The 125,595-nt window shown below is 49.7% G+C and overlaps 8 protein-coding genes and 1 non-coding gene across 16 annotated transcripts; 4 read left to right on the top strand and 5 right to left on the bottom strand.

Moving 5' to 3' along the window:
• Nucleotides 1-21,593: 21,593 nt before the first annotated feature.
• On the top strand, nucleotides 21,594-27,753 carry cdc23 (CDC23 (cell division cycle 23, yeast, homolog)). The gene is made up of 16 exons (XM_062453793.1): nucleotides 21,594-21,747; nucleotides 22,088-22,160; nucleotides 22,318-22,455; nucleotides 22,793-22,835; nucleotides 23,256-23,361; nucleotides 23,715-23,847; nucleotides 24,292-24,469; nucleotides 24,705-24,802; nucleotides 25,233-25,314; nucleotides 25,585-25,738; nucleotides 25,958-26,077; nucleotides 26,254-26,329; nucleotides 26,454-26,515; nucleotides 26,628-26,706; nucleotides 26,904-27,023; nucleotides 27,324-27,753. Exons 1-16 carry the CDS (start codon nucleotides 21,641-21,643, stop codon nucleotides 27,474-27,476), a joined length of 1,722 nt encoding a protein of 573 aa, XP_062309777.1. The 5' UTR covers nucleotides 21,594-21,640; the 3' UTR covers nucleotides 27,477-27,753.
• A 427-nt stretch (nucleotides 27,754-28,180) lies between these two features.
• Nucleotides 28,181-37,724, bottom strand: kif20a (kinesin family member 20A). Of its 2 annotated transcripts, none has more exons than XM_062453791.1 (19): nucleotides 37,568-37,724; nucleotides 36,831-37,002; nucleotides 35,309-35,422; nucleotides 35,103-35,222; nucleotides 34,774-34,912; nucleotides 34,286-34,461; nucleotides 33,860-33,965; nucleotides 33,281-33,493; nucleotides 32,845-32,956; nucleotides 32,474-32,548; nucleotides 32,120-32,266; nucleotides 31,674-31,842; nucleotides 31,298-31,444; nucleotides 30,951-31,090; nucleotides 30,531-30,633; nucleotides 29,875-30,100; nucleotides 29,535-29,626; nucleotides 29,280-29,417; nucleotides 28,181-28,637 (listed from the first exon to the last, which is right to left on the bottom strand). In XM_062453791.1, the coding sequence occupies exons 2-19, from the start codon at nucleotides 36,990-36,992 to the stop codon at nucleotides 28,293-28,295; spliced, it is 2,724 nt and encodes a 907-aa protein (XP_062309775.1). In that variant the 5' UTR covers nucleotides 36,993-37,002; nucleotides 37,568-37,724; the 3' UTR covers nucleotides 28,181-28,292. The 2 variants fall into 2 exon arrangements, with proteins under 2 accessions (XP_062309775.1, XP_062309776.1); XM_062453792.1 differs by lacking the exon at nucleotides 28,181-28,637 and adding an exon at nucleotides 28,820-29,006 and having other exon boundaries at nucleotides 37,568-37,723.
• Nucleotides 37,725-38,235: 511 nt separating this feature from the next.
• trnaa-agc (transfer RNA alanine (anticodon AGC)) lies at nucleotides 38,236-38,308 on the bottom strand. Its single transcript has one exon. It is a non-coding gene; the product is annotated as a tRNA-Ala (tRNA).
• Nucleotides 38,309-38,363: 55 nt separating this feature from the next.
• On the top strand, nucleotides 38,364-50,852 carry brd8a (bromodomain containing 8a). Its single transcript, XM_062453798.1, is given in 22 exon segments — nucleotides 38,364-38,382; nucleotides 38,500-38,563; nucleotides 39,171-39,267; nucleotides 39,417-39,486; nucleotides 39,579-39,628; nucleotides 39,830-39,845; nucleotides 39,847-39,953; nucleotides 40,162-40,242; nucleotides 40,447-40,511; nucleotides 40,949-41,091; nucleotides 41,325-41,516; nucleotides 41,686-41,767; nucleotides 42,505-42,648; nucleotides 43,542-43,705; nucleotides 44,443-44,926; nucleotides 45,042-45,080; nucleotides 45,083-45,653; nucleotides 45,915-46,007; nucleotides 46,147-46,215; nucleotides 46,822-47,104; nucleotides 48,767-48,811; nucleotides 49,717-50,852. Coding segments are annotated over 21 exon segments (2,874 nt in total). The 5' UTR covers nucleotides 38,364-38,382; nucleotides 38,500-38,544; the 3' UTR covers nucleotides 49,777-50,852.
• A 446-nt stretch (nucleotides 50,853-51,298) lies between these two features.
• Nucleotides 51,299-57,787, bottom strand: dnajc18 (DnaJ (Hsp40) homolog, subfamily C, member 18). The gene is made up of 8 exons (XM_062453794.1): nucleotides 57,137-57,787; nucleotides 56,585-56,765; nucleotides 55,942-56,087; nucleotides 55,505-55,714; nucleotides 55,183-55,295; nucleotides 54,779-54,888; nucleotides 53,137-53,309; nucleotides 51,299-52,575 (listed from the first exon to the last, which is right to left on the bottom strand). The coding sequence occupies exons 1-8, from the start codon at nucleotides 57,261-57,263 to the stop codon at nucleotides 52,451-52,453; spliced, it is 1,185 nt and encodes a 394-aa protein (XP_062309778.1). The 5' UTR covers nucleotides 57,264-57,787; the 3' UTR covers nucleotides 51,299-52,450.
• Nucleotides 57,788-57,962: 175 nt separating this feature from the next.
• On the bottom strand, nucleotides 57,963-61,795 carry ecscr (endothelial cell surface expressed chemotaxis and apoptosis regulator). 2 transcript variants are annotated; one of them, XM_062453795.1, is made up of 11 exons: nucleotides 61,634-61,795; nucleotides 60,861-60,950; nucleotides 60,526-60,645; nucleotides 60,311-60,373; nucleotides 60,023-60,130; nucleotides 59,713-59,838; nucleotides 58,943-59,038; nucleotides 58,647-58,680; nucleotides 58,496-58,566; nucleotides 58,280-58,362; nucleotides 57,963-58,153 (listed from the first exon to the last, which is right to left on the bottom strand). In XM_062453795.1, exons 1-11 carry the CDS (start codon nucleotides 61,689-61,691, stop codon nucleotides 58,145-58,147), a joined length of 858 nt encoding a protein of 285 aa, XP_062309779.1. In that variant the 5' UTR covers nucleotides 61,692-61,795; the 3' UTR covers nucleotides 57,963-58,144. The 2 variants fall into 2 exon arrangements, with proteins under 2 accessions (XP_062309779.1, XP_062309781.1); XM_062453797.1 differs by lacking the exons at nucleotides 57,963-58,153; nucleotides 58,280-58,362 and having other exon boundaries at nucleotides 58,647-58,708.
• A 378-nt stretch (nucleotides 61,796-62,173) lies between these two features.
• ppp3ca (protein phosphatase 3, catalytic subunit, alpha isozyme) lies at nucleotides 62,174-91,803 on the bottom strand. Its single transcript, XM_062453659.1, is given in 15 exon segments — nucleotides 62,174-64,363; nucleotides 65,981-66,031; nucleotides 67,298-67,395; nucleotides 67,910-67,994; nucleotides 68,298-68,381; nucleotides 68,648-68,773; nucleotides 69,650-69,744; nucleotides 70,059-70,136; nucleotides 72,097-72,236; nucleotides 72,599-72,744; nucleotides 73,724-73,835; nucleotides 74,835-74,853; nucleotides 74,855-74,957; nucleotides 79,883-80,083; nucleotides 91,562-91,803. Coding segments are annotated over 15 exon segments (1,572 nt in total). The 5' UTR covers nucleotides 91,617-91,803; the 3' UTR covers nucleotides 62,174-64,184.
• Nucleotides 91,804-94,009: 2,206 nt separating this feature from the next.
• LOC134013645 (ubiquitin-conjugating enzyme E2 D2-like) lies at nucleotides 94,010-98,570 on the top strand. The gene is made up of 7 exons (XM_062453223.1): nucleotides 94,010-94,323; nucleotides 95,237-95,300; nucleotides 95,545-95,576; nucleotides 95,683-95,760; nucleotides 95,944-96,049; nucleotides 96,573-96,666; nucleotides 97,135-98,570. Exons 1-7 carry the CDS (start codon nucleotides 94,300-94,302, stop codon nucleotides 97,178-97,180), a joined length of 444 nt encoding a protein of 147 aa, XP_062309207.1. The 5' UTR covers nucleotides 94,010-94,299; the 3' UTR covers nucleotides 97,181-98,570.
• A 4,321-nt stretch (nucleotides 98,571-102,891) lies between these two features.
• cxxc5a (CXXC finger protein 5a) lies at nucleotides 102,892-117,336 on the top strand. Of its 6 annotated transcripts, none has more exons than XM_062453248.1 (4): nucleotides 102,892-103,201; nucleotides 103,359-103,416; nucleotides 108,068-109,163; nucleotides 117,052-117,336. In XM_062453248.1, the coding sequence occupies exons 3-4, from the start codon at nucleotides 108,354-108,356 to the stop codon at nucleotides 117,094-117,096; spliced, it is 855 nt and encodes a 284-aa protein (XP_062309232.1). In that variant the 5' UTR covers nucleotides 102,892-103,201; nucleotides 103,359-103,416; nucleotides 108,068-108,353; the 3' UTR covers nucleotides 117,097-117,336. The 6 variants fall into 6 exon arrangements, with proteins under 6 accessions (XP_062309232.1, XP_062309231.1, XP_062309235.1 ...); XM_062453247.1 differs by having other exon boundaries at nucleotides 102,892-103,234; XM_062453251.1 differs by lacking the exon at nucleotides 102,892-103,201 and having other exon boundaries at nucleotides 103,241-103,416; nucleotides 117,055-117,336.
• The last annotated feature ends 8,259 nt before the right edge of the window (nucleotides 117,337-125,595 follow it).

Here is a 125,595-nt window from a genome sequence, read left to right as displayed (position 1 = left end):
TGTGCTGTTCAGCTGTCTGTATCTGCCTCTCGCTGGTTACCTCGTTCTAAATATACCTGCGCTGTGACTGCAAATACAGTTAGCTACACCCCATCCTGGTCCTGCCACTTTACTGTCACCACAGCTTCTAATCCAAGCTCAGAAAACATATCCAACATCATTATAGCCATTTCACTCTTTCTGTCTTTCTCTTTCTTTATCTCTCTATCTCTCTCTATCTCTCTCTCTCTCTCTCTCTCTCTCTCTCTCTCTCTCTCTCTCTCTCTCTCTCTCTCTCTCTCTCTCTCTCTCTCTCTCTCTCTCTCTCTCTCTATCTCTCTCTCCCTCAGACACACAGACACATACGCACACTCTCTCTCCCCCTCTCTCTCTCTCTCTCTCTCTCTCTCTCTCTCTCTCTCCTCTCTCTCTCTCTCTCTCTCTCTCTCTCTCTCTCCCTCTCCCTCTCTCTCACACACACACACACACACACACACACTCTCTCTCTCTCTCTCTTTCTCACTGCCTCTGTCTCTGTTCATTACCCAGAGGCTTCCATAATCTGTCTGCCTAATTGTGATGTTCTGCAGGGTCTTGTCCTTATTTCCTGTGACTGAAGCCTTTCTTACTCGTACTGCAGACCACTGTGTCCCTGAATGGACTGCTGATATGATGGGGATAACTAGGAGATCAGGATAGACGGTGGAGATTGAGAGAAGACCAGAAAAGATCCGAAACACTCGAAAACACCTTCCTCCCATTCAAAAAGGGCCTGTCTGTGTCTGCATAATTGTTTTTCACGAAACACAATCCGTTCTACAGTGCTGATGAATGACTTCCTCAATGCAGATGGGTAAAAAGGCTTCGCAAATGCTGAATCCCCCAGCCACCGCAGCCATTGTCATGTTACTGTAAAAAGATCAACGGGAACAGGGAGAGCAGGGATACCAAGGAGACGTGTAGAGATCATGGACACCATGGTAACCATCTGGAGTGGACACTCCCTGCTTGAGTGTGTGTGTGTGTGTTCTGAGTGCCCTTCTGATGGACAAACAAACATTTCTTCTTGAAAAAACCCCCCAGAAGACTTAAAGGCCATTAGAACGGAACCCCATGGAGACTCGTGGAGACCATAATGCCCACGAGACCTTGGACACCTATAAACAAGTAAGACCAGGATGGAAGTCAACAGACCATCAGAGAGACCAGAAGAAAAGGAAAGGCCGAGACTCCTGAACACCCTGACGACCTACAGAGACCAAGAGACAATTACATTGTGGGAAGATTTGAATGCTAGTCATGGGGATCGTGGGAGAGGAGCTTCTGTTGCCTGTTGAGTATTTGGCTGATGACCATGATACACAGTCTGTTGGTCACTGGTGGTGTAATTATTATGTGAGGAGCTTGTGCGATGTGGTTACTATTTCATTGGACAAGCATGTGAGTAAAAAACGATAACGTTCCAATGCTGTTTAAGGAAATCTTGTGGTGCATTCATGCTTCATGACACGTCTGCCTAGACAGAAAGTAGCAATTAGGAAGAAATGACATGAAAAATACATGTCATGTGTTGCTTATTCTGTGCTAGATTCTCAACCCTTTCCTCCACGCACTCACCTGCTCGATTCCTCGGCCTTAAAGTTCCTGTCTACTGTCTCATCCTTTTGTCTCTAAACCTGTTTCTCAACCGCCAATTATTGGAACGATGTTTGCTTGTACTTGCCTTGCCTTGCCTTGCCCTCTCTCTCTCTCTCTCTCTCTCTCTCATCTCTCTCATCTCTCTCCATCTCTCTCTCTCTCTCTCTCTCTCTCTCTCTCTCTCTCTCTCTCTCTCTCTCTCTCTGGAGGGTCACCTCTCTGTCAACCCTCTGGGTCTTTTCTCTCCATCTGTCACCTCATGTCCTTCACTCGGTCCTCTCCCACACTCACACGCACACACACACTCTCTCTTACACACTCACACACACACTCTCTCTTACACTCTCACTCACACGCACACACACCCTTTCTCTTACACACTCACACAGCCTCTCTCACTCACTCATTCACTCTCTCACTCATTCACTCACTCACTCATCCACTCACATACTCATTCCCTCACTCATTCAGACTCACACACTCGCTCACTTTCAGGAGGGAGCAGTAGCATCGGTGGCCTGTATGTCAGAAAACATCCAACTAAACGTCCTGGTTCTTCCCTCAATCTTTACTGCAAACAGTGACTCACATTAAAGCTCTTTAAACAAAGCTGTCCGTTTACAGTTTTTCAAAATTGTTAACACACAAAAAGCAAACATTTGGCACAATTTTCACAACCTTCACTTCATGTACCAATTGCTCGACCCAATTTGGCACTACTTCACACTCCCTTATCTGCATTAGACTCTGACTTTCCTTGTTTACACACTGACGTCAATTACACATCACCTTGTTGTCAAAACACTACACACAATGTTCAGTTGTTGCACACACTTCTCAAGTAAAGTCTCAAAGTATCAACCTACAACACACAACTATTCAAATCTCTAAACACTCAGGTCTGGTGAGCAATTTGCAAACTGCAGCATAAAAAGGGCCTTGGGCCTCTGTTTTGTTTGGTGAACAATGGAGAACTTAGAACATATTGACAACCAGAGAAGGAGAGGGGTAAGAGTGAGAGGAGGAAGAGGAGGACAAGGAAGAGGACAAGGAAGAGGACAAGGAAGAGGAGGGAGAGGATGACAAGGAGGAGGAGGAGGATAAGGAGGGAGGAAGAGGAAGACGACAAGAAGAAGGAGGATGAGGAGGAGGAGGAAGAGGAGAAGAAGAAGGAGGAGGAGGAGAAAGAAGAAAGAGAACGGCGATCTCTAATGAGATTCGGGTGCTCAACCATGGTTTGAGCATGAGGGAGGCTGGCCAGAGGATCCAACCAAATCTCAGCCGCTTCACAGTTGCTGCCATCATTAGAATCTTCAGGATGGAGAACAAGTACAAAATCTATTTGCCTTGTGTACTGTAATACTGCATATCAATAGAATACTGTGTGCTCACAGTATTTGTATTTTGCAGGACTGAAAGAGAACCACACCGTGGAGGAAGAACACACACTTTCACAGCCAAACAGGAGACTGAAATTGTAAATATGGTTTGTGAGAACAACGTTATCACACGTTGTTATGAATGGTATGTGTGTGTCATTTGAAAATATGGCTGTGTGTACCAAATGAGAACACGAGTTCCATTTTGTGAACCGGTAAGAGATTCGATGGCAAAGAATCATCTTGCCAAGGGAGTGTCAGGTTTAACATTTTGTGTGTGAGGTTTTCAGTTAGTGTGTGCAGTTTTGAGAAAGCCGTTATTGTTTTGAGAAATGTGTGTTCTGACAATTGTGAACAAAACTGTATTTGAATATCTGAATAGGTCAGGTGGATAAGGTGTAGTGTGTGTGTGTGTGTCTGTTGGTGAGGGTGCTGTCACAAGAGCTGTATTCGGCTCCACTTCCTCTTCTTTCTGTGTCCTCCTCTTAGTGGACTTATTCAGTCAGCAGCTGTGTTTAGGCCGCGGGCTCGTCTCTGTGTGCTCCGTGCTGCACGGTGCGCTGGTCTCTCCAGCTCAGACTCCCACAAGTGCTGTTGGAGTCAAAGCCCTGCACACACCTCTTGTTTACCTCTCCTCCCCAAGAAGCTCTGAGGAAACCAAACCAAACTCGGAAAACCCATTTTTAAAAGCACTCCTTTTCCACTCCTTTTCTCTCTCTCTCTCTCTCCTCTCTCTCTCTCTCTCTCTCTCTCTCTCTCTCTCTCTCTCTCTCTCTCTCTCTCTCTCTCTCTCTCTCTCTCTCTCTCTCTCTCTCCTCTCTCTCTCCCTCTCCTCTTTTGTCTCTCTCTTCATGCAGTCTGTGCCTCTCTCGCTCTCTTTCTCTCTCTTGCTTCCTTCTTCCTCTCCCTCGTTCTCTCACTGACCCTTTCCTCTCGTTCTCTCCCTCTGTCTCTCCTCCCGCACGCACGTTAGCAGATGGGGTTGTTATGGTGTGGTTAATACCCTGTGTGCCTGAGCACTAGGTTCTTTTGGAATGCCTTTTACTGGCTCCCTGCATTTCCCCAAAGACGCCAGCTTGCTGCAACGGCGGCACAAGCACAAACACACACACACACACACACTCACACACTCACACCCTCACACACTTAACTTGTCTTGTACTTAGGAACCGTACAAGAAACAACAAAAGAAGAAGCCCCCATCCCATTTACATGACTTCCCCTCGAACTCAAGTGATTGTTTACAGTCATCAGTCCGAATTCAAGACTTTTGAATGAGACGCAGAAGAATGGAATGAGCTGACAGTAAAGGTGCACTTTAACCGTTTTGAAAATCTTTGACTGAAAGGTCATGCACCAGTGGTCTTTCCTTTACCGTAAAAGCCTGTCCGGGTGAGACAAGTACAAAAGCACATTCTCAGTAATGAAATGCACTCAATGGCAGTGCCCTGTTGAAAACTTTTGGCTTTCGGTAAATGATGCAACCTAATGGATGCCTCCCTACGGTTTGCCTCTTTGCAAAGATTGAGAGAATACAACGCACTGCTGGGGATTATAGATGTTGCATGGAATGACGCGATGTACGAAAGGGAGAGAGGAGAGAAGGAGGGGAGATGGGCATCTCAGGGGTAAAGATGGAGCCAGGGGCTTTGGAGCAGTAATCCTGCCTCTTTCCTGCCGCGAAGTCTGTTTTCTTCTACTCTCTCTCTCTCTCTCTCTCTCTCTCTCTCTCTCTCTCTCTCTCTCTCTCTCTCTCTCTTCTCTCTCTCTCTCTCTCTCTCTCTCTCCCTCCCTCCCTCCCTCCCTCTCTCTCTCTCTCTCTCTCTCTCTCTCTTTCTCTCTCTCTCTCACACACACACACAACACACACACACACACACGCACAGACTCTCTCACAAACGCACGCGTACACAAACACACGCAATCGCACGCAAACATTATACTGCTACACTGCCATAAGCATCCCACACATTCGCGTGGAAGGACACAAAGGATTAGGATGAAGCTCCAAATGCGCTCTCTCAGTCAAAAAAAACAGAGTACTGGGTGCCTTCCCGTGGAGATAATAGCGAGAGGGGCTCAGCTCTGGTGACATGTTTAGGAAGCCTGATGATCATATGAGTAGCCAGCCATCTGAAGTGGTCCACAGGATACCAACGCTGGCCCCAGCGAGTAGGCTGCGGAGCCTCTGGAAGGGGACGGAACTGAGAGCCACTGTGCCAAGCAAGAACCCCCAAAGGAAGGTGCTCGGGAGAGGGTACAGAGGTTGAGACCGGAGGTGTACACCCAGAAATATCGGTGTCTGCGTCTGAGGTCGCCCGCAAGCCTCCTCGAACCGGAGAGCGTGGATTTACTGCGAATTGATGACTTTCACGACGAGTGATTTTTCTCAAATGGCACTGTGCATACTTGGGATTTGTTTATTAAGCTGTACCAATAATGGCAGCTCCTCCGCTTGTAATAGTACAAACAGGAGCCCTCTCAGGAAGCAAGCTGTTGACATAACTCTCCATCCCTTTTCTGATCCAAAGCGGTTGCGTCAATCCTCATAATGGCTTCAACAAGTCAGCGATGCTGTGTTGCCTGAACGAGACTGCAGGCTCTATAATCTCTCTGAGTAGGAGGATGTTCAGAAACAATGGGCCTCCCACGGACATTACTGAAATCGATCGCTGCTGGATTCTGGACGCATGCTAATGAAGTTAAAACCATATAAATGAAAATGCAACAAATACCAGAGGTTCTTCATTGGAAATCTAATTTTCTTTCCCCAGCCAACCGAGCAGTGAGACTTATTGATCCCCAGAGGGTTCTAAAATCTTGTATTTGTTTAAGTTAAAATTCAATTCCCCCCCGGTCTCCGTTCTCCTCTCCATGCTGTGTCTGTATGTTGAACGCCCTTATCTCTAGTGGCAACCCTTTTTCTTTATCTGTTCCAAACCCCTGGTGATATTATGGACCCACACACAAACACACCCACACACACACACACACACACAGAGATATACACCCATATACACGCACATACACACACCTACACGCACACACACAAAGGTGGGTGTCTTGGCAGTGTCAGGGGTATGGCGGAAAGGTGTGTTTCACGTTGCTTGCGAGAGCCAGAGGGTGGAAGCCTCTGAGATGAGACAGAGATGAGGTTTTGTCCAGACCCGGCCGGGCTGGAAGTCCTGGGAGGGCTACCAGACTGCAGTAATCGAATCTCCACCCCTGTCGGTCCTGCTTGGCCACTCCATTATCAGGTCACACACCGACGCTCGTGGCCACGCGTGCAAACACAGATGCACGCACCAAACACACGCTCTCTCTCTCTCTCTCTCACTCAGTCATTTCAACTCCTTGTCTAGAGGCAACTTTACTAGATGGGCCCATGGACAAGGCGATTTCTACTTATCGTCAAATTAAATCTCTGTCAGGAATTGTACAGACGTTGCAGCTGTGTGACATTCAGGGACACCTGTTCCAATTGCTCCTGTTCGAAAGACCAGGAGAACATGTCTTATTTGTGAGTCTTATTTGTAGGGTTTACATAGCAGGGGACATCCATGACCTTTATCTCAACATGGGATATATATACAGCAATCAAATATGTTCAACCAACTGGATGTACATGCCATACTTGAATGAAATTTCAACTTCATGGTGTAGTGAAAACGTTTATTTGTACATTTGAACACATTGTAAACACCGTACTATATCATTAGTCAAACTACTGCAGTCAAAGTGGGCACACCAGCGTATAAAAATAGATCGTGTAAATACACTCATTATTAGTTGTAGCTATTTGTTTGTTTCCTCTTTAGAGACCTCTCTGCCCAATGACATATTATGTTGGTGCCAAATGAACATTGAGTACAATTCTTTGGCAGCCTATGCGTGTAAGTAGGGTTATAGCTACTGTACATGTTGCTGACCTTGCAAAATCATACAGTATGTTTCACTGGGTTTAAATAACGACATTTTCAGCAGGCGAAGATGTACATGTATCTTTGAGGAAAAGAACTTGCCAATGGATGCAGTGGGTTTTAAAGATGACCAGACGCAATAAATGACAGGTATGTACGTTATTATTGGTTAGTGTTAATGACACATTTTATGAGAAAGCCATAAAATGTGAAATGGGTTAAGCATTTTACTATTAGATTATAGCAGCGTTTGCAAATCCAATAGAGGTAGCAGAATTGGTCCGTTTGGAGTAAACTAGTATCCCTGAAGAGATGTAGAATAGTACATATACCTACATATTTACGTATATGTAAGTTCATATTATTGTAAAAATAAATAAATACCGTATGTTATCCCATGTAGACATTTAAGATGCAAATTGAGGTGCTGTGCTGTGAGAAGGCCAGGATAGTTTTCTCCCATCGGCTCATTGAAGTAAACAGAACAATAGGCTCCTGACAAAGGTAGATGTAATGAACAATGAATCCAATCAATAGCAGGCAGTCATTCTGCTCACCCGAAGAAACGATTACGTATCAAAGATATTAAATCCGAGCATCCACTGGAGAAAACACCACTGTCATTGAAGACATGGTGTTTGGGTTAACGTCAGTTTGTGAATCACCCAGACGCAACGTACGTGCCAGTGATCAATGCAAACTGCGTCTGAGATCATCACTGCCTATTTGACACTCCACTAAAGGCTTCTTTGCTTGCTATCATAAAGGCCTAATAGAGTGGCCATAGACTAAGGCAGCGACTCATTGCCCCCCCTAACTAAGAGCGGGTAATAACCATATAGTGTCTGGTTCAGGATTGTCCAGTGTGTGATTTAGGTCCATTACCCGACCCCCCCCCCGCTCCATGGTCGTCCCATCTCCAGCGTCGAGGTTCATCCCATGTGTCTCTTCGCTCCCTGAGAGTGCTATAACAAGACACCATCCTCCCTCGCCCTCCTCCCTTCTCTTCCTCGCACACACACACACACTGTACTGTACGCACGTATACACACACACACCCTCGCACCCTGGCCTGTGTGTCTGTATATAACTCGTGTGTCAGTAATAATATTTGGGTTGGCCCCGGGAGTCACTGCAGTGGCCCATGATAAGTGGATGAAAGGTTATTCAATTAGCAAAAGGACAGAGGGACACAGCTCATCTGCTTGTGGGGGAGGAATAAGGACAGAAAGAGAGGGACAAAAAAAAAAAGCTTGAGGGAGGGATGAGGGGGTCAAGAGGTAAGGGCGAGAGTGAGGGAGAGGGGGCGTCAGTAAAAGAGAGCGGGGAGGAGGAGGACGAGAAGACGACGGCTGTTTATCTGTTTCGGCCGCGTTCATCGCAGAGAACAATTTGACTAAGAGCATTGCTTCCCACTCTTCCTCCTCCTCTCCCCCGCCTCATCTCGCCTCTTACTTTTTACGAGAGTCTGAGGTGGGGTTGTACCAGTGGTTAGTTGTAAGCCTTGAAGGGGAGGAGGTTTGTGTGTGTATGGGGGGGGGGGGGGGGGGGAGGGGGGGGGCTATCAAAAGCAATTACTCTCCTGCAAAGACGTAAAAAGAAGAAGAAGAATTTTTTTTTTTCCATTTTTGTTTTCCTTCAGAACATGCCCTGTCCTCCTCCTCCTCACAGCTTGGCGTCTCTTCGCGTCTCAAACCGACTTGGCCCCTTCCTGTTGCTGCTGTACCGATTGAGGCGTTTTCTGATTCCGTGCGACCTCTAATGCAGGGGTCCCCAAACTTTTTTCTGCAAGGGCCAGATCATTTTTCCTTTCTTTAATGTGGGGCCGGGTCGGTCTGTAACAGAAAATGACATGGGCCGGAGTGACTACCAGTTTTATTGTGGAGATTTTATTATGATTTTAAATGTATTTATTATGCTAGATTATTTCATTATTTTGTTATGCACCATACATCCGTACATATCAAGGGATATATAGCCGATTAAAAGAGCATTATTACAATCGTAATGACCTTGTTTCATATTCATTGCTATTGAAATCAAAACATTTACTTACGTATGCATATTAATCAGTGTGAACATTAATTTTCTATTTTTTTATTAAATAAAACATTAAAAAAATCTGGAATTGTTCAGAGGGCCGGTCCAAATGCTTGGGTGGGCCGTATTCGGCCCGCGGGCTGTAGTTTGGGGACCCCTGCTCTAATGCACGGTCTGAGATATTTGCCTCCTGATTTCAAATTCCCTCAAAACCTGACACTTCTGGCCGTTATTCGTGGTTTGCCACTGCTGTTGTTTTAAATGGGACGCGATTTCAGGGGAGAAATGAAAGCAGGGAGATAAGTTGGGAACACAAAATGCTTCCGTACGTGTTGTCTGATGGATGGTGTCATGTTTTTAATAGCTCGCCTCTCCTCTCAATTCTCGCACTGCCTGGGTGCCCATGGCAGACAACATTGGCTTGTGATGGAGACAAAGTCCGTGTGCAGGTTCCTGTGGAGTGCGTGGCATTTTTGATTGCCTGTGTGTGTGTGTGTGTGTGTGTGTGTGTGTGCAGACCTTTGTCGGTAGGTAAGGTGCAAACTGAAAATGAGTGTTAGGATTTGTGTGTGTGTGAGCGTCTGCCGTTGGAGTCACTGTGTCTCCGAGTGTGTATCGAAGCAGGTATCGCGTCCATACATTTTGTGTGTGTTCGTGTGAGAGATAGAGAGAAAGAGAGATTGTGTGCGTGCGGGTTGATAATATTGTCTCTGGGGAGCACAACGTCTATTTCGCAGTGCCTGTATCGGCATCATAATGTGTCTCCAACATGAAATTATTGCTGAGCATGAAGGTATGGAATGTCGGCCGACGAGGAGATAGGGGCACATTGTCAGGTGGGGAGAGGGGCGAAAACTATCCAAGCCAATCGAAAAACCATCTGGGAGGGTTGGGATGAGGAGAGAGTGCGTGTGTGTGTGTGTGTGTGCGTGAGAGACATGGTAAAGAGAGGAGGAGAGCGAGTGCAACGAACGGCCAAACTATCCTGTTTACTGAACAAAACCGCCACTGGATCGACACGCTCAAAATTATGACTTGATTGGGGGATGGAGGTGGACGCATGTGGGGGGGATGGGGGGGGGGGGGGGGTTGGAGAGGGACACCAGGGTGGGAGTGTAGAGATTAAGAGTGGTATTAATTCCGGCCCCTAATCTCCCTGCCTCTGTAATTGAGGTCGCACTCCAGGGGAGGCTGGGTTTGGAGGGAGGCCGGCTTTCGGATTCGCTAAGCTCCACCGAGAGCAAACAGACCACAGTGTGAATGGAGACGATGAAATCCTCCCAGGACACAAGAAAGCTGTTTGGGTTTGCAAGCTAACCGGAGGGATGCTGAGCACACTGTTGTGATGAAGAAAGTGTTTTGTCCGTCTCTTCATAAACGGAGTGACTAAGTTCAGTTGAGTTCTGGATTTTAATAAGTATTATCAATCTGCAGATTGGGAGAGAAAACCAGACCTCTGACAATAAATGACCACACAACACCAGGCTTAGGTCTCAATCATGTCTCTCTCAGCTCTGAAAGCCGGAGGACCATCTTTTATAGGGCACAGGAATGTAAACATAGATAGTGACAGTCAGGCAGTAATGACGTTACAACAGTCTCAGAGGAAGAGATTCACAGCTCCCAACACATGACCACTCAGACTAGAGAGATCATAGTTGGCGCTCTCCTTGTAGTCATGACCAAGGACGTTTACCCAGTACTTTCTCCTGATCACGAACATCTATTAACCCTGACACATAGACACCATCTACTCTTATTAATAGCAAGCTTACATGAGAACATACTAACTAGTATCCAATGACTAGTTATATTGATTAGTGAATAATGTAAGCACACCGGAAATCGCAATTTCTTCCACAGTTGCCAGGCACACTAAGGACCATTACTGATGGTCTTGGTTTCACCTTGGGACCCACACTGAGGACATCATGTGGACCTCCTTCCCAAACTTCCCCCAAAACTCTTGTGCTGCAGTTTCCTCACAACAGATTTCTCTGGACATCATCTGATGTCACTGGACTGGGAGGTCATGGTATGATGTGCTTTCCATTTTTTTGGGTGCCAACTGACAAAAATCCTGATAGGCTGCATGTTTTTACAATTCCAACAGTTTCAGATCAGCCTAGTTCTCAAGATAAAGCTAGCTGTAAGTACTACCTTGTTTTATTTTTCCTCACAGGTGTTTCCAGCGGTAAAGTGGGTACCAACTTCAAGTTTAAAACTGTGAGAACACAATGGAGTAAGATAGGTATCAACAATGGGGAGTCAGGTGGCTGAGTGGTGAGGGAATCGGGCTAGTAATCCGAAGGTTGCCAGTTCGATTCCCAGTCATGCCAACTGACGTTGTGTCCTTGGGCAAGGCACTTCACCCTACTTGCCTTGGGGGAATGTCCCTGTACTTACTGTAAGTCGCTCTGGATAAGAGCGTCTGCTAAATGACTAAATGTAATGTAAATCAACAAGTGTATAAACAAGTGTGCTAGTTCACCTTGGTCTTGACACATTCGAGAAGCTCAGATGTTTTTTGGCAGAGGTGTGAAAGTTCCGGTGTCAATTTAGTTTTAAATGGTTCTTTTTCAGATTGCCTCTCAGTGATATGAACTGAGGCAAAATTTTCAGCAGGCTAATGTTTTGTGCCAGTAGATACTGCAGGACACATTTAACACAAGTGACCATCAAAGAGTGAAACAAGCATCGCTTCAGCAAATTGTCAGAGTGACTGAATATGGCAGGTGATGTACTTATGTCGCCACATTCTAAACTTCCAACTTTCCCCAAAATGCAGACATTTTCATTTGGTCATGCCAGCAATGTTACCTCACTTTCAGGTTGAAGGGGAGTTTTGAGGAAGCTTATTAGTAAAACAAGCGACTGTTGGCGTAATACTGTTTTGCACCAAGTTGTCCTTTTTGAGATTCTTTTTTTCCCCACTTGATGGTGATGTTGATAACATGCAGGCTTGCCAGACGCCCTCTCAGCACGACCGCCGTCTCGCGGATATTTTCCACGCGGACGACTCGAGCGAGCCGGACCTCAGGAGGAGGAATGGGAGGGAAAGTAGATCCCGTCCAAGCTGGGAACTTCTTCGATTCATGCAGCTACTCACAGCCTGACCGCGACCTTCCTCCTCTGCGATCCTTCCTCCATCTTTCTCCTTCCACCGGCCGTGGGTTCATAGTGAGCCTTCAGAACTTCGTCCGTCTCGAGTCGCCCTCTTCTCCAGCATCTTCTCAGGATCAATATTTTAATAACCGGAGAGATGAGGGCCTCATCACAATCAATAAGGACTGCATGTGGCAAGGAAGAGACAGACAGAGAGAAATCATTCTGGCCGATGGCGGAGCTGAACAAGCATGACACCTCATTCATTACGCTAATGAATAACCCATCGGCCCTGTCCTGGGCCCTCACCAACTGAGACCACACACACACACACTCTCTCCCAGCATGGCACAGGGCATCCACAAGGACCCTCCGGGCGCAAGACCTATCATTCACCAGGTGGCGGAGTGACAGGATGGGTGGATGATGCAGAACGTGGGAACGCAGGGCCCCGAGCAGGCTCCCACGCTTTCGGAACGAGTCTCACAGCGTTGGCGCTCGCTGCATCTCCGAGAGAAGGTCGGGCAAAAATGTGTGGAGTTCGAGAATAGGATAGGACAGGGATAGGATCTCCAAAAATCACCCTTGCAGATTTACAGGAGTGACAGGCAGTCACTAATGAAGCTTGACTGGAAGGGCTGCTGCCTGTCTTGGCGGGTTTGATGTCATTTAACCTCTGGGCCAATTACGATGGGATGTTCCCAACATGCTTGTGTGGCAGCTAATCAGAGAGGAGAGCTTTGATTAGCTGGAGGATCAATGCAAAAGGAATCGGAGCAAAGACTCACACCAGTACCAGATAACTACACACACGCATGGCTTTAATGATCACTGCGAGCTTCCTCTCTCACACACACACACGCACACGCAGACATACACACACACGCACACAGTCCCGCACGTCCAAACACACATCGTTTTATTGACAACCAATAACCACTTTTCCCCTGCGTATTCAGCTTTATGTGCCCCCCCCCCCCCTATCCCCCGGCGCCCAACGCCCCCGCTAGATTGTTATGGCCAGCTGAACTTCTGCCAAGGTTATAATGAGAAGTGTCAAGACTTTTATAAACTCTGCTGTACAAGTGAAGAAGAGAGGGAACGGAAAAAAAAGAAGAGAAAACCCACCATAACAATAACCGTCACGCACGACGTTTCCATCAAGCCTCCACCTGCCCACGTCAAGGTCCCCCCCCCCTGCCCCCCCCCCCCCCACGATGGATGAAAGAGCCGCGACCCCTCTCTCCTCTCCCCCTTCTCTCTCCTCCTCTGTCTCTCTCCCTCCCTCTCTCCCCCTCTCTCCGTTTTTCAATCCCCCCCCCCCACACACACACACACGCACCCACACCCCTACCGTATCTCTATCAATTCAGCTCTCTAATGGTGCTTTAAAGCCGGACAGGCAGGTTCATTGTAAAATGGAGAAGGGTGACGCGGCGCCTACATTTCATGCTCTCATGCCTACCCGGCAGCAGAGATGGAGCCGGGCCGAGTGACAAGTTGAAAGACGGGAGAGGAAGCCAAAAGGAGGCTGAGCGAGATTCTTCTTGGCAGTTCGGTATTACTCATTGTGCCTGTAATGCATAATGATTCTGCCTTTGTTTACGCCCTGTGGAAGACAAAAAACACCAACAGCCTGTCTCAGAGCGCGACGCGCTGACGTGCCGCCAGTGACAATAAAGCATCCGAATTTGGAATGAAGGAGAGGAAGGTGAAGGGAGTTTGTTATCATACTTCTAAGTGAGTGCTTTGTGTTCCACTAGGAGATCAGAGTAGGGGAAGGAGGGAGGAAGGGGGGGGGTAGAGAGAGAGAGAGACAATTCCCTACAAAGAACCGAGGTGTTGTAGCCTGGGAGAAGGAACGGAAAGAAGATGTACAAATAATAGAGAGCGAGAGCGAGAGAGAGAGAGAGAGAGAGAGAGAGAGAGAGAGAGAGAGAGAGAGGGAGGGAGGGAGGGAGGGAGGGAGGGAGAGAGAGAGAGAGAGAGAGAGAGAGAGAGAGAGAGAGAGAGAGAGCAGACTGTGCCAGAAAGAGCAGACTGATGGGGCCCTCCCATGGCAGGGTGAGATGAGAAGAAGAAAAACGAGGCCAAGCGGGCCTGTGTGGGATGACAAAACACAGGACCAGGAGGAGAACCCGTGGAAGGACGGGGAGGGGAGGTGGAACAGTTGCGGCGAGATAGAAATGGGAAGAGAATGAAAAAAGGACAGCGAAAAAACGATAAAAAATAAAAAAAAGATTACAAATCGAGCACTCCTCCTCGGCCAAACCCGAGAGATGGAGAGGCGACGCGGGAGGGCAGGAGGGGGGAAACTACACAACAACCCAGGGTGAAGAAAGTGTTTTGTCTGTCTCTTCGTAAACGGAGTGACTACGTTCAGTTGAGTTCTGGATTTATGGAAGTATGGAAGTATTTATCAATCTGCAGATTGGAAGAGAAAACCAGACCCCTGACAAGAAAATGACAACACGAAACCAGGCTTAGGTCTCAATCATGTCTCTCTCAGCTCTGAAAGCCGGAGGACCATCTTTTATAGGGCACAAGAATGTAAACATAGATTGTGACTGTCAGGCGGTAATGACGTTTCAACAGTCTCAGAGAAAGAGATTCACTGCTCCCAACACATGACAACTCTCAGACTAGAGAGTTCATAGTTGGAGCTCTCCTTGTAGTCATGACAAGGAACGTTTAGCCAGTACTTTCTCCTGACCGCGAACATCTATTAACCCTGACACATAGACACAATACACTCTTATTAATAGCAAGCTTACATGAGAGCGTACCAACTAGTATCTAATTCTATTGATTAGTGAATAATGTAAGCACACAGGAAATCCCAATTTCTTCCGCATAGGGAAAGAGAGAAAGTAAGAGAGAGGGGAGAGAGAGCCTGAGTCAGAGAGGGACACCGCGGTCAAAACGACCCACAGAGCAAGGACGACACAGAGAGATCGATGGAGGGCGGGGAGGGAGGGAGGGGGCTAGGGAGGGAGGGAGGGAGGGAGGGAAAAGAAAGAGAGAAAGAAACGCCGAGAAATGGAGGCGCGGGCAGCCACAGGAGGAGTGAGGCCCGAGCCCTCAGCGATGAGAACATTACAGTGGGGATAATGAAGAGGTTCCGCTCTGTCACACTCGACATTAGCCCGACGTCAGGCTGACCCCAAAGTGTCAACAAGTTAATAGGCTGGATATCACCGCCACCGCTTGTCACCCCCACCTCGCACGGCCGCGGACACGGTGATCGTCGACACCGATGCTTTGAATGCATAAACACAGATCCGTTGATCATAAATAACGGCGACAAGGGGGGGCAGGGTATGATGCCAAGAGCAGGTGAGACAGGAGGGGGGGGGGGGAGGCTGAGCAAGATGACAATGGCTCTGTGCCGGCGTTGTTTGTTGGTTTGCGCGGGAGTGTAGTTCTGTTGATTGGTTTGTCGTTTTCCGCGTGCGCTCGTCGACGCGCTTGTGACTGTGGACGTCTGTGTGTACCAGGAGGGGGGGAGTGTTTGTGTACGAGTGTGTTGTTCACGCGTGGTGAGACAGGGGCAGCAGAGAAAGATGTGATTGGAGGATTTTCATGAGTACCGAGTGAAAGTCAGGACTGTGTTGTCTGGGTTCGGACTCATTCTACCCCTTTGGGACACAGTCTCCACAGACTACATCGGTCAGACAGACACATAGACAGGCAGGCAGACAGAGGGACAGAGAGACAGACAGTGTGTTTGAATAGAAGGACTTGGAGTGACCGTAGAGCTTAGGGTCAAGACAGAGGGAAGAACTCCCAATTCCCCCCAAAAACGGACTTTTTCAGTATCAGTAGGTTCATAATTCGAGCAGATTCCTCCCAGAGATGAACCCGTTCGCGCTCCCTAAACAGCGGCTTACAAAGTCAGCGCTTGTCAGCAAGTCACGTTTCATCTGCTCAACTCAAACTGAACCTGAGAAACCGACACAACCAAGGGGATGTACAGCCTATTGGTATTCTCCTTCCACGTCTGGGTCCTCTTCAGGTTTGTTTAGTCATGGTCAGGGTGAGAGTCTGTGACCGGCCACTGTTTTTATCCAGCCAATTATGGGCGCTCTGCCTTTCTCCAGGCAAGATGGAGAGAGAAGCTTCTTCTTTTTTTTTTACCGACAGTAGCAGAGAGCTCCCATCTCCAGCAATTAGAGGGAGATGAGGCTGACAGTAATGGATCATATCGGCTTGCTCCCGAGAGAAGGGGGGGTTGGCGGCTGCGGGAGGGGGGGGGGAGGAGGGAGGGAGGGCCAGATGCAGAGATCAGGCGGGCAGGTAGCAGCGAGACACACCCCGGTGCGCTACGGTTAATGCCACTAATGCACTGGCTGTCCGATAGCATTCTCGATTAGCTAGGGGGACTCTCCTATCTGGCAAATTCAATCAGCCAGCTTCGCCTGGTTGCTCTCTTATTAGTGCAGTGTTCTACTGATTCGCTCCACGATCATCGGATGGTGGGTGGAGGGAGGCGGGGGGGGGGGTGCTGGGGCAGGAAAGGCAAGGGGGAAAAGGGAGGAAGTAGAGAGAGGGTGGGGGAGAGAGAGAGTCAGAGTGAGAAAGGACAGCGAGGGCGTGATAAGCAGCGGGTGAAAGAGAGCGAGATCGATGAAGATTGTTGAACCCCAATCGGCTCCGGAGGAACGCGAGATAGGCGGAGCGCGCTGCTGGCTGGCTGCTTAGCATCTGCCACTGCCTGTCTGGAAAGAGTGCGGAAGATGGGAAATGGAGGGCGATATCTGCTTCGTTGACAGTCGGGTGTGACCCGTAGTCAGGTTTGGACCACAGACAAGGGCAACATGGAGAGGGGGCTGTCCCAGTGGCCTACCACTGCGGCCTGGGCTTGAAGCCAGCCTGGGTCCTTTCCATGGTGCCTTCCTCTCCTCCCTCTCTTCCCTGTCTCTCTGTAACTACCGGCGTCAGCATAAAGCAGGAAATGCCTTCGAAAAAAAATTTCAACAACAAACCAAAAAGGAGAAACGCGGCAAGCGAGCACGTGGAGTTTAGCGGTCCCGCCCGCGACACATTGACCCCCCCCCCCCCGCGCTCTTTTGTCCCGCGGGAGCCCGGACGGTTTCATCCGTCACGTCAGAAAATCCTCCTAGGTATTCTGTCACTCCCTCATCCCTCCGTTCATCCCTCCCTCTACCCCCCCACCCACCCGCGATCACATCCTCATCTCCCCCCCCGCCCTCCCCTTTCCCGTCTCACCGTCTCATCCTCCCCATCTGAGACAAGGCATCAACTGAATCATACCGTGACCAGGAGCAGCCACATCACCGGAGCTATTAAAAAACCTCGGCTGCTGAATTTGGAAGGTATTGTTTTCTCGTCGTTTTTTTTTCCCCTTCCCCGGTTCTCTCTCGTCTCTTTCTTCCCTTTATCGCAGACATTTGAGGTTGCCGTTTCGATCCGTTCTCCCCTGAGGAAGAGAAGAACGTTTTCACTTTGTGCTCTTTTAAAGCTTTTTTCCCACGTACTTTTGCCGTGCGGTTTCTCCGGAGCTTTCCCTGAGAATCCCTCGGTCCTCCACATCCGATTTGCTCTCATGTCACCTTTGCATTTGGCTCACTTGATCGGGGCTCACCTAGGCAGAGAAATGGATCTCCATAGGTAGGGCAGATAAAAAATGGAGACAGGATTACCATGCAAATCGTGTCTTGATACGGTATCTCAAGGCCATAGCTCAGTGGAATTTGCTGTGCATGTAGAATATAATGAAAGAGAAACCCCGTGCTTAACTCCTGTGAACTCAAGTCACTTCCATCATAATTAAGAGGGCACGACTTTCTCCGTGAGAGAACAGTCCGGAACACGAGGCGCCAGAAACCGGGAGACAGAAACAACACACTTTGTTCCAAAACCCACTTGTATGTGTGCACAGGCCCGCTCGTACGGGATTGGGCGCCAAATCTCCGGCTGTCTCAAGTCCCCCCCTCCCCTCCCCTCCCCTCCCCGCCCTTCCCCTGTCCTTCTGTCCGCCACCACAGCCTGAGGAAGTGTGTTCGACGCTGACGTCTCACCCAAAGCAGGAGTTTGGATACGGGGGAGGGATCCGGAGAGAGGATGGAGGTCGGCCGGAGGACACAAGTTCAACGAGAACGACCATTTTTTTCCAGGCCACACCTCTTTCTGTCAACACGTACATCTTTCACTGTCATATCCTCTCTCTCTTTCTCTCTCTTTCTCTCCTTATAGCTTTCCCCTCTCTCAGTATAACTAGCCCTCTGGCTGTGGGTTTCCAGTACACCTGATGGGTTACATCTGTTGGGTAATTATGTTTTAGTAGGCTGTCACGTTGGGGCTGTCACACACATGTACACCCAACCGAAACCCAGAAGTTCACTCAGGAAACGAACCTGTACTGCTTTTCATCAAAATCTAAGCATAAACATTTGCCAAGGTTTCAGTGCAATAATGACAAGGTGAGGGATTTATCGGAACAGCTAACAAGGATTTACTCCTATGGTTCTTGCTTTGACCAGGAGCCCAGGCAGTCTCGCAGTCGTGGCCATCTGCAGCCTCCAAGGCTCACCATTCTAACTCCAAACCCCCCCCAATCTCCACAGGAGACCAGACCAGAGAAAGTATCCCATTACAAGAAATAATAACCTTGGGCGTAAGAGCATAGTGTTGACAGACCTTTCCCATGCGAACGCGAGGCTCGTCTTAGTGACTGCACTTAGATATTACGTTTCACATTTACCAGACATCTCGAGACAGTCGCTTGTGTTTCACAACTGTAGCTGGTCCGACACTGTAAATGTTTACGTTTTGATCCTGTAGGTAGGCCTAAATGTGCGTGCCTCCATTGATACCAATTTATCTAGCGCAAGCCTCAACGTTGGCCACCTCCCCTCCTCTCCTCCTCTCCTCCGCGACCCCCCTTCTTCCTGTCTCTGGGGAAGAATTCATCAAAAGCTCCGAATGCCCCCACCTTTGCACACACACACACACACACACGCACACAAAAACACACCCTCTGCACTCTTGTGCCCGCAGCCCAGACAGGAGACATCTGTCTCAGTCATTATCCACAGCCTGACACATCTCTGGGACACTTCACCCAACACCTCACCTTGCCAGCGGGCTGTGTGTCCACCGCGACTCCCGTCACCGCCACCCTCTCCCCGTGGCTGCCAGGGTCTCTCCAGAACAGGGCTTTGGAAGAGGGGGATATTTTTTTTGGGTGGGGGGTCTCTCACGCCGTTTCAACCTCAGCGGTTGTGTGCGTTTTCTGGTGCGTTTTATTACACGGGATTTCGGCACTATTGTCAAATTCAATCAATTCAAGTGGCAAGTGGTGTGTTCCATAGGGGCTGGGGAGATCAGCGGGCTCTCCAAACAGGTGGTGAGTGCAGTCGTACACAGCGGAGAGTGTTGGCTGGGTTCGGATCTTCCCAGCCTCTCCGGTCTCTAGTGCTGGAGTGCAGGGCGGGGGGGGGGGGTGGGGGTGGGGGAGGGGGGTCTCAGGTGGTGGCTGTCCAAATGAGGCCAGGCTGCCGGCTGTCCTCAATCCAAAGTGACAGCTTCATCAGCAGTCGATCACAGGGTCCTGCACCTGGCCTATCGGGTCCTTCCTCCCCCCTCCTCCCCCCCGCCTCCCCCCTCTCCAGGGAGAGTGCTGGGGTAGGTACAGCTGTGAGACTACGCGTCCACTCGCACTCGCACGCGCTAACGTGGAGAGACCGAACCACGTAGGGGTGTACTGGATGATTCATGCGAGCTTCACGCAAACATTTACATTGACAGACTGACGCTGACGCGATTCGCGATAGTGCAAGAAACACAAAGAGCGTGCGCGCACGCACACGCACAGAAAGACTTCGGAAGAACGGAGTGTGGTTGGAACAAAGAGCTGTATCAAGAAACTGGGTCTAACATGAACAAACAAGAACAGGTATGAATGGAGAGACAGAAAGACAGAGAGAGAGAGAGGGAGGGAGAGAGAGAGAGAGAGAGAGAGAGAGAGAGAGAGAGAGAGAGAGAGAGAGAGAGAGAGAGAGAGAGAGAGAGAGAGAGAGAGAGAGAGAGAGAGAGAGAGAGAGAGAGAGAGAGAGAGGGAGAGAGCGAGGGAGAGAGTTTGGGTGTGGAAGAGGCGTGCTATCTCTGTACGCACACAGCTTTGAGCCCTATAGTGCCTGGTCTGTGGAGCCGGCTGAGAGAGAGCATGTAGGCACATTGCAGGCATATTGTCCATTTTAATTACACAGCAGTCTCAAAAGTCTGCCTCAGCAGCTCACGCAGCTCACTGCTCTACCTGCAGGGAATGTGAGCACGCGCGTGTGTGTGTGTGTGTGTGAGAGAGAGGGAGGGAGGGGGAGAAAGAGGATGAGAATGGGGTGGGAGGGGGAAGGTTTGAGGTGTATAAAAGAGGTTAGGGCATATAACCTGTCTTATTGTGCTTCTTTCAACTTGCGCAGCGAGCCATTTGGCTGCACTTGTAAACTCCCTGGGTATACTTGATTACCTTGTCATTCTATTAAAGTGTATTTCGCTCTCCAAAGGGAGAGCGAGAGAGAGTGCAGTAAAGAGAGTGAGGGAAAGGGGCTCCATTCAGCAGAGGAGAATGCAGAGAGGAGAATGAATAACATGATTATTATTATTATTATAGAAGAGCTGAAGATTCTATGCCGCCGCTCTCATGTCTGTGTACGTCACGTCTCCTGCGAATACGGTATCCATGCCGTCCATTTCTAGGCGTTCACGTGCTCAGCCATGAACCGCTATCCAACCCCGACCTTCCCTCCGGCCCACAGCACCAAACGCGAGACTCTTGTCCTTGCGTCTGTTTTTCGGTCGTCTTTCCCCCTCTTTCTGTCAATATCCCAACAGGGTCCCAGCTGTTCTGCGTCCTTTCCATAGGTCTCAGGGGACACCAGAGAGATTCAGGGCGCAGGCTAGGCTAGTACCCGGAATCTGTGCTCCACATGGCAATCCACAGATTAGCAGCATCAGTCGCAGTGGGACAAACTCAGTCCCACAAGCTGTTATCAAAGTAACATTCTGGAGAATGGAATTCAAATCAGTGACAGCGTGGATGTTTAAAGGGCATGTTTGTACCAAAACAGCTGTGAATTCGTTGCTGGCTAATAATCATTTGCTGGCAAATGGCAAACAGTAATCTATAAATTAGCCATTTTATAATAGGCCTATCAACAAAACTTTTTCAGTAAACGTTATTGGTTGAGACTCAAGGAGTGGGTTAAAACATGCAAAATAAAATTCGAGCCCTTTGCAGAGATGAATCAACGCATTATCCATCAATAGCAAATGAATCAACCACAGCCAAGGAGGTAGATACGGTTTTGCACGCGGCTAATCATTAGCTTTCTACAAGCTTTTGATTACAAATGAACAAATCAAGTGCAGTCAAGTGGGGATAGCGGGACCACTGCTGCGACAATCTCCATTCCTTTTGTTAACGTTGCGCCGTGGCGCAGGATGCCCCTTTGTGGTTAAAAACGGAAACCGTGTGTCCGAGAGTGGATTCTTTATTTTCTTATTGGACCATCTGTCGGCCAATGGTAACATGCGTTACCATGACGTATTCTACGAAAAATGGCGGCCCTCTGTAGTGAGTTTGGAGATTTAGTGCAAATCAAGAAACAACTGATATCTGTAATATCGCTTTGTAAAGAAAGAGGACTGGTACACAGTGTGAAATGGTAAGGGACGTCCTTGATATTTATCTATGTGGGCTGGTGGGAGAAACGGATTTGTTGGTAATCTTAACTAGCTCGTTTGGCTAGCTTTTTAGCAGGCGAAATGACAGTAGTACCTGCTACTAGTTAGCGTTTTCAGATGTAATGTAACTTTTTTTTTGTTGTAAATTTTTGTTAATGTGACATTTTAGGAATGTATTTTGTGTAGGAACCATTAGTGTGGAGCGATTGTGTATGATTAAATATGATCGCTAGCGAGGCTAGTCAATCGTGTGTGTGACAGCTATCAGTTCATTCTCTTAACTTGAGTGTTAAAATCACGAATTTTCCCTGTGTTCTTTAGGGCATCAGAGCTAGCATTTGCATTGGAGCCGCTGCCCAAAAACGAATTACCTCCACCAGCACCTTTCACCGAGGTTTGTTGACCAGCACCACTGGCTATATAACGCCGTCTATAGATAAACCTGGTTGATTTATTCTGAAACTGTAAACAGTGTCGCTATCAACATTCCGTCTCTCCCTTTCCCTGTAACCCTTCCCCTTTCTCCTGCCCTTAAACTCTCTCTGAATCAGGAGGATGCTCAGGACTTGGATGCTCTTGGTTTAGCTAAATCCTACTTTGACCTGAAGGAGTATGACCGCGCTGCTTACTTCCTACGAGGCTGCCGCAGCCAGAAAGCCTACTTCCTCTTCATGTATTCCCGCTACCTGGTGAGAATGCGCAGACAAAAATATACAATTGAAGTATGTTGTTGGATTGTGTTTTGTAAGACGCCACACGTTCCTTGTGATTAAGTTCGATAATACCGTCAGAACTGTGCACTCCGTAACTATCTGCTGCAGTTTTGTCACTCTGCATAAAAGCGTCTGCTAAAAGGAAGGAATGTAACTGATTTCACAAACTATTTGAACGAGACAGAAAAAAGGGTTTGAACTAATCCACTTATCTCAGTTCAAAAGCTAGCCCTGCCAAACCTTCAATACAAACGTTGATAACATTTTCATCAAACGCTTTTCATGTCTCGCCTTGTCTTGTGTTTCCTCCCAGTCAGGAGAGAAGAAGAAGGACGATGAGACTGTAGACAGCCTTGGTGAGGAACTGAACTGTTCACCTTTACTTTCACCTGAACTCTGATGGCTAGACTATGAACTCCACCAGTGTCAGCCTTCATTTGTGTGGATGGATGTGATGTTGATGGACGTGTGTAGCCGATGTGTATCGGTGAAACTCACTCCTCAGGTATGTAACAGGCCACCCGCATCAACGAATAGCTAGCTTTTTGTTGGCGTAGTTGGTAGTGGTGGCGCTTGGGAAGCCAGAGGTGGTAAGTTCAAACCCAGTGCGGGACGATTTGCCCGATACCTCTGACGGAGCTTGCAAGACCACGTCTGTTACACGTGATCTTGATGGACGTGATGTGGATGGATGTGATCTTGATGGACGTGATCTTGATGGGCGTGATCTTGATGGACGTGATCTTGATGGATGTGATCTTGTCCACTGGCTGCAGGGCCCCTGGAGAAGGGGCAGGTGAGGAACGAGGCTTTGCGTGAGCTGAGGGTGGAGCTGAGCAAGAAGCACAGCGCTGGGGAGCTGGACGGCTTCGCTCTCTACCTGTGAGGAGCCTCGCCTTACACACACACACTACGTTTCACTTCTGAAGTCACCTCACACACCGTACCTGAAAACACCTCACCCACAGCCAACTTACATTCAGCAGTCATTCCTCATAGACCTGTCAGAACACAGTACAGGTTACTGAAGGAACACAGGAACACAGACTGAAGGAACACAGATGAAGAACAATAAGACACCAGATACCAGAACAGATAACAAGGCAATAGCCGATCTACGGATTGTGATCAACATAAGCACAGAGGAAAGTCGACTCTCTCTCCCTCACTCTCCACGCTAGCTTCTAGCCGCTCATCTCACACCTGGACGTGCTTGTGTTCCCGCGAGCGCGCAGGTACGGGGTGGTGCTGAGAAAGCTGGACCTGCTGAAGGAGGCGGTGAATGTGTTCGTGGAGGCCACCCACGCGCTGCCCCTACACTGGGGCGCATGGCTGGAGCTCTGTAACCTCGTCACCAACATAGAAATGGTAAGAAACCGCACAAAGCCCACTCCTACTCGTCATCCAGGGCGAACACCCCCCCCCCCCCCCCCCCTCCCCTCCTCTGTGAACCTCTTGTCCCCCGTCCCAGCGCTCAAAACATAATATGAAATACAGCTCTGGGAAAAAAATAACTGCACCTTTTTCTTTCCTTTTTAAAAAAAAAAGTTGAGAAGGACAATTTGGAGTGAGGAACAGAAGGGTAAAAAGAAAAGCGAGGCCACAGCAAGTTTTACCCTTCTGTTCCTCACTCAAAATTGTCCTTCTCAACTTAAAAAAAAAAAGAAAAAGAAAAAGGTGCAGTGGTGTCTTATTTCTTTTCAGAGCTGTATATGCATGTATATTTATATAAAATATAAAAATTAACGTGAATATCCACCCCCCATCGTGGCTGGATGGTGTATCTGGACCCTGCCGTCCGCTCCTCCACAGCTCAAGTCGCTGTCTCTGCCGGACTGCTGGATCCGAGACTTCTTCTTGGCGCACATGTACACGGAGCTGCAGATGATCAAGGAGGCTCTGCAGAAGTACCAGAGTCTCATCGAGGCCGGCTTCTCCAAGAGCACCTACATCATCTCACAGATCGCTGTGGCCTACCACAACATCCGAGGTTTGAAGGAGCTTTGCCCCTCTTTGCCCTTGTTTAACCAGCCAGAAGCATTAGGTGGTGACTACGCTTTATTTTTATATTGTTTCCTTATGAATTGAAATATGTTACCTGAAGGAGCAGTTAATGTTACATTATTACCTGTGGTATTGCCTTTGTATTATGTTTAGTATTTCAATTATTCAGTTATAGATATGTTGTATTTGTTGCGTTGATTGATTGGAAGTGTCCTTCACAGATATCGACCAGGCCCTGGCTCTGTTTAATGAACTGAGGGAACAGGATCCTTTCCGCATCGAGAACATGGACACCTTCTCCAACCTGCTCTATGTCAGGGTGAGACTTCTCTTGGTGCCCACAAAGTCTGTCATTTTTTCTTAATCGTTTTCTTTTTACATTTTCTCTGTATTCTGGGGGAGAGCAATGTTTTTCGGCAGGCGATGGCAAGGATGCCGGCCGAAGTTTTAGATAGTTGAAGAGGGGAGAGAAATGACGAAGCCCCGTTTACACACAATTCATCTCCCTTCCTATGTTAGTCTTTTGATGGATTCAAAAGTCGGATTCAGAAGACCAGAGTGAGACAGAACGTCGATGCTCTCCCCTACGTCCCCCTTCTCTCACAATCCTCTTTTCTCTCCAGTTCTCCTCCATGTTTCTCCTCCTTTCTCTCCCGGCTGCTTCCTGTTTCTCCTCTGTCACTTCCTGCAACTCCAGTCCCTGATAACATGGCTGTCTCTCTGTGTGTGTGTGTCCTTTTGTTCCCCAGAGCATGAAGCCAGAGCTGAGCTATTTAGCACACAACTTGGTGGAGATAGACAAGTACAGAGTGGAGACCTGTTGCGTTATCGGTAAGGACACGCCAACCTTGAAACCTTTCTACGGACCCCAAAGTCTCCTCATTTGAGAATTATTTTACAGGGGCAGTGCACATGAATGAACATGACTGTAAATGTGCCAGATTTAGCCAAAATGGCTATTTTTCACCTGTAGACCCCTGACAGAATGTTAAAAAGTCACCCTCAAAAACAAACAAAGCACCTTTCTGTCTGGTTCCGGAAGCTTCCCTTTATGTGGTTATGTACGTGAACGGGTGTGTGTCCTCCCTGTCTGGTTCCCAGGCAACTACTACAGCCTGCGCTCGCAGCACGAGAAGGCAGCTCTGTACTTCCAGAGAGCTCTGAAGCTGAACCCTCGCTGCCTTGGCGCCTGGACCCTGATGGGCCACGAGTACATGGAGATGAAGAACACCTCAGCCGCCATTCAGGCCTACAGGTCCGGCTAGGATTAGGACTAGGGGTTGGGATTAGGACTAGGGGTTGGGATTAGGACTAGGGGTTAGGGTTTGAATTTGGGGATAGGATTAGGCCTGGGATGCCAGGGGACTGTACTGGGGGAAGAGGGGTGGTTAGATACATTTAAGGTTGGATTAGTTTAGGTTTATGCACCTAACCTCAACAGATTTCTGAGAGTTACCCTTTGTGTGTCGATCAGGCACGCCATAGAGGTGAACAAGAGGGACTACCGGGCCTGGTACGGCCTGGGCCAGACCTACGAGATCCTGAAGATGCCCTTCTACTGCCTCTACTACTATCGAAAGGCTCACCAGCTCAGGTAGGGGGTGTGTGTGTGACTGTGTGTGTGTGAGAGCGACTGTACTGAATGACTGTGTGTGACTGTCGGGGCAAGGTCGTCGTTCCTACGTGCATCCCCGGGCACCCAGCGCGAGCTGCCGTTGTTTGGGCAGATATGTACGGTAGCACATCAGTGAAGCGCGTGTCTGTCACCAGGCCCAACGACTCGCGCATGCTGGTCGCTCTGGGGGAGAGCTACGAGAAACTGTCCCAGCAAATCGAGGCCAAGAAGGTGAGACGCCACGCACTCTACGACTCTTTCTTTTCGATTCGCCAGGAGGCCTGTCCTCGGTGGTTTTGGACGCCGTGACCGATGAGTGAGGTCATGTTGTGATGAATGTTTTGTTTCCCGTCAGTGTTACTGGAGGGCGTACTCTGTAGGTGATGTGGAGAGAATGGCCCTACTCAAACTAGCCAAGTAAGTTCCCCTCATCCGGGTAGATTAGATATGAGGTGCCGGGGTTGTTGACGGTCGAGGCTCAAGAGCCTCTCTTTAACGTGGGTTCCGGAATGGTCCTGTTTGCCGACAGGCTCCACGAACAGCTGAACGAGTCCGACGACGCGGCCCAATGCTACATCATATACATCCAGGACATCTTCTCCTGTGGGGTTAGTCAGACTGGGCACTGAAATTCTTTGGACGAGACAACGCCAAGCAACCTGGCATAACATAACATACAAGTACACATAACATAGATGACATCTATGATAAGCTAAAAGATAGTAAACCTCCTAATATACAAATAATAACGTGTGCGTTGGTGGTTTGGCGTGAGTGACTTCCCCCCGTGTTCCCCCCACCCCAGGAGCAGCTGGAGCACGCGGAGGTCAGCACGGCGCTACGCTACCTGGGCCAGTTCTACTTCAAGAACAAGCTGTACGACGAGGCGTCGCTCTGCGCCCAGCGCTGCTGCGACTACAACGACGTAAGCTCCGCCCTTCAACGAGGGGGAGGGAGGGTTACTCGCGTTTACTGAGCTTTTTTCTGTGGCAAATATACTACCTAGCCCTGGGGTGTTCAGTCCTGGTCCTCGAGGGTCCACTGGCCCATTCTAGATGTTTCCCTGCTCCGGCGCACCTGATTCAAATGAATGGGTTGTTATCGAGCTCTGTAGAAGGCTGATAACGACTCATTGATTTGAATGGTTTGTTCAGCCTTGACCTAGCACGTTTATTAGTACTATCAATGCTTCTAACACTGCTGACGTGTGTGTGTGTGTGTGTAGGCTCGTGAGGAGGGCAAGGCCCTGCTGAGACAGATCTCCCAGGTCCGCGACCACACGGAGACATCGCCCGCGGAGCTGTTCGCGCCGCTCTCCAACAACAACACGCCCGTGAGGAGGGTGTCTCCCCTCAACCTGTCCTCCTTCACCCCCTGAAAACCCTCTCACCCCCGCCCGGCTGGCCTCTGCATCAGACGACAGCCTTCTCTCTCTCTCTCTCTGCCTTGCGTGGTCAGAATGCACAGCGCCGACCGGATCCATCGAGCCCCGTTGTCACGGACGCATCGGGGAAACGTAAAGGATCGGAGCGTCAGGTTTTCGAAATGTCACTGTAAATATGTTTAGTTTTTTTCCTCCGTTTGTCACGTGCGTGGTGGTGCATGAGCGATTGTGTCATTGTGAAACCAAGTTGAATAAAGTAGCTTTTTATTGAGGAACGAGAACAGCAACTGTCGCATCACTCAAGTCGTTGAAGAAAAACACACTGGTCAAGACAGTAAAAGGTGTGTAAAAAAGACACAAAACAGAAAGTGTATACACGAATTAAGAAAAACATACTGGCCTTTGCAACGTTTCATCGAAAGACAAAGTTGTAAAGCCCTTGGCAGTAGGAGGCAGTAGGAGGTATTATGTGCAAAAGGAGACTGTTAGTGTGCTTAATGCCTCGTTCTAAACCCGTGAACACACAGGTTCAGACGCAGTACACTGAATGCAGCAATCTTTTCATACTGTGGCCAACCATTAGAATCAGCAATCCTCATAGTCAAACATGCATAAAGTCAGGAAGCACAGTAGTACACCATAACACTTCAAAATACAGTGAAGAAAAAAACGTGGTAAAAAAAAAAGAGATAATTGTTGCTATATTGCTATTAAAAGCAAAATAATATACTGTACACTGGCTATTTTGGTTAACTTGAGCATGATAGTAGTCAGGCAGGGTTGAGATATCCTCGGTTTTCCGGCTTCGACTCAGTACTTGCGGTAGGACAGCTGGGGGCTTGGAGGCGGGGTGGCCTGCCGCGAGCGCAGCACCTGAGCGTAGGGCGTGGCCGCGTTGTCGCGGCCCCCCTTGCGCGCCGGCGTGCGAGCGGGGAACACCGACCGGAAGAAGGTGCGTTTCTCCGTGGGGGGCTGGTTCTCGCCATTGGCCGCCGCGCAGCCCCTCCTCTTGCAGGAGCCGGGGGCGGCCGTCGGGGAGGGGGCGGCGGAGGAGGGGGGCTGCTGGAGCTGCAGCTGGGCCAGGCTCTCGGCCGTCCGCCGCAGCTCGGCCTTCACCAGCAGCAGGCCGTTCTGGAGCTCCACTAGGGCCTGGTCCTGGAGACAGGGCAGGCCAGCCAACGAGGTTAGAGAAGACCCACAGGAGAGAGAGAGAGAGGTGGGGGGGAGAGAGAGAGGAGAGTGTGGAAGGAGCAAGCCAGTTGAAGTGGATCGAGAGGGGGGAGGGGGTACAGTGAGCCGGTTGAAGTGGATGGAGTGAGGAGGGGGGAGGAGGAGAGGAGGTAGACCGAGCCAGTTGAAGTGGATGGGGTGAGGAGAAGGGGAAATGGATAGTAAAACGGAAGGGGGGGGGAGGAGTGGAGAGAGATTCATCAGAAGTTCGGCTTGTCCGTGATCATTCACCTCCCACCCCCTTCAGTGCCAACCTGGTGCCAACTGTTAGATTCCCCTAGCAGTTAGTTAAACCTGACCATGTGTTAGTTGAGCAGGTGAGAAGTTAGTGAGAGGAGACAACAGAGGGATGAGAGAGCAAATAAAAAGAGATATCGTCCAGACTTGACACTACCACTCTTAAGCTAGCAAAAATACTTGTTTGCCTACTACAATGGATTGACATTCAATGACCAGAATGCCATGTCAACCCTGACTAAAACGAGACATTCCTGTTCTAGAAGCTTCCTCGCAATTCCTAAAGGAGGAGGCGGGGCAACCGCCCTTTAGGCGTGCGTGTGCGCGTACCTGTTTGGCGAGTGTGTCGTCTGCGCTGGCCAGCGTCTGACGCAGTCTCTCCCCATCGGTGTTGCGGCAGCAGGCTCGCTCTCCAGACTGCAGGTCCTGGCCCAGCCTCTGCAGGTCGGCACGCAGCTGCCTTAGGTTCTGCATGACCACACACACGCGCGCGGTTTAAACGCAGTCGCTTTGCAATGACTTCCTGTCGACATAAGGGGGGGGGGGGGGGGGGGGAGAGAGAGTCGAGAGACTTGAGGAACTCACCCGCTGCCCCTCCTCCAGTTTGCGGTCGGCGGCGTGGGTGAGGGTTCCTGGGGTTCCGGGCAGGGTGAGCTGCGCCTTGAGCTGTCGCAGTTCTGGGGGAGAAGAGGGAGGGAAAGTGGGGAGGAGAAGATAAGAGTTAGGAAGGCCCGTGGCCCAGGAATGAAGAGGCTCCAACACGCCTCCCTATTCCAGAGAGATAACAGAAAACTCCAGCCGTCTATCCTCCTCGGACGAGTCTACGGGCACTGAAAGCTCCGTTTTAACACCGACCCGTCATCAAAACTGGCCGTCCACTCAAACTCTTTTGCCTTCCCCTCGTCTTTGTCTCGTTCCTTCTCACCCTGAGTTTTAGTCAGCAGCTCCTTCCGACACTCATCCAGCTCTGTGTTGGCCCGCCGCGTCTCCACGGTGACGGCCAGGCGCTGGGAGCGGCGAGGCCCCTCGCCGTCGCCCTCCAACCCCAGGGGGGGGAACAGCGGGAGGGCGGGGGCCGGCTGGTGAAACTGGGAGCCGTGCCTGTCCTCCGGCAGGGCGGCGTTCAGAGACTTGATGATTTCGTCTCGCTCCTAGGGAGGGGGGGGCGGGGAAGGGGTTTGAATACACCCCCTCCAGGGTACACCACACTGAGCTCGGGGTTAGATCGGATATATTCTTATAGGTCTCTCTCTCTCTGTGTGTCTCTCTCTCTGTGTGTCTCTCTCTCTGTGTGTGTCTCTCTCTGTGTGTGTCTCTCTCTGTGTGTGTCTCTCTCTGTGTGTGTCTCTCTCTCTGTGTGTGTCTCTCTCTCTGTGTGTGTCTCTCTCTCTGTGTGTCTCTCTCTCTGTGTGTGTCTCTCTCTCTGTGGTCTCTCTCCCTGTGGTCTCTCTCCCTGTGTCTCTCTCTCTGTGTCTCTCTCTCTCTGTGTCTCTCTCTCTCTGTGTCTCTCTCTCTCTGTGTCTCTCTCTCTCTGTGTCTCTCTCTCTCTGTGTCTCTCTCTCTCTGTGTCTCTCTCCTCACCTCCAGCTCCTGGCTGTAGTACTTTCTCAAGTTCTTCTTCAGGTTGTTGATCTTGTCCTCGAACCGCTCCTCCATCAGCGCTCTCTCTGTCTCCAGGGTCTCGCTGGACACGCACACACAGTCAGTCACACACACACACAGTCACACAACTATCCACCGCAGAAATGTGTTCACCACACCAAAAGGTATTTCATCGAAACCTCTGGGGAAGTTTCTCCGTTTTGTTGCGCCCGCCTAAACAAGCACAACAGGGTGTGAAAGTGGCCTCATTTACAGACAGGCAGACCCTGGGACAGCCATTTAAAAACAAGGGTCTGCCAGCACAAGTGTTCTTTATCACTGGAGGTGCGTGGAGTGGTTCCTACTTTACGGGCGCAGTGTGAGTGTGCGCCGGACGAGAGAGGGTCGCCGCTAGAGTACCTGAAGTCGTTCTCCATGCGGGTGATGACCTCCATCATCTCGGAGACCACATGCTCCCTGACGCTGGCCTCCAGGGCCTCCTTCTCCTCCCGCTGGCGCTGCACCTCCCCCTTCAGAACGTCTATGGCCCGCAGGAGAGCCTGGAGAGACACACACACACACACCTCAGTCACCTAGGCCTTACTACTAGACAGTGGATATTCATACACACACTGCAAATAAAAAAAATAGACTCGAAAAAAAAAAAATTCTCTCTCTCATATATATATATATATATATATGAGAGAGAGAATTTTAAGTCTAGGTCTACTCATCCTCATCCATTTGAAGGTATTCTAAGCCGGTACCTCGGAATCGAACATGGTGATGTCGCCCTCCTCCTGGTCGCTCTCCTCCTCCTCCTCCTCCAGCAGCGTGCTGTCGCTGGGCGCCGCCTGGCGCAGCAGAGACAGGATGTAGGCCACGCGCGTCTTGGTGGACGGCCCGTGGACCAGCTGGACGCCCCGCGGGCGAGAGAACACCCGAGGCAGGGGGAGAGAGAGAGAGAGAGAGAGAGAGAGAGAGAGAGAGAGAGAGAGAGAGAGAGAGAGAGAGAGAGAGAGAGAGAGAGAGAGAGAAATGACACTGCGTTCAATGGAAGTCAACTTTTACAAGAACGGGAAAAAAAAAAGACGATAAAAAAAAAAACACTTAAGAGGAGGAGCTAGCTGAGAGGCGGCGTACCTGCGTGGCGATGGCCGAGAACTTGAGGGCCTGCAAGGTCTCGTCGTAGGTGGAGGCGCACGGGTTGATGTTGACCACCATGCTGGAGCGCCCGCGGCCGCAGAAGAAGCCCTGCAGGACCCGGGTCAGCTTGCTGTCCCTGAAGGGGACCACCTGAGGGGCTCGCATCCTTCAGGAGAGACAGGTCATGCGGGGGGGGGGGGGAAAGAATTTTCAATCACATGACGCTGGCATCATAACGTGCCAGTAGCACAGCCAGACTTACATTTTGGTGGGGTCTTATCTTAAAATGAAGGGACTAAAATAAAGAAATGCATCCATTAAAAAGGATTCCTTCAATAATTATTTTATTGTAAGCAATCTGAAAGCCCCCCCCCCCACGCTATTGCTACGTGCTTGTCAGGACCGTTCCGTGTGTGTTTATGTGCGCGTGAACGTGCGTGTACCTGCTGTGTAGCTGGTTGTGACGGAGAGCGGCGATGCAGCGCCCCAGCGTGTGCAGGGAGGTGTTGATGTTGTTGGCCTCCTTCATGCGCTCGCCGTTGCGCTGCTCCTTACAGCGCTCCGAGCCCGCCAGGTCACACACCGACAGCCTGTGGGGGGGTGGGGGGAGGTCAAGTTAAGACACACACACACAGCAACAGAACACAGCTATACTGCTACGACATACAGTAGGTACACCCAACAGACAAGCTCATTGTTATTATCGTCCTAACTCTTGAATGCTAACAGTAGCTAACAACGTTCCAGCAGGAACGCGTCAGTAGGCGGGTGGATGCAGGTGGAGGAGAGAGACGTACTCGCTGATCCGTGTGGCCTGGCCCCGGCCGCCCTCCGGAAGGACGTGCAGCAGGCGGACGGAGAAGATGCTGTGGCTGAAGAGGTGGATCATGGGAAGTGGAGTTAGTATGGAGGAACGTCTAGCCCCGCTAGTGAGAGAGACAATCTCACAAGGGACTACAACTTGCAAGGTGTCTGAGTACAGGGTTGGAAGAGCCACTGTAGTCATATCATTAATTATTACTGATGGGTATTTAGTCAACACTAAAACAACACTAAGCAATTCAGTTATAATAGTAATTTAACTATATATATATATATATAAAAAAAAAGAAAATAATGATTAAAAAAAAGATAGAATAAGTTGTTGGTGTTATAAAAGGTGGTGTACCTGCGGCTGGAGTTGTGGTTCAGATGGGTGCTGGCAAAGCTCTGGTTTTTGCGTCCGGCACCCAGGACCCTCCAGGCCTCATCAGCACTACTCACCTGGATCCAGGTTAGATCTGAGGAGAAGACCCACACAAAGTTCAATGTAAAATGAAGCTTTCAAGGACAATGTACTGGCTTCTACAACCTGCCCTGCAATACGTATCAGTTGATGAGCTGGCTTATGCTTAAAACAAGTAAATACAAGTATAAAGCTGCCAGTGAAGTAAGAACATTTCCCTTGATAAAATCCCTTCAAATAATGACTCCTTCACTTAAATTAAGTCACTGGATAAGCCATTTACAATAAAACAAGTCCAACTAGATTTCTAATCTAAACACGATGATCCCCTCGGGTGTCCAGTCTAGTCGGTGTGTCCGGCGCCGGGCCTGGTTCGTACCCTTGACGTAGGGGTTGCCGTGCTTGTCGTCGCTGAGGCGCAGGGTGGCCCTCTTCCTGAGCTGCTGGGAGGGCGGGGCCTCCAGGAGGTCGTACAGGAACTCGTTGTAGATCTCGTAGAAGGACACCCAGACGGAGAAGAGCGCGTCCTGCTCCAGGTCCTCGCCGCCGCTGTGAGACAGGCTGTCCGGGTCCAGGCACACGCTGTCGGCCTCTGCAGGGGGAGGGAGAGGGGGACAGAAGTGTGTGTGTGTGTGGGGGGGAGAGATGGAGACAGAAGGAGAGGGGGGGGGGGGAGGCGAGAGAGGGAGCGAGAGAGATAAAGAGATGGGAGAGAGAGAGAAAGAAAAGAGAGAGAATTAATCAACTGTGATAATATATCCGACACCCACCAGTCTTCAATCTGCACCTGCAGGGTGTCAAGTGTTGATAAAATGAAATGGGGATCTCTAGTAACCTCACACAGATAAAGGACGGATCTAGTCAGGGGAGGTCTGGTGGGAGAAGCAGGAAAGAAAAACACACAACCCTAACCCATCGCCGGGCAGTCGCAGCAAGACTGCACCCCCCACCCCCGTACCTTCCATCTGGGAGGCGATGTGGCTGGCCGTGGACAGACCTCCGACACCGCTGTCCCACGTGGAGCTGTTCCCCCCGCCGCCGCCCCTCATGCGGGAACACTCCTCCTGCCGCCGGCAGACACGGGGCACGAGGTCGGTAAGGAGCAGAAGGAGAGCGAGTGAGTGTGTGCGTGTGTGTAGTTGTCATTTGACTTTGATGACGTCATACACCAACCAAACGACGAGGGAACGCATTTCGTGTTTCGTTGTTGATCATTTCGTTCCGAAACGAAAGCAGTTCCCAAATTCCCACATTTCCATCGAATCGCTCGTGTTCAAAAGGTTATCGAGATCGGCGATTAAGTCATTGAGAGAGCGAAAACCAGTAAGAGAGAGCGTGTGGCCTGCGCGTCTCCAAGTGTTCAGTCCCCTCCCCTCCGTCTCACCTCTCTCAGCAGGGAGTCCTTGCGGCGCTCCTCGACCCGCACCTCCCCCGGGGCCAGCTGCCTCACGTCCTGGGAGAGGACGGGCTTCAGGTCCATCGGCCCGTACAGCCGGCCCCGCAGCTTCCCGAACACGGACACCAGCGCTCGGGGCAGCAGGCCCGCCTCACGGCCCACCCCTGACAAGGAACCAGGCGAGCCACGTCAGCGCCGGCAGGACCATCCGAACCAACGATGCGTAAATGAATTAACCGATTCGTTTAAACGGTTGTGTGTATTGACTGATGCCAATAAGTGGATGTCCTTTAGGGTTGTGTTGACACCAAATACATTGCAGTATTCCAAATATTTTGCAGTATTCCATGGTACTATTACACCATAATAACAAACAATAGTAGTGTATATATATATATGTGTGATTATAAGGGAGATACAACCTAGTAACGGATAGAGTGGAGGATGGTTACAGGGCTCTGGTGGTAAATTCTCACCCTGGATGGTGTAGGTCTTCCCAGAGTTAGTGACTCCGTAGGTGAAGAGAAGTCGGTTCTCTCCGTGCAGAACATCCCTCACCATCTCCTTCATGGTGCTGTCGTAGAAGTCCTGCTGGCTTGTCTCTGGCCCAGAAATCTACACACAAGAAACACGGAGACTGAGATTATGCTCAAATTAGCATTGGCATGCTAAGGCGTGGATGTATGTATGTATAAATAAATAAATATATATATATATATATATTACCAACATTGGTAAGCTTCAGCTCTCTTGTGGAAATGTGTTCCTGTACCATGTGAAAGAGGGACACGCGCGTGTGTGGTACCTGTGTGAAGGTGAACTTGTGGATGCTCTGGGTGATTCCCCTTTCTGCGCTCTTCATGTTCTGAGAGTCCTTGGGGGCTTTGAGGATCACCGTGTCGCCGCTTTGAACGTGTACGCAACCCTGGGAAACGCAGGAGGACATGTTGACGTGCTGCGTTCACAAGCGCTTCGCGTGGTGAAATAGGCAACTATCGGAGCAGCTCTCACCTGGTCCTCCTCCCTTTCCTTCTCCCCGTCAGTCAGTGGCCGGACGCGCAGATAAACATTGACTTTCTCCTCACTGTTTCCTTGTCTAGGCCCTCCAGTCTTCACGACTGGTTTCTGAGGACAAGAATAAACAATGTTAAAAGTGTACCTTTGCTGTAGTACAGCGGAGACAGGCTATAGAAACAGCCTTCATTACAGAATACTTATTTCCCCAGCGTCACTGATTAAATCGTCTGACTACATACAAGAATCAATAGCTGTGTTGTCTGAGAGAGTGAGGAATGAATGAACGACAGCTTTTAGCATCCCCGTGCCGCTAATCTAACTGTCAACCTAATGGCTGACCCCCAAGGAAAACCCATTAGTCTTTGTAAGAAAATAAAAACACTTCTCGTGAAGGGCAGAGTTCCCCATGCTCTGACAGGCAAGGCAAGTGTGTGATTAATACCAGTCCTCCCTGAAGGCTTGTTCAAAAGAGCAACTCATTCCACTGATAGCCAGTTAAGATTAAGTATATTTATATTGCCCTGCCAACATAGTTGTTAGGAACTCGTTTCAGTTTGCACACAACTGACACAACCAAGCAAAACAGAACAAGAGCAATCACCACATTACACAAGGAAAATAATTTTGTATAAATAAAAAAACATAAAAGTTGCAAGGAGTATGCAAATAAATGAGAAAAACAGCCTTGCGGATATAAGATCAATTATTTTATTTACTGACTGGTCTTGACAGTTTTTATATTTAAAGGAGGTTTTACATTTAAAGGCCAGAAGAAGTTGGGAGGATGATTAGATTTATTAAATAGTCAGAGATCGAGATCATTTTAAAAACACCTTTACTATCTTCAGTCTTGAGTTTGGTTTCTAGCTTACTCTTATAATTGGTTTGGGCGTTTATGACAGCCCTCTTAAATTTAATAAGTCAAAGCAATGACACGCAGGGAGAAGCGACACACCTTGAAACACACAAACACACGCAGGAACTGTTCGCCAAAGAAATTATTGCTTTACATTTTTTCCATCCTGCTGTCCTTCCCCTAATGGCAGTCAGGACCAGTAAGTAGCCATTTCAGCAACGCCCAGGGTTCAAATTCAAATACGTGCTAACCAGGAGAGCGATGTGTTTTGCATGTTTTTTTTATAGCGGTGCTCTGCAAAGAAACCCCTGCGAGTAGGAGTATATGCAAACTTCACGCAGAAAAGTCCGAGAGATTCCGCACCTGAGCACCAAACATGCTCAGTGCGGGAGTCGAACTCACAACATTCTGCACCAAGCCGCTTTGTCCAGTTCCCTATCACCTCTAAAGGCATTGACAGTTCCCATTTCTCCATGAATTTGAACTACTCTGATAAAGCATAAAACAAAGGCTTCTTACTTTATTTATTTTTTTTACCTATACAGAAGATTGCGAGAGGAAAAAGGGCTTGTCAGTGACAAGTTGTCACCTGTCAAAACGAACCCTCGCTCATAGAGAAAAATAATCATGTTTAACGTGGTGCTATAATGTGGCTCTTACCTCTCGAGGTTCCAGCCCGGGGGAAATGATGGATAGCTCCGGTGGAGTGATCCCCTTGAATAGCGGACCTGCAAGTCCCCCCATGTCTGCTGCCGTAGACTCGAGGACGGGCATGTCTTCGTCATCAGAAAAGGGTCCACTTGGAGACGCCAAATACGCCATAGCCAACGATCTGTTGGAACCCGTTTTGCACGTTCAGACAAACTAAGCTAACGCTATTACTAAATGTCAGGCTTGCTATACAAATTTGAGCCATTTCTCACTCTCGCTTGTATAAGGGTTTACACAAGGCGACGTATAAATGCATATATAAAGTACAGTAGAAGGCCAAGGATCAGAAGTACAACGGTAGAGTAATGGAACAGTTTGTATTGCAAAGTACCCACATCTCAGCTAACGAGGTGAACAAAAATAATACTTCCGTGTACTACAATAATAATACAGTACAGTGCAAGCAACAATAACGTAAATTGCTGAAGTTTATAGCAACCATAACATCCTCATATAGATATGTACACAATACAGAATTTAGGATTAGAGTTGGTGATTGCAGGGAAGCAAATACAAGCTTGTTAAACTTGATGACTTGCCAGGCAAACATATAGCCAGCTAGCGTTAAGCTAGCTAGACTAGCTACCTGGACACAGTGGAAACACCACCGGCGAATTGTAATAACCTCTCAAATATAAATTAACATAGCATAGCAAGCTCCTCTTTTATATAAACATTGCGCTAACCTTGTTCCGAGTTTGTGATCGTCGTGGAAACCCTGCTGGAATCACAAGCTAGCTAAACACGACTTTGTATCAATACTCCTTGCTTTGTATCTCTACGTTTGCTAACTACTTACACACACGGTTTTCTTACAATTCAAACACCGCGCTTTACATACCCGAACCAATCGCTGTGTATAGTTTACACGGGACTCAAAAAATATGTCCAATTGCGGAGCTCGTGGGCGTGACTATTTCTTCTTCTTTGGCTTTAAATGGCAGATTGACACCAATGTTTCTGAGATGCATCATCGCCATCAAGTGTTCAGGATTATAAAGCCGGTGGAATCATCTCGAAATAAACCTAAATAACACAATGAATCAATACATAATAAAACAAACTTACATCCTTACCCCCAAGTAAAACTCACATGCCAATAATGTATGGCTTACAGTTTCAAACTGTCACCATATCACAAACTATCACCATACCACCATTGTCACTGGCCACCTTTTGTGTCATCGTACAAGTCATCTAACTTAACATGCTTCAGTAGCTTGACATCGCCAGACCAATTCTCAAATCGGGTACGCGTTTGCCAGAACATATACAATACGAGCTCTTAAAATATGCCGGTTTCCCGGGATAATACTTCGACATGATTGACAGTTTCTCTCAAAGTCAAAACGTTTGGAGGATGCGGGCATCGATCCCGCTACCTCTCGCATGCTAAGCGAGCGCTCTACCATTTGAGCTAATCCCCCGGTGAAACGTAAATTGGAATAAATTGACCAATATTCCACATCAAACGCAAAAAGGAAAAAATACATAATAAACAGTAAGTACATTATAGATGTCTGTTGTGAAGCAAACACTTGCTATTTACAATTTTATGTTAAACTAAAAAGTATAATTAACAATCATCGAATGAACATTGTATTGGTTAACCCGACAGGGATAAATTCAACTTGGGAGGGTACAGGGGAGGAGTGACAAGAAGATGGCGAGCGGGGTTGGAAGTGAGTAAATAACGAGTTATAACAGTATTTATACATAGCAGACATACGCATGACAGTTTGGGTTGTCATGAGCCAGATAACAAGTTGCATGCTATGACAATTTATACATGAAGTAAATGCCATTTGTATATATACTAACCATGTATAGCACAACATGCATGAATGGCTGAGCTAGTAGCCACCTCCTGCTACTGTATGTTAAGGTACGTTAGCTCGATTACAGCTAGCTAGCTAGCTAAATCTGACTAATACGCAAAATATGCACAGCTGCACAGCCGTCCTAAATATCAGCCGGATAGCTAACATTATGGCATTTTAATTTATTTTACAAAATGATATTTTCTATTCTTAGAATGTTTTACTCCTCTTGCACAATATGTTCGCATGATAGCAAGTGACATTTGCAAGCATGACCCTCCCTCGCACATTAGGTTGGGCTTCATAGGTTTTTATGATCAGGACAAGATGACGGCTTTGGTTGACCAAGCTGAGAAGAAAACATAAAGTTTGACATGAGCTTTGAACCAAGAGATTCGGAACAATACTGAGCTATGTATGGATATTGATTTACTCCTTTTTCCTCATCCCCCTAAAACTCCATCTGCAGAACACAAGTTGCTCTCCATGGGGCCTACCGAACCATGGTCAGTAAGGGAAAAGCTGTGCTTGGCCACCTCTGTCATGAAGAGTGGAGACCAGAACTGGTACTGTAATCATATCACTAATGATATCCTATTACATAACACTTTTTTTTTGACTACATACATATTTGGCCACAGGATAGAAAAAAAAAAGGAAAAATGGACTAAAAATAGATCATTATTGCACCTTCGTTGTAATTTAATATTTTTAGGGTGTCTGTCAGTCGAGCCATTAAACCCTTTGCAGAGCCTGGACGGCCCCCCGACTGGTTTTCACAGAAGGTAAGACGGCAGACATTTCCAACCGAAAGCAAGCAGATGGCACCTCAGAGTACAGTGTGTTTGACCCTCCTCTTCTCTCCTTTTTCTCTCAGCACTGTGCATCTCAGTACTCCGGACTTCTGGAGACAACCGAGGCACCGAAGTAAGTAAAGAAACTCGACATCAATCATCTTTGGGATGTTCTAGTGCTGTTTAATGGGGTACCATTCCCCTTGGTCACCTTTAGATAAGACACGCTTGTGGTATGATGCAAAATTACCGAGACATGGAACTAGAACATCCTTAAGTCTGTAGGTAGGTGGATAGCCTATGATATCTGTGGTACGGTGTTTGTTCCACACAGACGGAAGCGGGGGGAGAAAAGGGGAGGTGGTGGAGACGGTGGAGGATGTGATCGTGCGCAGGCTCACGGCGGAGAGGATCGACGAGCTCAAGAGGCTGATCAAGGACACCCAGGAGAAACACAGGTACGCCCGGCCCCACAGCGGCTCCATTCTCGTCAGTCGGAGAGCAAGACAGCCCGTCTCTCGTCCATAGTGACATCATAGTGAATTCTGTGGACAAAGGCATCCAGGAGCTGTGGGCTACTTGACGAAGCAGGTTTTTCTTTGTCTCTCTCTCTCTCTCTCTCTCTCTCTCTCTGTTTGTTTGATTTGCGATCTGCGCCGTTCACAGGAAGCTGAAGAGAGAAGCTGAGCTGATCCAATCAGGCCACCTGGACACCCAACTAGAGGAACTATGGAGCGACATTCTGCAGTAAGACAAACATCTGTATAATAACGGCGTTATTCCGGCATTAGGCACGTTTCACACGCCTGTTTTTAGCACCCAAGGAATACCTTATTGGCTTGAACGTTCATATTGGATGACACTCTTTGTCGGTAGGACACCCAGGGAATTCCTAGCCAGTGGTTGCCCCAGAGAAAATGTGACCCTCGTGTGACCTTTGTGTCTTATCAGGAAGAAGAAGGAGGACGATGAAACCGCCGAGGAGAAGAGAAGGGCGACAGACGCAGCCTATCAGGGTACGCACGACTCGTTCGACGGACGCCTGTTCCGAGAAACGCTCGTTGTAGCCACGCGCTTGTTACGAACGCGCGGACCGGGCGTCGTCCAAATCAGTTGCCGCTCACCGCCTGGTGTTGGATTTGATTTGATTAAGATCCTCATTAGTGGATGCAGAAAGGCATCAGCTACTCTCCCTCCGGTCCACACAGAACACATAACTACGAAAAAACAAAAGCGAAAATCATCCTCACCACCCCCCAAAATAATAATAACAAGGAAGAACGGAATTCAAATAAACATACGACGCACGTTTATGTCTGACACAAACGGCCGCGCAAATTGTGCTTCGCTAGTCTTTTCCGGAACTGGCCTTTCTCGTGTGTGGTGTGTGTGTGTGACGACTGAACTAAGAGCAGTCTTACCCCTGCCGCCCCAACCCCTGACCCCCTTCCAGCCAGACAGGCGGTGAAGAACACCCCTAAACGAGTGCCCAGTGTGACTGTGCGATCCCCCCCGGGGTGCGGTTCGCCAGGCCTCGAGTTCCCCCACGGTGACGCGCTGCCGAACCTGGCCGAGGATCCCGGCTCTTCTGTCCCTGTGAGTCCCTGTCAGGGGGGATGGGGAAGGGCTAGGGGCAGGGCTGGGGGCAGGGCTGGGGTCAGGGCTGGGGTCAGGGCTAGGGGCAGGGCTGGGGTCAGGGCAAGGGGCAGGGCCAGGGGCATGTCTAGGCGCAGGGCTAGGGGCTCCAAGGAGACATGACTGGAGTTCATGAAAACAATCGCACACACGGTGCAGGTGTAAAGACAAGGGCCTTTCCCTTTGACCTCCAGGCCCCCGGAGCAGCAGTATTCATGCCCCTGACTGAGACCTCGGTGCCTGGGGCTGGAGAGGGGGGCCTGGGGGCGGTCCTGGAAGACTCCCTGCAGAAGAAGCTCCTCGTCCAGAAGGCTACACCCCCCCCCTCCCCCCTGCTCTCTGAGCTGCTGAAGAAAGGCAGTCTTTTCCCCACCAGCCCTAGACTGGTAAGTCTGATTAAAAAAAAATTAAATAGAAAGAAAGAAAAATGAATAATTAAAAATTAAAAAATTCAATATTTCTTTTTAGCACATCCATAGCAGAGGCCTGGTGCAAATGCGGGCAGTGCTGAGGCAGAGGGGTCTTGAACGTACCTCTGTGTTAACTGTCTTCCAGGTTGGCGATGGCGACCTGGCTTTGACTGCAGCACACGACTTGCAGCTGACTGCGCCCAACATACCTGGCTCCCAAGCAACAGGTAAATCCACAAGCACACCCCCCCCCCCCCCCCACACACACACACACACAAACAAGCACACCCAAAATTGTGTACACACCCAGCTTGCTCACAGGGCATACTCTTGCCTAATACTACATAAGCGAGAGTTGCGAGGATATATATGTGGAATGTTCTAGCGCCGCTTAGCCTCGCGATACTGTTCTGAAAACCGCTGCTTTTTTGTGCTTGCGTGCTTAAAGGCGTTATGTCTGTTCTGGAAGGGACTCTAAAGGCCGTGGGGAAATTGGCTTTGCTCGCCCCCGACCGGAGGTTTGTTTGGAAAGATAAAACTCCCAACTTTGAAAAGAGCATTTACCGCTAACCTGTATCCTCGAGCGCTAAACAGTCAATATTGACGATACGACGCAAAAAACACTCTGGACACCTTCCTGTGGAGCTGTTGAGACCACAGGTGGTGTGGGATAAAAGGTGAAGACATTCAATTAGTACAACAACGTCCACAGCAGAGGAAGAATCCCCCCTCCTCCTTGTTAGCATATCGTCATCAAGTTCCAAATGAACGCATGTCCGAGGGTCCAGGGAGAAACAAGTTTGATTATTCCGACCCTCCATCAAAACAGCCCTGCATTACAATCGTGGAGTAAAATCAGTGTATTCGTGTGTGTGTGTTTGCCCGGGCAAACCTAATGCTTCCCCTGCCCTTTGTGGATGCTGTCTATGTTCTATGTGTGTGTGTGTGTGTGTGTGTGCGCCAGGTGCCCCTACACTGTCTCGTCTGCTAGAGGCTGGTCCTGCCCAGTTCTCCTCTCTTGGCTCCTTGTCCAGCCCGGAGTCTTCCGCCGGCATCCCGCTCACAAGCACAGCCCCTGCTATGGACTGCCCTGCCGCGCTGCACACAGGTCTCTTCCGCTCGTCTCCGTGTCTGTCTGTGCTCTATCCTCCCCCCCCACACTCCCTCCCTCCTTTTCCTCTCTGCCCTCAGGGAAGTGTTTAGTTTTTTTGAAGGGGAGCCTCCATCTTGTTTTGAAGGAGGGGTATCCTAAACCCTGTTCTCACCTGGTCTGAGGGGCGTCTCCGGCGATTTTGATCCCGAGCAGGACAGCCGTGCGGCAGAGGACATCTGGCGTTAGAGCGCGTCTCTGCGCGCCTCCCCAGGGATTTGATTTCCCGAACGGTTTTTGTTTGCAGAGAGCAAAAGCTGTCGCTGTTTTTACCCAGCAGGAGGCAGCAAAGGGCGCTCCTGTGCCTGGTCTTCCGGAAACGAACGGAAGCAGAAAAAGACATCAGAACAACACAGACTGGGTACTAGGTGGCATCTAATTACGTCCTGGGTGCATTCACATCTGTTCTCAGAGCTGTCCTCTGGTGATTGGACCACCCAAGATGCGAGTTAATGCCAGGTGTTAACAGGGGCTATCACCATGCACATTTTGAAATGGACAGCTGGACACTTTTTGCCAAATGATTTAGCAAACGTTCAATTCAGCACCCACAGATTCACCAGTGTTTTTCCAGTCATAGAGTGACGCAACCGTTATATTTCATGGATTCCAATCGTTTGGTTGTTGTTATTAGTGGTTGCTAATACTGCAGCAAGCGTAACCAATGTGATAGACATTCGCCCATTCAGGCTGGGGGTGAACATTGAATGTGCCCCACGAAACCCGCCGGATGTCAGTTGCGTTGTTGCACTGTCTGAGGTCAAACCATCCCATCTCATCTCACCATGGCCGGTCTGGAAGCCACGCGGTCGGAATGACCCGGAAGCCCTTCCCTTTCTGTGTGTGGGCAGGGGGAGAGGAGGTGGCGTCGGCCGTGCCGGCGGCGTGCCAGTCTGGCCCCGGTGGGGAGAAGGTGCCGGAACTGGGGGAGGAAGACCTGGTGACGGTATCGTACATGGGCGACGAGCTGGACCTGGAGACGGTCGGAGACATCATCGCCATCATCGAGGACAAGGTGCCCCCCCTGTCTGGGATTGAAAGCGATCTATCCTTCTTTTCCTCAACGAAGCTCCGGTTAAGACCTCTGGGGGTTGGTTGAGAAGCGTATTGGAAGGCGGGTGGGTTAGATTAAATCCCTGTGGTGCTCTGAGGTCATGTTTTGATACCATTGAGATCGAGTTGATGTTAATGGCGATTTCAGGGTGAAGACTTGTTTGTGACTTGCTTGGCACTTTTAACCCTCGTGCTGCCTTCGGGTCACATGACCCAAAGGTTCATAACGAACCATCGTTGTGTTTACCCAATTTTACCCAATACAAAAACAAATTAAAATAATTTTCTTTTAACCTTTGCAATGTGGGGGGTCTGAGACAGCCTAGCTGTTAAAAGAAAATGCTTCACTTTGTCTTTGTATGCGGTAAATCTGTCGCAATACGACGGTGGGTCACAATGACTGATGGGTCAGAATGACCCGAAGATAACACAAGGGTTAAAGGTCTAAACTCGATGGGAAAATTGTGACTGGCTCCCTCCTCGATTGAGATATCGAGGATTGGGATTGAATCTAGCGAGTCATCTTCATCAAAAGTAACTTTGAAGTACAGTTACGTTTTATGCGTGGTAACGTAGCAGGGAACGCTGAAAACAGGTTGCGGCATAGTGATAAGTAAGGTAAGGAAGGGTCCCCAAGGTAACGGAAGGTTCCGGTGACGCAGATTTTCTAATTGAGTGTCCCGTCTCCCCTGTCTCCAGGGAGACGAGAATTCGGAGGCCCTGGACGCCGCCGCCGTCGAGGCTGCCCTGTCCCTGTGTGAGGAGAGCGGCCACGCCCTCAGCGGCCCCTGGGAAGCCCCCTTCAGGGCCCCCGAGTCGGGGGCCCCCCTCGGAGCGGGACCCTCCCAGCTCTCCTCCCTCCACCCAGCCTCCATGCACGCCGGCCTGGAAGGGAAGAGGGAGTCGGGGGGCCCGAGGGGGGGCTGCGGCGACGGCTCCGACCGGTGCCCCTCGGCGTACTCCCTGGGCGTGGGGGGGGCCCCGCCGCCCCCCTCCTCGTCCTCCTCCTGCTCGTCCTCGTCGTGCGGGTCATCGGGGGCGACGGAACACGGCCGGGCCTTCCTGCAGGCCAAGGCCTCGGGGGGCGGCGAGGGGGAGGGGGGCTTCGCCGCCTCCTCCCGCGGCGCCAGGAAGCGTGGGCGCGAGGCGTGGACGCAGCGGGGAGCCAACGCCACCTGCGGAGGTCATTGACGCACACGCGCGCACGCGTCGTGGGACGCGCACACGCACACGTGTAGACGGTGGTTTCGTTTGGCGATGTCATGTGGTTGGTTCTCTCATCAGCTTCTCTTTTCCAGACTTGCTCTCTGAGGGCGCCCCCGCGACCGCCGTGCACCGCAAGGTCAGACACGACAGGACGATGACGACGGCGTAGTTGGTCATGCCGTCTTGCTAGGCACCTTAGTTTCCCTGGAAGGTCGAGATCCGTTCCACTCACCTTTCTCTCCGTCTCTGTCTCTCTCTCACCCACTCCCTCCCCCCCATCGCTCTCTTTTTCTGCTCCTCCCCCCCCCACCCCCCTCTTTATTCTCCTGCCCTCCATCTCTCTCACTTTCTTTCTCCCTCTCACCCACTCCCCCCATCTCTCTCCGTCTCTCTTTCTCCCCACTCCTCCCCACTCCTCCCCCCCACCTCCCCCTCCAGGAGGACGAGGGCCCGAGCGACGGCGAGGACGGCAGCGTGGCGTCCGACGCCAAGGAGCCGGCGGGGGCCGGCGGCGGGGGCGAGGACGACGACGGGGAGGGAGAAGGGCCGGAGGAGGAGGAGGAGGGATACCCGTCGGAAGCCGAGGGCGAGCTGGAGCGGGCCAGCGAGAGCGAGGACGGCTCCAGCCTCCACACGGCCTCGTCCTCCCTGCGGCTGCACGCCGCGGCCGACTCCGTCCCCAGCAGCCCCGCCTCGTCCCAGTTGTGAGTGAGCTGCGAGCGCGCGGCGCGGTATAGTGTAGCGGGCGCCCGCGTAGTCGGGCGCGCGCGGTATGGCGTCGGGTCGAGTGATGCGAAGTGGGTACGCCGCACAACGCAATGTGGACACACACTCACGCCGGAAGTGTTTACGCCCTCCCTTTTGTGTGTGTGTCTCTGTCTCCCCCTATCTCTCTCTCTCCCTCCCCCTCTCACCTTCCTTCCTCCCTCCCTCACCTCCCTCCCTCTCCGGTGCTCCTCTCCCAGCTCCATGAGCAGTGAAGACCAGGAGGCCATCCAGGCTCAGAAGATCTGGAAGAAGGCCATCATGTTGGTGTGGCGCGCCGCGGCCAATCACAGGTCAGAACCCCCCGCACAGATACACGACGAACAACATGAGCATTCACTGCTAGCCAGACGCATGCTAGTATATGCCCCCCCCCTCCTTCCCCCAAATAAAAAGTGACGTGCGTGTGTGTGTTTGGTTGCTTTGCAACAGGTACGCCAATGTGTTCCTACAGCCAGTGACCGATGACATTGCTCCAGGGTACCACAGTATAGTACACAGGTAAGAACTGGGGAAAGTCTGGGCTGGTCATTCTCTTCTCAAAGTCACTTCAGGAAGACACCTCGTGGGGCCTGTGCTACACTCCGTTTCGGGCTTCACGCCAATGGTCCTTCACGGCTAGCCTCACTCGCCTTGCCGCTAACCATTTCCTCGCTTGTACATCTACGTCGAGCCTTCTCCCCCCTGTCCTCTAAGTCAAATCGTACGGCCCCTTTTTGTTTGTATTTTTTTTTTTACAAGCAACGCCACACAGAGGCTTCACATACGCCCACAGAACTGCACCTAAACCCTCAAGGAAGACACCTGGAAGCTCCCAGGAGAACTCACGCCCCCTCCTCTCTCCTCTCCCCCCCTTCTTTCCTCCTCCCACTCTCCTCTTCTCCCCCTCTCCTCTTCTCCCCTCCTCCCCCTCTCCTCCCCTCCTCTCCTCTCGTCCTCTCCTCTTCTCCCCTCCTCCCCCCTCTCCTCTTCTCCCCTCCTCTCCTCCCCTCTCGTCCTCTCCTCTTCTCCCCTCCTCCCTCCTCTCCCCTCCTCCCCTCTCGTCCCCTCCTCTCCTCCCTCCTCCCCTCTCGTCCCCTCCTCCCCTCTCGTCCCCTTCTCCCCTAGGCCCATGGACCTGTCCACCATCAAGAAGAACATCGAGACGGGCCAGATCCGCACCACGGCCGAGTTCCAGCGCGACATCATGCTGATGTTCCAGAACGCCGTCATGTACAACAGCTCGGACCACGACGTGTTCCACATGGGGCTGGAGATGCAGCGCGACGTCCTGGAGCAGATCCAACAGTTCCTCGCCACGCAGCTCATCATGCAGACCTCCGAGTCGGGCATCAGCGCCAAGAGCCTGCGCGGGCGGGAGAGCGCCCGCAAGCAGGACCCCTCCGACAAGGTAAGGGGGGGGGGGGGTCATAGAGGACACTGGGGCAAGTGTGTGTGTGTGGGGGGGTCGAGGTAAAGTTTTGCGGAGGGTTGAAAGGGGGCAGGCAGCGTTGGAAAGGAGTTATTCTTGGGGGGGGCAAAGGGTCGAGGACCGAGGTTTAGGCGAGTCTAGTATGGGAGGTAATAGGGAGAGAAGAATCGGATGCTTCAAGAAGCAGTGGGATATAGGGCAGGGGACAAAACGATCGTTTGAAATTATGTTTGAGTCACTGGGTTTTAAAGATGGAGGGGCGGGCCTTCACGAGAACGACATTCGGAACACAGTTCCAACGTTGTGGAAGAAATGTATATTACCAGACCTAGGGACTGCTGTGCCCGGAGTCGTGTGAGTATTTTTTCGATGTGGAAAACGAGCACGTTTTCCCCACGAACGGCCGTCGTCCAATCATTCTGCTGACGTTCGGTGTTCGTTCCTCATCCCTCACCACTGACGCATGAACACATCTGCTGCTGAAAACGGGACCAACTGTGGCCCGGAAAAAAACTCTCACTTCACAGTCCGGTCCATTCCATCCCTCCCCTTCCTTCTTTCTTCACACTGTCTGTCGTTTTTTGTCTTTCGTGTTTGCGACCCCATTGTGTTTGCCCCTCTGTGTTTCTGTCTGTTATTGTTTGCTGTTTGTGCGTGTGGGAGCGTCAGAGTTGGGGGTCGGCTGTCGGAGTTCAGACTTTAAACTCACTGAATGTGACTGGAATTGGAATCAAATTGAAGTTGCGGAATTTAATTGACAGTGAAATGGAGTGTAGCAAGGTCGTTTGGGCCTTACTAAATCGTCCAAATGAAAGGTTTTATTCTAGCTGAATAGTATTCTAATTAAAATCACAGACATACACAAAATGTCATCAGGACCTTGAAGGATATTCCTGAGATTCACAAATTCACTTTCACATTGCACTTTATTGATTCAGAGGCACTCCAAATGTTTCTCATAATGCGGTAGTTCATCCACAACGTATTCCATGGCTCTAATGTGCTTCTGACAAAGAACGCCTCTAAAATGCACCCCGATTCCAGCAAAGCTCCTTTAGGCCTCGTTCCACAAATTGGAGCCGATTCGAATGAGTTCCACAAATACGAAACCAAATGGACCCCGACTCTGGCGCTTTGTATTCCTCGTCTGATGAACTCGTCACACTCAGCATCTGGAGCTCGTCGTCCTTTCTTTCGGACGGTTTGGCAGGTCGGCCATTATCACCCGTCCGTCAAACAGAAAGTAGGACGAGGGAAAGAGCTGGGCTCTGCCTCACATCCTCGCTGTCCGGGTGTGGCACGGAATGACTGCTGGGCCTCATCGTGAAATTGTCCTTGTGCCCACTTTGTGTGTGTGTGTGTGTGTGTGTGTGCGTGTGTGCTACCGCTGTTACAGTGTGTCTTCTGTGTGTCGGTCACTCTGTCCCCTCTTCTTCCCTTGCGCGCTCTCTCTCTCTCTCTCCCTCTCTCTCTCTCTCTGACTGGATCTTCTGTCCTCTCTCTCTCTCTCTCTCTGACTGGATCTTCTGTCCTCTCTCTCTCTCTCTCTCTCTCTGGATCTTCTGTCCTCTCTCTCTCTCTCTCTCTCTCTCTCTCTCTGACTGGATCTTCTGTCCTCTCTCTCTCTCTCTCCTCTCACAGGACAGTGTCCCCATGGCCTCTCCTGCCTTCCTTCTCTCTCTCTTTGTAAGTACACTGACAATAGCCGCAGCTGATTACCCGCTCAAACCGTTTTTTTTCTGTTCATTTTTTTCTCTCTCCCCCCCCCCTTCTCCACACACACACACACACACACACACACAGTTGTGGCCAAATAAGGTTCACTAAAAACGAGTTGAAATTTGAGTGTTTTTTCGTCAACATTCTGGATGTCACTGTTTATGTATAGCTTTATTTTTGGTTTCAAATCCTAGCTAGCTAGCATGCGTAACACGATTGGGTGTTCTCAGTGTCATTTAGAGCATAACGTGTACCCCATAAAGTAATATTTATGGGAAAATACCCCACCCCACTTACAAACGTCTTTGTAACTACCTTGATAAGAGCTGCAGCCCATAATCTGCTAAAATGGTTTTTACATTTTTTTCTTGCTTTCTCTTCTCTCTCCCTCATTCAGATATATTTGAATATTATAGAAGCTTTTTCTTTCAAAACCAGCAAGATAGCATTCTTAACATAACTGGGCATTGTGGTACAGTTACACAGAATACCGGTAGTAAAAAAATAGGTCAGTAACGATTGCAGCATTTTTAGCTTTTTCCCCCCCACTGTCAACCGCAAAAATAAGTATGTGGATATACCAGCACATTTATTTTAGGTCAACAGTATTCTGGAATAAATTGTGCATTTGAATTAAGTGTATAATTAATTTAGTACCTGTGGAAATATCCATCTTAATCCTTATACAGGATGCCGTCAACCAGTCTAGGTATAAAAAAAAAAAAGATGATAAATAATACAATTCCTGGATAAGCCATTATTTGGATGTAGATAGCATTTAATACTCACCTTTCCAATTCATAATCACAAAATCCATCATCTTATAAAAGTCAACTGACAGCTTTTTGACATTTCTTGCCCCGCTGTACCAGGACGGGGGCACTAGAGGGCGCCGCTGTGCCATAGAGGCCGACCTGAAGATGAAGAAGTGACCCGGAGGATGCCTGGAAGTCTGGGAGCGCGACGGGACGTCTGATCGATGCCCTCCGCACCCCCCCCCCCCCCCCCCTGATCCGACACGGAGGACACCCCTTGCTGGGTAAACCCCTCTTCCTCCCATCTCCTTCACTACATGGACCCCTCTCAGCTTTAAAAGTGCAATGCTATCCACTCATGTCATGTAGGTGAAATTAGACAGAACCCCCCAAGAAAAGCACTTATAAAACCACGAGAGCCTGGTTGTGTTCCGAGGGAACGAAGGACCTATTTTTATAGGAACGAATGCACTTCTCGTCTACCCTCCTCCCTGATGGGAAAAGGGGACGACATCCTTACCTGCACATCGGTTACCAGTCTTGTCATGTCGGTAACGCAGATCGGTACATGTTTAACGTATTAAGACAAGGTCATTTTGTTTCATCTGGGCCAGCTGAGGAGGTAGTCTGGGTGCAGGGCGAGTTGTCTGGACTACACTGTGTTAGGTCGACGACGAATGGCCGTAACCTTCCATTGTGAACATGTGATGTGATGTGTTTTGAACGTACTCTTGTCTAGTATTGTACGGGCATGTCCTGTTGTGTACATACGCCTTCGTCAAGGCAGTCATGAATGTTTGGGAAAACAATAAACATTGCTGACTAAGAATGCTTGGTTCTAACTAAGTTCTCGTCACGCTCAAAAGGCCCCCCCGGCAGAAAGAACCAGGTTCCAAACTCTGGATATACTAACTGGAACAAATGAAAGCTTTCACAATCAAACGCCACAAGTGTCGGAACTTCTTCCTTTGAATTTTTTATTATTAAACCACCAGCAAACCTATACTGTGCACAAATCAACTGAACACCACATCTCAGTCAAGTAGTGACAAACAGTTACAATACTTCGAACCCTCACTGACCAAGTCTTCTCGACCAATAGCAGACAGCCCCAGTACAGGTGATTGGTGACTGGGCGACCGACCTGCTACATGTGTCGTCTTCATAACCGGACGTCTAGAATATCAAGTGTGAGAAGATACAAACTACAGCTCAAACGAACTTGAGGGGGAAACGAAACCTACATGAGAATGCTGCTAGTAACAGTCAATCATGGGAGTAGCCTAGCACTCTGGGTTCATCAAGTACTGGCGCTGTTTGGGTGTGTATTTCAAAGGGCTGGCCGATATTATGAATATTAGCGATAATATTGCAATAATTTTGACAACGATGTAAAATGAGAAAATATAGTGAATATCGAATATAAAAAAATCTAATCACAAAGAGCATGTGCACAAACTGAAAATAGCACGCGCACAGGCACTCTCTTTTTCTCTCTTTGTCCTGTCGCATAAGGACCTCTGCATTAATTGTTCCATGTGAGGTCCATTTTGTCAAGTTGCAAGTACCATGTTATGGCAACTGCTTAAACTTGCACTACACATTTTGTACTTTGTAACAATAGCTGTTCTATCTAATAGTTTTTGATGTTTTCTAATGGGGGCAAAAGGAAATCATGTTTTTTTTATTATTTAAATGCAAATGCAAACATATCGAGATATATATCGAATATCGTAAATTTGATAATATCGAGATATATATTTTTTTATATATATCGCCCAGCCCTAATATTTCATGTGAACTGTTATTGTGCCACAGAGGGGATATGGAGAGGATGAGATGCTGGGCATGGCTAAAGCTTCTCATAGGGCTGCATGCAGCAAGTGTGTGTGTGGGAGGGGGGCTTTCATATAAAACAACATTACAGTGTTTCCAATCAGTCTGACCAAATGGACAATAGGATGGACAACAGCATCGTCGCCTTTTGGCTAGTCTTGTAGTGCACAGCAAAAACGGACCGACAGGTATCTCCAGTACCACACAAAAGATCCGTCGTTAATAGAAAGTGGATCTAGTGGATTATAAAGACCTAGAGCTCATTGATTTTTGTTTCGCTAGACGGAAGTAAATCTACACATTTGTTGACTTATATATTACTTTTAAAACATTTACCATCTCATTTTTTCACATTACAGCAGCTTTCATCCCTCTGGAACACTGGTTAAGCTTGACGCTTACTGCAGTTTTCATGGCACTGCACTGGAAAAGACTAGAACCTTCTTTCATGAACGAGAACATTAATACAAATGCTCAAGCCATACGCACCCCGAAGAACTATTTAAGAACACTCCGATACAGTGCTGCCGACAGACAAAATCAAATCAATCATTGACTATCCTAGTATCTGACACACGCACGAAAAAATGAAACACAAACAGATAAGCGACACAAAGCTTGAGCATGAAACAAGCCGTCTCAAACCTCGGCCACAAGCCTTTAATTCCTTAATGTAAGGAAGTAACACGATGGCTTCTGTACATCAACACGACAGTGCCACGGCCAGGCGGGGCCTGATCCTGTTATCTACATAGGGCCAGGGTTGGCAGCTTACATGCATATTCTTCCTTCCAAGAGGAGAGAAGGCACTGTTTTCTCCCTCCCCCTCCCCCCCCATCCCTCCTCCCAACTTCAAAGGGCGTTGTCCACCACCGTTGCACTGCTTGAGGAGAGACATTTCTTGGAGAGGAAAAAAAAAAAAAAAAAAAAAAAGTGACCCGGTTTCATGAATAAAAAATAAATAAACAATACTTTAGTGTAAGATACAGCTCTCTGCTCGTCCCTCCAGAAGTCCTCAGTCTCCCCTCTGCCGGCCGACAAAGCGATACAGCTTGTCGCAGTGGTCCAGCTTCATGGACTCGGCCTTCTGCTTCAACCGGTCATCCCTGTACAGCTGGCCCAGGTTGGCCAAGTCCGACTCTGAGGGGGGAAGGGTAGAGAAGGGGTTTGGCGTGAGCGTGGGGGAAGACCGTGTGCACGCAGCAGGCGTTTGGGTGTGTCGGCTTTGGGGGGGGGGGGGGGGGGGATATTTGGATCAGTTTCTTTTGGTTTTTAGTATTTTTAACCATGTGTTTGGGTAAAATGATTAATATAAAATATATATTCTAAACTACTGACAACATTTCTCCCAAGTAAAAACATAGTAATTTACATAACGTACTGTAAACTACCATCCGTACCAATGACAAAAGCTTCTGTAAACGAGCGTTAAGAAGAGGTTCATCCCTACTCTAATGAGACTCGCAGTGACGGCAGGCCTCCTGCTGAACAGGCCAAGAACGGAATAATCCGTCTATTATTTTGTTCCCGTGTTTTCAATAAGACTGCTGTTGACCTGCGGTACACTGCCTTTGCTACTGAGGTCGACAGCTGCGCTAACTACGACGCGGGACTGAAAAACCAAACCCTTTCTTCCATCCCCACCTCTTGAGCCTACTTTCTCAGAGGAACGAGGGAGGGAGGAACGAGGGGCGGCCTTACTCTGCTGTTTCTCCTTCCAGCAGGTGTTCTGCAGGTGCTCGATGTAGTCGCTCTCGATGCTCTTCTCCAGCTCGTCCAGAGCGTCCCCGCGGTACTCCTTCTGGAAGCCCTTATCCACGTAGTAGGGCACGCCCATGTTCTGCGTCTCCCGGGAAACCACCAGTCCCATGGCCCTGGGGGAGGGGGTAGAAAAGACGACCGCGGTGAGGGTTCAGGGATTCGGACTGCGACGTGGCTGGTTTGGGTTATGGAGGTGGGGGGTTGGGGGGGGGACTCACGGTTTGTAGAAGAGGCTGTAGGGGGGGGGGACGACTCACGGTTTGTAGAAGAGGCTGTAGGGGGGGGGGGGGACTCACGGTTTGTAGAAGAGGCTGTAGGGGGGGGGGGGGACTCACGGTTTGTAGAAGAGGCTGTAGGGGGGGGGGGACTCACGGTTTGTAGAAGAGGCTGTGGGGGGGGGGGGGACTCACGGTTTGTAGAAGAGGCTGTAGGGGGGGGGGGGACTCACGGTTTGTAGAAGAGGCTGTGGGGGGGGGGGGACTCACGGTTTGTAGAAGAGGCTGTAGGGGGGGGGGACGACTCACGGTTTGTAGAAGAGGCTGTAGGGGGGGGGGGACTCACGGTTTGTAGAAGAGGCTGTGGGGGGGGGGGGGACTCACGGTTTGTAGAAGAGGCTGTGGGGGGGGGGGGACTCACGGTTTGTAGAAGAGGCTGTGGGGGGGGGGGGACTCACGGTTTGTAGAAGAGGCTGTGGGGGGGGGGGGGACTCACGGTTTGTAGAAGAGGCTGTGGGGGGGGGGGGGACTCACGGTTTGTAGAAGAGGCTGTAGGGGGGGGGGGACTCACGGTTTGTAGAAGAGGCTGTAGGGGGGGGGGGGACTCACGGTTTGTAGAAGAGGCTGTGGGGGGGGGGGGACTCACGGTTTGTAGAAGAGGCTGTGGGGGGGGGGGGACTCACGGTTTGTAGAAGAGGCTGTGGGGGGGGGGGGGGGACTCACGGTTTGTAGAAGAGGCTGTAGGGGGGGGGGACTCACGGTTTGTAGAAGAGGCTGTGGGGGGGGGGGGACTCACGGTTTGTAGAAGAGGCTGTGGGGGGGGGGGGACTCACGGTTTGTAGAAGAGGCTGTAGGGGGACGACGACTCACGGTTTGTAGAAGAGGCTGTGGGGGGGGGGGGGGGACTCACGGTTTGTAGAAGAGGCTGTAGGGGGGGGGGGAGACTCACGGTTTGTAGAAGAAGCTGTAGGGGGGGGGGGGGACTCACGGTTTGTAGAAGAGGCTGTGGGGGGGGGGGGACTCACGGTTTGTAGAAGAGGCTGTGGGGGGGGGGGGGGGACTCACGGTTTGTAGAAGAGGCTGTGGGGGGGGGGGGACTCACGGTTTGTAGAAGAGGCTGTGGGGGGGGGGGGGGACTCACGGTTTGTAGAAGAGGCTGTGGGGGGGGGGGGGGGACTCACGGTTTGTAGAAGAGGCTGTGGGGGGGGGGGGACTCACGGTTTGTAGAAGAGGCTGTGGGGGGGGGGGGGACTCACGGTTTGTAGAAGAGGCTGTGGGGGGGGGGGGACTCACGGTTTGTAGAAGAGGCTGTGGGGGGGGGGGGACTCACGGTTTGTAGAAGAGGCTGTGGGGGGGGGGGGACTCACGGTTTGTAGAAGAGGCTGTAGGGGGGGTTGGTGGCCATCAGCTGCGTGAACACAGAGATGAGGATGAGCACCAGGACAGGAAGCAGCTGCAGCAGGGCCGTGAAGGTGTTCTGGAAGGACAAAGACGTCGTGGGGCCACGCCGGTGAGCAACGCCCCTCAAAAGTCACGTCGAGCAAGCGTCGAGTCAAGCACCTCCCAAGTGGAGCGCAAACTCAATTTCTGCATTTCTCAAAGGACACCGTCACAATTCATTACATTTTCAGACGGGATAACGGTAAGAAATGTCCCTGCGCATTTTTGGGTTGATTTAAGACGCTGTCCTCACTCAGGAGGAATTAATAGCATTCTTTTGCAAAAGCTTTTATCGGGTGAATTTCAGGTCGACTTCGCTCGGAGCCCTGACCTGACTGCGGTTCTCCTCCACCTCCTCCTCGCGTCTCTCGTAGGGGCGCCTGCGTCGAGGCTGGTAGAAGTTCGAGTAGGTGGCCCCTTGGTTGGTGTACACGTGGATGTTGCCTAGGAGAACAGATGACCCAACCCTTAATGAGACACTCGGCCAGGCGGTTTAGACCGGCCAATCGCTCTCTTTACACCAACTCTCCGGATTAATTAAAAAAACAACACCAAAAACGAAAAACATTACGCACACCCAGACCCTACTTTCAAACGCAACTCCTCGATTATGGTTCTCCATTGTACGTTCACACACACACACACACACCCACCTGTGGGGAACCTTCCGCCAAAGAAGATGTTGAAGAGCTCCTCGGGGGAGATGTCGGCCTCGAAGTCCCTGTTGAAGGAGCGGTTGGGGGCGTGGCGGGCGTGGGCCCCTGGGGGGCCGTGGGAGGCATCCGAGGGAGCCTGTTCCCCGTACTGGTCGTACTGGAGACGCTTCTCGGGGTTGCTCAGCACCGCGTACGCGTTGCCTATTGCTGCAGAGAGCGCACACAGAGAGAGATAAATAGATAGAGAGGGGGGGGGGGGGAGATGCAATAACAAAATGAGGGTGGGAGAGTCTCACAGAAAGGGGAGGAGGTGGGGTGGGGGGTTTCACCAAAGAGGGAGAGGAGGAGGGAGGAAGAGGGCTCGAGTCAGAAGAGGGGCAGGCTGGCAGAGGACGGCAGTGTCCGGCGACTGCGTCGAGGCCGTTCCCCTTTACCTTTGAATGCATCCGTGGCCCCCGGGGCGCAATTCTTGTCTGGGTGGAACTTCAGGGCCAGCTTCCTGTAGGCCTTTTTCAAGTCCTCGTCACTGGCATCTTTAGAAGCGCCGAGGATCTCATAGAAGTCCCTGCATTTCTTTATCCTGGGGGATTAAATAAACGTACGATTGCTAGCAGGCCAGTTTAGGACTAATTTCGGTAGTGTGTGCGCACCATGCCTGCATTTATACTCAGCCCTTACTGAAGGTGCAATATCATATTCAGAAGGTGCAGGAAACTAGCCTGGGAATCTGCCAGCTCATGTTTGGCCACCCTCCAATTCAAACTGATTTCCACCCCAGCCTGAATAGTGTTTGCGCCCGTTGAAAACGCCCCTTGGAAATGTAAAATGAACTGAGAGGTTCCAGACTAATACGCTTTTGTGTGAGTTGGTCTGGCGATGTCAGGCTTTCAAGAACCACCACCAACCCCCTCCCCCCCCACCTGTCTCACCAAGCATCATCTTAAATATCAGATGGACACCCACTAGATAATGAATAATTGAATTCATCATGCTACAAATAACCATGGAGAATCAACCAATGATGGTAGCGGTGGTATAAAAGGTCGTGCAGGCTATCCATTTCATTGCTGTTCTTACCTGAAAACCCCCTGCCGCTGTTCCTCTGTGTAGCTCTTCTTGTCCTCGCTGGATCCTGCGCTGCCTTCCTCCCCTCCTCTCCCCTCTCCCAAATCCTCGTTCCTCCATCCTCTAGGCGGGGGAACGTTGTGACTCTCTGGGGCGGCGGAGCTCCCGTTCCTCACTATCGCATCGATAAGTACTAGAAAAGAGGGAGAAGTGCGTAGGATCAGTACAATTTTCTCTTTAAACGTATGAAAAGTCTCTGGAATAAGCTGTACGGTATTCGTAAGGCTAAGCCAAAGCTTGACATTTGCACGCAACTCCAACTATAAAATGTCTTACTATATATATAAAAAAAAACAACAACAACTGAATATCAACAGTGAGTGCAGGTCATGTCGCTAATGAAAATTGAATTCTGGAGTATGTATTTCAAGATAAACAGTCGTTGCAACGAGCATGCATTATGTAATTCTCATTTCATAAGCTACAGACGTTGCACTTTCTATTTAAACATCCAAGCTGGCAAGCAATGGTAGTTAAAGAGACGGCCATTTATGGCACAATTACCTCTGGCCCGAGTACTGGGGTATATCTTTTGGGCTTCATACAGGAGCTGAAGTGCCTTTTCTCTCCGTCCAGACCGCAAGCAAAGCTTTGCTTTCTCTATCAACCGCTCCGATTCCTCTTTATCCATCTTAACTCGTTAGGTAGCCAGCTGTTGATAAGCGCAATCGGCTAGCTAGAAGGAGGTCGTTAGCTACCTTGCTAACCTCTTAGCCAGAAAGCTTGATGATAACCCTGGCCCCAGAATGGTGGTGGGCTAAAGAAACCAAGAATTGCTGGCTGTGATCGCACAGATCGGTCACATCTGCCTGTTCTCAACCCGACGGTGGCCTCTAAGCGTAACTAGCTCAATGTGTTTGCAAACAGCTAGCCTAGCTAGCCGACGAAGCTACTAGCTAAACGGCTAGTTAGTTTTGGTTAGCCAGCAGCAGCGTTCGGTTACGACGCTTCGCAGTGTCCGATATCATAGCGATGACGCTTGGCTGTAACCTTTGAATTGAAGCACAAAAACAGATGTCAGCGCGGCTGTTGTTATAGTCAATATTTAGTCAAACCAATGACGCGGATTGAAATTCGCTAACTATCGAAAATTCGATAACGTTACGGAGACATTTAGCGAGCTAACGCCGACATTTATCAGGCTCGTATTAACCTCCATTGGCTAACAGGAAGCGGAAACAACACTCTGATCTGTCTGAATTGACAGATCCAATGTGCCACTGGCAATTAGAGGAGCCTATACCCATAAACCAAAAAATACAACATCTGGGATTAATGGAGTAAACACAGTTTAGACTGAACATCAGTATTTGTCACCATATAAAGGAAAACCTGACATAATTATTACAACAAATAGCAATTACATTTTTTGTTTAAAATAGAAAAAAACTATAATGTGACCATGAAAAGGCTAATAACCAAGCAATGCTTAAGAGGACCATAAACTTGATGTCCGCATTGTCCGTGTTTTCACATTTCAGTACTGGAATGGCGCAATGACATTCTTTCTCCTCACACCAGCTGCAATGAAGAATAACATCCATTATTAGACCTAATTCAGAGGAGACAACCAAACAAATATGGTGTATCCTTTTACAACAATGGTTGCTATTCAGGGAACGTTGCACAGCAATACTCTCTGCCCACCTTGGTGTTCAGTAGGTCTTGCCTCAGTGTTTGATTCTCGACATCCAACGTTGTACTGGGAACAGAAGAGACCCGATCGAAGTCTGAGTTTGGGATTAACAGGAGAGACAGCGACGCAATCGTTAACTTGTCCCTGCCATCTCTTCGGACTGCTCACCATAACAAAGAAGACAAGCCGAATGAGTGATATTCACAAGTCACTCATAACAACCGTACCTGTTTCAGCGTTGATTGTCTTTATAGAGACTAAAGTGATGCTCTCTTTTTCTCCATTGGTTGTGGTGTTGCTTTAATAAAATAGACGTATTACAGACACTGTGCACAGGGGTAAACGTTCATTTCCACTCTGCAAGTAGAGAATGCTTACCTTTCAGACACCATGGAATCGCTGTTCTTTTTACCTGTCAAATAGCTTGTTTGTTGTTAGTTCTGCATAGAGAGAAACCTAACTTTTTACAACATGCTTTTTTGGATTATTGATTTAAACGCATGATAGTATCAACAAGTTGCCGGATGTCTAATAGCATACCAGTTAACTACTTTTAGTTTATGATTTGATATTTTTTTTTTTAATACATTTAACAGCACACAATTGTCATCAAGACATAGAACATGGGAAGTGTAAACATTAGTTCCTTCTACTTTCAAGAAACATCTATTTACCATCATCCTTGGGGGTGCTGCATCGCCCTTTGAGGTTGACGGCCGTAACTAAAATCACCGTGATTACAATTAGTATCAGGATGAAGCTCATCATGCCTATGGGGGGAGAGGACAGGCCAGTGAGAGGTTATCAACATGATCATTATCATCCTCCTCTTCACCACCTCCACCACAACCATTATCATCCTCATCGCTAGCATGCTCAATACCGTCCCTATCTTCCTCCTCTCCACTTCAGACATGATCGTAACCCTCCCTAACACGCTCATTTCCCTCATCACCATCTTCACCGCTTCCATCACAATCCTTAACATGCTCACCGTCATCACTAGCCGACACTTTCCACCAAAGCCACATACCGACGGTGTATAGAAAAAGTGCGGCAGAAGATCAAGCATCAGAAGTGCATAGGTCGAAAGGGTATTTTGGTTTGTCAGGTTCAAGGAACGATCTGGGTTTACGTGTTACTTTGCAATGTAACCACATCTCAGCTACGAGGCACGGTGAACACCAAAAGAATACCACAGTGCAACAATGACATCTCAATTACAGTAGCTCACAATTTAAGTCACGGTGAACCAAAACACTTCATCTCAGTTAATCAACCACAGCACAACAACAACATCTCATTTACAATAGTGTATAGTGCTGTGTAGCAAATTCTATAGTGCACACGAAACAGTATGTACATAGTACTTCTATAGTACATAGGACAGTGCAGCAGCTATCATCATAGCTAATAGTAACTATTATCCACATCCTGGTCGTACCGAAGGCCACCATGGTTAGGTTGTTGTTGTGGGACTGTGTGGGCTGCACATCCGTCTGCGTGTGCGGCGCTCCATCAGGGGAGGTGACAGTGGGTGGGCAACACTCTGCTGGTGCAGCTGGCGACCCTGAGACCGGAGAAGCCAACAGTCATCCAAACAGTCACCCAAACGGTCAGCCGAACCTTTCACGCGAAAACGAGGATTTCTCCCTGGAGAGGAACGGGGGTTGGAGCCGAATTGATGGAGAGGGTCGCCGAAAACTAGCGTGTTAGCTGGTCAAATGCGCGCAGGGACGAGGGGCAGGTTTTACCTTGCGCTGGGGCTGAGGTGTGGGAGGTGGTGGCGGGTTTCTCCGGCGAGGGTGTAGGTGTCTGAGATGTTGTCGCCTGCGATGTGGAACTTACACTGCTGGTGCTTCCTGTCAGGTTTATACAACATCTGTTATATGCGGTATATTGCAGTTTGAAGGATTTCTGATATATTGTTAATTATTACCTCGAAACTCTTGACAATGATTTGCTGTTAGGGTGTGCTTGATTGTGAGGTTTACCAGATCAGAATAGACACGAAGAAAAGAAAGGAAAGCCAACTTCATTACCTAGCGAGGTTGATGAGTAATAAAAAGCTGCCACTCTGGAAGTTTCTGTGATTAGACCGGTCCCTGGAGAAAAAGAATACAACTGTGAACGTATGAATTTGCCCAAAATCTTTGGCCCCATGCCTTAGAGGGTTTGGCAATAATTTGTCACAATCCCCCAAAAATGATTTGTGTGACACAAAATGGCAAATAAAGACCCCAAAGACCACATCTACCTAACACAGAGAGGGTGGAGGTTTGAGATGGTGTCAGACCAGTCCTTTGAGAGGCTGTTGTTGTGCTTATAACCTGACCCAGAGAAGTAGCACTGTCTGGTGATGGTGTAGTTGAAGCCACTGTGGGTTGAAACAAAGACTATCTTTACATTTAAGCATGTGAATGACATTTTCCTGGATGGACCTTTGCATTCACTTGTTAACCTTTGGTTATCCCATTGTATTGTATTCCTTTCTTGATACAAAGGAATGGAAACTGAAATAATCTGTGTTAACAACAAAAAGGAGTGGGATTATTCCAACCCTGACATATACTTCTAAACAGAGACACTCACCAGAATAGGTCCCAGACACAGTGGCTGTTGTGGACCCACCCTTCAGGATGTCTGTACGGTCGGTCTGATTCATGCCACTTTGGGCTGAGGCTGTAACAGTTGAGTATTTGATTATTATATTTCTGTATACCCAGAAGATGATGTCGTTCTGAGAAGCTGTTAAAGATCATTAGACCCTAGCCCTGCATTTGACTGGCTTCTCTAGGTCATGAAGTTAAAGCCTACTGTAGCCTCTACAAACAAGCAGACATTCATTGCTCATGTGCCATTAGAGGTCGTTCCATCAGATTCTACATTAAAACATAGAACAGTGCTGTGTTAATGCATTGAGTAGCCATTAACCCTTGTGTTATCTTCGGGTCATTCTGACCCATCAGTCATTGTGACCCACCGTCGTATTGCGACAACTTAACCGCATACAAAAACAAAGCATTTTCTTTTAACCGTTGGGCTATCTCAGACCCCCCACATTGCAAAGGTTAAAAGGAAATTATTTTTATTTGTTTTTGTATTGGGTAAACACAACAATGGTTTGTTATGAACCTTTGGGTCATGTGACCCGAAGGCAGCACAAGGGTTAAGTCTTTCTTAGGAAGATGACTAAAGACACAGAATACTCCCCCCCCCCCCCCCCCGGCTAAATAGAATGAGAAACATAGAAGCGAAAAAAAATACAAAAAATGACTTTGAAGGAACATAAAGGAACGTCTATTTAAAGAAACATCTGATCCCTCGCCAGCCTGCTTCAGAGGTTCTGTGTCGCCAGAACTTACCTGCTGGGCTGAGGAACAGAACAGCCAGCAGACTGTAGGGATGGAGGAACAGACCCATGTCCAAATCCACGCAACTTCTGGTCTCTTAACTTCTTCTGCGTATACCGCCTACTGTGCATGTGTATACTAGCTCGTATTGATGGGGTGCATGTGTCTGTGTGAAGCTATGGTTTAGGTTCATTTGAGAGAGAGAGAGAGAGAGAGGGGGGGGGCGGAGAGGGAGATAGTGCCATTGTTGCGGTGTGAAATGGGAGTGGTCGTCGTGGTCTTTTCCATGGTCTTCCCCAGAGCTTCCTGTGGAAGAATGTAAGGAAACAGATGGAGTGGAAACTGTGCCCACCGTTTGGGGTCAGGTTGACTGTGAGGGAGTAAGGAACTCCTTTGAAAAACAGTGTAGCTGACCATGAAGTTCACACACACATAAAGACAAACCTTCAGGCCATTCTATATAACTAACTACTCATCTTCATGTAGGTAGGTGTATGTGATATTATGTAAATATAGTTTTCATGATGATTAATCAGATACTTGCAGCCACACTATTGGTTCATGCATATTTTATTCAAGAGTAAAAAAAGTGATTTGTCCCATAGGGCATGCTTACAATGTGTGTATCGTTTAGGAAGTCAAATGCCAAAACTTAGTTTCAAAGCTAATTACAAGAAAAATTTGTCACAAGTTAAAATCCATGAAATTCCTTCTTCGAAATAATGCACGTATAGACCAAACAAGGATCAAAGTGAAACGAAAAAAGAATCGTAAGCTTAATTGTAAGAATAAGAATAAGAATATCATCAATAAATATAATTAGAATATATTTTTTTTCCTTTTAAAAGTGAGACGCAAGGTTTTCTTGCGTGTCCAATTTGTTTACATTTGAACAAACCATGCGATCATGCTTTGGTAGCCTGAATGTTGCTTTTCACTGAGTTATAAGTTCATTCACACTATTGAACAACTTCTGTACACCAACAGAACAGAAATAAATGGAAGGTTACATACCATACAAAAAACATCTGTGCCTGTACAGCAAAACAATAGAAAAATAAAATCAACAGTAACAAAAATGAAATAAAAACAATAAAAAAAAGGTCCAAAAGAAAACAAAGCAAACCAGAATGAAAATTATATATATAAAAAGCGAACTTTACAAATATAATTTGAAGAGGGAAATAATTCAAGTCTACTATATTGAAACACATCACATTATAATTTCACATATCAATAAGGAACTTAATTGCATGCATTGATGCGTTCCATACCTTAGATGCTGTTTAAAAATCATTGTCTTCATATTGTCCATCATTATAATTATCATATATATTTATATATATATATATATATATATATAGATCTGTATTTTTTTTTTGTATGTATTTTGATTTTTTTTTTGGACTGCATCGGCAGAGTTGAATTACTATGTGCATTCTCTCTCAGTAGTTACAGGCAGGTGAGAAAAACAACCAGGTAGGGGGTGACAGTGAGTAGAACCCAGAGCTTGGTCTGCGGCTTGTTGTTGTACCGTGGCATTGATGGAGAAGCCCCAGCCGGGCCCCTGTGAGCACGCTGCCCCCACCCCGCCCCCCATTCCCTGCAGACCCACGGAATCTAAACCCCGACAGAAACCCAAGAAAGAAACGCCATCGGCGGGGGGTGGGGGGCGGGGGTGAGATTGCATCGCGAGTAGCAAAATGCACACGTTTTTCTCTTTTCAAAATGTCCTCTCTTACAAACAGGATGTTGTCTTTTTGTCAATTTTGCCGTGGCGACGAGGAACACAACAGGGTGGAGGAGCAGGGTCGTTTTAGTAGGAAATGCATATGTGAGTGAAACTCTGGTCGTCAAAATAGTCAAATGGGGTGCTGCATGGATACTGAACTGCAGTGTGTTCAGTCAGACCTTTGAAAGATGGAGTGGCAATCGAGAGCCCCGCCCACTCGGCCTGGGATTGGACGGAGGGAGAGGGAACCGATCGACATGCCCTCGGGACCACATCCATTCAGCCAATCCGGTTCCCCCGTAGCCCGATGGACTTTTTAACCTCCCTAACCACCGACCCTTCCCAGAGAGGAGTGGAAACCACACTCCCCCCTCCCCCCCTCCCTCCCTCCCTCCCCCCTCCCCTCCCTCTCAGCTAACTACACCCTCGCCCCTGGGAGCCCAGTTCCAGAAAAATAAACCGCCTGACCTTTTTAACATTTTGGACGCTTGGAAGCGTTTAATGAAATTGGATGTTGGAGCATCGGGGAAGGCAGTTGCGGGTGCCGTGTTGCTGGCTGTGAGTTTGTGTCGTTTTGTCGCGTCTATATTCGGAGGCCTGATGTCAGGTTGTGGCGATGTGTGACCGCTGGATTCGGCTGTGGCACGGACTCAGGGGAGGGAGGGGGCATTGGATGTCGCCATTGGGGGGAGGGCGGGTCATTGGACGTTGCTGTTGGGGGGGAGGGCGGGTCATTGTACGTCGGCTGTTGAGGGGAGGGCGGGTCATTGGACGTTGCTGTTGGGGGGGAGGGCGGGTCATTGGACGTCGGCTGTTGGGGGGAGGGCGGGATCACTGGATGTCGCTGTCGTCGTCCGTGCCGTTGGCTTCGGACATGTTCATCTTGCCCATGGACTGACCCACGTGGTTGACGCCGTCGCGGCGCGGCGGCATGCGCTCGTTGATGCGGTCGAGGCCCTTAGCCTCCGCGAAGCTGTTGATCTTGTGCTGGGGAGAGAAGCCTCGGATGGCTGGGGGGGTGGGGGGGGGGTCCGGGTCGGGCGAAGGGGGAGGAGGAGGGAGGGGGAGGGAGAGAGAGGAAGAGCAGAGGAAAGAGAGAGGGAGGGAATTCCAAAGAGAGAGGGGGGGGGGGGGTGTACAGCGACAGTGAGGGGGGGGTCATTTTGAGATTGAGGGGGTGAGAGTTGGGGGGGAGAGAGAAGTAGCCACGGAGCGAGAGCAGAGAACGAGTGACAGATAATGGGGAAAAAAGAGTCAATGAAACAAAAGTGTATAAAAAGGAAAGAGTGTCAGGGAGAGAGAGAGAGAGAGAGAGAGAGAGAGAGAGAGAGAGAGAGAGAGAGAGAGAGAGAAAGAGAGAGCAAGAGCGAGAGAGTGGGAGAGAGGGAGAGGGAGAGAGTGAGAAAGAGAGAGAGAGAGGGAGAGCGAGAAAGAGAGAGGATACACGGAGACAAAGTTACACGTTAAAACATCTGTGGAAGCCATAGTGTGTGAAAGTCATATGTACAGTAGTATACTGTACACAGTAGTACACTGTACAGTGGTACAGTATGTGTACTTGCCTTTAGATAAGTCAGTCACTAAACTCCGCATACAATCACACCAAACTGATATACAAGGTTTGACAAATATTTTGAAGTAATATCTTTCAATATAACTCGAACATTGAGGTAAAGTGCCCCGATTTGTGTGAACCCATCTGAGCACAATCTGAACAATGTCAGCTGGACCCAGTCAATTAGTAACCAAACCCACCGTCGTGACACCCGCCCTGATAGCACTGGCACGAATTATGCATCTTGAAGCAGTCCTGCCACCATCGACGTGGCATAACATCTGTCCTGCCAGTCCTGATAGTTCGTGTCCATTTTCAGACCCAGGCACCGACCCCTCTAATGATGTACTATACAGCTGTGAAAATGCTGCACCGTGAGACATTCTTAGGCCATTGGGGATAAATGCGTTTTGGCGAGAGGGGGGGTGGAGGGGGGGGGGGGTGGTGCTGGGGAACCACGTCAGACTGGGACAGATGTCTCGTCACGCCGATGGCCACGTTAAGTCGGCTCCGTGATGCATACGTCATGTGAACTCTCTTGCCTGGTCCCCTGCTCTCACCGCATGCAGTGCATCTCCACACCAGACGGGGGCGCCGTTTCAGCCGAGCCCCCGACAACAAAAACGTCAAAGAAAAGAATCATGCCCGTCCGTGGGATCGTCTTTGAAGGCCGTCATGCATATCTAGGGAGCACCTCACTTTGCAGGCTTTGAATGACTTATCGAGGCCAACATGACTATTTAGTAGGCATACATTATTGCTAGCACTTTAAACTTCCCGTGACATGATACTTGAGTTCCAACTCAGGACTTTCATATGCATAGACTCGGTTTATCACGTATGTACAATCCTGATGGAATACAGCTCGTGGTGATATGTATCAGATGATACGGGGTGTCTACATGTTTTGGCACACGGTACTGCAAAGTAAAGTGCCGCCCCTCGACGGCAGGCTAAGGACACACTTCCAAAACGGCCTGTCGTGGTCACCGAGGGTAGACCCAGTGCAAAGTGCCCCCCCTGTGGAGAAGGGGGCGGGGTCGGGGGGCGGGGTCGGGGGGGGGGGGGTTACCTTCTCCGTCCTCGGGCTCTGGCTCGATCGCTTCGATGGCCTCGACGGTGGCTGGGGGGGAGGGGGGAAAGAGGAAGGGAGCCGGTTACTCCTGACCAAGCCATGCAGAGTGCAGAGTGCAGAGTGCAGCCCCGGGGCGGGGGTGGGGGGGGGGGTGGGGGGGGCCTGGCCGCTCCAGGCCGTCTTGAGGGAGCGTTGGCGCGGCGGCGGCGACGGACCAACGGAGGACGAGCGTCCGGACGCACGAGGGGTGCAACGAAAGCAACAAACCACAAAGGGACACGCGCGCACACACACACACACATGGATAGCCGGGCTGGGCAGTAGATTCTGGCGGACCCCAGGCCCCGACCTGACCCCCCACCCTGTGGGTGGACTGCTGGATCGGACTCGGGGATGTCTCTTCGGGTGTTGTGGCAAAGAGGGAGGGGGGGGGGGGGCGGGGCCAGGGGTGGGGCCTGGTGACCTTCAGAACCTACACAGAGCTGCCTACCTACCCAGCCCCGGCCTGACACACTGGGACCAGAGGAGGGACACGGATCGACGACGGAGAGGACGGGGAAAAGCCACAACCGAAACAAGACGGAGAGAGGGAGGGAGGGAAACGGTCAACGGGAGGAGGGCGAGAGAGACACAGAGGGAGAGAGAGACACAGAGGGAGAGAGAGACACAAAGGAGAGAGAGACACAGAGGGAGAGAGAGACACAGAGGGAGAGAGAGACACAGAGGGAGAGAGAGACACGGAAGGAGAGAAAGACAGAGGGAGAGAGAGACACAGAGGGAGAGAGAGACACAGAGGGAGAGAGAGACACAGAGGGAGAGAGAGACACAGAAGGAGAGAGAGACACAGAGGGAGAGAGAGACACAGAGTGAGAGAGAGACACAGAGGGAGAGAGAGACACAGAGGGAGAGGGACGTGAGCAAAGACAGTTAGAGAGAGAAAGGAGAAGAGTAAGAGAGAGTGAGAAGTACGTGAACAAAGAGAGAACGAGAGGAAGAGAGAGAGAGAGACAGTCAGAGAAGGGGACATGAACATAGTTAGAGAAAAGGAGGGACAGAGAGAGAAAGAAAAAGAGAGAGCGGGCCAAAGAGAGACAGAAAGAGAGGTGGTACGTGACCGTTAAGAGAGAGAAAAGGAGAGACAGAGGGAGAGAGAAGGACACGAGGAAAAACAGAGAGAGAGAGAGAGGGGGGAGAGAGACTACGGCATCGAGTCTCCCGACAACAGCGAGAGGGAGACGGACGGGGGCGAACGGGACCAGGGGGAATGGACGAGGGGAGGGGAGAGAGGGAGATAGGAAACAGCCCGGTCCTCACCGCTCTGCAGGGTCTGCTTGCCCCCAGACAGCACCCCGCTGGGCAGCATCCCAGTCGGTGTCAGCCCCTTCAGCGTCAGCACATTCTCGCTCTCCTCCCTGCAAGGCACACACAGTGCGCCGCACACAGGTCAGAGATCAGCCGGAGAGGGCCCCCCCCCCCTCCCCCCGGGAGGCCAACCGCCTGGAGGAGGTCCGGCCGTGACGAGGCGAGGGGGGGGGGTTTCACGTCGTCGGAGCTGACAGTCGTTCGGCGCGAGGGATCAGGCTGCCCGCGCCCGGATCTGTCGGGCTGTCGACAGTTTGGAGCACCCGTCGTGTGGAGAGGGGAGGTAGGAGAGGAGATCCAATGAGAGAAGAGGGAAGTGGAGAGGAGTGGAGGGGGGGGGGAGAGGAACAGGGAGAGGAGGGGAGGAGAGGGACGTGGAGAGGAGTGGAGGTGAGGAGGATAGGAGAGGAGGAGAGTAGGGGAGGAGAGGGGGAGGAGAGGGGGAGGAGAGGGGGAGGAGAGGGGGAGGAGAGGAGGATAGGAGAGGAGGAGGATAGGAGAGGAGGGGAGGAGGGGAGGAGGGGAGGAGGGGAGGAGAGGAGGGGAGGAGGAGAGTCCACCCACCGCAGCACTTGGAACATCTTTGCCATCTTCCCGATGGCGCGGATCTTGTTCCTGATCACCTCCTTCCGCGCCGCCGCCGCGTTGGCTGCAAACAAACAGTTACACCGTGACGACATCACTATCAGGCTACTGCAGTACTGCCACCTGGAGGAAACCCTCGGAAAAAAACCTGACGGTACTAGGTGGGACCCTGTCAAGTAACACTAATCACACGAATACTTCTCACAAACTCTCCGCACAAGTAATAATCCATACAGGACGACCGACATATCGAGACCGGCTCGTAGTTGCCCTTGTCGGTCGGGGACATGGCTGACTGTGCGGGTTACAGCCGTGGTAAAGTGAGGTCAGGGTTAGGGTCGTCCCCCTCGCTCGCGGGGGCGCTCACCGTCAAAGATCTCCTCCTCGTCGCCGTCGTTCATCAGCTCGTCGTCGGAGCAGATGCTCAGGACGTTCACCAGCATCTCTGTCACTGTGGGGGGGGGGGAAGGGGGGGGGCGTGAGGTAAGAAAGTCGCTCGTGAGCTACACCGGTTTCGGCGCGCTGTGTTTTGCTTGGGTGTGCTACTGTATATTTCACTTTTAAACACCCCTAGCACAGGGGTGGGCAACCCTGGTCCTCAGAGGCCACTGTCCTGCATGTTTTCGATGTTTCCCTGCTCCAGCACACCTGATTCAAATGAATGGGTCGTTACCCGGCTTCCACAGAGCTGGATAAGTGAGGGGGGGGGGGGCGTACCTTTCTCTCCGACGAAGGGCAGAGACCAGGTGAACACGTCCATGAAGTTGGGCAGCCAGTAGGGGTGAGGGGAGCAGTTGAATTGCCGGATGTTCATGACGTTGTTCTCGTACTTCAGGACAGCAGCTGGGGGGAGGGGGGGGGGTGGTGGGGGGGGGCAAAGCGGGGGAGGGGGAGGGGGAGCAGGTCACTGGCACGCGCACACGTCAACGTACACGCGCGCGCGCGCACGCACAGATGTATGTTCACTCACACGCACGTGCGCACACGCACAGATGTATGCGCACTCGCAACCAGACACCCCATTGTTTTCCGCAGCACACACACACACACAAACCCGACACACTGTATCGAGGCGTTTTAACGCTTGGTACTTAACCAAGTGTCTTTTAAATGACTTGCCACAGCTGCGCGGAACCGCACGAAATGCAGTTCATCAGAACAGCTGCGCAACACAGTGGTGGAAGTGGCTTCTGTGGCTGGCATAAAAAATCTCCTGAATTTAAAAACACCAAAGAAGCTCCTGTGACTGGGAGTGGGGGGGGGGGGGGGGTGTGTGTGGGGGGGGGAATTGTCTTTGAAACCCTCCGAGCTGACAGTAACTACAGGATAACGACCACACTTTACATTCACATTTAGTCATTTAGCAGACGCTCTTATCCAGAGCGACTTACAGTAAGTACAGGGACATTCCCCCGTGCCTTGCCCCAAGGACACAACGTAATTTCGCCGAGCGGGGAATCGAACCGGCAACCTTCTGATTACTAGCCCGATTCCCTAACCGCTCAGCCACCTGACTCCCTCCTCCACTCTTCCTCTCCATTTCCCTGGGAGTGGACACACAGAGCCCTTGGACGGTCCGCTTCTATCGCCTCGACCCTCCGTGAGAGGAGCACGCGGGACGGCCGAGGCGGCGCGTCCACGTTGCTGGTGGTCCGGTGGGAATGGGCGTGTGCCCGACCCTAATGCGTCCCGGAACGTTCCGCCGTGTCACCCACTGACCTTTGTTGTTGTACACGTCCAGGTAGTTTGGCGCGGAGAAAATGGTGATGAGGGAGGGGAAGCCGGTGGTTTGACTCTTCCGGTACATCCGGTAGCTGGAATGGCGTCAGAGGATGAGAGGGAGAGAGAGAGGTAGGCTTTGAGACTGCAAACGCACAAAGGAGGAATCTACATTATGTGTACAGGGCAACGAGAGATAGAGAAACACAGGCTGGTTTAGAGAAGGAGAGAGAAAAATGCAGATTAAGGGAGATAGAGGGGGAGATATATATATATATATATATAGAGACAGAGAGAGAGAGAGAGAGAGAGAGAGAGAAGAGAGAGAGAGAGAGAGAGAGAGAGAGAGAGAGAGAGAGAGAGAGAGAGAGAGAGAGAGAGAAAGACAAGACAGATGGACAGTACATACCCAGCATCTTGTGCTTCATGCGCCCGGATGACTGATAATAAATTATTGTTCTGCAGGAACTCGCATACAGCTGGATAGCTGCGGACGGAGAGGGCAAACACAGGAGACTGGTTATGTCCTCGCCACATTCACACCAACCTACATCATAGCCCAGGACAGGACGATCTTTCCTGCACGATTCCCAAAACGGAACAATGTAAAACATTTAAACACACACACACCATCCCTGCCCGCGAGCTATCTCCCGTAGGCGTCTTACGTCGAGGCAGGAAACGGGGCAGGATTGGTACATTCCCACTTCCTTCGATGCAAAACCGTTAACAAGGCCTGCTTGCTTGACAACATTAACCCCCCCCCCGTCCCCCCTACACGCACACACACCCACTCCCTCTCCCTCTCCTCCACAGATCCCTCCCTCTCCATATCGCTCGCTCCAGTTTGGGGTCTGGAGGAGTGGGTTGTCATAGCAACAGCGCGTTGCGGAGTCCCCCTGGGGGGGCTGGGGAGGGGGGGATGGGGAGGGGGGGGACGGTGGGATGGACGTGCTGTCCGCGAGCAGGCCCCCCCCCCACACCCCCTGCCCACGCCGCATAGACACTCCGGAACCTTCTCCTCCTCATCCACCTCGTCTCCCGAAGAGAGAACCACACCTCCCGTGCAAAAGCAACGCCCCCCCAACAAAAATATATATACTTGTGTCTTTTCATAAATATGGAATGCATATTTGATGTTGCTTTTGATGCACAGCACGAGTGCTTGTATGTTTTCAAGTCGTCGATAAGCACGGGAATATACATATTCGCTAGGTTTTAAATGCACTTCCAGTCGTGTAGAAAAAGATCCAATCAAATAAAAGGGTCTGCATTCATGTCTTCCAGCTCTAATTTGATCTTTTTAAATTTGATTTGAGCGTACTTTTTTTTTTTCCTCTCGGGAAGTAGTCTGTTTAGTATCGCTTCATCTTGTCCCTTTTTGAGGCGGAGGAAGTTTCTAGGGCAAGTTCATTCTGATCCTGGTGTCACTCCACAAGTTGGTAGAGGAAGAAAACCTTCCACCTGTCGACACTATAACAGTATGAACCTAGGCAGCTACCTATGTCAGAGTACCTACCATCAAATACATGTAGCACCTACTGTACAATTCCGAACCGGCTCGAAAGGTCCTGCAAAACGTTGGTCGACAAAAATCAAACGCGGCCCAGAAAAGGAAAAACATTCCAGTGTGTCCAGAAAACCCGCTGCGGCCAAATGTGTTCAACTAACTTTCTCTCTCCCGGCGGTTACGAAACAATGGTTATGCACGCTCTGATGACTCACGTATTGATCGGGCTCCAAATGCGCAGTTTTTTCCCCCTTCCCTTTTCGTTGTCATCCGAGTCAGACTCGGCCAAATAGACGGCTGGTGGCGTCAGGTGACGGGGGCACGCGGGGGGGGGGGGGGGGGGGCTCTGGTGCACGGGCTTTTTTTTCTTTTCAGACGCCGGCATCGGTGGCGTGCTCGGTTCGCGCGTTCTCCACGGCCTCTCCCTCGACACGCACACACTGACACGCACGGACGCATACACACTCGCCCCCGCCCCCAGCCTCTCTCATGCACACACACACACACTCACAGTACGCACGCACACAGACACACACACACCCATCCAACGCTGCCAGCGCATCAAACTTTCAGCAGCACGTGAAATATTCAGACGATGGAGGGTTTACACGGGGCAGGAAAACAACACGAGGAGGACTAGTGAGCCCTCGGCGCCCCTCCCCGCAGGGTCCGCGTCCCCCCAACCCCACCAGCCCCGGGAATGTAGGTCACGGAAGCCCCTGGAAGCCTCCCTGTATCTCGGGGCGGGGGGGGCCTACAGTAGGATGCCACACCCTGTGGCCAGCGATAAAAGCCGCTTCCCCCCGACGAGGACGGCGCTAAGATGAGCCGGCGTGGCGTTTAGCCGAAGCGTCGGGTTTCGACGCGACCCTGTGCCAGTCGAAGGTGGAATCGGGGCGGGGGGGGGGGGTGGGGTGGGTGACGAGGGCGTGTTTACCTGTAGAAGTAGGAGCAGCCTCGGACCGTGTTGTGGCTGAAGAACTCCTGGGTCTTCTCGTTGCCAAAGTCCTCCAGGGGGTCTGCCCACAGCAGGTCACACATGGGCCCGAACGCCGGCGGCTCCTTAAACCGGTCCAGCTAGCGAGAGTCAACGTCACCCCCAGATTAGCTCCGCGCACCGTTGCACGCGTACACACACACGTGCAAGCACACACTACGGTACAGACACACACATACGCGGGTAGAGCGCAGACACACAGGCCCACGCGGCAAAAGGAGAGACGGGCTACGCACGCCGCACACACACACACATACACCTGCAGATCTGCATAGGCACGAGGGGCATGCACACACACACACACACACATCCCCTACCCCCCTCCCCCAGCATGCGCCTCAGCACCCAAACAAACCAGGCAGAGCAAAATTCTGCTCTCCGGCATGCACGGGCAGGCGCTGAGCAGCGCCCCCCCAGGGGAGGGGGCCCAGACGACGGCTACCTTCTTGATGTCGTCGAGGGTGTGGATCTCGGGCGACAGCCCGCCGTGGACGCACAGGAACTGTTGGTTCATGAGGGCGGCCAGGGGAAGGCAGTCGAACGCGTCCATGCACGAGTCGTACACCTGCTCCGAGTACTTGATTTTACCTGGGCGGGACGAAGAGAGGATTCCACTTACACTCACTCTCCCCCCCCAACCATATAACTCTCCACAGTCAGGAAGCACTGTGGAAATACACCCTCAGAACTCAACTCCCCCACTCATCTCCTCCACTGACAACCCGGCGTGATTTCTTCACCCTGCGAGGACTCGGTCGCCCAAATGAGCGAATGGCACGTCAAGTGTTTTCGTAACCGCGCGTTCAAACGGCCCGCGTTCGAGTGGGCGAGGCCGAGAGACCCCCTCGGAGATGGCTCCGCCTTCTTCGCTTCCCTGTTCCGACCCCCTGACCCCCGGCAGGGGTGTCCACCTGCTCGCCCGCCTTCCTACGGGAACTCAAAGTTTCATCTTTGTGTGTGTGTGTCTTTGTGTGTGTGTGTGTGTCTTTGTGTGGGTGTGTGTGTGTCTTTGTGTGTGTGTGTGTGTCTTTGTGTGGGTGCGCGTGTGTTTGAACGGTGGCGCGTGTTTGTGTGTGTTCGTATGTAGGCGTGTGTCTGCGCGTCTTGGTGCGAGCGTTTATAGGTGTGTGTGTGTCTTTGTGTGTGCGTTTGTACGTGTTTGTGTGTGTGCGAGACTGCGTTACAGTTTTATTATTTTTATGAACTCTCAGCCCCCCCCCCCCCCCTCGCTGTTCACAGCATCCGTTACCACGGCAACCCACCACCAGCACAGATACGGAAATAGGCACCAGTAAACCTTTGCACCTCATCCAGGTTTACCTTTCGTTGGATTCTCACGCTACCCCTTCAGGGAGACCTTAGCTCTCTACCTCCTTTTCTACCAGAGCGGCCCTTTCAAATGTGTCCCCTATTCTGCTTCTCCCAATTTCAAATGCTCCCTTCGCCGTGCAATGTCTACAACAATAAACAGTTCTAGGTTCAAGGCTTTACATGAGCTCGCTTATGAAAAGAATTCACCCCCCCCCCCAAAAGGGACACAAACAAACAGTGAAAGTGTGCTACTTACATTCTTGTTTGAAGGTGAAATATTCTGTCAAATGTCTACATTCGTGGTTTCCTCGCAGTAAAAATAGTGTCTTTGGGTAGAGGATTTTCAGAGACCAAAGGTATAAAACACACTGTGGAGAGAGTCGGGCAGAAATCATGCATCATTACAAGATGTTATCAGATACATGACACACAGACACACACCGAGAATTCAGTCAGACTGCGTCACGGTGACAGGCTGCCCCTGAGCCCAAATCGGAAAAATGTGAAAACAGACCTCGCCTTGAACTCGTGAATCAAGCCACTGTTTCAATTATGTATGATCATTGAGTACTGAACCGCCGGCAGGGCTTGATCTCTTCACAGCTGATAACAATTATTCAGACAATTATCAGGATTGGTCAAGCGTGTCTGTTTCGCGGGCCCTAGTCGACTCCTCGGGCCAATGGGCGAGAGGGAGAGCGTTCCGTTATGCAAATGCAAAGTGTCAGCAGCGGTCGCATCGGATTGGATGACTCCTCCCTTCCTCTCTGGATCCCAGGGCCCCAGGTCGCATCGGATTGGATGACTCCTCCCTTCCTCTCTGGATCCCAGGGCCCCTCTGGCTGCGTGACAGCGCCGGTGGGGTTTCTCCGGGCGCCTCGGCGCCCTTTTGGCTCCTCCTCACGCAGGAGGAGCCACACATGGAGGAGGAGGGAGGGAGGGAGGGAGGGGGGAGGGAGGGAGGGAGGGGGGGAGGGAGGGAGGGGGGGGAGGGGGGGAGGGAGGCAGGGGGGAGGGAGGAGGGAGGGGGGGGGAGGGGGGAGGGAGGCAGGGTGGAGGGAGGAGGAGGGGGGGGGAGGGAGGGGGGAGTGAGGAGGGAGGGGGGAGGGAGGGAGGGGGGAGGAGCATGGAGGAGGAGAGAAGAGGAGGGGGAGGGGGAGGACAACGAGGCAGGGAAGGCGGAGAGGAGAGCAGGGGGAGGGGTACGGAACGGTGAGGGGGACAGGGGAGGCCGGGAAGCGAGCGTGAGAGGGAGAGGAGCGAGGCGGGGGAGGAGCCAAGCGAAGGGGAGGAGTCAAGTCACTGGACAAGGGCGGGGGAGGCAACCAGCACCGTCAGTTCCACTAGCGACCGAAGCGACGCTTTACCTCGATACTGAAGTAGCCCGGTCACGTAGTCTCCCAGGAAGAGGTATCGTGTCGTGGCCGGAGACCCCCCCACCTCAAACAGCTTCATGAGGTCGAAGAACTGGCCGTGGATGTCCCCGCACACTGGGGGAAAAACACCACACCCGCCGATCAGAAGGGCACACTTCACATGCGCACGGCAGATGATCCTCAGCACAAGCCTGAGAGGAGCCAACTGTATTCTACCTTAGGAAAACAAATGAACTGTGTGTGTGTGTATGTGTGTGTGTATGTGTGTGTGTATGTGTGGGTCGAAGTAAGTTGCAGTTGTACTGTGAGTGCTAGACAGTAGTTAGGAAGCAGATCATTTAAAGTGAGAGAGAGGGGGGAGGGGAGAGAGAGCGAGAGAGGGAGGGAGAGGGAGAGAGCGGGAGGCGATGGGAGATACGTAGAGAGAGAGAGGGGGAGGGGAGTACGAGGGTGGGGGGGGGAGGAAGAGAGAAAGTACGGGAGGGAGGGAGCGTTGCGAGTTTCAACTCCTGTTGCCATGGCGACGTGATTTTTTATGAGGACGAAATAATGAAATAAACGAGAGAGAGTTTTCATTTCTCTTGCCTCGCGCCGTGTTGGCATGGAGATGCTGCCTGGGTGTTTGCCCCCGAAGGTCTTCCCCCCCTCCCCCCTAAAGGCTGTGGTTGGGGGCGTGGCTGGGTGAGGACAGGGACAAACCTCATGACCACAGTAGGCTCTCTCTCACTGGCTCTGGGGTTGCAAAAAAAAAAGACAACCCTGCTTCGCTTCCTCGATCCCCTCGTTTATACTCTTTCATCATCATCTTTCTCCCCTCCACTTCTCTCCCCCCTCTCCCTCCTCCTCTCCCTCCATTCCTCTCTCCCTCTCCCTTCATTCATCTCTCTCTCTCTCTCCCTCCTTTCTTCCCCCCCTCTCTCTCTCCTCCATTCCTCTTCCCCCTTCCCTCCCTGCCTCCATTCCTCCCCTTCCTTCCCTGGCTCTCTCTCTCCCTCCATTCCTCTCCCCCCTTCCCTCCCTGCCTCTCTCTCCCTCCATTCCTCTCCCCTCCCTCCCTCCCTCTCTCTCCCTCCATTCCTCCCCTTCCCTCCCTCCCTCTCTCTCCCTCCATTCCTCTCCCCCCTTCCCTCCCTGCCTCTCTCTCCCTCCATTCCTCCCCTTCCCTCCCTCCATTCCTCTCCCCTATCTCCCTCTCTCCCTCCATTCCTCTCCCCTTCCTTCTCTCCCTCTCTCTCTCTCTCTCTCCCTCCATTCCTCTCCCTTCCCTCCCTCCTCCCTCCCTCCCTCTCTCCCTCCATTCCTCTCCCCTGTCTCCCTCTCTCTCTCCCTCCCTCCATTCCTCTCCCCTTCCCTCCCTCTCTCTCTCTCTCTCTCTCTTCCCTCCATTCCTCTCCCCTTCCCTCCCTCTCTCCCTCCCTCCATTCCTCTCCCCTGTCTCCCCCTGTCAGCTCCACTGTGGCCTTCGCCCACTCACAGCTCAGAGCAATGTGAGTGGGAGACTTCTTGCGTGATTAAAGCAATCAAACACGCACACACACACACACACGGCTCACACGCACACGTACACACACGGCTCACACACACGCACAGGCACACGCTTTCAAATGGACGCACGCCCGGACAAAACCAACACACAAGCAATAACAAACGCACAACGCATTTGCAACCAGCCCGATACGTACACGTACAAACTAACTGACAGACAGGCAGGCACACGTACACAAACACGGAGCTCGTTCGCTGGCCCGGCCACCGTCGACCTCCATAGAGTTCCCAGCTCACCAAAGTCTATGCACTGATACACACATCAGCATCCATATTTCATGCGTGATAAATAAAGCATGTGGACCTCCATTTTCCCGACGCCAGTTCGGGGGGGGGGAAGAGCTCCGTGACTCCAAGTCTTCCAACTACATCCACCTCCTTGTCCTTTTAAGAGCCGACTAATCAACCAATTCATCACCGCCCCACCCCCTTCCCCCTCCCCCACAATCAATCACTGCCAATATACTAATTGGACAGGGAGGAGCCAATCATGAGCGAGATTCACCTGAGTTGACAGGATGCCAGATACAAAGCCGACGTCAGTGTACTTCGGGTTACCAAGACGACAACTCTTGATGAACACGGCATAGGGACGCAATTTTATGACTGCCAATCAAAACCCCCGTGAATGATATATATATATATACATATCTATATATCCATGGTCTTGAGTTCCAGGGGGAAACTGTGGCCTGTTCTCCGAAGCGGGATGGCTACACAGGAGGAGACGAAGTGTGCCAGTGTGCCGGTGTGACAGGGCAGATGGATGGGGCTGTCTCCGGATGGGGAGTCCTGGGAGACGGATGTCTGTGTGGGGGGGGGGGGGGGGGGAGCGTGCCGGCCACCTCCCCCTGCTGGCTTTGCTGTTCCACGCCGGCTTCCCCCAGTATCGAGGGGGGGGGGGGGGGGGGGAGGTTCATCGCGTAAGTCCTCAGTGAGATAGCCATTCAGGCAACAGAAAAGGGAGGGGGGGGGGGTTGCAGAGGCAGAATCCCTCTGGGCAAGCACACTCCGTCTCTCTGTTTCCAACCAGTTACTCTGTTGATCTATATCTGTCTCTCTCTGTCTCTTCATTCCAGTGTTGTGGTTCCCCCCCCCCCCCGTCTGCCCCTGGCTCCTGCGGACGTCCTTCCTCTGCGCACCTGGCCTCCCTCACCCTTCCACAATCCTCCTTTCTCCGGGCGTTGTTACGTCATGGCGTCTGGATCTGGCATGGCATGAATGCTGGACATGAAGAGAGAGGCCCACGAGATCGAACGCCAGTGGTGTGGTAACGGACCAGCAAGGCTCGGGAGGTGCTTGTGTGTGTGTGTGTGTGTGTGTGTGTGTGTGTGTGTGTGTGTGCGTGTGTGTGTGTGAACAATTGAGTGCAAGGGGGTACATTTACGTACTGTTTCCTTTGAATTGCCCATGCAGGCTATAATAAAACCATATTAAGTTTGTCTCACTCTTATCTATTATTGATGTTATCAAATATGCAGGAAGCTGGATGCCTAGTAACTGTCATTGCAGAAATAATATAACTTGATTGGATGAGTCAATTCGAAGATATATGGTTTCAATGTGTTCCTATTGCACGCTTTGGTACACTGGAAACGTGTTCCTCTCGTCTTTTCTCTACTGTTTTTCCGTATTGAAAATGTTTTATCGCTTAGATGCAGACAGAATCCATTACAAAATGCATGCTTTTCCCTACGAGGCTTACAGTTACAATTCCAATTGAGCTTTTGCCAGATGGCCTTAGTGTTGTCATGCTAACACGCCGGCCTTTCATTCTGTGCAGCCTTTGTCATTCGATAACACAATGGAGTTCGACTGTTTAGAAATGCCGCGCAGTGTGTGTGTGTGTGTGTGTTGTGTGAGCTTCTCAATAACAAAATGAGAAGTGTCTGGAGTCGAGTATACTACGGAATCTTCGGAAACCTTCCCGGAGTCTATCGACGGACGCGCACACGCACCCGGGCGCACGCCGCAGCGTCCACGCGCTCGCGCCCGCCCCGGAAATCGTATGCTAATTTCACACACGCTCTGTGCTTCTCCCGTTAATGCGCTCTCTCTCTCGCAGCCCTCGCTCTCCCGCTCTCTGCCTCTCTCCCGCCTGAACCTCCTCTGTTTCTACGATTGCGTTTCGAAATGCCGTTTTCACATTAGAGGGGCGCGCCCTTTCGAAAATGGCATCTCGGTATCCACTGACGCCGGTCCATTTCAACCACTTGGGCACTGTCAGCCCCCCCGATACCACGCTGTTCTCCTCCGACCGTTTCTGTCCTGGATGCTCTCGCTGGAACAGTTGTAGTTACTGCTGTTCTGGGTGCTCTAGCCTGGGCAGTCATAGGGTACCAAGCACCATACCGATTGGCTGGCTGGGGGGTCAGCTGATAACGAGGGGAGGTAGCCCACCTAGCTTGGGTCGCAGGCACAAAAACAACCAAACCCCTCCACTCCTGTACTTCAAAAGCGACCAACATACCAGGCCGCTGGAAGCGTGGGTGCACTAGGACCCAGGGGGTGGCCGGCCCAGAGGAGAGGAGGCCTAACGGGACGACACTTGACTGCACTCGCGTGGCAACGATACAGGGTCCCACTTGGGTCCCGCTCCCTCGCCCGGACCGAAGAGGTATCGACCATCCGGACCCGGATCAGTCGAACGAGTCACCGTCCGACGCCACTGGTCCTCTCCCATTCACACAGTCATGGAGGAGAGCTACATTTCCAGCGACTTAACTGCCGCAACGTGCCCGGTCGTTGTCCAATCCGAGTCCCCTCGGTGGCGTTCGCTAGCCAAGAGCTGTGCGGATCCCAGCGACGGCCCGGCCTCGTCCCAGAGGAGCCTCTTAACCAGTCGACCAAAAAAAAAAAAAGCCCCCCCCCCCCCCCCCCCAAAATGAGATCCGATTCATCCGGTTCCCTCGAGGGCCGCAGTCGACGGGAACGCGACGCGACTGATGACACTTCAAAGTGACAGCGGCCTGCTGATGGGAAATCGGCATATTTCGAGAGGCGGCCCTTCCCTGTCTGAAGTCTTCCTCGCTCGACATCTAGTCAGGTGCTTTGGAGTTTATTTTGGAACGGAAGGTCACCAGTCCTCCCAGTCGCTGTGCTCCTGTCTCTCTCTTTTCATCTGTCAGATGGAAACTATCTCTCTTCTGTTCTCTCTCGCCTTCTCTCTTTGTCCCGCGGTCTCACGCAAGCACGCAAACAAAACTTTGTTGGCGCGCAACTTGCTTGCATCTATGCCAATGGGAATCAGAGCCCCCAGAGTTTGATGCACAGACGCATATTTGCTTGTTTGACTCTTCTGGGAACACACGAACCAGATAGAATCCTCCCTCAATCCGAAACACCCTTCCGTCTTCCTAATTCGTTTTTCCGTCGCGGACCACGGACGTTCGTCGATGTCGTCGTGAAACGCAGTTTCGACATGAGAGACGACGAAACAAAACACAGACGTCGAAAATGTCCCACTCGCCCCCCCCCCCCCCCCCCCCCCTCACCTGTGACGGGTGCTTCGATATCCAGCATGGTTTTCTCCTGGCGCAGGATGGCGGCGCCCTCGTTGACGATGCGCTGGGCCACCGCCTCCTCCACGCGGCCCTCCTTGGTCAGGTGGGCCTTGAGCAGGTCGACCCGGGGCTTCCCCTCGCAGTCGAACACCTCCTTCATGGTGAGACGGTGACTCAGGGGGAAGGGCACGGCTGGGGGCACAACACAGAACAATGAAGACATGGTCAGACTTCAGCCAAACCGAAAGGCATCCACACAGGGCGGACGAGACACTCGCCGGGCAAAACCATCCCCTAGAACAGGGGGATCTCAGACTTTTTGGGGGCCAGGGACCCCTTACAGGGGTGAACATTTTCCAAGGACCCCCCCCATGATCGTAACACCCATTCAGCATGCCCTTTGTGCTCTTAACTGGACACAATATGCTTGTTTTATTTCTGCAAATGGTCCCCATCTGTAGATTATAATATATGTGTCACTTTTTAATGATACAGCACCATTTTCCAACGTTATCATTTACGGCAAACTCTTTCGCGGACCCCTTGGCTATGGTTTGCGGACCCCACTTTGAGAACCACTGCCCTAGAACGCTCGACGTCGGAATCGTCCCGGCTCTTGTCTTCAACTGACAAGAGGTCTAATCGCACGGGTGGCGCGGGTGTCATTATGGGCCTTGTTAACGTCACCTGCCTTCCGAAAGCCTTGTCGTCCAATGGCGCGGGAGGGAAGTACTTATACTGGGGAGTGATATGAACCCATTAAACTAAAACACTAGGGAGTCAGGTGGCTGAGCGGTTAGGGAATCTGACTAGTAATCTGAAGGTTGCCAGTTTGATTCCCGGCCGTGTCAAATGACGTTGTGTCCTTGGGCAAGGCACTTCACCCTACTTGCCTCGGGGGAATGTCCCTGTACTTACTGTAAGTCGCTCTGGATAAGAGCGTCTGCTAAATGACTAAATGTAAATGTAAACACACTCCTCACAAACCACAGGCGTCACGGCGGAGCGAACTGGGCTTGTACGCGAGTCACGACATCACTGTCACAGGTGCCATTTACGTCACACGTCAGTATCACCCCCTTATTTGACCTCTCCGGAGTTTATCTTGGGTCTTTTAACACACATACGTTACTCCCCCTCCTCCTCTCATGAACACTGCGTTGGTTAGCTCCGCCACCGAAAATGCTAGCGATTAGAAGGGCGGTATTTACGCTGACAAGTGAGCTGAATCCGTTTGAACTTGGTGACATAGGCGCGTGCTCGACAGTTGCGCTGTTACTGTGCATTCGACACTGCAAGTGAACCCTGCCATTCTACACATCTGAGGAGAAGATGAAGAGTTTGTTTTCCTCAAGAAATCCACTGCTAAACAGGAATCATTATGTTTGGGATAATTTCGCTGTAAACAGCGAGTGTGAGGTCTGCTGCTTGTCCATGTATCCTCCCAAAACAAAACATGCCCTACTTTAATTATGTATGCTTCCGGAGTATATTATAATTTATTCATGGTTGTAAATTGACAATGTGTTGTGTGGAATAAAGAGGCCGACTGATCATTTACCAGATAGAATAAACTAGATTAAAAAAAACAACCAAGGCTTGTATTTGCAGCTGCCACGGACACCAGTAAGCACGGCAAATCATCACCATTTATTTACGACCACAATGACACAGTACCGCAAGTCATTTCCCTCAAATGAATAAACGGCTAATCCTTGTATTTGGATCCCTGTTGTGTGATTTGGTGACTGGACATGTGAAGCCAAGAACTCCATGGAACAAAGAGGGAAAGGCAACACAGCCGCTTGATGGGAGCACTCAGCTCGGTTGTTACGGTAATGAAAGCCCAGCCGACAGACCTGCTACCTATCCACTCCACCTCCTCCAGCCTCATTCCGGTCCAACCACACATCATTGCTCTGGGAGCAACACAGGTAATTTCGCTGCTCTGGTGCCGATCTCGGTGCATTAGCCGACGAGGAGTCCCACTGGCCACTGCCAACTCAAACCCAAACCAATTCCAGCCTGATCTGTTAATCCTGAGCCTAGATATGTGTGTGGGTTTGCCTCCTTGCCAGAAGGTTCTAATGTCTCAACACATTCTGTGCCGTATGATACTTTGCCGGCCTGCGGCAGAGAGGCCACATCCACTCACACGACCATGGAGGGCTTTCCCAATCCCAGTGACACGCCGACCCAATCAATCTGTAGAGCTTCATCTGTCCGGCCCTGCCCGAGCGCCGAATCAATAGGTCGCCGGAAGCTTCTGTGTAAATCAGTTGGGGCTGGTGCAGCCTGATTCAGTCCACAGTATCGTGGGTTACCTCCATCTCACCCACTCACTCATTCACTCACTCACTCACTCACTCACACCCACACTTACTCACTCATTCACTCAACCACGCACACACTCACTCACTGCCTCACACACTCACTCCCTCACACACTCACTCAAAACGCACACACTCGCTCACTCAAAACGCCCACACTGACTCACTCAAAACACCCACACTCAGTCACTCAAAACACCCACACTCACTCACTCAAAACACCCACACTCAGTCACTCACAACACCCAAACTCACTCAAAACACCCACACTCAGTCACTCACAACACCCACACTCAATCAAAACACCCACACTCACTCACTCACTCACTCAAAACACCCACCCACACTCACTCACTCACTCACTCAAAACACCCACACTCACTCCCGCCCTCACACACACACACCCTCCCTCACAAACACACTCTCCCTTCCATCAGCAGCGGCGGCGGCGTGGCCGTGTGCGCTAGGTGGGGACGAGCAGCACCGTGGCGGCGGTGTATGGGGAGCATGGCTGTGGGGAGATGGAGGAGATGAGATCTCAGAGCTGGGGCTCAACCTGATCAACATGCTGCTAAATAATGGATGCTTGACTAGAGGGGGGGGGGGGGGGGGGGGGGGGAGAGAGAGAGAAAAATCTCCCGTCCCTGCTGCTAGGATAATGAGCCCAGCCTTGGCAGGAGATTTGAAGTGGGGTAAAGACATCCCTTCAATTCAACAGCGTGTGTGTGTTTGCGCGTGCGTGTGTGCATGTGCTTTCCGTCTGTGGCCGTTTCTTTTAAACGGTCTGTGTCTTGCGTGCGTATCCGACAGTGTGTCTCCAGCTCTTAGCGTGTGCGCCTGCGCCGGCGACGTGTCATTAATCGGGAGAAAAGTGCCTCGACTTGTTGTCAAGGAGCAGGCTGTAACTGTTAGCGCTTCGTTCCTCGGCGTCTTCCCACTCGAAAGCTGGAAGCGCCCGTCCCCTCCTCGCAGGAACGCGACGAGTCAGACGGCGCGCGGTGAGGACGAGATGCGACACCGTCCCCTGTGACTCAGCGCCAGTGTCCGGCCCGACGGGCGTCACGGCGACGTTCGCGCGTGACTCGCAAAGTACCCAGGGGGACCATCGGGGCTCGGTATATGGAATTCAAAGTGCGGTGTGCGCGCGGCCGCGCGCGTGCGTGCACCGTATTGATGTGCGCTGTCAAAATAATGATTCGCGGTAACACATTTCAGACCCCTGGGGAATGTTATAGGTAGAGGCGTGTCAGGCATCTAAGGTTTTGGTTGGCAGAGGCACAGAGTGGGGGACTGTATAGACAGAAGCAGAGGGGGGGAGGGAGGGAGAGAGGAGACAGAGAGAGAGAGAGAGAGAGAGAGAGAGAGAGAGAGAGAGAGAGAGAGAGAGAGAGAGAGAGAGAGAGAGAGAGAGAGAGAGAGAGAGAAAGAAAGAGAGAGACACAGAGAGAGAGAGAGAGAGAGAGAGAGAGAGAGAGAGAGAGAGAGAGAGAGAGAGAGAGAGAGAGAGAGAGAGAGAGAGAGAGAGAGAACAGAGGGGGATGGGGGACAGCTAGATAAAAGATGGGGATGGAAGAAGGGGAAAATGGATTTCCGAGATGGAAGACGTGGACGAGGCTGAAGGGTGATCCAAATGCGCAAGAAGACGGAGAGAAAGTCCGGCGATACAAAGACAGAGAGAGAGAGGTAATGAGGGGGAGAGAGAGAAGAGCCGGAAGTAGAACAGAGAGAACAGATAGAAAGTGAACAGAGGAGAGAGAGAGAGAGAGAGAGAGACAGAGACGGAGAAAGAGAGGGATGGGGGAGAGACGGAGAGATGGGAGAGAGCGAGATGGGAGACAGCTTACTTCACTGGGCACCCAGGCAGAGTTGAACCGTGGTGCATGTTGCCGGGCAACAGCAGCTGACTATTGGAGGACAGCCAGTGCATGAGAGGAATATTGCGATTTGCATGGGAGTCTGACAAGGGAAGCAACACCATACACACATTCAGTGTGTTGCCTCCGGTTAAAACGCTCTCATATTCAGGCAGAAAGGGTGAGAAATGGACCAAAATGACAAAGAACGAATCAACCAACCATTAAATATCCCTTACAGTAATACAGACTTTTCAGCTCTTGTTGTAGGCAAGTTTATTGTTTCGAAACTGTCAGTCCTTTTGTATCATACTGTATCGTTACTGACGGTAAATAAAGTATATCCTTCAGGAAGGAAACAGATGGCGGGGCAAAACTGTCGCTTGTCCTCCCCTATTCCCCTATTCCTCCTCCGCCATCATTCAGAGCCCGAGGAGACCAGATGCACTGTATCCAAATATGACCAGTCTTCTGTACACATGCTCAGCCAGCATACAGGTTGGCTCTCATTGTCTGTGCATCTATCCAGCTGTTAGTCAAACAGAGAGATAGATCAGGTGGCCGAGCGGTTAGGGAGTTGGGCTATTAATCAGAAGGTTGTTGGTTCGATTCCCGGCCACGCCACGCGACGTTGTGTCCTTGCGCAAGGCACTTTACCCTACTTGCCTCAGGGAGAATGTCCCTGTACTTACTGTAAGTCACTCTGGATAAGAGTGTCTGCTAAATGACTAAAATGTAAAATTTAAATGTAGATGCCCTGATTAGCGGTTGCAGAGTGACAGAGGGAGATAGCGGGTGAGTTGCTTGGCTGAACCAACCGCTGGTGTCCTTTGGCTAAAACTGTCCGGCAGCAATGACAGTGATATACATTCGCTCTGGGCATCTATCGTGCTTGTGTAGCCTCGACAACCTGTCTGACAGTCTGTTTGTCTGTCTAGTTCGTGCCATGTCCCTACAACGTACCTTCGGAACACCGCTCACGTCACCACTGGCAACCGTGACAGGGTCAGGAAACCTGTCAGTCAGTTCTCTGGGTGAGTCGAGGTGTCAAGTGTAGCTGTCACCTGTCGTTCACCTGCAACCTGCCTTCCGGCACTTTCCAGGCCTGCTCTGGTGGAGCCCATTACTGTCCTCACCTGGGGCCGGGAATAACAGGTCATCGACAGGGTCTGGGGCCAGTTTATGTAGACTATGCTGTGATTATAAAATAATTTGCTACTACATTTAGGTCATCTTCACAAAAAATATATTCTTTTGATTAGGCCTGAAATGTTAGAGAAATTGATACAGAACTAAAATGGTGCCACTTGTACTGTGACACGTGTCAATTGGTTCGAGTTCGAATGATATAAATTCGTCGAAATTTGCCAGGTGATCAATGTATGTTTTTTCATGAGTATGTATGATATTAGGGTCCTCTTCGCTGTACATGGTAGAGTCATAATCACCCACTGACAAACTCTTCGCGTCAGTCTGGTTGTTTTTACTTACTGTCAGCGGCAGGGTCTTGGGAGCTTTTGGTGCAAGAGCAGCGCGTTCTCCTTTGAGACGGAGTCCTCTGAGGCTGGCACTGGAGACAACATGCTTAACACGGAGTTCACGTCAATGCTAATGCCTTCACCAACAGTCTAATGACGATGCACGGTAATGCTGTTGGCTGTGTACTTACAGGGCGGTGCACGGTAATGAATGTGATATGTGATAACCAGGCAAAACTGTACGACTTGCGCTAGTTGTAGGCGTGCGGTGTTATCCTCCGACAGGAGAATTCAACAATTCACTCTCGCTAACGTAGAAGCTATCGCTAGCAGATGTTTGACTGCAGCTGTTAATGTTCTGCCTCAAAGCCACCCAAACAACAACAAATAATATAGGCCTACTTGAAGTATACGGAAATACAAACACATTTTTACATACAGTATATCGATATTGTCAATAAGTATGTGAATGTACAAAATCTGTGCACTTTAAGTAGGTAACGCTACACTTCAAGATGAGTAGGAAAAAGAACAACGAACATGTATTGAGCTCTCATTCAATACAGTCACATTCAATTTCAAGTCTACTCTTTCCCTGCTAGGGCAGGGTCGTTCTGTTCCACAAAGAGTCTACGAAAAGATGTGGGGGAAAAAAGTATATTGAGTCATACAAGGCTTTTGAGAGAGAAACTGCATGCAACCAAAGCTGTGCTGCGTGAAAGTGATCTTTCTGCCAAATAATAAAAGACCACAGAGACTCAGAATAACTAGGGGGGCACAATGTTGCATGCCACTGTTACCAAAAGGTTTTTTACTCTGATTACTGTTCGCCTGCGCAGTGTGTCCGTGTGTGTAGCTTTCACATAGTTGCACAGTCACTACTGTGGCCACATTCATTTGTGTTTGTTACAAGTGTGAGTTAATAGTTAAAAAGCCCCATGTGAGATGATTGTAAACCTGAATATGCATTAAGAAAACTCCATAAGTGTTAATCATATTAGTAAGGGATGGGGTTAGGGCTTGGGTTAGTGTTATCATAAGATGAGATAAGAGTTCATGTAATATGGCCCTTATCAACATTAATATGTGTTAATAAGACTTACTAACGTACTAAGGCTTTACCTGGGTCTAAAGTGTGATCATGGTCTTGTATGATATTCATTTTGTTTGTCTCAAACGTTTTAAGATCGGGTCACAGACCATAGCTATTTGGACCCGATGTTTCTCTCAGGCAAGGCATGAATGTGCGAGCCCTAAAGTGTGTTCGTCCTCCCCAGAAACGGGCCGTGTGGCAGCTTGCGGCCCTGGAACCAGCCCATGCATGAAAAGCCAATATGCTTAAGATTCGGAAGAGAGCGAGAGCCAGAGAGGAAGTATCGGCGTGTTTGCTGGTAGGTGAACAGGGCCGAGCCAGGACTGGAAAGAGGGGCATTCAGCCATCGTGACCCGTAAAAACCACGAGCTAAACTCAGCCTGAACATGAATTGGGCTCAGTCGTCGCCCCCGAGGGAAACGGAAGCTGTGGGTTTTGACGAAGGGACCAAACTCTATGATACGGCCTTCCAACGGCTCCATCTGTGTCTCCTGACTGACTCGGCGGGTCCACGCTTTGAGATTGTAGCTACTGGTGTAAACCTTTGTGTTTTAACCCCCACGTGCACCGTGTCTAAATGCTGCTGGCCATAACCCAGATCTAATCCCAAGCCCCAGGCCCTGTGTGTGTTTGTGTCGGTGTGTGCGTGTGTGTGTGTGAAGGGCCCGTCTCTATACTCCAGAATCCGTCATTCGGTTGTGTAACGTGCAAGCGTCTTATCATGTATATCCAGTGACTTTTCCCCGTTACTCCCCCCCCCCCCCCCCTCTTCTCACTTGTCCTGCTCTCTGCGTCTTCACATGTTCACTACCCTTACTCCTTCACAATCCCTCTCACGGAGCCTCTCCACCCTTACAATCCTTCAGCGTTCTCCATTCTGGATCTGGCCCCTACCTCTATTGTAGAATCCCATCTTGAATTCTTAAATCCATTCCTTTCTCCTTCTTTTTGCACCCATACTTGCTCTCTCTCTCTCTTTCTGTCTCCCTCCACCTCCTCTACAATGTATGCCCCCGAGACCCCCATCACCCCCTCCCCTCTCATCACCAGACCTTGGGGACGTTTCATTATGTAACAGGCCTGTGTGCAGTAAAACACTGCTGCAAACCCATGCTTAAATAATTCACCCACACTGCTAAATAAAGCCTGTGAGTACATATCATGCATGCAGATACCCAGTGCCCTGCTCGCCCCCTCTCTCTCTCTGTCTCTCTCTCTCCCTCTCTTTCTTTCTTTCTCTCTCTCTCTCTCTGAGGGGTTATCACAGCATCAACATCAACAACCATCCTACCCCCCACCTCCACCTCCACCTCCACCCCCCCCCCCCCCACTCCCACGCACACACCCACATCTCCGGGGGGCTGGGCTCCACCAATGAGCAACTGTGACACTGATGTCACTACAACATATATATATATATATATATACACACAAACACAGGCATATGCATGATAAACAATGGACATCAGACAACAGGGCCAAGCGAAACACACCAACCAGCTTGTGGAAAAAAATGGCACATATCCATGACGGAAATCTTTCATTAGGAGCAAGCAGACCATAATAGTCCTGTTTCAGCAGGTTCATAATCTAGTTCACAACACCCCAAAAATCCCAGCGTCCCAAATCTGAACCTAAACATTAATCCCATGCTGAAAGTAGTCCCCCCCCAAAAAGAAAAACACAAACACAGTCTAAAAACAGCCGGTGGTTGTTGGGTGTGTCACACCGAGCACAGTGAACGGCTGATGTAAGTAGGTCTCCATCGATCACCCTCTGACACAGGGCTTATAGCTTGGCAAACAGCGCCAGAGGAGAATGCTGTTCAGCGCCGCACAGGGGATGGGCGATTCCTCCGAAGGAAATCGAATATGCCGTTTTTTGGGGGGCTTCTCTCGAACCCATTACGGCCCAGCGAAGCCCCTGTGTGCTGACCGACTGCCTAAATCCAGCGGTGGTATTTACAGACGGGTCTGCGGCCACACGATGGGTTTGTCCTGAGGAGAAGTTACGTTGGTGAGGGTTATCTGCTCCTAGACACAAAAAAAAGAGGGCGTTCGATGCTCTGGAAACGGCGGGGAGATGGAGCGAGCACCCACCGTCACTAACACAGATAATGTCCTAGAAGCACACTTAGGAATGTAGGACACTCTGTGGCTTGGCTGTGGTGGGGAGGGGGGGTTCCCCAGAGAGGTCTAGACAGGAGGAAGGGGCCAAGTGGGCAGGCTCGGCCTCATCTCCTGGACTGAAGCCTTCGCGTGCCCTCCGGTCAAAGAGATCCAACCCGGACAGCATGACTGACATCGATATCACTCCCCCCTAACCGCCCACCCCCACCCCAGATTACTGTCTCTCAACAGGTTGATGCAGCAACTAACCCACGGGGCAGGAGCGGGAATGGCCAGCAGGACCGAACCAGGCGTCTGTCCTCCTCTGGGTCTGTGTTTGCCGTCACGCGCTGGGGAGAAACGGCTCTGCGGCCCCGTCCGGGGGGGCCAGAAACCTCCTCTCACGCATCTTCTCACGTGTCTGGATCACGTCGATAGAGGGCCTTGAAATCAGTGCCGTGTCCCGTTCCGAGTCCGTTCGAGTTTTAGAGTCGTCGGGAGAGCGACAACGGAAATGGCTGATTAACAAGTCGACGTCATGAGAGAAAAGCTAAGTGTGACATAAGGATGATTCACTTTGGAGGCACTGCTGAGGCGGACTGTGGGGGAAATCGGTTTAACGGAGACAAGACTTCCATTTCCGCTTGCAACTTCACAGGAAATTTGACGCGTGGTTATTTATTCATGGGTCTTTGTGCACAATGCAATTCCTAAATTATACATAGAGTCCAGCTATATTTAATTCCTGCTTCCTTGGAAGATTGATAGGGGGGAAAAAGGTTTAGGAGCACGGCTGGCAGTGAGGAAGTGCTTTTCTCTGGCGATGAGGTCGACCCTGTCAACACTTTCATGACATGATGACAGATTGACTCTAAGGAACAGGGGCGTCGTGGCAACCAAGAATATTGGACGCGTGTCCCAACGACAGCATTTGAATCCATTGTGGAAAGGCACGCTGAAATGTAATCGAAGTACACTCTGCGCGAGGACCCATCTCATGTGGACTGCACAGCAACGGTTCCCATCCAACTTTCACCTTCTTCAAACGAACAAGCCATCCTTCCCCGTCTCCATAACGACCGTGAAAAAACCCGGCTCAGACGCTAAAGGCCTAACAAGGGAACGCCCCCCCCCCCACCCCCCGATGACAAGTAGGGCCTGTGGTAACCCGATTACAAAGGAACCACTGTCATTAAGCGTGAGATGGGCTCATAAGCACCGTCCGCTGGTCTTCCTTCTCACCGCTAGACCCGTTGATGGATTCTTCGTCGAGGCATAGTGGCACGAAGTCACCGCAGTACCGAATCGTTTCTCGGTAGCCCTGACACAGCAGGAATGTGCCGGCGCAGACGGTGCAGGGACGACACGGCGCCATAAGCAGGAAGGCATGAATGTGTTTGTGTGTTGTCATGGCGCCTTGAGAGCTCCGTTTCGGCCAGTGCTGTCCAGACACGAGTCAAGGGATTAACATAGGCACACTCACCTGTTGCACTGCTCGCCATTTCTTATGTTGAATCTGTGTACGCAAAGTCGCAAACCTGATCTGGTCCCTCTGGCCTGTCACTCGGAAGTAAATACTCATTTAGGGGAGTAGTCACATGGTATTAAACAATTATTGTGAGAAAAAAAAAGTGATTGTGACATTAAGGATTAGAGAACCCCCTCATTCCACAAATTGAAAATGGTTGGTTTTGCCATTTTGGGTTAACTCTTTCCTAATGAATGTAATGAACAAAATGCACATTTTAGGCCATATTTAGGCTGCTATATTACAGCCTTGGCTTGAAAAGATCGACTAAACCTCTGTGTCACTCAAAAGACACTCAGGATGCTCTGGGACAAGTCTCACCAACAAATGTAATCCGCTGATGTTATGTGTCAACAGCAGGTCGGAGCAAGAATGGCACTAGAAAAAAAGTATATTCTTACACCTAGAAGGCTGAGGGTACCTCGTTCTAAAGTACCAATGGCTGTTCAATGTAGAATTCAACATGTGCGACTGCCAAGACAGCGATTTATCCCTATAGCTCTATTTAGTCTAATGTACTGGTTGACATGATTACGCGTGCGTTTAGCCACAACCTGATACGGGCTTTACAGTTGAACGTTACGATCTATATTGTAAATAGATTTTGTTCAATTTAATAGTGTCCATAGGCCCTGCTCCTACATATAATCTGAAGATAATAAACGTATAGGCATGCGTCATATCTTAATCAGACGCCACAAAGGAATGTTGGTGAATGTATCCATTCTTAAATTTAACTGAAAGTAAAAACCAATGACTCAACCAATATAGACTTAAAACCTACTCACCAACAGTCAAAACTGCCACATCAATTGCCAACGTAGATCGCTTCCAGCCCCCTCCCCCATTATGAAGATACACGTATTCACCAAGCGCCCTCTATCTCGGTGCCAACGAAATCCTGCTGCATCACTGCTTCAACCGCAAAGACCAACACGGCAACTATGCTTTATGTACCGCCTGCTGCCTATCCAAGATGAAATTCAATCAAACGGTCACGAAGAAAAATGTTAGACTTGAACATGGCTGAGAAAAGAATTTCCCCATACCCCATTCTGGACCACCACACTACCTTTCACTGTTTATCAACATCACAGCATCATTGCAAAATACAATTATTTATATATTTCTAATAACCCACATCACAAACATCCACATGAGAAGACATACGCAATACAACCCAACCGATAGGCCTTATTCGCAATCGCAATTGGTACAATAGGTTCAGCATTAGTCGCACATCCACAGCCTTGTAATAAAACCAAATAGGATTAACTCACATTTTACTACCCGGTCGGTGGCGTTTAAGACCATGTCAACGTTAGACATCTTCATGGGCAGTGACTGTCTCGAGGCAAACGCGTTTGTATCCCTTCTTGCAGAAGTGACTCTTTATTCTCGACGTGTTTTCGCGGTTGCGAGATGCGGTTGGTGCAGTGGCATCACTTGGATGCGTCCCTGTATCACTGCCTGAGCTGGGGATGACTGCTATACCCTGTATGGGTGGATGCTGCTGTGCTGTGCTAAGCTGTCGTGTGGGGGAGGATGGAGCGCACGGAATGGGAGGGGGCGGAGAGAAAAAGAGAGAGAGAGAGAGAGAGAGAGAGAGAGAGAGAGAGAGAGAGAGAGAGAGAGAGAGAGAGAGAGAGAGAGAGAGAGAGAGAATCTTCTCAGGAGATCCTCACTGCGCGCTGCACCACCCCGACATGGCGATGAAGGGAACTCCCACGCAAATTTTTCACGGGGCTGCCTGATGCTGCCATCAGGTGGAGGCAAAGCCGGGGTTTCCCAGTTACACGCGCGCGCCATGTTTTGGTATTCTGTCCATGAGACGGGATGGGGTGGGCATGCCTGTTCAATTGTCTTGGTGAGGAATAAGGGCTGAATGCATCAATTGAAGCTTGTGGGTCCGAAAGCAACGTCGTGAACGTCAAAACGAAAAATAAATAGTAGACCTACAGCTTAAACTTATTAGCACTCGGTAAATATTATTATAATAATATATGGACAATGTATAGGCCAGATATATTGTAGGCAATAGCGCTAAATCTAACGGATTTCCTATAGGCTAAATGTCAACTAATAGCGTAACATCATGCAAAATATAAGAGTGGGTAGCCTAGCTAGCTATAGTTATGGAAAATGTGAATTCCATTATAATCGTATCGGATAATTAGCCTATATGAATCTAGCTATTTTGTGGTCATGAATGAATGCAAGGTTTAAACTGACAAGCAAACTGCCTCGACAATACTTTCATCATAAACGTCATATTGCAGGCTAATGGTGCTGTGACCCAATTGTCCTTTAGGTTTATATTTGACATTGACTGACTGCAATATAATTAGATATTACGTATAATCACTAATAAAGGCCGCACACATTTTTGTTTTCTATTTTATACCATCATTTCAATTACATTTACGTTTCAAAGCAGTGCTGTGCTAGGAATGATGAATCATGGGCTCCTTGATCACCCAGTTTTTATGCAGATTATTTATTACAGCACCCCTTTATGATGGCCCTTTATTCTTATTTCATTTACTTATCATTTCTGAACTCTTAATTGAGCATATATATTTCATTTTCTTTTGATATGGTTTGTGACATGGTGATATGTTTTTTTGTGTTACTCTGTGGCTGTCTTGTATTCTTGTCTGGAGTGGAGCTGTTGAAAGGCTTCCCAGTATCTATTTGTCCCTGGACAAATAGATACTGGCCTTGAATAATGATGACATTCATGATGTTTCAAATGTGTAGGCCAAGTGTCCACCTGGTTGATGCTGCCACTGAACCGAGAACCGCAACACATCGATGGTGAGAAATATGATGACGCAACAGGGAAGTAATATGGGCACGTGAGCATCAGAACTGGACCGCGGAGCAATGCAAGAAGGTGGCCTGGTCTGATGAATCATGGGGATGGCCGGGTGTGTGTGCGTCGCTTACCTGGGGAACACTTGGCACCAGGATGCACTATGGGAAGAAGGCCACAGCTGGCGGAGACAATAGAATTCTTAGGGCAACGTTCTGTTGGGAAACCTTGAGTCTTGCCATTCATGTGGATGTTCCTTTGACCTGGACCACTTACCTAAGCATTGTTGCAGATCATCTACACTCTTTCATGGAAACGGGATTCCCTGATGGCAGTGGCATCTTTCAGCAGGTTAATGCGCCCTGCCACAAAGCAAACCCTTTTCAGGAATGGTTTGAGGCACACAACGAGTTCAAGGTGTCGACTTGGCCTCCAAATTCCCCAGATTTGAATCCAATCGAACATGTGTGGGATGTGCTGGACAAAGAAGTCCAAACCGTGGAGGCCCCACTTCGCAACTTACATGACTAAAAGGATCTGCTGCTATAGACTTGGTGCCGGATACCACAGCACACCTTCAGAGGTAGTGGAGTCCATGCCTTGACATGTTAGGCCTGTTTTGGCAGTAAAAGAGGAACCTGCAAATGATTAGGCAGGCTAGTCATAATTTTATGGCTGATCGGTTTATGCTTTCCAAAGTATGAGTCATGTAAGAGGAAAATCACAATCTTTTAAATGCATTAAGGGCACTGTTTTCAAAGGTGAGTGAAACTCCCAACGTAGCATTTTAAAATGTCGACAAATGATGCAACACATCTCAAATCTTTTTAACACCAACTATAGATATCAGTGATTTCCTTTCAGCGTGATTTCCTCTACAAACGTGCCATACCGGACGTTGTCTCGTCTGTCTCGCTTTTTCATTGGTTGCATCACAGCTTTGCCGAGAAGTGATGCGGTGCCCCTTCAACGCAGCAGCCAGAGGAAGTAACCCGGTTTGACGCTCGGTGTATTTCAGTTTCGCCCTGACATCAAGCTGCTACGCAGTCATCAGCTACATTCTATCCAGCTAGCTCCGATTTAAAACGTTCTTATATACATAGTGAGGTCATTCTAACTCAGGGTTACATTCGTGTCGAGGGATTGTATCCGTCGTTGCGCATATTCGTTAACGTTAGTTGCTACATTGACAGAAGCACAACAATGGCACTGAAAAGAATTCACAAGGTAAGGAAGTACTAGCACTAGCTAGCTAGCTAGCTGGTCGATAAATCGCGGCTGTGTTGGCCTTGCCGCCGATGATGCACGGAGTAGTCATCAAGCTATCATTAAGTAGCAAACATAGAATGTATCCGACCTAATAGCAAATCGTAACTAACGCATAACAGAAATGTAGCCAATACCAGAAAAACCCAGCCGTCCTTTCATGGCGAACCGTGAACTAGCACTAGCTAACATGTGATCGAGCTAGCAAATGTCAACCCGACTAGCCAGCAAACCTAACGAATGTTGTCTTGGTTAGTTAGCAGTTACCGACGACGACACAACCTGGCCATGATTAGCCAGCAGTTGACGGTATCGTTAGGCTACCTAGCCAACTTGCTTGCGAGCAAGGGAGGAGGTAGTTCTATTTGCTAGCTAACAAGCTAATGAATGCCCTAGCACCATTGAGTCCTGCCAGGTACGCTCGCTTTCTAGCTCGATAACTCGTCGAAATTCCCACGACAATGGCTATAACTATTTACCAGTAGTAACGTTAGCTTCACAGTCTTACGCATATTAGTCTAGAACAGATAAACTGGAGTAATATGTCTGCTAGGAGGGTGGCTAGTTAAGCATTAAGCAAAAACGTCGCTGGGCGTAAGTTTAGTAATGATATAATCGGAGAGCTATCCCTGTCATAAATTAACGTCGCTCTTAAACAAGCTCCAGAATCCTTTCTTGCTTAGCTAATTCATTGTTACCTTGTTATCTAGTTTAACTTGCCTACTACCTAACTAACTAGCGTCTACAACGAACATTTTCTGAGGGAGTTGTAGTAACGATACATGGTTAACCTATGTAATATAATGATACTAAGCTATATAGTTTGTAAAGTGAATACAAGTTTGCTTACGGCATTATCTGTGTACGTCTTCAGGAATTAAATGATTTGGCTCGTGATCCACCTGCTCAGTGCTCTGCTGGACCTGTGGGAGATGATAGTAAGTCACTTCAAGTCTATTATCTATTTGATCAATTATTACTATTAGTGGTTACCATATCATCCCATTTGTGTAGTCTATATTAGGCCTACATACATTGAATTACAATCCAAAAGAACCCCCTTGCATAGAAATGTGTTGTCATCGTTAGAAGAAACCAAAATCTGAAACAACAGTAAATGGGTAGTTATATTATCGGACTCGTATTCATTGATTGACATTGTTTTCCCTGTGTCACCACTAGTGTTTCACTGGCAGGCCACAATAATGGGACCTGTAAGTATGTCTTCTTGCTTAAGTAATTGAAGCCCATATTAAGCTATTGGAGCAAACTTTTCCATATACTTGGGTGGTGCATTGAAAGCCTTGTTTTCTTGGGCAGAATGACAGTCCATACCAGGGTGGAGTCTTTTTCTTGACCATCCACTTCCCCACCGATTACCCTTTCAAACCACCAAAGGTACATGCTCGGAAATGCCTTCTGCCTTAAAGACACTGACACAAAATCCAACCAGTTGGTTTCATAGTAGATGATTTCGTTTTCCCAGTTGGCAGTCAGGACCAATGAGATTGGGTAGGACTCTGATCACATGACTCTCGAGGATGCGTCCGGCCTGACTGTCGTTCTCGTCTCTGTGCAAAGGTTGCGTTCACCACACGAATCTATCACCCAAACATCAACAGCAACGGCAGCATATGTCTGGACATCCTGAGGTCCCAGTGGTCACCAGCCCTCACCATCTCTAAAGGTAGGCCGTGAGGAGGAGTTGGTGTTAGATATCTTCTGTTTTTAAATCGTGCCAATCGAACATAAGTTAAGGAAAAAAAATAAAAAATGTGTATCACCTCTGGGTTTACAGTCTTTGTTGATATGCACCACTTATTTAAATGTCCGCAATCCCAGGTTTAGAATCTGCCCCCTTTTTTGTTTGTTTTGATTTTTCAAAATGCATCGAACACACAGACGTGCGTTTGTGATGGTGGCCAGTAATCCTCCAGTTACACCACCACGAGTTCCTCCTGAGGCTTTGGGCCTCAAACTGGCAACCTTGCTAATACCAGCTTGCTTCTCCACCCTTGAGGCAACACCCCAGCTAGTTCCCCTGGTTGAACGTTTGTATTATTGGGATCCAAAATGTCTCCAATGTCCTCCGTCCGTCCGTCCCCCCCCTCCCCCCCCCGAGAGAGTAATGTGATTTGTATCCCTGCCCTGTATTGACTAGCGTACGTGGCCGAGCTGTGTAGAGTCTACAGTTGTCCCTTCCGTTACAGTCCTCCTATCCATCTGCTCCCTGCTGTGTGACCCGAACCCAGATGACCCGCTCGTGCCCGAGATCGCCCGCATCTACAAGACAGACAGACCAAAGTAGGTTCCGATCCCATTCACGTGATATGTCAAGACCTAATGGCCGCAGGCTATCTCCATTTATGGCGTATATATGGCCGTGTGACACACAGTGTATGCAACTGGGAAGCTTATGTGCTCCTGCGTTCAATTAGGTTATAATCTGCGTATACCTGACCCAGTCGGTGATGGGAGAGTCAAGGAAATAACACAAGTGTATTATTAACCGCAAACACATAAAGAAAACATGAACACAACCTCACAACATCAATGTGGTTTGCTACCTTTACTGATGTGCACAGCTTTTTACAGACTCTTTGAAGGCAAGTGTCCAGAAGTCATAGTTCTTAAAATATGACTACAAGCCCCCAATGGCAGTTGACCGTTTGTGAGCGCAGTCGTGTGTGAAATTGTGAAAAGCAGGACAGACCTGTATTCTGGTTTGTGTATCTCGCAAAAGTAGTAATACTGTATTTCCTGTCCTCGCAGGTACAACAAAATAGCTCGGGAATGGACACAGAAATATGCAATGTAGTCCTCATGCCAGAGCGAGGGAGAATCCGCCTTTATATTGAAAGGCTCGGGAGATTTCAACGTAAAAGAAGAAAAGTCTGTCGGGGTTTCGTGTCGGTTTCCATAGGAATGATTTCTTCGAGCCACGCCCTCTCTGTTCCCACGCACTTGACCTCTCACCCCCCCTCCGAACCTGTCCAGCTGCCATTTTGTACATATTTCAGACTGCAAGTCGTATACCTGGCCCATTCCTGCTGTCTGTGTCTGCCACAAAGCCCCCCCCCCCTCCAACACACACACACACACATTTAGGAACACTCATAATGTAAAAAAAAAAAACTAGCAAACAACAAAAAACATTCATTTTCTTTTGGACCAACGTAGGGGTTGCTTTTCAGACATTGGCGGATTTTATGTCCGTGTCTTGTTTCTCGTTGATGTTTCTCCCCCATCTGTGTTGTCCTGTGAGATGATTTAGATAGGGACAGTGAAGACTTGGAACAATACACTTATTTTTGTTATAATTTTTTTTCTTCTCCTGTCCCAGTCTGTTATGATAAAACGCCTTCAGTCTCACACTATGGTTCTGGAAAGCTCTTGGACACGTTCTCCGCATGGTAAGGGGATGTCCAGGACCAGCCTCGCCCTCCCCCCCACCACTCTTAATCACCGTCATCTCGATAGTAGCTTATAAGAACCCAGGGAGATTTCCGCAGTGTACAAGGGGCCACAGCAGAGTAATGAGATGGATGTCTTTTGACGAAAGTATCTGAATTTGACATCCAGGTGTGTGTTTTTTTTCCCCCCTCCACATTAGTTGGTCAGATGGCATGTGATGTTGACATTTGTACAGAGAAAAGAACCATTGTGATCTATTTTTTTCTTCTTCTTGTTTTCAGTCAGTGAAAGGTTTTGGGTTTTGGTTTTTCACCAGGTTCACACCGTTGCGTATTTTTACGGGGCTGTCTGCAGAGGGCAGAGCGTAGCAGGACGTGCTCGTTCATTGGGCCAGTTGAGCTTTTCACAAGTTTTGTGTCTGTGTTCTGGCAAGGTAAGACTTGCCTGTGGCCATTTCGGAAAGTGAATCCAACGCACTCGTGCACGGGGATCGCGTCGAAACGGCCCCACACAGCCCGTCAGAATACGCACGCGTGACGCAGGCGCTGGGGCGTTGGGACATGTCTGTCCCCCCTTTGCGGTCAGCCAGAAGTGTGTTTTGATCCAGTTAAAATGTATTGTCGCGTTGGGGTTATACAGAATTTGTGACGAAACAGTTCATCAGTTATCCAGCTTTATCACATTTTTACAAACTTCTTTTCTCATGCGTTTCCAAATCATCGTCCTGAAGGGTAAAGATTTGACTCTGGTAAACAATAGGAAAGAATGTTGCATGCAAAAAAAAAGAAAAATAAGGAGCTAAATAATATGCTTCATGCCAGTAGAACACCAGATGAATACAATAATATTTTAACTGTTTAACCATTCAAGAGGACAAAGTTGAAGGAGACCTATATGATCGGGTGTGGTGTTCAGGTATTTTTATTTCAAAGAAAGTGAACTCTCATTATTCTGAAATCACACTTTGTATATTTGAGCTGCCATTGTTGACTTTGAAGCTCCAATGACCCATTATCGCAATCTCTCAGATCTCTGGACTGAAACGGTTTCAGACAGAAAAAACCTTCTGTATATTTAATTACCTGAGAGCTCATGGAGCTTGTGTGTTGATTAAACTGTGTAATAAACATGATTATTAAACTTGGGATTTTCTGTGCTTTTTTCCATTTGATAAAACATGTATTTGTTCGAAAGTATTTGACTGTTATTCCCCCAGAAATGTTCAAACACGACCAACAATAGGGTTTGGATTTCAATGCATTCTGTCCAATAGTATTTTGTGTTTTGTGGCAGAGTGACTACTATTTTGGGTAAATCTCTATGTACTCGACATATTCAATTCTTGGGGACCTTTTGCCAAAAGAACTACTCGTAAAGCACCTGTTGAAATGGGAAACATGCATTTTTCACATGTCAACAGGTATTTAGAATACTCTACATGATCCAGTCATTTAGGATGTTTCTTGGAGTGGAATAGTGTACATAACACAGAGAGTAGAACAGATAACTGTATTACCTTGATTACCATTCAACTGTTTTACAAATTGTTTTCACTGCAATTTTTTTTTTTCTTTTGTCGAAGAAAATAATTTAAGAGTGACTGCCACTAGATGGCGCCCTGTCACTGGTTTTAGTTTTACCAGGCTGGGTTTTCCCCAAGTTCCTGCAAAGATAAATATTTCATCCAAACGCCACCCTGAGTTGATCGATTTACTAGTTTCTCTTTTTGTAAAGACGTGGGAGTGAAATAGTTGATAACCCACCATTTTTATACATCTACGTCTATGCTATTCATTTATCTACATTCATGTAGCAATGACGGACTCGGGCGGGCTACCGACAGTTAGGGTTAGTGAGTAGAGAGAACCTACCCATTGTCCAGAGCTACAAGATAGAGATGCTTGAGACAGGGCCAAATATTCCTCCCGAAACCAGGCCATGCGGTGCTTGATGAAAGAGTAGACCATGGAGGTGTGTAGTGTCTGCTAGAAATGGAGAGGAAAAAACAAAAACAACCACATGTATCGTGTAACATGGGATTCTCACATTAAACCACGTGGTTTGGAGATGAATTTGGGTTAGTAGAAGAGAGGCGAGATACAGTGAGGTTAGGTTTGGAGAAGGACAAGGACAAGGTACACAGTGAGGTTGGGGTTAGAGGAGGTAGAGTGAGGTTAGGGTTAGACAGGTGAGGAATACAGAAAGTGTCAGAGTTTTGATTTAGGTTAGTTTGGGTTAGGGTCGGATCCCCCCCCCCCCACACACACACACACATTGAGTTTAGGGTTAGACGAGAAATGAAAAGGTGAACTGAGATTAGCATTAGAGGAGAGATGAGTAAGGGAAAAGCGAGGTTAGGGTTCCAGGGGGAGAGGTTAGGGGCTGGAACACAATGAGGCAGGATTAGGGTTAGAGGTCGGGATGTGGCCTGTGAGGTTGGGTTAAAGTCAGGGGAGGAGAGGTGAAGAGGTGGGGGAGTGAGAAAGGCGAGCCGCGCTGTTTGTTTTGAGAGCTTGCGTGGCTTGCAACATTCCTCAGTGTCTGAGAAAACCGGACGTTCATCTCTGTCTCTCCAGCTACTCCCTCCCACAACGCCCCCCCCCCCTCCCAATCCTTCTCTTCTGGGTTGTCTTTAGGGGCACTCCTGTGGCGCTGGTCATGTGTGCAGCTGGAGAAGGAGGCTGTGTAACACTAATCCTCCCGCCCGGCTCAGGAAAGTACTCTGCCTCGCTTCGCACAGAGAGAAAACAACAAAGAGCCGAGTGTGGCTGCAGCCCCGGGGCTCAGAGCGCCCACCAGAACGTCTCCTGTGTCACAGCTTGCTGCTCCCCTCCTACCCGTGGCCCCTCTCTCTTTTCTCTCTCTCTCTCCCTCTGTCTGTTTCTTTCTCTCACTCTCTCTGTCTCAACTCCCACCCTTTTTTTTTTTTTTTTTAAGAAACTCTGATGCCCATGGACTTTCATATAAATCGTGCCTGTCTCCTGTGTGTACGTGCGTGTGTGCGTGTATGGTGTGTGGAGGGTGAGGGGAGAGCTGGGAGCGAGAGGGAGAGTTTGACTTCTCAGGGTCAAAAGTAGGAATGCGGTCTAGGAGAGCGGACTGAAAGAATGTGGTCAGTCTGGGCATTGTAAAACTAAAACCATGCCATCCATGTCACTGGAACGCCAAATCAAAATGAAGGACTCGGGTCTGCGGTAAAAGCAGGTCAAGATGTAAGAAGGCTAATAATGTGTTGGTAGCCTAAACATATTTGTTGTAGCGGCAAAATGGGGCCACTGCAAAGCTTCAGCACCAACATAGCGTTTAGTGGTTTGGAGTGGGTAGAGGCCGACGGTGGTCATTCACGTCTGTAGCTTGCGGAGGCGCAAGGAGGAAACTATAGGGGATTGACGTCTGCATATTACGAGATACGGTGAAACCAGGCGAGTTGCCAGGGCCGTGGTAGACACTCCAGGGACTGCAAAGCAATGCGTGTCCAATTTATTCACGCCAGTGCATCTTGAGCAAGTGGATGCGACCATTATGCGCTTACCTTGGAGGAAAATCCTTGCTTTCAGACACTAGTCTTTAGGATCATCTAACATAAGCTATACAACATCTCCATTTACTTTTTCTTTCGATTTCTAAACCATATTTGGCAAAAGGTATCAACTGGACTATATGTCAGGTAGCAACTAGAGTATCTGTTAGATCCATGTTATAGCCTATAGCCTTGGTTTGTAGGCCGACATGGCTATTGCAAGTGGTCTAATTTGTAGCCTGATTCTGGAGATTGACAAATCCATTTAAACATAAGTCTTTTAACCACGCAAATAGGTTATTATGGCCTAGTATCCGACACTATCTAGCCTACCATTTACAATTTTGCTTGTACACATAACTTGAATAACTTGAACTTGAATTAATACATCTTCACAAGGTTCATATCAACTTAAAACAAACTAGAAATGGTTGATGATTGGCGCACACAATGTTGATTTAGAATCTTTACTTTATTTGTCCATTCAATTCAAGAAGCTTAAATATTTGTTAAGCAAATAGACAGCAATTTTGATGAATGTAGCTCCAATCCTACAATAAGTTAACTTGTATAGCCTAATGGTGCGCGAATCCGCGTTTGGTGACATGAAAGGTTCACTATTTATTTAATGTTTTTCTGAGATGGTGAGAGAATGTTTAGTGTGCTAGACTGAGGTTGGTTGGCTGGATACTGGTGTTGAACACCCCCTCCCCTCTCTCTCCCTCTACCGAGCTGCCGCGTTATTTTCCAGCTCGGAGCCTCAACCGCACGGCTCGATCGATTCGCATTGATTGTCCCTGACGAGCTGCTCCACTTTCTAGCCAATGTCAGCCCGTCTGCGATCGGGAAGGAGAGAAATGAAGGAAAATCTCTGCCGCCCTGGCGGTGTCATTTCCACACACTTCGGTTGGCCGCCTGCCAGCAGACAGGACATTCGAAAGAGGTGGAGTGGACTCTTGGGCTAAAGCACGAAAGAGGAGCGAGCGCGGCGCACCGGTCACGGGCATCAAGCACCGCGTCTGAGCTCCGCTTGGCCACTCCTGTGCGTACAGGCAAACCGCAACGACGAGTGTAAACAACATAACACAATGGCAAATTACGTACAGCGCAGGCCACATCAATATTAGTCGTAAAGGAAACAGGCTGTTACACTCAACATGAGCATGATCAGGCTATGTTTTAAAATCGGGATAATTAAATAGTCTCATTAAATCAGACCAAATTACCTAATGAATGTGTTGAAGGCCTGTAATCGACACTGTAGAATAGTCTGTTTCCATTATGAGACAATGTGGTCTAAATATGATAAACAATAGCCTACTATGGATTTGTCAAGACTCATACATTCATCAAAACAAATCACTAGTGTATTTTTGGGGAATATTCAAAAGACTTCTTATGACGCCTATCTTATTAGCCTGTGGATATCTCACAGTATAAGTTGTTGGTCCACAAAGTTCAAGTTCTTTGTAAGCATGAATGTGTTAAAGGAAAGTTTAGTCTTAAAGAGGTATGACGAAATATCAACTTGTGTTCATAGAGAGAGAGAGAGAGAGAGAGAGAGAGAGAGAGAGAGAGAGAGAGGGGGGAAATCATAGTGTTTGGCCACAGACAGCATTGATGGAGGCACACTGTAAATATCATCTCAAGACAGACTAATCAGTTCGCTTTTATAACCGACGTGTTCTACATCCTTCCACTACGCATTCTATGTGCACCATTTAAAAGCGTCGATCAGCGATATTTGCGTCCGCATTATAAATAGTCTCTGCGATTTTTTTTCCGTCTCTACGCCGCCGAAAGTCCAGTTCGGTTTTTCCGCGAAGCTCCAAAAATCTATGAAATGTGTTTGCATGTTCTTCTCTGCGAGCGGGGATGTAGAGGTGGGATTGCGAGAATCGAAAGGTTGGAGAGCCCACACGCTCAGCTTCCGAGAAAGTACGTTATACAATAATGTATTATTCTGTGTTGGCCTTGTTCATTGCAGGACAGGACTATATAGATTTAGTTCTTTTAGAGTAAGGATTTTCTCTTTTCTTTTTGACATCAATCTCTACGGTAGGCTTGGAGACGGACCGCTTGGACAGTGGGAGCCCTCCCCTCCGCTCGGATCTGCTTTGGTAGGTGCGAATAAAAAAGGGCCCGTGTTTGCAAATATGCAGATACATCGAAGGGAGGGGGGGGGGGGGGATCATACTTTGTTGAAGTCTGCTGAAAGTTGGGATGTCATCTCCCTAACGATCAAGTTGTCTGAGAACGAGAGAATGATTCTTTCCCATACCCTCAAATGTGCGGCTGCAGACCATACGTTGGCACCGCAGAGACCGTGGTTTCAGATCATTGAGTCTAGACAAAAGGTATTTTTGTGCCGCTTTAATGTAAAAATAAATTCGGATTCGTAGATCTCGGGCGCATGTGGAATCAAGCAAGCATTTCGGCTTGGCGTCTTAGACGCCACGGTGGTCTTTCTGATCCGACATTCTATCACCGTTTTAATTTTCAGTGGATAATTTGTCGATGCGGTGGACGTTAATGGAAATTGTGGAATAAGATTGCTTCATTCAAACACGCATAGAAAAGTGTAAGTGTCGACCATCTGTTAATGACGTGCGCTCCTAAGTTGACGCTCGATATAAATATTTGCGAGTGAAATGATCACTTTGCATTCGATACTGATGCTGTTTACTATGGTTTTGATGACAGGTGGGGATGAGGTTTTCCATAAGCTCATTTAGTGCCTCATTGAAACATAACTTTTTGGGCAGTTTTGTCAAAATGAATGATTTTTCAAGGCAAGTCTTCTTTCAAAATAATTTGAATTGGCTACAAAAGCCCATGGGGTTTGTTTACGATACAGGGGTCTATTTTTTACGAGGACAGTTGTCTTATTTAGTGATTTTAGTTTAATAAGCTACATACAGGCTACGTATATGACTGCGAGTGCTGCTCATTGTTCCGCATGCGACGATCAGCCCCCTGAGCGCGATGTCCCCGAGGTTTTAACGCTGCAAACCGGGATTTACGGCGACCCCTCCGTTCTGCCGCAATCCGCCACCGGTAGTGGCGCGGGGCTGCATGATGTTTAGTAATAATTTCAAACACTGCTTTGTCTGTTGGAACTTTTTAGAGAGTGCGAAGAGAGATAGGCTAGCGCAGGTTATTATGGGATATTGTTATGGTTCGATGTATTTATCATTATAAACTTAAGCTGATTCTCGTCCACGAATGGGATCTGCTCGCGCGCACGCGTGTGTGTGAGGGACAGATAGAGAAAGAGTAAGAGAAAGATGTGCGAGTGTGTGCGCGCTATAGAAAGCGGGGAGAGGTGGATGTGAGAGCGGGCAAGAGCGTGCAGGAAGGAAGGTGAGTTTCTGCGTGACCGCGCGTCTGGGGGGAAGCGTAACGTTCATGCTAGCCTACTTGAACTAATACGAAGCGTGATTAGTTTGCACACAACCCATTTGAGCATTTGATCTTAGGGTATGAAATATTATCTTACTAAACAAAGGACAGGACACCTGAGACTGAACCAAAGGTTTATTTCACATGACCAAAGCAAAAACGCCTATTCGGCCCCCAAAACTTACATTTTTTAAGTTTCACTACCAAACAGGACGACTGTCATATTGTAAATTTTTTGAATTTATACTGTATCCAGGAAATTAACAAGCTAAAAGGCTTTTGTGTATAACGTCCGTGAAATAAAAAAAACACATTAGCCTGAAAAATCCTTATAGATAAGGCTGAAATATATATTTTGATTAACCTAAGATTATTAGAGCTTTAAATAAGGAGTGTTTTCATATTTGTTCAATGGCATATTGCATGTGACCGACATGCAGGGGGTTGTTCCCGGATGAAATGGGCCAATTACATCCAATGCGGATATCCAAACAGAATGTCTGGAGTCTGTCCTTTGATGACGTAATCTATTTATATGTATGGCTGTGCGGGTCAGATGTCACGTGTTATTGAACTGTTGGAGTGCAGGTGTGATGGATAAGATGTACTGAGAAAAGTATATAGATTGGGCTGCTTTTCAAAGTAAAGTGAGTAATGTAAACAACCACACTGCCAACGCTGCTATAACAATGCCCTCTTGACAAGGCTTTTATTTAGGTATTCTCTTACCTACAGAGAGAGAACAATGGACCTGAACACTGTTAGCTCCAAAAATTGTATTTGAGTGAAGACTGAGGTTAAAATAAATGTTATTGTTATTGTTAATGCAACTAATTAAACCACCCAAAGTCCTGTTGCCAGTACAAAAAGGCTACTACTACTATTACTTAATATTATACAATACATTTGTCCAATATTCAGAGTTATCATACACAGATAAATACTACTAATATTACTATATACGGCATTCTTTACTCTTTTCTCTGGACAGGCCAAAGTCCTTTTCCTCCCCGCAATCGTTTTATCTCCACCTCCATATCTATCCATCCATCTTCACCATTTCTCTCCAGTCCTTTAAAAAAGCATCCACAGATTGACCCATCTTCTGTCCACTGACACGACTGCGTTTGTTATCGTTTCGACAAACCGACCATTCCGAAATTAAGCAGCAGACAGTTGTCAAGTCAGCATCAGCGGCCCATGCACGAGCCCGGAGGTATAAAATGGCTACCTGGGAAAGCCTAGCAGTGACATCGTAAGGGACCAGGAGAAGGTAGCTGGAAGGGTTGACTACACGCAGGATCATGTATTGACTCGTGCGATAGATGGTAAGGGACAGACAGTGAGTGATATGTGGGAGGGAGCCAGGTCGTCATGGCTCCAGGGGCCCCGTCGTCGACCACGGAAGGGCATAGAGTTCATAAGAAAGACCGTCTCGTTCGGGAGAGACACATTGAGCGTTTTCGAACGGAGGTGGAGAGACCAAGAGAGAGACCAGGGGTCAGTCGAGGCACACCTCGACTGAAGGGAGAGAGCCACGCTTTGTGTGTGCGCGCGTGGCGCGCACACACAAACACACACACCGTGTGGCGGGGTGAGGCAGGTGCATCTGTAGGCAGCAGAGAGGGAGGAGCATCCTGGTTGGCCAGTGTGGGAGATGGAGGGGCTGGCTCTGGTCCGCTGGCGCCGCGGACCCCTGAGCTGGTGAGAATGTGGGGGCTGCGCGCCTGCCTTTGAAGCTTTACCTCCCACTAATTCTGGCCTTCCAATTTCCACACACTGCGCACAGACCGCCCCCCCCCCTCCACCCCCACCCCCTACCACCGCCACCACCACCTCCCCCCCCCATCCTCTCTCCCTCCCCTTCCCTTTGTTTGCCTTATAAGGACTGGCCCGGCCATTTCCTCGACGCTTTCTGTGGGAGGTGCCGTGCTTGTTTGTGAACGTGGACAGGTCAGTGGAATGGTGCGCCGGCCCTTCTTACCAGACAGACTCTGGGAGATTTCAGGTGTGAAGTGTGAGAGACAGGGGGGACTTTTTCCTCTCCACGGTGGCCCCCTGCTTTTGGATCGATGTTTTTTTTTTGTCAGATGCACTTATTGGTGTTCTAAGTTGATGAGGTGAAAAGTGGTTTCGGTCGGGTCATTCATTCACAGAATATCAGGGAAGACAGAAATGCTAGGATCCCTTCTATATGGATCCTTCTAGTAGGAGAGGTAGAGTAAGAGACAATGTTACAGGTGTGCATGTTGTAGATTAATAAATCAAACATTTTCATGCACATTTTCTTTGACGGTTTTCCGACATCTGGGATTTTATTGCAGGTCAAATTCGTCTCAGTCACCAACAGATAATTGAACAGAATCCTAACATATCAGGATATGAAGAAGCTATTTTTCGAACTCTTTGTCGAGCAGCTTGATTCAAGTCATGTCACATTGTCACATTCAGTGCTGCATTTGCAAAGACACAGATGTTGTTCTTCATGTTGCTGTTTTTGAAATAGCACTTTAAGTTGTATGTATTCATATATTGCTTGGATACAATTATGGGATTGACAATGTCCCTTAATTCATTAATTAATGCACTAATATAAATTAGTTCCAATTAACAGTTCACACAGAGGTAATTACAACTGCCAACTTGATTTAATGTGCTGGATGTAACATGCTTTATATTCTCCATCTCTAAATGGAGCTGTATCTTGACTCTGACAACAATTTACCTCAGTTTAGTTGCCTAATGCTTTGAGGTGCTTCGAAACCACAACCCGATCCATGTTTAAGCATGATTTGGCAACGTTTCTGTCAGTAGCGGAGAAACAGGGGTCATACATAGTCAGAAGGCTAATTGACGAAAATGGATTTAAAATGTGTCTGTCTGTAGCCTGTAGGACTTATTGTTCCAAATCCCTTTGATGGATAGAGCCCTCACAGACAGGGCTCTACTTGATTTTTCTCGTGGGAAATATGACATTGGTTATGTTAAAACGAAAGGGTATCAGCCTGTCATTACTCACACATGAAACCCAACACTGAAACTTTTCTGTCCTCTCCTGCCTTTTTCTGTGTGTGTGTGTGTGTGTGTGTGTGTTTGGGAGTGCATAGTAATACTTTTGTGTGTGTGTGTGTGTGTGTTAGGGGGTGGAGGAGTTGGGCTTGTTGTAGGATTGGTATCTGTTGCCCTCCTTCCGGCGGTTACAGTGTGGTCACCAGATGTTGGGAATGTTGACAACCCTACCTGTTATTTACACCAGCGGAATTGTTATTCATCGTCACATCGGGGCGGACTGTCACGTGCCACTCTGACTAGACCCAGCGGTGAGCTTGTTTTTTAAGAACCGTCTCTCTTCTCTTCCCCCTGTGCCAGTTGCCAGGTTGCCAGAGAGAGGATGTGGACGAGGGCTGAGGCCTAGAGCGAGGAGAAGGGCTCCAGGGGCCTGCCTGTGATTGGCCGGCTGCTAGGTCCTCTGAGTGGAGGCGTCACCCCTCCCCTCCCCCCGCCCTCTCCCCCCCACCCCACCCCCACCTGGGCTCCCAGCTGACTGAGAGGCCCCCCACGGCTCCCCCCCTCCCCGCTCGCCCCCCCTCCCGCCCCAACCCCCCTAGCCCGACCCCTCCCCAGCCCGTCGAGGGCGACCAGAGGCCACGGGACCATGTCTAGCGGACGGTCGGACGGGAGCCGGACAGCCGAGGCCGCGGAGCGGGGCGGCTGCCGGGAGGACTCCCCGGTGATCGAGCGCCGCAACCGCAGCGGCATCCTCAGCGAGCCGCTCAGCAAGAGCCTGAAGAAGTCGCGCACCCTCTCCCAGTACACGGCGGCGTGCCCCGCCAGCGCCAACGGACTCGCGCACCACGTAGAGGCTAAGAGTCGCTCGGTCAAGCCCCCGCCGCCCCCGCCGCCCCAGCCCGCCGTCTCGGTGGCGGCTCTGGCGGCGGCGGCCAAGCTGGACCGGACCCTGGAGCAGGTCCTGGAGGGACAGAACGGCCTGCTCCACTTCGCCCAGGCGGCGGCGCTTTTGAAGCGGGCGGGCATGGAGCACATGCTGCTGCCGGGGGGGATGGGCGTCGGCCTGGGCGGCGGGGGCGACGCCGGCTCGGGGGCCGGCGACCTGGAGAGCGCGTCGGCGGCGGACGCCGTGGGCGGCCCCGCCGACTTTCCGTACGGCGTGGGAGGCGGTTTCCCCTTCAACCCGGGGCTGTTCATCATGACCCCGGCCGGTGTGTTTCTGGCGGACAGCGCGCTGCACATGGCCGGCCTGGCCGAGTACCCAGCACAGAGCGAGCTGGCGTCCGCCATCAGCTCCGGCAAAAAGAAGCGGAAACGCTGCGGCATGTGCCCGCCCTGCCGACGGCGGATTAACTGCGAGCAGTGCAGCAGCTGCCGGAACCGCAAAACGGGCCACCAGATCTGCAAGTTCCGCAAATGTGAGGAGCTGAAAAAGAAGCCGTCTGCCGCCCTAGAGGTAAGAGGGAGCAGGGAGGGATGGGAGTTGTAGTTTTTACTACAGGGGAGGGGGGAGGGGGGGGGCAGGAAGAGCTGGGGAAAGTAGCTAGGAGGCAGCAAAGCAGGCCAGGAAATGGAGATCCGGTGGTCAAAGGTTGGTTGGGAAAAGGAGTTAGCAGGTAGGGCTGATATGGGGAGTTTGGAGGAAACAGTGCAGGTTGGGAAATTCGGAGGGGAAGAAGGCTTGGGTTTGAGTTTTGGAGTGGCGGGGAGTTTTGGAGGAGAAAAGGATGGGAAATGTCAGGGTCGCAAATGCCTATGTTCCGCTTGAACAACAAACCATGTTGGTCTGTGCCAAGATTAGCAGGAACTTGCCTTTGTAGTTTTTTTCGTTTAGTAAGGAACTAGAAAAACGAATTTGTTGGAAACACCACCAGTGACCCTTTTAAGACTGTGTAGTTGTACCAAAAATTGAAACAAAACGTTCAAAAAGTTCACAGATATACGTTGTGCTTAGTAGCGAAACAATAGTCGTATCTTCTTAATGGAAATAACATTGGCTAATTAACTGCCTAGGTAACCTTTATCTAACAGAGAAACATGATTAAACCACTAAACCACAATTATGTATCGTTCATTAGCTACAAGTCAAGACTTTTGAGGCTAGCAACAGAATGTAACCCTGAACCTCGAATCAGCTTTTTGATTTGGAACTTCCCTTTTTACGATTACGCCTGACGCTTTGTTTGTGTATACTTGTGAGCGAGTGTCAAAAAGTGTGACATTGTCCAGCCTCATTCCTCGTGGCTGTGAGTGTGAGCACACAGCAGCTCTAGGCTTCAGGGAGAAACAGGGAGGGACTTGGGCTTTGAGCTGGGGAATGACAGGTGGTGCGTCGCGGGGGGGGTCGTGTGTGGGGGGCAGACATGCACCATGGGGTCTCTTTAATCTGCCCTCTGCACGCACTCAGTGTCACCCTGCCCACGCCCACCCGGAGAGACCCCCCCCCCCCCACGCAAAGCTCCTCCCCCCCCTCTCCCTTCCTCCTCCAATCACCGGATTGTATGAATTGGTGGCCATTGCCTTTTTAGGACAGTTATGCGATATCCGTCTGTGTGTCCAAATGTGGTTTTGCATGCCTAAAAGGTGCATTTTGGGTTAGGTTCTGAGGGTCTGGGTGAGATTTATTTTGAGATATGTTTAATGGATGCTTTTAAAAATAGAACTCTGGCAGTGTTCCTGAAGCCACGGCCCACAAGGTGTTTTGCATGGGCAATACTGTAAATATAGTGTGTGCACCAAGTGTGTGTACAGTGTGTGCCGTGTACGGTGTGTCCCCGACGCGTGCGTCTGCGGACTCGACGGCTGCGTGTCTGCGCACGTGTGTGCGCGCGCGTGTGTGTGCGTTTCGTACCCCGGCCCGTGTGTCCATGCGTCTGTACGTGTGTGTTAACACGGTCCATCTGGCCATGGGGATGTCAGCTGGAGCACCAGGTGTCAGGGTGGCACATGCACACACACCCCCCCTCCCTCCCCCCCCCCCCTCCCTCCCCCCCCCCCCTCTCGGACGCTCGCCTCCCTCTCCTGTGGCATGCCCGTTTGGCTAAACGGGGCCCTGCGAACGTCTCACCGGGGTCACCTCAGTGACTCTGCGCTCCAACTCCAGCCGGTACTGTCCTCCCGTGAACTCGGTGGAGTTTGCGTGTCTTGCCGAATACCGTTTCAGTTCTCCGGGCACATCATTTCTCTCGCTTGTCACGAAATCAATACCATAAAGCGCTGATAAAACATGCCATAACAAATGGAATGACATAACACATTCATGACTTCTTTGGGACTCGGGCACTTAGTTGTGATGGATTGAAACAGATTATTTAGATGGCTCTCAATTGTCACAAGGACTCAAGCAAATGCAATGACCATTAGAAGAGCAGAAGACATTGATCTCCATTAGACAGGGGTGGCCAGCACATGCTTGTATGAAACATTCGGATTGCACTCAACGAGGTTAAAATATCATTTGTTGTCTTGTGGGTTACAAGTTGGCTTCTAAGTAATAAAATCTATGTTTCCAATAATGATTCATTTATTATCGTAGATAAAAATGTGTTTGATATATACTCCAGTGTGCGAGCAGGCAGCTTATTTAATATCCAGATGCATTTCCTTGGATTTGTTTATTACCTGAGTGAAACTATTGTTGACAGTTTTATTTAACACAGAAGGTGTAATAGCTTGTATTCCCTTTGCTTTTTTCGTTCTTCTTCAGTAATTTCCTAAAGTATAATCGTTTTTTAGTATTCAAAAGAACAATTTGACCTTGTTTGTTTTGTTTTTTCAGCAGTCCTGATTGGTGTCTCATTCTAACCCTTATCTTTCGAATCCTTTTAAATATGTCGATTTTCTTTCTCTCTCCATAGCATTACTTTGGCCTTTACCACCAAGAATGATATTTCTTTTAATTGAATGCTAAGTGCGTATCAACTCTCTTTCTTGTGTATTTCATGACATAGCAGGGGCATGAATTGAAATATTCTGTTCAAACATTAACCAGAGTTGTTATTTTCGCAGCCAAAAAAAGGTCTGAATGAATCAATCGGTGGGACTTGCTGTTTTCGCTATCAGGCGAGAGACTTCTCGACTCTCAGTGTGCCGGTGGAAAATGTCCCCGCTTCCTTTTGACCCACTGTTGTTCTGTTTCTGTTCTTTGCATGGAAATGAATTGTCCATAAAGCAGCGCTTAAGGAAATTAGCATGAGATGAAAGAAGCTAAGTAGATGTGTTGAGATCCGAGTGGGACATCTTCCCACTACTAGGCCAAACATCTGATGATTAGTAATCAATACAGTTTAATATCCAAACTGCAATTAAGACACCTCTGATGGAGCAGACATGCGTGCTGGACTTTTCATTTTGTATCTGTGAATGTGAGAGCATTGTGAATGATTAAACCCATCGCCTATTGAGACCGTCCTGGCCTCTGATGTTAGTTGTTGAGCCATGATAACCAGGTCCACCTGTGGTCAGCACCTGGACCCAGCAGCCAGACCACCAAGACTGGACAGCCGTGCTACACCTGCTGGGAACTACAGACAGGCAGACAGACAGACAGATAGTCAGACAGACAGACAGACAGACAGACAGACAGACAGATAGATAGATAGTCAGACAGACAGGCAGACAGACAGACAGACAGACAGACAGACAGACAGACAGACTGACAGGCAGGCAGGCAGGAAAGCAGGTAGTCAGACAGGCAGACAGACTGGCAACCCAAGTGGAAACAGGTCAGAGTGTCAGATCTCACATGGACCAAGCTGGCAATCTAACTGGGTTGCTAATGGATGTGGATCACTTAGCGTGGTGGCGGATACCCGTAAGCAATGGTTGTTAGAATGTGTGTTCTGTGTGTGTGTGTGTACCATGGCGGTAAACATGGTGTGGTCTGTTATTGTACATGTGGGTTCGTCCAACCTTTTCACCACTTACATTTTCCCAATGGTTTTTACCGTTGTCCAGTTTTACCTCTACATGCATCTATACTATGATGCAAGGAATCTCTGTGTTACTCTGTGTGTGTGTGTTCTAGTTTTGGTGGAATGATCAGCTTGAGAACCAGGCACTGAGCAAAGTAATGCTTTTGCAGGTATCCATCTCAGAACCCAAGGATGTGTGAGCGACAAATAAATAGGCTTATAAATGTGACCGCGTCGCACCAAGGGATGTAACCACGGAGATTGCGAACCCAATCAGAATCCTCCTTGGTCTCAGGTCCCAAATTACGTTAGAAAAGGCTGCTGTGAACACGACGAGTGAATAGTCATTTTGCTCGCTAACCTGTCATCCAAAAAAAGTTACATGCAACCCTGTGCGAACTTGACATGCTGTAGCTTCGTATAATTCGTGAAAATGAAATAGTCCTATAAAGTACACCCCACAGAAGATTGCGAAAATGACAACAGACCAGTGGTCTCCACACCCTCTGAATCAAATGAGCGGAAGTGAGTTGGGCAAAGTCCGGAAGGTTATTAGCCTGCAATTGTGGCTGTGTATACCACACAAACAACTCACTATGGTTTAGACAACAAGGATTTGATTTCCATTGCTTTGTACAAAAAATACAAGTCTAATTTACAGCACTGCACAGCACAAAGAAAAAAACTTACATTACATTAACTAAGGTTAATGTAAACATAGCAAGCACCCCTTAGGCAGAACTGTACATGCAGCACAGTATGGTGAATTAGGCCAACAATTATGACAACTGGCTCAAACATTATGCATGTAATGACTTCTGTACTGAACCAAATGTCTAGATGTTTGTGGAGGTAAGATTGTTGAACAGGAAACACTTAGCAAGAATCTGTGTGTGTTTCACCGACATCTTAATCACCAACTGCATCACGGGCACTGTGCACTAGTGACTGTGTATAAGAGAAAAAAAGAAGAAAAAATACTAACGTTTAAGAGCGAGAATTGTGACAGACTTACTCAAGACAAATTACCTGTAGAAAGTGGCTTTGGATGACAGCATCTGTCGAGTGTTGTGTTGTTTTCTGTGATGTCCTCAGTTGAAGTTTGGACCTTGATCAACAGTCGGTTTCTGTGTGTTTTTTTTTTGTATTAATACAAACTAGTAATGAGTAAAAAAAAAAAATATGTATGCATATTATATGTGTGTTTGTGTGTGTCTGGCATTTGTGTCGTATGCACAGTATGTGTTAGTGTGAGTATTTGGTTTTGTCTGTCTGTCTGTCTGTGTGTGTGTGTGTGTGTGTGTACGTGCCTGTCCATGTGTCCCAATCTGAAAACGCAGTGGCCCAGCGCCGTGAGGGTGTTGAAGGTTTTCCATTAAACCCTCCTGGCAGCTCCAAGAAGGCAGTAAAAAAAAAAAAAAAACGCAGAGCGTGGGGGCGGTTCTGCGGTCTTCCGAGGCCTTTGCCACCTCGCACCTCGATGGCTGGAGATGTCTGGGTTTATTTTGGGAACGGCCACGTTTGAACAGAAATAAATGGAGCCTGTGGAGTAGCCAGTCCATTTTCTGACGCATAAACGTGTGTTCCACTGTGGGCTTCCTGGCGTGGCGTGCTCCGGGCCTCTCCGGAAGAGTCCGTGAGTTTTCCAACGTGGTGAAAACTGCGTGTTACGATGTATGAATTAGCGGGAGTCTCCGCGTAATTGTGGGTATTTGCGCTGTCCGCTTCAGTTTGTTGTTTTTTTTGCGACGGGGAGTCAGGGCCCAAGGGTTTGTTTTTGTTGTGCAGAACAGATTCATCAGTCCGAGTGCTTGTGGAAGGTCCACTCTCTGTCCTTGTTTGTGTTTAGAAATAGCTGCATGTCCTTATTGTTGTGCTCTGGCGGGCTGATATTACAGTACAGATCTTCTCTGTATTCAACTTATGAAACAATGGTCATGTGACCAGCTGAAAATGTGTAAACATGGAGTATTCCCTGACTGGTCTGTTCAGGCGGAAAGACAGACAGACAGGACTACTAACACACCAACTGAGGGGCGAACAGGCAGGGAAACACTGCAATGCACGCACACAGCAGCAGCAAAAGTATCAAGTCCCCTACCTACGAGAGGGGGGGAGGTGGGGGGGGGGGGGGGTGACATCAGCCTCTAAATATGTCTGAGGTTCAGGGTGTTGAGGTCACGGTGAGAGGGCTCCTGTGACCGGGGCCTGTCCAGGAGGGCATGATTGATGGGGAGAATTTCGTCTGACCCCTTGGCTTTGACCACAGTATTCTTTCTGCACACGTCAATCTGCCAGATCTAAACGAGACAAAGTACATTTACATTTAGTCATTTAGCAGACGCTCTTATCCAGAGCGACTTACAGTAAGTACAGGGACATTCCCCCGAGGCAAGTAGGGTGAAGTGCCTTGCCCAAGGACACAACGTCAGTTGGCATGACCGGGAATCGAACTGGCAACCTTCGGATTACTAGCCCGATTCCCTCACCGCTCGGCCACCTGACGGGGAGTCAGGTGGCCGAGCCTTCCAAAGTAGATACGTAACGTTTCAGAAAGTTTGATCCGAGTTGCTCGCTGGCAATTTGATGTGTAGGTATGGTGTGGCTTGGGGTTGGGTTGGTGAATTTGGTGTGTAGGTATAATCTGTCTTTGTGAATTTGGTGTGTAGGTGTGGCCGACCTCACAGCACAGTAACACATTCACAGTGAAATCAATAAGGAGATTAGGATCGAGGGCATGGAAACGGACACTTGAAATGAGTGGGGATGCCCTTGGAGAAACTCCTCCTACTTTAAACCAGCCAGGAGAGTACACAGGCAGACTACAGGTCACGATGGTTGGATCAGGTGCCATTGGAAAAGCCATAGGTCAATTCCTTGTGAGAGAGAGGGGTAGTTGTGGAGCTTTTTTTTCTTCTTTGTTTTTTCTGAGTGACAGAGTTGAAAGGTGACCGGTGGGATGCATTTAGCCCTTGACCTTCCTTGACCTCTACATTTTTCCGTGCTCTTCATCAGGCGTTCTGGCCGTGGCAGGCTGACGTCTGTAGGCTGTTGCTGGGATGTTGTTGTGTTCCTTAAGTAGTCATCTCAGTTACGGTGAGCGTGTTAAGGCCATTTTCAATTTTGGGGGGCATTGTATTTTGTTCTTGTTCATTGAATGAATAGACGTTTGCATATCCAAACCCGTCTGTCATAAAAGTCAATGTTATTAAGTCTGCTCGTCAATGCAGTACATTTTCAGCACGTTTTTCCTTTGCTAATTGAATTCAATTGGAATTTTTCGCCATTTAACATTTCGTTCCACTTTCGTACTCATCAGTGTGAGCTGGTGGGAGTAGTTGAAGAGCGGCAACACTGTGTTGCTTAACCCATCCGCGTGCGCGTGTGTGGAGGCGCGGAGAATACACGTTGGTAAGTGCAAGAGCCCGTACGAGGGAGCGTGTGGGTGTGGAGGTGTCAGTCGAGAGGCTCCTGCAAGGCTCCGACCGGCGCCGGTGAACGTCCCCCGAAAAAAAAAGGAAAAAAAATCACTCTGTCGCAGTCAGGTTGTGTTTTTCCGCCTTGCTGCGGCTCCAGAGGCCCAGCCCTGGTGGTCCTCTTGTCTGACGACGGTAACCGAGACCGCGAGGGTCGACGGCCGGCCGGCTGGCCGTCCGGCGTCTGTCTGCATGTGTGCCTCCCCTGGTCGGAGCAATCAGAACCGGAGAGCGATCCCACCCTGGGAGAGAGACAGAGAGAGACAGAGAGAGAGAAGGAGAGACAGGGAGAGAGAGAGCTAGAGACAGAGACAGAGAGAGAGAGAGACACAGAGAGAGAGCAGGGGAAGAGGGAGAGCGGTGTCACCACTGAGAGCCCTCTGTGGTCGACCGGGAGAGGGACGTGACTGCGTGGTGACTAAATAATAAATGCGCCATATCGGGTTTCGTGTGGAGCCAGCCAGGGCCATGGCCTGTGGCTGGGGGGGAGGGAGGGGGGGGAGGGGGTGGGGGGGGGCGGACGGGGGGGATGGGCTTGGACAGCAAGAGAGAGGTGTGGGAGGGGGGGGAGGGGAGGGCGTTGTGGGATGCAGAGATTTCCCTGATCCTACCTTGGCTGGAGAGAAAGAGGAGAGTCGAGAAAGAGGACAGAAAGAGGGGAGGAGAGAAGAGGGGAGGATGTCGCGGAAGGGTGGTGTTGTTGTGTATGTATGTGTCCACTTGCGTTTGTGGAGAATGTTCTATGTGCACGCGACAGTATTGCCTCCAAGCATCCATCCACTCCCTAGCCTTGGTCACAAACTGGAGATCTAAATACCAAGGCAAGGGTTGTGTTTTAGGTGATTTGAAATTACACATGTCCTTTGAAATCTATGTCCACTAATCTCTCTCTTTCTCTCTCTCCCTCTCTCTCTCTGTCTGTGTGTCTGTCTCTCTCTCTCACCCTCTCTCCAAGAAGGTGATGCTTCCTACCGGAGCAGCGTTCAGGTGGTTCCAGTAGGACTGACTCCATCACCCCTCCCCCCTCCTCCTCCTCCTCCTCCTCCTCCTCCTCCTCCTTCTCCTTCTCCTTGTCCTCCTCCTCCTCCTCCTCCTCCTCCACCACCCTGTACCCAAAGCTCTGCGATCAAGTGCAATGCCAACTCTCGCTTGGATTGTCTCGGGCACGGACACTGGCTGACAAACAGACAAACGAAAAAGAAAAAAAAAAAAGAATACAGAAATGTTACAAAATAATCAATTGAGTAATGGATGCACCTACTTATTCCTTGAACCAAAAATTAAACATAATGAAAAAAATCTATGGCAACTTTCATTCCCTTTTATATGTTTCCATTTTGGTACTTTTTGTCCTTTTCCAGCAGGTTTTTTCTGTCACTTAGACATGGAACTGTTCATTGCCAAACAGAAATGATGGACTGAGTGTGGACAATCAACTAATTTCTGTGTTTGGTGTTAATGTTGTTCACGTGTGGAAAGATACAGTACTTGTGTAGAGAATGTAAATTTACGGCTATATTTTAAAAACTAGTGGCTAATGGCAAGCACTATTGTAATTTAGCACCATTGTTCTTACTTAAACCCATGTCTATTTTATGATTTTCGTTTTAAGAATATAGTTTTGAAACAGATCAATGGTTTGTCTTTGTAAAAGCAAAGGAATTGTTTCAAAATGTAAAAATCCAGATTTCTGAAATGAGAACGATCCTGATGCTGGCCTTGACCCTCTCGGGCCATCGCTCATCGCTCCATCTTCCCAGTTGACCAGCCATGTAGGTTTCCTGACCTGTGTTCCCAGGCCTGTATTTTGTTTTGTAAAACTGGCAGCCTTATGTAACTGTGGCCCAAATGAGCGTGTGTGCCACTACAGCGCAGAGGGCTACAGCACTATAGGAGACAGCACTTGCTCTGAATCTACCCATTTGAACGCACTGAATACGAAGATTCTTTTTTTTGTTGTTTTTTGTTGTTGTTTTTAAATGTTTTTTTTCATTATGTTGCTGGTAGCTACATATTTTAAAAACAACAGCGATGTTTGTTTTCATTTAGAAAATTGGACTGGTTTTGTGAATAAAAACGAATGCATGTATTTGTGTCAAAATTTACAGTTATGATGTTTGTCTACTTGTCTGTTTGCATGTGTTTTTTCTAAAACATCCGATTTAACTGACTACTACAGTATGAAATCTTTCAATTTTCCCTTTCATATCATTGGATAAAATAAACTATTTCTGGGGTGAGAAGAGGAAGTAATTAAAGGAGATACAGGATGTAGTGTGTGGTCCATGCTCTTAGGTTTCATGTAGAGGATGACTTGCGCGACACAGGAACCTTTAGACAGCTGACATGTCACAGCACTCTGAGTGGACACTGCAAGAAGTTAAACACATAGCTTGTTTTGTACCTGAAGAACCTTTCTAACTCCATCCGAGGCACGTTGAAGAATGTACATTAGCTCCAGTTAGCCACTTTGCCAGAGGGAAATATAATGGGTGAGACCATCACTGTACATCCAAAATGTTACAGCAAAACTGGGTTTTACCATTGTTCTAAATGGACAAAATGACTTAAAAATAATTATATTTGGATTGGAAGCCTTAGGCAAGAAAGGGAAGGAGTACAGTGTTGCATGTGCTCACTGTACAGTTTCCACTGGGTCAAACTATTTTTACGTCCTTGCAGACATTTCAAAATTTCACATTACTACAATGCTCATGCAGACAACTGATGCCATGTCAAAGACAAGTCTGAAAGCCATTTGGAGAAGTTTGGGATCCAATACGCTAGATTCAACAAGCACATCTGGAGCTAGCAGGGAAGTTCTAGAACAGGGTCCGAAGAATCTGCGTCCTTCTGATATACTTCCAGGAAGTGAAACAAAAATATTTGGGGTGGCCCTTTTTTGGAGCGTATTATTCTGTTGATGCTATAAGTATCTTGTAAATCATATACAGGAATACCTGTAAGTTTGTGATGTTTAGTAGAAACCTGAACCTCATTGAAAACGGTTGGGTACAAGGTGAGGACAACGATACAAAATGTACAGCCTGCCCAAACCCCCCCCCCCCCTCCATATCCTTTCAAATGTCACAGACTCCTCCCTCTACTAACACATGACATTTACAGGTAAAAGGAAACAATTACAAAGTTCTGAATAATTGATAATTACTTAATAATATCAAGAAGGAGTTTTCGTTTGATTTAAAGCTGAGACAGAGGGGGTTTAGATGAAGAGAAGCTGTTTGGATGACGGGTGTCAGCTTCACTGTGTACCTGGTGTGTGTGTGCGTGTGTGTGTGTGCGTGTGTGTGTGTGTGCGTGTGTGTGTGTGCGTGTGTGTGTGTGCGTGCATGCGCTTGTGACATCTGCAGAAGTGAAAGAAGCAGAGCATCATCTCATAGCAAACAGCTAACCCTTTACTGTGTGTGTGTGAGACCTGGGCCCCTTCGTAGCTTGACACGAGTAATTGAGCCAGAGGAACATCATGACACGCTAACACAATGCTTGGTTTGTCGCTAAAACTGACATTGTAGCCTTTCAAGGCACCCACTTCCGGATAAATGTGAGCATTGTCTTTTACCATTGCACAATAATGGCTCTCACGCACGCCGATCGCGACCGCATGCATGTAAACAACGACATCAATGGGAATCAAACCAATTTGGCTGCTAATAAGATTGGGAGAACTGGAGGACGAGACCACTACTGGCAAGAAGTGTGAATTTCCAATTCCTGCGGAAATAATGAAAATGTCAAGAATCTCCCCCCCCCCCCCCCCCCCCACCCTGCACGCCCAAACCCTGGTACTCCAGTTATTAGAATGTGGCCGACGTCGTGGAGGCGCTTTTCTACTGCGGCCATTACAAGGGGAGGGTTTTTTTTTCCCCCGTTCTTTTTTTCTAATTAGCGCGTATCCTCGATGGAGGAGAAGGACGGAGGGAAGGGGGACGGAGGGAGGGAAGGGGAGAGGGAGGGAGCCCAGTGTGAGGCAGGCTTGTGTGCGAGCGCCGTAGCAAGCAGCTTGGCGAGCCGAGGGTTGGAGAGCGCGTATTCCCAGCTCCCCCCCCCCCCCCCCCCCGGTGACAGCGCTGGGTTGGTGCCATCGCCACAGCGCCGGGGGGGGTGGGGGGGGGGGAGGGGGGGAGAGGAAGCAGGGGCCTTGCATTATTAATGTGCGCCGCGGCGTCCTCGCCTCCTCTGCGCCCCGCCGCACAGCTCACTGGCCAACCTGCCATCAGAGCCGGGGATGTGGGGAGGGGGGGCGGTGGGAGGGTGAGGGCGGGGGGGGGGGGACAACAGAGATAAAGAAAGAGAGCCAGGGAGCGAGGGAGCGACCGGGCGCGATTGCGCGTGTGGTCGCGGGCTCGCGTGCGCGTGGATTCTTTGAGCGGTGGGCGCTTTTTTGCCGTCGTTGTGTGTACGTGTGGGTTTTCGAGAGTACATGGGATATATGTGTGTGGGGGAAGAAAAATGGTGGTATGGCTCACTGTTCCTCCTATGGTCCTCCTGTTTGGTGGCAGGATATACGCGACACAACAATATTACACGTTACAACGAGAGCACGGTCGGCAACCAATATGCCGATGGTCCGAATAATTCTGAACTTGAGACAACAGCAGGGTTTGGGAGTCTCTGGGTGGAGTACGAGCTGTGTGTGCCGATCCTGACTGCTGAGGTGTAGAAGCCAGAGGGTGTGTGTGTGTGTGTGTGTGTGTCTACAGAGGGGTGTTAGGGTGGGTGAGCAAGCCGGTCACAGTGGGAGAATCCTGGAATCTTATCGCCGCCTCGCAGACACTGAGCCGTACTGATCTGCTCACCCTCTTGGCCGGTCGACGTGCCCCCCCCCCCCCCCCCCCCCATCCAAAGGCCCCTGCAGGGGAGGCGGGCAGGCGAGGCAAGTTGGTTGGACAGAATGGACAGACAGGCAGGCAGACCCCAACTCTCTCTCTCTCTCTCTTTTTCTTCTCCTCTCCCCCTCTCCAATAGAAGAAAAACAGCCATGTGGCTAGATCAACCATGTCAATTGTCGCATGTTCAGCACGCCGTAACTCACCACACTGCAAGTGAGGGCGCCTCGTAATGAGCACCGAATAGAGAGTACCGAGAACCAACGTTAGATGGTCGAGGGTTGCACATTCGGGGCCTCCGATGGAAAATCACAGCACCCAAAAAGCAGAAGTGAAGCCCCTGGGAACCTCAGAAGGGGCGACGAGACACACTTTGAGCGTTTGGCCGTCGAGCCTTTGATGGTGGCCGTGCGAACGATGTGTGCCGGAACTTTCCGGGCGTGTTCGGCGGAGCCGGCGTGGGCGTCGCCAGACAGCTGGGTATTCGGGCTTCCCCCCGGGGCGACGTGAGGCTGAAACGACTAACATTGTCACAGGACATGGGAGCCATGCTGTTAGGGCTGGTCCCAGTGATGTCACACACACACACTCACACACACACACACACACAGGTGCTCACGCACACACACACACAAACACACACACACGTGTGCACACACACACACACACACACACACACGTGCACGCCCAGACACGAGCGCACACAGCCATAAGCACACCAAACCCTTGCTCGTCACCCAAGGGTCTGGTGTTTATGTGTGTTAAGGCTAACAATAACGAAGCTGCTGTTGGCTGCTTGGACACGACACACACACACACACACACACCGCCATGCTAGTCCTCTATCCTGTTAGCGGGCTGGGAGGCTTGTATTGACAAGCCCAACCAGGGGACAGCCATAGCTTCGTTAAAGGCATAGTTAAAGGCATATTTCACTCAAATAAGATATCGACGCGGTTGAACTCCGGCGTTGGTTGTGGTGCTCCCTTAGCAGGTCGCTCCACTTTGAATTGGGATGAGAGGTGTACTGTGTTCCAAAACAAACCATGGGAGGTACGTAATAATACTACTACTAATGATTGATTTGATTTGTAACGCACTTTATATTTGAAACAAATCTCAAAGTGCTCAAATGTAGTGAATACTTGACCATCCGCAATACCTTCATCTTAAATGTACCGAAAGAAATAGTGTCCAAATGAGCGACTGTGTTCTATCACATGATTTCCCATGGAGTGGTGCTGATCATTGATATAAGGTTATGTAAAGGACAAAAATGACAGGTTCGTAGGATTGCAGTTATTGAAAGTGTGGTTTTTCAGGTGCTTTTCCCTATTCTGAGTGTTGGCCTTCAGGTTGTTGTGTACAGTCTAACCAATTTACCTCAAGTAAACCCAACATATTGATCCAAGCGTAGGAAATCAAACCAAGACTGTTTGTTGGATGGCTGGCCTAGTTAACTGTGTGACGGCAGTCGCTTTTGCGACTGGTACACAAAAACTTAACCTTTGGTTTGTGATTCTTTTGTTGCATTTTATTTTGTCTGTTTCCATTATTTTGCCGCTATTTCACCGCTACACAACACAAATAGTGTTATGGCAAGCTGCACGTTTTTACCGCGTGTTATATGGAGGAAATTCTCTTAAGCGAAGGAATCTAACTGACATGACCTCTAAGGGACTGAAAGAAGGTGTTGACGAAAAGTTTTTCCCCAGCGAGCCTTATCAACTGTTTCTATTCAAAATGTGATGCGCACAGCCATTGTGTTCCAAATTTGAAGTGACATGCATGTGCATAACGTACTACAACTAGTTCCATGGAAAGGCCCGGCACATCACCACTGATAAACAACCATGCTCATGCTTATCTTTGTGAGTATTACGTAGGTAGTACTAGAAAACGATCCGTTGCATGCAAAGATCCTCGATTCTTTTTGAGACGTGAAAAAAAGTTACAAAAAGTTAAAAAAGACATAAACCATGAACTCTGACAAAGAAGGCCAGTAGGCCTATTTCTTTTGAAATCTCCTTTTCTCATATCTCTCCAGTTAACAGAAGGTCAAATATTGTTAACCTATTTTACACCTTTTACTATTTCAAATGTTTTATGCCAATGGAATGCAGATCTGTTTACTAGTTAAAGGGAGTGACACGCAAGTGCAATTTTGGAAGTCTCCCAAAAGCAAAACTTATATCAATGAATCAATAGACACACACATAAACACACACACACACCAACACACACACACAGAGAGAAAAAGAGATGAGATAGGGTTCCACCCAGTCGATAGATCACGCATCACCCCATACACAAATCCAAAGTCTTGCACAAGCGTGCACGCGCGCACACGTGCGCACGCGCGCACAGAAACAGATTAAGCCCAAATCAATGGCGGTGGCTGGAATGGGAGAGAGATTTCACCCTGGGTTCTCGTTAAGTGTCGACGCAGGCGCTGGAGACTCGAGGGAGGGTTATTACCAGGGTGATGGTTGATAAGACGCTCGTTCCTCCACGTGCATCCCGCGGGACAGATGCATCGTGCAGCCATGGAAACCGTAAGGGTAGGTGTTATGCTATAATTGGGCCAGCGCTTTTAACAGCACAGCCGCACAGCCAGGTACGCCGGCGTCTTCAAATTAGAAATTATGGTGGAGCGGAGAGGAGGGGGGGTGGGGGGAGGGGGGGGTTTGGGGGGGGAGAGGTGGGGTTGTGGTTTGAAAAACACACACCACAGACTTTCAGCTCCCTTCCCGAGGCAGGGCTCGCGCAGGCCGTGGACGCGCGTGTACCTAGCACCCCAACGTCACCGCGCCAGAAACACAGGGGGGGGGGGGGGGGGGGGTTGAGAGAAATATCCGCGAATATTCAAAATAGCGCGCAGGGAGGAGTCCTCTGCTAGCACAAACGCAAGTGCTGACGAGACGACCACACACAAACCCTACGCGTCCTTCCGACGTCGAGAGTTCCGGCGCACCGGATCGTTGACGTCGTCTTTGGAACAAACGGGGGGGGGGGGGGGGGACCGCCGTGCCGCGGAGAGATAGGTGTAAGACGTGGGGGGGGGAGGGGAAGGAGGGGGGAAGGAGAGAAGAAAGAGGTTTCTTTGCTCACTCGATGCGGCTTGGTTGATTACGATCAATTTCCCTGGTATTGACGCCTCGCCGGCCCCTGAGCTGTAGCTGCCTCCTGCATGTCGCATGGTACGTGCCTTGTGAACCACGACACATCCCACACTCCATCCAACACACCTTCACCAAGCGCCCCCCCCCAGCATCCGGCCCCCTACTCCCCCCCCCCCGTACAACCCCTCAGCCCCCCCCCCCCCCCCCCCCCCTTCTCCCAACACCCATCTTGAACTTCAAACAACTGTGGAACACACACATTCACTATGCCCGGAATCGGATTTGGAGTGGTGAACGTGTTCAGTAAGAGGTCCGGGGTATTTTTTAGGCCGATCGTCGAGTGTCGTGAGTACATTTGCTTTTGGAAACGCTCAGCCCCCGTTGAAAGCGTTTGGCGGCGCAGCGTGTCGATGCAGCTTGAAAACACGCGAGAAAGAGAGAGAGATACACGGAACGAGCGCGGGAGAGGCGAAGAGAGAGGGGAGACCGAGGGCGGGGAGCAGCCACGAAGATGAGCGAGAGAGAGAGTAGAGAGAGAGAGAGAGAGAGAGAGAGAGAGAGAGAGAGAGAGAGGACGGAGAGCGAGGAGATCTCTCGGGACAGATGTGAATCATCACGGAGAGGCTCGTCACAAGCGACAAAGGCAGTCGAGGTGAGACTCTCGTTCTGGATGGAGGGGGGGGGGTGTTGTGGTGGGGCGGTCAAACGGAGACAAGGAGTCTGTGTGTGCGTGCAGACTATACCCCCCCCCCCCCACACAAACACACACATCCACACACACACACACACACACACACATGGGAGAGGGTGCACCCCGCATTCTCTATCTCTGCACTCTTGGCAGGCTCTATCCGAATTAATTGCATCTCCGTGAGGGAGACGGGTAGAGAGCAAAAAAGGAGAAGAGAGAGAGAGAGAGAGAGAGAGGGGGAAAGAGAGAGAGAGAGAAAAAGAGAGAGTGAAAGAGAGAAAGAGAGAGGAGAAGAGTGAGCGAGAGAGAGAGAGACGGAGGGACTAAGAGTGAGTCCTCTTCTGGGCTGGTCTTGCTTGCGGGGGGAATCATTTAAAATTCTGCCTCCATGTGGCTCCTGGTTTCCAGTTTAATGACCCCCTCCCACCCCCCGCACCCCATCCCTCCAGACCCCCCCCCCCACCTTCCTCCTCCTCCCCTCCCCTCACCCCCCCCCAACCCTCCCTTTCCTCGCCCTCTGACTCGGAGCTGCGTGCTCCGTTTCCATGGTCCTCGCATTCTCCATTGTTTTTCAGAGGGAACCCCCCCCAGCCCCCCGGCCCCCCAGCCCCCTGCGCAGCCTCCTTCCTTCGCCACCCGCCACCAGCAACACTCTCCCCGAACGGCTCTCGCAGTTATACGTTCCACCCGCGCGCCAATTATGTGCAACCCCCTCCCCCCCCCCTCCCCCTCCCCCCCTTCCCCTCCCCCCCCCCTTCCCCTCCGCCCCCCCCTCCCCCCGCCGCAACCTCCCCACTGGCAGAACGATTGCCGCACCTGTTGTCAGATTTACCCGAGGA

The sequence above is a fragment of the Osmerus eperlanus genome, chromosome 27 (assembly GCF_963692335.1).
Source record: "Osmerus eperlanus chromosome 27, fOsmEpe2.1, whole genome shotgun sequence".
Taxonomy (NCBI): domain Eukaryota; kingdom Metazoa; phylum Chordata; class Actinopteri; order Osmeriformes; family Osmeridae; genus Osmerus; species Osmerus eperlanus.
The sequence above is the reverse complement of the archived record's forward strand: the minus strand, read 5'-3'. Positions and strand labels throughout refer to the sequence as shown.

Excerpts from the sequence above, each read along its gene's own strand:
- cdc23 (XM_062453793.1), top strand. The coding sequence starts at position 21,641 with ATGGCGGCCCTCTGTAGTGAGTTTGGAGATTTAGTGCAAATCAAGAAA. Across the intron at positions 23,848-24,291 it reads TCGTCACCAACATAGAAATG|CTCAAGTCGCTGTCTCTGCC; the intron begins GTAAGAAACCGC and ends GCTCCTCCACAG. Across the intron at positions 26,516-26,627 it reads GCCCTACTCAAACTAGCCAA|GCTCCACGAACAGCTGAACG; the intron begins GTAAGTTCCCCT and ends GTTTGCCGACAG.
- kif20a (XM_062453791.1), bottom strand. The coding sequence starts at position 36,992 with ATGGCGTATTTGGCGTCTCCAAGTGGACCCTTTTCTGATGACGAAGAC. Across the intron at positions 34,913-35,102 it reads ACAAGTTCACCTTCACACAG|ATTTCTGGGCCAGAGACAAG; the intron begins GTACCACACACG and ends TCTTGTGTGTAG. Across the intron at positions 31,445-31,673 it reads TCTCGGCCATCGCCACGCAG|CTGGTCCACGGGCCGTCCAC; the intron begins GTACGCCGCCTC and ends CGGGGCGTCCAG.
- dnajc18 (XM_062453794.1), bottom strand. The coding sequence starts at position 57,263 with ATGGATAAAGAGGAATCGGAGCGGTTGATAGAGAAAGCAAAGCTTTGC. Across the intron at positions 56,766-57,136 it reads CCCCAGTACTCGGGCCAGAG|TACTTATCGATGCGATAGTG; the intron begins GTAATTGTGCCA and ends CCTCTTTTCTAG. Across the intron at positions 52,576-53,136 it reads CTGGAAGGAGAAACAGCAGA|AGTCGGACTTGGCCAACCTG; the intron begins GTAAGGCCGCCC and ends TTCCCCCCTCAG.
- ecscr (XM_062453795.1), bottom strand. The coding sequence starts at position 61,691 with ATGGGTCTGTTCCTCCATCCCTACAGTCTGCTGGCTGTTCTGTTCCTC. Across the intron at positions 60,646-60,860 it reads TGTGTCTGGGACCTATTCTG|TGGCTTCAACTACACCATCA; the intron begins GTGAGTGTCTCT and ends TTCAACCCACAG. Across the intron at positions 59,839-60,022 it reads CACCTCAGCCCCAGCGCAAG|GGTCGCCAGCTGCACCAGCA; the intron begins GTAAAACCTGCC and ends CTCCGGTCTCAG.
- LOC134013645 (XM_062453223.1), top strand. The coding sequence starts at position 94,300 with ATGGCACTGAAAAGAATTCACAAG. Across the intron at positions 94,324-95,236 it reads CACTGAAAAGAATTCACAAG|GAATTAAATGATTTGGCTCG; the intron begins GTAAGGAAGTAC and ends GTACGTCTTCAG. Across the intron at positions 96,667-97,134 it reads TACAAGACAGACAGACCAAA|GTACAACAAAATAGCTCGGG; the intron begins GTAGGTTCCGAT and ends CTGTCCTCGCAG.
- cxxc5a (XM_062453248.1), top strand. The coding sequence starts at position 108,354 with ATGTCTAGCGGACGGTCGGACGGGAGCCGGACAGCCGAGGCCGCGGAG. Across the intron at positions 109,164-117,051 it reads AGCCGTCTGCCGCCCTAGAG|AAGGTGATGCTTCCTACCGG; the intron begins GTAAGAGGGAGC and ends CCTCTCTCCAAG.